This window comes from Homarus americanus, unplaced genomic scaffold, assembly GCF_018991925.1.
Source record: "Homarus americanus isolate GMGI-L3 unplaced genomic scaffold, GMGI_Hamer_2.0 scaffold28, whole genome shotgun sequence".
Classification (NCBI taxonomy): Eukaryota; Metazoa; Arthropoda; class Malacostraca; order Decapoda; family Nephropidae; genus Homarus; species Homarus americanus.
Window position 1 is genome coordinate 2,555,292 of NW_024742238.1, and position 112,500 is coordinate 2,667,791.

The window sequence follows — 112,500 nt, forward strand, 5'->3', positions numbered from 1 at the left end:
TTCGTACAGTATTTATCAGGTGTCCTTTAAGAGAGCTCCAGCACTCAAAAGGTACAGTCATGTCAATATTGTTGTTGTTGCTCACTTTTGTTTCTGTGTTACCTTGGTGTGAGAAGTGTTTTAATTTCAGTTTAAAATTCACGTGTGCGTGTGTGTGTGTGTATCAACTCTCCCCCCTTAAGCAGTACCGACCTCCTAATGTGATCTTGTTCCCACAGGAGCAGTGTACCGGGCGTGGGCTACGGATGGGGACTTGGGGCTGACGTGTCCATTGGGCCCTGGGGGTGAGGCAGGGAGGTGTCCGTGCGCCTACGTCACCTACCAACTGTTCGCCGCCCCTGGGGACCATCGCTTCGCCCTGCACCAAGACACAGGCGTTCTCACCAGGAACCTCAGCGGCGCACCTCTTCTCCCTGGCCAAACTTACGCCTACAAGCTTATGGTACAGAGTAAGTAATGTGGTTATGGTACATTTTATGGGAATGAAGCAGAGTAAATGATGTGGTTATGGTGCATTTTATGGTTATGGTGAAGAATAAGTGTTGTGGTTATGGTGCTGGATGTTGTGTGCACCAATTGCTTTTTGCTATTTTCACTATTGTTTCCCGGTCATGATGCAGTCTAAATGTTTTTGTTTTTTTATATTGTGTGTGTGTGTGTGTGGGACAATCACTCATGGCACAGACCCCCTCCGATCATCCGACTGTAACTCCTTAACTCCCTAATTAAAGACGAAGAAGGCATCCGTCAGCGCTGGAAAGAGCACTAACATTCGCTGCTCAACCGAAACTCCAATAAGGATGTCCTGACTACCTAGCAGGTCCCTGAGCATCCAGAGCTGACCCATCTCAACTATCCTCCATCCATGGATGAGGTGGCTACTGCCGTCAAACACGTGAAAAATAACAGCCTCAGGGCCTGATGGAATCCCAGCCGAGGTGTATAAAGCAGGAGGACCTCTGCTTACTAGCCGTCTCCACTCTCTCCTGGAGAATAGTCGTATATGGGAAAAGGAGGAAATACCCTAAACTATTAAAGACGCCTCCATTGTCAATATTTATAAGAACAAGGGAGACCGGTCAGACTGTGGCAACTACTACAGGATCTCACTGTTGTCCATAGTTGGCAAGATTATCACCCGAGTTCTCCTGAACAGACTTTTTCCTCAGCTGGAAAACTTCCTCCCAGAATCTCAATGTGGCTTTAGACCATCATGTGGCATCACTGACTTGATCTTTGCTGCCCGCCAGATACAGGAAAAGTGCGGAGAACAGCGTTGTGACCTGTACATAGCCTTCATCAACCTAACCAAGGCCTTCAACTCGGTCAACAGGAAAGCCCTCTGGTGGTCCCTCAGCCGTTGTGGCTGCCCACCAAAATTTATCACCACTGTGAGGCAGCTCCATGATGGCATGAACGGCAGTGTCCTGCACAATGGCACCCAGTCTGATTTATTCCCCATCCAAACAGGGGAAAAACAAGGACGTGTACTGGCACCAACTCTCTTTTCCATTTTCTTGTCCTTCCTTACTTGAGCCAGTGCCAATTTGGTCGGCACACTACACACTCTTCCCATGGATCGCCATCGACTGACTTGTGATTCGAGTATTTTAACCAGTATTTTAATAATAATAATAATAATAATAATAATAATAATAATAATAATAATAATAATAATAATAATAATAATTCATAGTCAACAAAATCTACAACAAAGAATATGAAATTAAAAACTAAAATAAAATATTAATAATAATAACAAAGAGCCACGAAGAAATATAAAAATGAAAAAAGATCAAAAGTGAGAAGCAATATACAGTATGTATGTTGTGTTTATAACAGTAAGAGAAACAATTGAGACCCTGCAATTGTGAGTAAATGAGGCAACAAGTCAGATCAGCAACCTGGGACTTAGTCACAATTTTCGTGATGCCATATGACAGCAGGGTCTACCATTATACAATACATTATGCTTCCAATATCTTCCCAGGCGGTAGTACTCTCCTGTTTGGTAGCTGCCTGCTACCTTAAGTGAGGGTGAGGTTTTCGGTTTTAGTATGTGATGATGTTTTCGGTGTACAGATGAAGAGGGATCCATAAACTCAAAAGCGATTCTTAAAATTTTTGCAAGTTAGGAAAGGTTAGGATAGGTTATGTTGGGTTAGGTTTTAAAAGGTTTGTTTGGTTACCAAATTAAGTAAATGTTACTGTACGAGCCATGAGCGGAGGAGGGTGCAGCGCGCGTGTGGTCTGGAATGCATATCCATGCTATATAATATTTGTCCTAACTCCGAAAAAAAAATTCCCAACAGAAGGCAATAGAAGCAAAAATTATGGCGGAAGAGTGATGTGTTGTTGCCGAAACTGTGGACGGACTAAAGTGTAAAGTTAACGTCAACTTTCGTCTTTTCTTTTCACAAGTTTTCTCAATTTTCACCACTTTTTGGTGTACTGTATAAGCAACAAAAGAAAATAGTTCCAATAAGGGTCCACACAATGATTGAAAATACGACTAAATGCTTGCACTACGGTTGTAAATGTTTAAGTAACACCTAATAGAATTATTTGGAGGACTAACAAATAAACAATCTTACGTTGTAACTGAGATCCCTTCATCCGGGCTGGATTCAGCTTTGATGTCATTAATATAACCTGCTGCACCTGACAATATTTGGTCACTCAAACACTTGCTTCCCTCTAATGCTGCGTGTTGAAAACTTTCGTATGTCACCGACTGTACAGCCCAGGGAGTTCATGTGCTGTTTATTTTCAGGATTTACATACCACAACACACTAATCACAAATAATTATCCATATTGTGTTACTTGTTCTAACTGCTTATCATAAAGCAGACACTGTAGTTGAGTTTTTTGTGATGACAGTCAAGTAAACAAAACACGCCAGTTGCCATTTTGGTGGTGACGTTATACACACACTCCCTCTGTAAGTATTACCGTGGAAAGTTTACTTTGATCTCGTGTATATTGTATATGTGCACAATTTTATTTTATTTATAATGTTATTAATAAAAAAAACCTGTGTGTGTGTGTGTGTGTATCAGATAGCGCCATTGGACCATGCAACCTAGAGGAAACTTTGCATGCATTTCAAAGGGACCCTGGAGGTGTGCACCTTAGTCACACTTTTTTTTAGATTTAGCTTTAAAAACATAATAAATAAATAAATAAATAAATAAATTGGGGGAGTGGTAAAATGCCAGGAGCCACACCACACCTAAAAGTGATAGTGTAAACAATAGTGTAATTGATGTGTAAATGATAGTTGATGTAGTGTAGCTGAAGTATTGTATATAGTACAGTATAGTCACTAGGCTATGAGCTGTTCCCCCAAAAAAGCAAACTCGGCACGCCAGTACTGTAGTAACGAAAAAGTAATGTGGGCAACACAAGCACGATTTTGTGTATATGTAGTTAATGTAGTGTGTAGATAACAGTTTAGTTAATGTAGTGTAGCTAATAGTGTAACTAATGTAGCAAAGACCTGTGGTGTAATGGTCAGCATGCTCGCCTCGCAAGCCAGCGGACCCGGGTTCGATCCCCGGACAGGGTGAAACTATGGGCAAGTTTCTTTACGCCATTTGAATCTGTCTACCAAGCAGTAATTGGGAGCCTGGGTGTTAATCGATTTGCATTGCATTTCATATTCCACCGAAATAGTTAGCCAGTGCAGTTTGCGAGTTGTCCTGTCTTCTCGGACTATTCCTCGATACTAGGTCATGCAGCTGATTAACTTAGGTTGTGGTGTTGGCGACAGCTTCTACACCTTACACAAATTCACGCCAAGGTGGCCTTAGGGCTGGCCATCCTCTTTATACAAGGGGCAACCATTATTAATGTAATGTAGATGATAGTGCAGTTGATAGTGTAATCAAGGACATACGCTATGCACTACCTCTCAAAAACAAACCCAACAACTGGGTTCCCCTACTACAGTAGTCAAATAATATCATCCTGTCTCCTTGCCAGGCCTGCCTAAGAGAGAGAGAGTCCAGGACTTGCAGTATGATATCCTAGACCTGAAGATCTACGTCAGCCCCGACTATGTCAAGATCATCCCTTGGACCTGACCCGAGTTTGAGGGCGGGCAAAATGCACTCGCCCTCCACGGTCTCATCTAAGGATGTGACTCATGTCAGCTGTTGTAGTCGTCCTCGACGATGTATGAGAGGAAAAGAGTCAAGCCTCCGCGGCCTCGTCTGAGGGCATGGTGGGGTGAATCATTCTCAGCAGAGTAAATCGAAGGCAAGACATTTACCTCGCCAAGTTCCTCGACGCTTATATTTTGTGAAGAAACAACATACATCACTATTCATACTTGATGACTGTTCACTTACAGGAATGTCATGGTTGAAAAAAAAAAGTTCCTGTAGGTAAATACTAACTGAAGGAACATATTGGCAGGTTCCTTTTCCTCAGTTTACAAGATTTTTTTGTTTTGTTTTTTATAGACTTAGGTGTCCTGATGGTGACCTTCCAATCCCCTTCCCCTCCAAAATCAAGAGCTGAGAGAAAAAGAGAGCCTTTGTGGACACCTCCTTAGTGTATATGAGTGTAGCTGTTGTCAGTACAGTTATATGTTCCTCCTTGCCACAATACACTACTCAGTATATAATTCTCCCTACCATCCTCTGGACACTGTACCTGATATAGCAGTGTTGGGATATCTTCTCCCTGGTTACAGTGTTATTGCCTTCTTTCTTCAACAAACTCTTATGTCTTAGAGAATGTTTACGTATGTCCTCCCTGAACACGTCATCTATCGCTAAATGTGTGTTCACATGTTCTCCTTTAACACGCTGTTTGTAGCCAAGATAGTGCGTTCATATGTTTATGAGCACATTATCTATAGCTGTGTTCAAATGTTCTCGTGAACACAGCCCCCCAAACCTTAAAGTCAGTGTCCCAAACTTTTCAAACCTAACCACTAAGTTTCTAGCACCTCTAAGACCAAGACACCCAGTTCTTCAGAGCAAGAATCTATTTCTTAATAGTGTAACAGGTTTAGCGCAGGAAAATCTAGAGTATTACAAATTCTTATACTGCAGATGTATAGTTAGATATTGTGTTTTGGTAAAGATGTTCTCTTTATATATGTACAAAGAGGGAAATTTGTTCCTGATATATTATGTATATAAGATATTGTTAGTTGTACTTGGATTTGAATTCTATGAATGTAGTGATATAATATATATTTAATTAATTTATATGAATTCCAAGATATATTCCATATTATTGATTTACATACAACAATTTGCGAGTGACTACTTCAGCTGAGGGGCGAGAGAACAGAATACAAAATAGTTGAATGCTCATCACAACATATACTTGCAGCCTGGTGCACAATTATTAGTCATGATATTGCAATGAATTCTAATAAAATTAAATGTTCCCTTTGCAAAAATCTTACCTATCTAATAATTCATCTTATAATCAGTGAACATGTGTAGTTAATATTTTTCCTCATACACATCAACATAACTATGAAAACAACACCTTCGCCCTCTGATATACAACCATTAACCATAAGCCGTTTACCCTCAAGGCAAGCGTTAATTAAATAGTGAACATTCCCCAGTATAACAAGGAGGGAACAGCACCGGCAAATTTTCTTTCCTCCTCACCTCCAGTTTATATCAATATGGTAATTTTTCTTGCCTTGCAGCGCTTGCCCATTTCTAAGTTTATTCAGTTAAATATTAAGTAATCTACATTTGCTCATTAAATTTCTTACACGTATACACACACTAATGGACGTGGTGTAGGTTCTAAACATGAAATACTTATATAGTTTAATTGACTCTTTGGATCATAAAGTTTGTGTTTATGTATTGCAAAGGATTTTCAAACTGCAGCATTTTTGGAACCTGCTAGAAATATTGTATTGTGTAAAGTGCTCTGAAATGTATCAGTGTTGAATGATACATGAAACAAATTACTAGCAAGAATTGTGTACTGTTCAACGATTTTATATTATAGAGTAATGTGATTAACGCTGAAATGTTTTTTATTAATATTTCTACACTCAGAAGTTCACAAAACACACTGCTCTTCAGTAAATAAATTTTCATTTTCCCAACTAAATCTTCATGCTGCATCTGACATTCATGTGGTCAGTGACATAATGTAATGAACATCCAATTGGTCATTAATAAGAAAAACATTCATGTGGTCAGGTAATCAATATGTTTATGATCAATGACAAAGAAACAAATATGGTCAATGACATAAATTATTCGTATCAAAACATTATACAGTTTGTGTTACAATGAGGTAAACACAGGAAGACTTCTGTCTCTCCACCAGACATATCAACACTGCTGGTCCTCTTGAGAAACCACCAAGAGGCCAGCAGAATTCTAATGCAGTGACGAACCCAGTTCAATTGAGGGTAGGGTAGAAAGGAGGGTGGGGAACACTGGCCTATGAAAAAAATCTGACCTCGCCATTCCTGACAACAAATTTGACTTCACATTTCCTGACAAGAAATTTCAAGCATCACAACTACCTTCTAAACATACTCGCTGAATGAAACTAGTGACTAACTAGTAACTACCACTTGTGATCCAGACTCCAATAAAAGTACATTCTTTGATAGCTGGCGATGGTAGTTTGGCTATTACCCTCCTTCCTCCTTTCAAAATTCTGGATTCACCCCTGACATGTCCAGGGTCTTTTTGCATTTTATTAGTAAACCCACAGCTGTATCGATCTGCCAAGCCATTTCCAACACTTTCTACAAACCTAAGACAGGATGTAAGCCAATTTACTCTTCCTTTGTAATGTCCCTACGACAAATGTACCAAATTAATAGCATGTACCTCGAAATTGAAAATTTTTGTACAGTTGCATTTTCTGTGGACTGACTGATAAATAAAAAAAACCCTGTATTTATAATTCTCGTCAATAAAGGAGTAAGTGAAGGCAGCATGATTCAGGCAAGAGGTGCACCACATCTCGCAACTGGCATCTGGCTTTTAACACAAAGCATCTTCAAGAACTACCAGCCAACACAACAAACCAAGAGCTAGTAGTTTAGAAGTTGTCACAGACGTTACAAGTGGGCGTTGAAATTACAGTACAATATATCTAAGGAATCATCATGGGTATTAGTTACGATTATACAAGTATAAGTAAAATCTATTTGCAAGGTATTCGCTTTCTCGATTGGAAATTGATAATGCTACTACTACAGTACATACACACAGGTGAGCCAAAACAAACGACTCATATTTATTGTCTCAGATCACATAAAGTACATCTCGTAGCATTAGAAGTACTGTAGAGCATTTTAATCAATAAATCGGATAAATTAATTCAACAAATAAAAAAATAATGCATTATTCTTGGTACATCTTTTGTAGATGTTTGTCACGAACGAAAATCACGATGACTCCATTTTTCGAAGTTGTTCCATTTTGCATTTACTTTATCATTACAACTAAAATTTCCAACTGATATTAAATACAGTATTATAAAAAATAATATCAAATCTCCAAAGCGTTAACAGTGCAGCTGCCCTAAAACACACAACTCTGCGTCCAAATTATCTCGCCTGGCATCAGATTAAAATATAGAACACCATACAGCTTAACGAATTCTCCCTATGACGATGCCATATGTCACCAAAGAAATGTTTTCTAATAACTTTTAACTGTTGGTGAAAAGTGTAGGAAATAGTATTTTCGCTCAAAGACCTCATCACCTCAATTGTTGACGTGTAGTAATACATTATATCAACACACTCCACATGCCAGGTAAGTGTGTTTTGCCTCATTATTTCCTATATCGCAGGTCAAACACAAATTGCTCGTAGCCAGGTACCATATGCTTGATCTGGTTTGTCTCAGGCCTAGAATTTGTACATAGTATCTTACTGGTGACAAAACAATTATGAAAGATAAAAACTAACATGTAGTTGACTTGTACCTGTGTGTGTATGTGGGTGTGTGTTAAATAAAAGTGCAGATCAGATCTACTGTGTGTTCTTCTACCTTATTTACTAATCACTTCGTTCTTCAATATATTATCCTAAAATAAATGGAAACAGGTAAAAATCTAGTGGCATGCGTGAGTGTAGCAAAGGATGGCGAGAGAAAAAAAGGGACGCCAAGTGAAACAATACGTGTAAGTGAAAATAGTAATCAAAGAGGCAACAATAACACATTAATAAGGTGTATGAGGAAATAGCAAACTGCAGCTACCCAGAGAGATTAGAACGCCTGCAACTTTTACTTTTTTATTTGCCTAGCTTAGTAGCTATACTACAGACGGGCCAGAGGAGCGACCTAATCAAAGTGTATAAACATCTCAGAGGGCACTACTCGGTCGAATGTTCATACCTGAAGCTGGTGGACACCCGCCCCACAAGGGGTCACAGTTCAAGGTTGAAGAAGCCACAAATCCAGAAAACAGTGAGGGCAAACTTTTCTGACTGAGAATTGTGAACTCTTGGAACAATCTGCCAGAGTGTTGTATGAGCACCGAGTGCGAACTCTTTCAAGACCAGACTTGACCAACATTGGATCAGGATCCTATATATTCAGGAGCCAGTTCATGCCCAGCACTTGCTAACAGTGCGTAACAGAGACGTAAACGACCGCCCAAGCGGCTAGTGAGCCGATCAGTGTTAAGCAGGAGCAACTCGGCATAAAACCGTGTTGGCAATCCTTTCCAAGGTCACGAAAACTGTGACCGAGTCCCAGGTTCTGATCTGACTTTCTGCCTCATTTACACAATTGCAGGGTCTCAATTGTTTCTCTTACTATTGACAACACAACATACATATATCGTTTCTAATTTTTTATCTTTTTATTTTTTTATTTCTTTATGGTTCTTTATTATTATTATTATTATTATTATTATTATTATTATTATTATTATTATTATTATTATTATTTTATTTTCAATTTTGTTTTTATTTCATTATAAATTTCATTTACTATCAATAATCATTATTATTATTATTACATTTTCGCCCCCCAGGCCCCGATGTGGGTCAGTGACCTGTGCCCGGGTGGGCTATCCACGTAAAAAAAAAAACAAAAACAAACATTTAACATTAAACTTTTGTATTTAAGAGATTTTTCAGACAATTAACTTTTAACATATGTCTGTATGAGACAAAATACAATGTAAATTTGGCTGTAACTAATTTTCCTATTAATTTCCAGCAATGAAGAGGTGCAGTACAACTACTGGAACAGATGGCAACACCAGAATGAGTTGTTTGATTCATTAATTTTTTCCACATGTGTTCTTTGGATGATATTAAGTTATAAATATGATACCACAATGCACAAAACCTTAATACCTTGCCTACTACAGGTGATTTATGATTGTTGATAGAAAAACAATTAAATTAAATTAAATTAAAAAGTTGTAGTATCATTTTTTACCTATCATCCAAAAGAACATCTATGGAGAAAATGTAAGAAATCAAACAACAACTGGTGTGTAGCCACCTGCTCCAGTTGCTTCGTGTTTGTAATACAGTACGGTTACATTGTCAACTTCAGTTGTGATAGAAATTAAAGATCATTCAGTCAGGGTACCGTACTCCTATCTAAGGGTTGGCAACCAGTCTTCCACTCTGAACGTTCTCCAGCTGTTTTTATCAACCTTCTAAGGCTTTATTCTCTCGGAGAACCCATTTTTTAATTTAATTCATCCATCTCAGTCTATGCCTTCCCCTGGCCCTCCTACCCTCAACTTTGCCCATTAATATTTCTGCTATTATATCCTTATCCTTTATTACTGTATACGAACAAAGTATTAAATTTTTATTTTTCTGTACATTTCAAGTACCCCTGTATGTATACTTGGAGAAATTGAATTAAAAAATAAAGCTAAAAACAATTAGAAGTAAGAGAAAGAAATAATATGAAGATAATAAGGAATTAAATGGAAAAATACGAGATAAATGAACCAGGCATGTCCACCATTATACAGAAAACAATTCAGTGATTTTGGGGATTAATGGTATAAAAATAATTTAGTTAGTTTCTAAAGCATAAAGTCAACTCTATATACAGAACTGTTTTGAATAAACTGTGTGAGAGCTTGTCTTGCTTTCTTGCATCCCCCCCCCTGGAAAATATCCTGTGGACACCCATGACAGCACCTGTCCTCTCTTGTACTGGTGAAGGGAGGCTAAGGATGCTTGAGATCCTGCAAAATGAAGCAATGAGAATAATTTTAGGATGTCAAAAGAATGTAATGATTGAGATAATGAAAATGGAACTAGGGTTACAGCACACTTCACAAAGGGTCAAAGAAATTAACACAGTTGCAGCAATTCAATTAATGAGGGAATAGTGGGGGTACACTTTTGCATGATATAAATGATGGCTTAAAAAATAAAAGGACCATCTGGAGGCAAAGCATGGTAAGAGAGGATACATTAAAGGATTAATAAACATAATTAAAAAATGTAATCTGACAGACTGGTGTACAGCTGTTTGGAAAATTTGTAAGGATCCACCCTGGGATTATTGTAGTAATTTAGCTATAATAAACACATTGCATGTATATTGTGATGGTTCAGTTGTGTCAAGTGGTATGGCAGGGTGTGGGAACCTTAAGAGACAGTGCACAGAACAAGGTACTGATGAAACCAAAATTGGATGATGGCTGAGCAATCAACACAAACGGAGTTATAAGCAGTGTTTGTAGGATTGGAAAATGCTTTATTTTGTAGATAGTAGAGCAGCTGACTTCTATGGGTGCCTTTAAGAAACAACTGAAGACCATTCCTTTTTGACTTATGATCCTGAATAAAAGATGTATGGTGATGGAGAACTACTGGATTTAGGAAGTACTTGTATTAACATTTTAGGGTACACTGTACAGTGCATATATGAATGATAAAAGTCGAACTGTCACTTTTTGTTATTTTTTATTGTAGTAGGTCCCTCAGTTAACGAACGATTCGATTAAACGAAATTTCGTTTAACGAATTACCTTATAGGATCTTCAATTCCGTTAACGAACAAAACTTTGATTAACGAAATCCTTACGAAAAACACGTTTTGTTGTGAGCATCAGTTGATGGGCTAGTCTGCCAATTCAGTAATCTGTTCTATGTTTACATTCGTTTCAAGTGGAGTAAATATCAATAAAGTTGTGCTCTTAAATATTTTTGCATTTTTTATATTAAAATTATTAGTCATTTTAAAATTCAGTGAGGGTAGGGTGTCCGTGTTTCCATGGTAACCAGCAAAGTCAGCTTGTGTTGGGTTGCTATATATCGTTAATTATAACCTGGCATGTGTATGTGTGTGTGTGTGTGTGTATATATATATATATATGAAATATTCAGAAATTTCAGAGTAATTTCAAATGCCCCGCCATTAGCGATACTGAGCGTTCAAGGTCGTCTGAGGGAAGAGAACCCCGCCCATAGCGAGAGATTGTGGAACTAGGCCTAAGTGATATTAAATGTAATTTGCCGAATTAATAATGATGCGATTCATGAAGTTAAGGACTATTATTGAATTTGAAATTATTATAGATCGTTTATCAGTCTGAATAATGTTACGGGTGTCCCAAGGGTTATTAGTTAGGCGGAGAAAATATGTCACGTAGGCCTAAGCTAACGCCTTGAGAGAGACGCAGCGGCTGGTCCTCAGTACGGAGAGCATTCAGACAAAAACAAGACGTCCCTTGGCGTCCGTCACAGAAATAGTCACGTGGCCTAGTCACCTGTGCTCGCTATTGCAGTATAACAAGTAAGTCTCATTCGATCTCAGACAGGGTTAGATAGGGCAGTGGTAAAGTAAACTAGAGCTAACAGTGAGTTCATTTCAGGGTTTCCGTCCAGAACCCACTTGACGGAGTTGACCGGAGTTGACCGGGTTTGACTGAGAGAGATTGACTGCCTGAGACTGCCGTTGATGATTGACGGTGGCGATTGTCGCCATTGGACCGATCAGTGTAGGCCTGTCACTGTTTAGCGGGGGTATCAAAGGATCTCTTGAGGAATCTAGCCGTCTGGGTGCTCAGCTGACGACGGGACGATCGTGGATCAGCAGCTCTCCTCTACTCGGCTCACAACACCACATGCGAGCAGCTTAGTGAAACCCTCTTGTAACGGGAAGCTAAAGCTTCTCTCAACTGTACAAGGTCTGATTGGCTCACTCCTTCCACTTTATGGACGCACTGGGAGTACACTGAGGCTAACTGAGTAAATTAATGGTCACACACTGAGACCGTGAGTCTAGGACTCTAGGAGATACCCTGGGAACATTTTATCTCCTTATTACGGGTGTATGTTAAGTTGGGTGGAGCATGGTTACGAATGGTGGACCCAGTAACATATTAATAATAGTGAATATTTTTGGGTGTAGTTGATACCATTTCTCAGTTACTGATATTATCTTGACGTGTGTAGTTTAATATTTCTTAAATAATTTTGATAGTATTGTTTTTTGAATGTTTGTCTCATTAAGTGGAACCAGAGTGATACTGTGATTTGATTCTTTTAATGCATCCAATTTTTCTTCATAATTCTGATCTCATAATAACTTTTATTCCCCAGAGTAGTGTTTAAGTTCAAGTTTAGAGGTGCGCATATTGGTGTACCATTATTTGATTGTGTTTGTAGTGTTGGAGGGAATATAAGTGTCTAAATTTTACAGTGTGTCTCATTCATCCCAGTCACAACGCTATCCTTCTGGTCACGGACAATTCATTTTGTTTAGCAGATTTAAGTGTTCTTGTGCTGGTTCGATTTTTCTCAAAGGCGCTTCCACTGCCATTACCATCTTATAATCTTTAATAAACCCCAAGTCAAGTGAGAAAATAAAGTCCAGTAAATTCCGACAGTTTCTATATATATATATATATATATATATATATATATATATATATATATATATATATATATATATATATATATATATATATATATATATATATATATATATATATATATATATATATATATATATATATATATATATATATATATATATATATATATATATATATATATATATATATATTAATATATATATATATATTTATATACAGTCAACCCTACTTTACTGTGGTCTCTACAGCGTTTCCACGTTCTGTGATTACCCTGCCGAAAACCGAATGCTCACTTTCATGATGCATTACCCCTGCAGCGGGCGGCTGGCGAATCTGCGCGCCATTTTTGGATCCAAACCTCCCGCCATCTCTCCCGCCCTCTCCCGCCATCCGCCATGTTGTGTAAGCGGCTCGAGTAGGTTAGCAGTGTATGTCTTTGTTACGTTATTGATGACGTCATATGACGTAGCGGACTGTGATTGGGCAAAGCATCCTTACCTCCTTCCCTGCTAGCTGTGATTGTTTTTTTTTTCATGTAGATCCACAATGGAAACGTGATTGGATAAGATAAATCTTTTTAAAATCACACGGGAAAATGGGAAACAATGGAGCACCTTAGCTTTCGTCTTTATTCAAGACATCTTCAGAGGCACACACACACAGTATGTGGTAATACAGGATATGGCTAACACCAGTTGTTTTATTTCATTAGTTTTCCCCACAGCTATTCTTATCATTATTGTTAAGTATTTTAAAAGAGGCGACAACATTTTATTTTAATTTATAGGTGATTTTTTTATTTTGTTTAGTTTTCTCTATCTACAAAATCATAACCCACCTAATGGCAGTGTCCCAAGATGAGTATACTTTTCAATGAGATCTTCAGGGTTTTTGACTAAATAAAAGAAAGCAAATGAATAATTTCTTAAATTCCTTGCAAATAGGAAACATAAGTTTCAACTGTTTGTAACATTAGGAGCGATAAGTTTGCTTTCTTATGCATGATAACAGACAAAATCCAATATCAGCGTCGCCATCTTGAGACACTTAACTGCAGCTTCACCCTCTCCGGATAAGCGGACGACGGCATCTTCTGCAGCGGACTACGGCCCCCTATTTCTAAAACAAAATAATGATGGTCAAGTTTATAGACTTTCATAAATCACGTCATCATAACTAATCATAACACACGTCATCATAACTAATCAAAACACACGTCATCATAACTAATAACACATCATAACTAATCATAACACACGTCATCATAACTAATCATAACACACGTCATCATATAACTAATCACAGCACACGTCATCATGACAAATAATAACACACGTCATCATAACTAATCATAACACGTCATCATAACTAATCATAACACATATCATCTAATATACTATAGGAATAGCTGTGTGTCTGTGTGTCTGTTCTGGGCAGCCAAAACGGCACAAAAGTTTTTCATCAAACTTGGTGGAAAAATCGCCAAAAAATTGTAAAGAGGAACAAACCTAGTCCTATGTCAATGGTTTCTTTAGGAAGGCATTAATTAACCATTTTGTCGCTGTACACTGTCGGCCAGACGGCGGTTCTTGCGCTAGCCAAGCACGAGCATTCAAACTTTTGCCGGGCACGAAGGGCCCGCAATCACTGTCAACACTATAGGGGTATTCATGATAAGATTCTTTAAGTGTGTGGGTATTGAACCTTACCGAACCTGGTCTCCGGGCAGGGACGCCGCCAACGTAGAAAGGTTCTTGTCGGACAACACGTCTTAGGTGACTGCTGCCTGTGTCTTCTAGTTCCATACCTGCGAATGAAGAGCCTTTATCCCATCCACAAAATAATGAGCATGTAAAACTTACTTACTTTTTATGTAAGAATAAATAGTTATTTAAAAAAAAATCTAGATACTATATTGTCAGCATGCCACAACCTAGTCTTTAAATATACTGTAAGTGACATTCCTCTATTGCTCAGTGGCAAGCTTTGTTCTACTGTTTTCCCTGAGGAAGATGGGACGCTGCCTGATGGACCAGGATCGAAAACTGGGGAAAACTTGGGAGCCAAAACCTATTTTGCCTACTATTTTAAAGGTGAGTAATTCATGATTTATTTAAAACAAATTAAGTTCTTAAGACAGCGAAAAGAAAACGTTAAAACAAACTATTTTGTATGCAGCAGGTCTCGTTTTACTTCCCTGTTTACATCTTTACTTCTATGGTACAGAGGTAAAGATGTGCACCTGCAAGATAGAAGAATGGATCGTCTGATCCAGGGAGGCTGTGGCTGAGCTCATAGAAAAAGTGATGCCAATACCAGCACACTGGAATAATAAAGGGGGGGGGGGCAATAACTAGCATGTACAGTCTCATTCAAGATTATTCGAACACTGCTGAAGACAGCTGGCAACTCGAGGTCGTTTGTTTACTATAGTACGTAGTATAATATAATGCGAACCAACAAAGCCAAACCATTAATTAAGCAACTAATTAACCAATCACCCATCACTTTTACATTCATTCATAATTTTCACTACGTACTATAGTCTATAGTAAACAAACGGCCTTGAGTTGCCAGCTGTCTCCGGCAGTGTTCGAAGAATCTTGAACGAGACTGTACATTGCCTGAACAGCCCTCCCCTGTCTGCTGGGCGCAGGAACACTGACTGCTCCCCTAATCTTGGGCACCTTGCGCTGTCACTCCTAGGATGTTCCAAGGACTATACAGTAAGGACACACCCAAGTTCTAAAACAGTAAGGACACACAGCTGTAACGTCATAAACTTTAGCCCGCCCCATCAGTGCCGGATTTAGACCTGTGGAGGCCCATGGGCAGCCTTTAGGAGGCCCCCCCCCCTCATTATAACTACCCAAGAGGGTGGGGTGACGAGTGAAGAGAGCCTAAACATCTGGGAGTTCCGGGGGCGCTGGCGCTGTAAGCCCCCCGGGAGAATTTTGAAATTTGAACATTTCTTTGGAGAATTTTGAAGCCATATGCAGTTATATTGAGGAAATTAGTACATTGAGAATTTTTTAATTAACTGTATATTTATTGATAGTGTACAAATTCCCAACACACACACACAAGTGAGACATGACTGGAATCATTCATGTGGTTTCAAGTCGACCAGCCCTGATATAGCTACTTCCGCACATGTGGAGGCCCCTGGGCAGCTGCCCACTTTGTCCACTCCTTGAATGGGGCCCTGGGCGTCGCGCTACCCCAGGTTACCAAATGGCGCCCAAGGACGACGGCCTGCCCTTAGTTGACGTTTGATTGTTTATTTTGTTTTAGAATACTCGTAAGGCTAAGGCTTTTCTGTGGCCAGGTATAACAAAATGAATGCCTCGCTGATGACATGGACGAAGCAACCCAGTTTTTGAGCTTATTAGCAATGCAAAGATTTTCCTTTTGCCATACAGACAAGGTGAATGTCTGAGGGTACTCCGGACAACTGGATAATTGTATGCTTAAGAAAATAGAGCAAGTTTCTCTGGGCATTTAAGCATTACGATCGCCGCCGGTGAATAAAATGATGTAACTCTGGGTTTTCTTATATTTTTGGTAGTATTATTGTTTTCTTTTCTCAGACGTGGCAAGAAAAATGTCTCACGGTCCTCTGGATAACCTGATATTGTGACACTGCAGAATTAAAAAACTACAAGTCTCCGCTCCCGACGCACCCACGCATTGTTCATTGGCTAAGATAAAAAACTCTTGCCTAATTATAAGTCTCCTATCGCTATAGTCAACAAGAAACTCCACCACCACCCCCTGCACATGTGCTGAAAACGCTTAAGAAGACAACACGGAGGTAAGGAGCACTGCATGATGGGTGGCCAGACCTTCTCTGTGAGACGTAAACAACAAATGACGACACTTGTGACTGACCAAATCTAATAATATTGAAAAATGAATATATCGGTTATCCCTAATTTCCCGCGGAAATATCACTGAAGAAAAGGGTCTTAGAATTGTCTAAACATCACGAAAAAACCATATTAATAACAGCGAGAGAAATACCGGTGCAAGATCGAAAATTCACTGATGAAACATTCAAGATCCCTTGTGGGTGATGTTGAAAGCTTCAACTGTATTCATTGTTAGTAAAATTGTCAAATAAGTTAGTGTAAGGTCTGCCATTAGAAATGACGAATCCCTGACATCGTCCTTGAGGATGGATGCCTTGAGTTTTCAAATTGCAACTGAAATTAGATCATTTTGAATCCCAATCATGAGAGAATCTGATGTTTGTACAGCGTATTGAAGCTTTTGTCAGTTCTATATTTAAAAAGTAATTAATATCCCGAAAGAATATGTCAGTCTTTTTATCTCCAAGATCTAACGGCGAGATCTCGGTACCTGTTATAAGATCAACACAATGTACTGCCAGTCTGAATACTTGACATCAGTTTAATTCTTGTCTTTGAAAGCTCGTCAACGAGTTGTGCATTGGGGTAACAAAGTTGCTTTATAAGCTATCTTTACTGTCTGTAATCTTTGGGATGTTGGGGCCTGCTCGCCCAACGGACTTTGCATGAGCAATTATGAACTAAGTAATACGGTCTCCGTTGCTAATGTTGTGAAAGACACAAGAACACCACTGTTACTCCCCATTAATTCAGCATCTTTTGGTTATTTAAAGCAGCATATAATTGGTAATAGTTTGTGTATTATCAACAGCGCCGGATTAGGCCTGTGGGGGCCCTGTGCAGTTATAAAAGTAAAACGCCCTAAAAATTATTACTCTATAGGCCTACATGGGAAATATTTTTTTTACCTTAAACTTCTGAGTAAGCAATGGCGTATCGTTGCTTATATACACGGGAAAAAATCAAGCCAGTGACATAATAAAAATAAACCTAAAGGTGCTAGCTTTATATTTACTTTTTCTATATTTAAACTAGGGTGCCCCGAAAATATAGGTTCGTCCACTCTTAGCACAATCCGGCACTGATTATTAATCGCTACTGCAGTGACCAATGTGTAGCCTATTTCATTTCCATCTTTCTAATTTCTGGAGCTCGGTCCAAATAGGGTGCAGTAGCTGGTGGGTATAGCGATTGCTTTTACTATCAGGGTTGCTGATTTGCACCCAAAGTACCCATAGTTCATCCAGCAGTTTATGAAGTGCTGGCCTTCTTAATCTACAAGTTTTATAATTAGTTGTGTCATCTCTACTGTTCCCTAGCAGGCTATCATATCCCTCCTTCTCCCACCATACCTTTGTTCCCTCTTACTTCCTACCGCCCTTCACAGTACAGTATTTATTAAGTACTTACTGGGTCTTTCCCAAACTGGGTGTGAGACAGAGTAGCAGGATCAGGATGCAGACGAGGCTGGTCACGTAGGCAGTCGCCCTCATTATGCAGGTTTGGGTAAATGGGTGGACGAATACACTCACCTAGAATATCATCAGAAAATATTACGTTTCGAGAGTCATTACTAATAACTGTAGTGCTACAGTATTTTCCCATGTAATAATATATATATTTATAATTATGGATAGGGAAATATGGCGTACCTTCAAATAGATGGTACCCATACCAAAAGTCTAATAAAATACGTGCAGGTATATCTGCGAGTTGTGGTCAGCTGTTGTACAGTAAGAGGTCTATCTCGTCGTCTGATAAAGATTTTCTTTGCTCGATAGTGCTTATACCAAAAATCAGGAGAAAAGAACTGGAATACACGAAATCAATCGCATTTGAGAAAATTACGGTGAATATCACATTTTAGTGAGCTAAAGAGGACCGTAGTTTTTTTCAATACAATACAGGTGATCAAACCTCTACTTCCACCATGACAAAATATTAAAAACACCTCCACAACTAACACCGCCTCATCAACACGTCCACGCGCGCGAAACGGAAGAAAAGTACGTTTTGTACATTCCGGTAAACTTGTCAGTGCGGGCAACCCGCGCAGACAGACTTCAACATGCTTCTATTGCGTGCCGCGCTTATACCGTATTCATTCATGACCTTGTCAGCGACTCGACCCGTAAGCGGGTAACCTGCTTTCTTTGAGTTCTTACCCTTACATACCAACAGTCAAGACATCAAGATGAAACCCCACGTATTACCTCCTCTTTTAGATGATTGTCCTACTGTGTTAATAGTCTATCTCCTACCACCATTACTAACTGCCTCCTATCACAATTATTCGCGTCTCCAGCCACTATCATTAGCTGTCTCTCACCACCATTATTAGCTATCTCCCAACACCATTATTAGCTGTCTCTCACCACCATTATTAGATGCCTCTCACCACCATTATTAGCTATCTCCCAACACCATTATTAGCTGTCTCTCACCACCATTATTAGCTATCTCCCAACACCATTATTAGCTGTCTTCTGCTACCATCTGGCTATCTCATACTACCACCACACATTGTCTCTTACAAAAACTAATTCATGTTTCATAAGTATTAAGCAATTTGCATGACTGGGTTGTGTCAACATTTAAATCATTTAACATGCACGAAGGACAATGCTCATTAGTTGTTCAATCTTTTATGTAAGCTCAGGGATGATTATTTTATACATCTTAGTAAAATCAAACCACTTGAAGGCGCTAAATCAAATAGGAAATGCTACGTCTGAAACCAAGATCAAAATGCAGTGTTCACAATCCACAGAAAATACAAGTTAAAGTGATACAAAAATTACTGTAGAAAATTAAATTTGAAATCTATATAAACTGACGTTAAGGAGTAAATAAGTATACCCGAATAAGGAAATGAAGTTGATTGTGTAGATCGTGGCGGGAGCCTGAAGACAGAAGACGTCTGCACGGCAGCTGATCTGTTAGTGTACTGCACTGGCTGAAGGCACTGAAGGGGAGGAATGTTACAAGCAACACTGGACGGACAAAGGGAAGCCCAGGTGCGCAGTCAAGCTAGTGATTGCTGTGTTTAATAAGGACCTTGGCGAGTTAATTGCAAACACAGGCACAGTTACTCTTGTACAGTACAAGATGTCTTACACACTTACACACACAGAAAGAAATTATAATTATTGTTTAACAAAAAAATTCCTACTTCAACTTCCACAAAAATGTTCCTAGTCTGTTGACCAAAGAATTCAGGGAGGTCTTGTCAAACCGGTCTTGAAGGTGCTCCCTGCCTACAACGACGCAGTACACCTCCCTTGTGTGTGTGTATATACAGGTATATATATATATATATATATATATATATATATATATATATATATATATATATATATATATATATATATATATATATATATATATATATATATATATATATAATATATATATATATATATATATATATATATATATATATATATATTGTCAAACAGGTCTTAGGTGCTCCCTTCCCAAGGCCAGATTCAGGATTGGGCAAAGTGGGCAGCTGCCCAGAGGCCTCCACAATCTGGGGGCCTCCACATATTACAATATTTTATTTATTTGTTTATTCATTTGGATTATTTTTATTTTCATTATTTGAGTAGAGGTTTATCTGATTAATAATGCAAAGAATCATCTCTGTAATAACTAATAATATATTCTTTTCTGTGAAGTCTCTTGAAAATTCTTGACATGTGCGGTAGTAGATATATCAGGGCTGGTCGACTTGAAACCACATGAATGACTCCAGTCATGTCTCACTTGTGTGTGTGTCTTGGGAATTTGTACAATATCAATAAATATACAGTTAATTAAAAATTTCTCAATGTACTAATTTCCTCAATATAACGGCATATGGCTTCAAAATTCTCCAAAGAAGTGTTCAAATTTCAAAATTTTCCCGGGGAGCTTACAGCGCCCCCCGGAACTCCCAGATGTTTAGGCTCTCTTCACTCGCCACCCCACCCTCTTGGGTAGTTATAAAGAGGCTGCCTATGGGCCTCCACAGGTCTAAATCCGGCACTGTCGTTTCCTACTACGACGCCACCTCCCCCTTGTTGAATATATATATATATATATATATATATATATATATATATATATATATATATATATATATATATATATATATATATATATATATATATATATATATATATATATATATATATATATATATACACACACTTCATTTTTAGTTCATTTAACACGCGGACTTTGTGGGTTGGTCGGTAGCGTTCCCTAGTCCTACCCAGTAGGTCGAGGGTTCAATTCCTGGCTGGTGAGGGAATACACACAATATTCATGAAATACAGTATATCTATCCCGATAAATGTGTTGCCGCCGCTGATTTTGTTGTTGGTTGGCCTTGGTATCAACTAACAGACGACTATTAATGGACTTAAAAGTTCTCCAGGGGTCTATTAACTTAACAGTACCATTAACGCCCTTAAAGGTTTTGTATATATACTATTAGTGCTTAACATGAAAATGTCAGCCTTAACAACTGTTTGCGAGTACTTAAAAATTTTGTGTATACCAGCCCTGAACTCTTGGAACAATCTGCCAGAGAGTGTTGTGACGGCACTGAGTGTGAGCTCTTTTTAGACCAGATATTTTGACAAGCATTGGAGTAGGTTCAGATACGTTCAAGAGCCAGTGCATGCCCAGTACTTGCCAACAGTGCGTTGTGAACTCTTCAATATGCCAGAAAGTGTTGTGACGGCACCGAGTGCGAGTTCTTTCAAGACCAGGCATGAACAACACTGGAGCAGGTTCAGGTACATTCAGGAGCCGGTGCATGCCCAGTACCTGCCAACAATTTGCCCTAACAGTTTTCTGGACTTGCGGCTTCTTCAATCTTGAGCTGTGACCCCTTGTGGGGCGAGCGTCCGCCAGCTCCAAGTAAGGACACTCGACCGAGTAGTGCCCCTTGAGATGCTTACACACCTCAATTAGGTCGCCCCTTGAGATGCTTACACACCTCAATTAGGTCGCCCCTTGCCCGTCTGTGTTAAAATCTAGGCAAGTTCAGGCGCTCCAATCTCTCAGGGTAGTTGAGGTACCGAAGTGCAGACACCAGTCTGGTGGCCCTCCTTTGAACATTTTCAACCAACTGACAGTCCCTAGCATATCTCGGGGACCAGACGGGGTGACAGTACTCCAGGTGGGGAAGCACTTCACTCTTGAAGATCGTTACAAGGGACGGACTGTTTAGATATCTGAACGACCTTCTTATAAGACCCAATAATTTATTTGCCCGATTTACCTTCTTCTCACAATGGCCCGAGAACTTCAGCTCATTGTCAACATACACACCTAGGTCCTTCTCACATTCAGTCTCAAATAGTACAGTTTCTTCATCCCATTGGGACATAGGATACGCCTCCTTACCGTTGGTATGCCCCAGGTGCATCCTTTTACACTTCGTGACATTGAATCACAGCAGCCACTTCCTTGACCATTCTTGGAGCTCACAGAGATCCTTCTGCAGCTCTTCACAGTCCGCTTGGTTCTTGATTTCCCGAAATAACTTGGCGTCATCGGCAAACATTTGTATGGAGGAGTATACAACGTCAGGCATGTCCTTTATGAAACAAACAATCAACAACTGGCCCAATACACTGCCCTGTGGTACCCCACTTGTGACAGGTACAGATGATGATTTCATGCCATTGATCACCACACACTGCTTGCGGTCATGTAGAAAGTCTTCTATCCACGTAAGGACATTTCCCCGAATTCCGTACCCTTCTAGTTTGATTTTCAGTCTTTCGTGGGGTACACCGTAGAAAGCCTTGGCAAAATCTATGTATATATTGTCGATATTACCACCCTGTTCCAGAATGTGGGTCCAAATATCCAATACCTGTACCTTGAGCAATTGTGTTAAGCAGGAGCGCCCCGGCATAAAACCGTGTTGGCAATCCTTTACAAGGTTGTTTAGTAGTAGATGTTCCATCGCGGCATCTTTGATAATAGTCTCTGGATCTCCTTTTCAGCCCTTCTACACTCTGCCTTTACATGTTTTCTGGCTTTTGCATACATCCTCCTGTCCTGCTCATCATTTGACCCAACCCACGTCTTGAATTTCTAGGTTTTCTTCTTAACTTTGTCAACCGCTGCATGGTTCATGTGTAGGGATCCCCTCGTATTCCTAGAGGCACTGGGTTTGGTCTTATATATATATATACAGTAGTATATAGGACTACAGTACTAAGTTTGTATTGGTTCTCACCGATGGGCAGAGGTGGTAGAGCGAGTGTGTGGTGGGTAGTGGAGCGAAGGAGGAGGATGGCGGGATGGTAGGAGTATGGCGGGAGTGGAGGAGGAGGGTGGGAGCGGAGGAGGAGGGTGGGAGCGGAGGAGGGCAGGAGAGGAGGAGGAGGGTGGTGAGTCACTGAGACTTTGCGGCTGCCTCCTCCTCCTCCTCTTGCTCTGACTTGGGTTTCTCCGCTGTAGTTTGCTCCTCCTCCGTTGAAGTTTGCTCCTCCTCCCGCTGCCAGCTGTTGTGAAGAAGCTGTTTCTGCCATCCCGCGACAAACAAATGAATCCAGTGTTGACTGCTTGGTGCTACTCATCTTCTCCTTATAAATCTGTGTAACAACCAAGACTGTCCTCAATGCTGTGTTGAACCTTTGAGCTATGTTCTCTGTTTGGGTCGTCATCTATAAGGATTTGCATTGCTTGCTGGAACATGTTGAACGATTCTACCATCCTCTTGGAAGTTAGGGTTCGTTGAGGTTCTTATTCGTCATCGTCGTCTTCAATGGAACTGTTCTATTAATTGTTGCAGATCTTCGTTGGTGAGCTCTTCTGTGTGGGATGCCAGGACGTCCTCAATATCCTCTGATTTCAGCTCATCAAAGCCTGCCTGTCTAGCCAAGCTGAGGATATCCCTATTAACAGCTGGGACTAAGTCCATGAATCCCGTAAAACTGTTGACGCACTCAGGCCACAGTTTACAGCACACACCATTCAGGCAATTTTCTCAAGACCTCTTCCCATGCCTTGCCAATGTTGTCAATTGCATGAAGAATGTTGAAGCCACGCCAATATTCTCGGATCGTAGGTTTATTTTCTCCGTCTGTTGCCTTGAGCAGCTGAGCCATGGTACGGAGGAAATAATACACCTTGAATGCGGCGATGACGCCTTGGTCCTTAGGCTGCATCAGTACTGTCATGTTGGGAGGCAGGAATACAACTTTTACACTGTCATGCATGTCGTCGAGATTGGGAGGATGAGCTGGAGCAATGTCAAGGATCAGAAGAATTTTGAAGTTAAGGTTCTCCTTGGCACAGTACTCCTTCAGTGCAGGAACGGCATACACGTTCAACCACTGGCTGAATATGGCGCCGGTTATCCATGCCTTCTTATTTACCTTGTAGATCACAGGAAGGTGATCCTTAAGAGTAACCTTTCAGGGCCCGTGGGTTGGCAGCACGAGAAATCAGCATAGGCTTCAGCTTGAAGTAACCGGCAGCGTTTGCGCCAAGCAGTAGCGTCAAGCAGTCTTTTGCCACTTTAAAACCTGGTGCTCTTTTCTCCTCCTTGGAGATATAGGTCCTCTCAGGTATCCTCTTCCAAAAGAGACCAGTCTCATCCACATTGAAGACTTGCTTCGATGTGTAGCCTCTTTGCTATATACAGTTGGCCCTTAACATACGCGGGTTTAACATACAGTACACGGATTTGCAAATACCCGGATTGCCGCCGGAGGAATATACATTCAAATCGCACGCGACACCACACACTGCCCACCACACCACACACACACATACATCGCCCACCACACACACACACACACACACACACACACACATCGCCCGCCACACCACACACACACACACACACATCGCCCGCCACGCCACCCTGCGTTCCCGCGCTCCCTCATTCAGTCAGTCTCGCTGTAACCATGCTTGTGTTGACATCAGCATAGTAGTTGCTACCCACATTTACCATGGCCCCCAAGAGAGCATCAAAGAGCTACAAGAAATAACGCTGGAGAAGTTGGGGGAGATGACCAGGTATATTGAGGCACTGAAAAACCTGGCCTATGGTATGGACCCCTCCATGGTGCGTGCCCTGAAATTCATGCGAGGGATGGATGACGTTTTTGCTCCATACAAAAACATCATGGAAGAGATGAAAAGAAAGAGACGACAACTCCCCATCACCATGTTCTTTGATCGCCGAAGGAGAGATACACCATCCATCACTGGCGGCAGTGAGGAAGCAGTTGAACCCACTGTCGCCCCCACTTCACCACCTGTTATGGAAACGAGTGACGATGACCCCAATGACCCCCCTCCTGTCGCCGAGGATAGGTACGGTACAGTAAAGTGAAATTTTTATCTCTTTTTTTATAGCTTTTCTTGCCATGTTTATCGTTTGCAAAAATGCACAGCACAGTACAGTTCAGTACTGAACATAGGAAGTGGAAGTGCAGTTATTCACAAAACCTTTGAGTTTGTTGTCGGCAGTAGTGACGATGTGGAGGCGGAAGGATAGAGCGGGGACGAGTGGAGATGCCAGCCAGTACATTATTAATTGTTTTTATAGCTCTTTTTGCATTTTAATATAAAATAAAGTGTTTGTAAACATGTACATAGTGTTTTTCTTTACTTAAATAAGGACATGGGGGGCCAGGGCTGTTTTTAGGGGGGGGGGGGAGCAAAGATATGCAGATTCTTAACATTCACGGGTATCTCTGTTACCTAACCCCCGCGTATGTTAAGGGCCGACTGTAGTCTGTTTGAATTTTGACCCTAACAGTGCACTCCATTTGTTGGTGTAGCATCAGTGACTCCTCACAGTTATATGTACCATGCAGTATTGGTGTACATATATGATTAGGAATAATTAGCAGAGATATAGTTGTCCCATGTTGAGTAGTGAACCCATAAATATTGATATTACCGGTAATAACATTTGTTATGTGGGTTGTGAGTACTGTACATCATTCATATGTACCACCAACTGAGTTCTAGTTAAAGTGCCATGTTGTTCATTCCAAAATAACATGATGTTATAAATAATATGTTAATTTGGGATATTGTCAAGTGTGTCATATAACCATCTGTGTTGACAATGAAATAATATACAGTAGTCCCTCGGTTAACGAGCACAATCCGTTCCAGCAGGTTGCTCGTTAACCGAAACCATTGCTTCAATGGGTTTTTGGGTAATTGGTTCCAGCTCACCGAAAATTGCCAAAATTCAACAAAAAAGGTAGAAAAGTACACTTACTTTGAGGTGTGCATGTAGAAGGCTCCATGATGATGATGATGATGATGGGAATTAGATTGGGGGTGGAGGAGAACGGAGAAGAGAAGGCATTGGGGTGAAAGAGAAGTCACCCCATGGCACCATTTCACCCATAAAATTTTAGTTTTCTTGGTGTAATTCAAGATTTTCTTCTGCACTGCACTGCATTATATATTATCAATATGTAAAATAAATTTCAAAATGACCAATAATTTGCTTGGAAACACAGAAAAAAAGCGTTTAGTTGAAGAGAGTCTCAAGCAAGATGTTACCTCCACTGAAAACAGAGAGAGACTAACGCCTGTCTGGTGTGTTAACAGGCTGGATGGCACGCCAGAAACTAGTTTCTTTACCTTCAGTTATGTTCAATAATTGTCAAAATGACTAAAAAAGTTAATATTTAACTTTTAAAATTATTGAATAGTATAAACCTCTTGATATTTACTAAAATAGTAAGGAATTTAAGCCCTAAAACTGATTACTGTATTGGCGGACAAATACTACAGCTGGTGGACCGCCAAATGCAAGCGAAAACATGTTGAAGTTGGCTCGTAAAAAACTCGTTAATCAAGGGATTGCTCGTTAACCAAAGTTAAGAATCTTATGGAAGGTAAATCGTTAACCGAAATCTCGTTAACCGAGGCACTCGTTAACCGAGGGATCACTGTAATGATTGTTTAATGTTGTAACCAAGAATTGAATATCTATTTTGCTACTTGTAAAAGTAAGACCTAAGTGGTCCAGTCTTGTCTGGGTGTATTTAATTAACATCTTGTTCACTCCTTATGTTAATAAATTTTGAATTAGTAAACTATGAGTATCACCACTCTATTCCTTCTTAAATTTGGTTCTCAGAAAATAACTATTGTAACTCACGTGCCTAGAATCTCGCTATCACGCTACCTAAAAGTTCAATGAGATACGTTATATTCTAATAAAAATCTGGGTGGTGGCAGGCTACCGTTGTAAGTATAATAAGTGTTATAGTACGAACGACGTGATTTTCCCAGACTAATCCATGGTAGAGAATATAACCAAGGCATGATAATAATTTGAGAGAAAGAAAAGATATAAAATCTAGAAAAGAAAATAATATATATGATATAAGAAATAAAGCATAGAAAAGAATATTAACTTAGAAAATAACAAAAAGAAATATAAGAACATATAAATAGAATACGAAACACTCAAACCTCCCCCCTTACATTGGGGGGTGGGGAGTGTAGGGGGGGATGGAGAACGGTAGTCCTTAGTTGCCGGTTAAGGGTTAAAGGAGTTTACTAGCTCAGGCCACAAATTATAATTGGGCAAAAAGTCATCATTATTGGGAATATACAGTACAGTATTGAAAAGTCCATTATCCTTCCTGCAGCAAACTGCACACCACTAACACCTTGCAGCTCCTTGCTACTTAATATTTTCCAAATATTTAGCTTATACAGTAGTCAGTCCCCGACTTATGACGGGGTTAGGGACCAATGACCAGGTCTTAAGTCGAAAATGCAAAAATAATTGGTGCCAATTAACAGAAAAAGTACACACAAAGTAAAGCCAAAAAATGCATAAAGTCAAAAACACTCCTAAAAATCCTCGAAATCGCCCTTAAATCAAAATATATATACTGTACAGTGGTCCCTCGGTTAACGAATTACCTTCCATAAGAATATTCAATTCGGTTAACGAATTCCTTACGAATTCCTCTCAAAATGTTTTCGCTTCCTCACCAGCTAGAATATTAGTCCGCCAATACAGTAATCAGTTCTAGGGCTTAAATTCGTTCCCATCTGAGTAAATATCAAGAAGGTTGTACTATTCAATAATTTTCCAAGTTTTAATATTAAAATTTTTAGTAATTTTAACAATTATTTAACATAATTGAAGTACAGGAAACTAGTTTTTCGTGCGCCAAACAGCCACTCAACTCACCAAACAGGCATCAGTTTGTATCTCTGGTCAGTAGAGGTAACATTGTGCTTGAGACTCTCTTGAACATAAACTATTTTTACATTACCTGTACAATTATTGGTCATTCTGAAATTTATTTTACATATTGACAATATATAGTGCAGTGCAGTGTTGATTTAAAGAAAATAATCTTGAATTACACCAAGTGAACTTAAAATTTTATGGGTGAAATGACGGCATGAAGAATGGGGTGATTTCTCTTCCACCCCCACTTCCTTCTCTTCTCCCTTCTCCTCCACCCCCACTTCTAATTCCCATCATCATCATCATCAACCAGGACCCTTCTACATACACACCTCAAAGTAAGTGTACTTTACTGCATTTATTTTTACTTTGTATCTAATTTTCGGTGAGCTGGAACCAATTACCCAAAATCCCATTGAAACAATGGTTTCGGTTAACAAAATTTTTGGTTAACGAATGACCTTCTGGAACGAATTGTGTTCGTTAACCGAGAGACCACTGTATATATATAAAATATATACACTAAAACTCTTAAATCACTCCTGTAATGTGATACAGGTGATTAATTTTTATCTCGTGCAAAATATATGACATTTATATTCAAATTATTCACCGTCTTGCAAGGATTTCAGCAATGCAAATTATATTCTCCTAACTTTAGTCTGTGATATTATAAAAGATAAAAACTGTAAGCCTACCACCACCAAACCCTGGTTGGGAGGGAGGGAGGGAGGGGAGGTGACAGTGACATGTTTGACAGTTGGAGCCGAAGGTCTAGTGAAGCACTTATTTGTTTATTTGTCCTTTAGATTGAGTTTTCGTTTTTTGCTTATAAAATGTCATAGAAGTGACAGGGGAAAATAAAATTTACATTTCTGGAATTCTTATAAGATATTGATTAATTTCAATATAAACATCATATATTTTGCACAAGAGATAAAAATTTTAGTACATTAGTACATTTTAATAATGTAAAAAATTTTCAACTGTACTTTTGGGTAGATTTACATAAATTTCTGGGTCTCTTTTTCTTCTCAGCACCACGAAAACTCTCACATTTACGCTTGCCAGCCATTTTAAAGGGAATTACAAACAACATTTTGTCAGTACACAGCACGATCACTAACGTCGGGACTCAAAAATTCATAATTTGAAAAAAAATTTGTATGGCTGCGGCGGTCGTAAGTCGAATAGGTCGTTAAGTTGAGGAGTACCTGTACTTGTTAACTTACCCTTAATCATGGCTCCTAAGCCTCCACTGAGTTCAGGCTCCATTGTGGAAAAAGTGAATTTGCTGGAAAAAGATAGAAGAAAAAGAGGGAGTTTTTATGACAAATTGAATTTGTTACACATGCTGGCTACTGGTGAGAGTGGGTCTGCAGTGGCAAATATTTTAGTGGCAATAAGTCATTTGTCAGATACACAATGAAAAATCTGTCAAGAAAAGTGTTGTTTAGTGCTTCCCAAAGAGGTAAAGTGATAACAACTATGTGTGTGTGTGTGTGTGTGTGTGTGTGTGTGTGTGTGTGTGTGTGTGTGTGTGTCAGGAACATTGAGAACATGGAGAAAGGCTTAAATTTGTGGGTTGAATATCAACTTGTATAAACATCTTGAAGCACAGCAACCTACTGAATTTCAAGACAATAAGGGATGGTTTGCACAATTTAAGAAGAGGTACAGCTTACCCCAGCCATCCTCATACAGCTGCATTTTTCGAGGAGACATCCATCTAATTTCCCCTCCAACACCACTTCCATCAGCATTATTCTTTATGGTTTATTATTAGTTACACATACTGTACAGTATTTATTATATAGTTATTGTTCTTAAAACATTTACCATTCCCCATGTTCAGTGTAGGTTAGAGACCTTTGAAATGTGGTGTTATAGGCAAATGTTAAGAATAAGTTACAATGAAAGGAAAACAAGTGAATAAGTACTAAGAATAGCAAAAACATCAAGTGAGATACTTGAAATATACATAAAAAGAAAAATGAGATAATTTAGTCCTATATGTAATTAGGGATGAGTGGATAATAACAGAAATATTAACGAGCAAAGTTTAGGGTAGAAGGACCAGGGTAAAGCAGAGACTTGGATATACAATTGAAATTAAAACTTGGTTTCAGAGAGATAGAAAATCTCTGAGGATTGGTAAAAACAGCCTGAAAATGTTTAGAGTGGAGGACTGTGGTCGCCAACCTTCAGATATGAGGACGGTACTTTGATGTTCATTCAGTGTACCAGGATCCTAATCCCATCTTTCCCATTGAACCAAATTGTCTATTTACAGTGTACAACTATGCATTCACCCTTGCAAAGAGCGAAAGTCTACTGTATGCAACAGAAAATAAGGTCAGGATGAAAAATTCATTTGGCTTGAAGATTCATGTAATGTGACTAAATACTGTACATGCATTCTGCCACAATCCTATGTGGCCAACCATATATAAATCATGATCGCTCTAGTACCCAATAAGGTAGAAAGTTAACACTGCTTGCAAACACTTTAATAATTAAATTATTATTAAGGCAGAAAAGTTGAGAAGGGTTACTACTGTACAGAGAGGAGTTTATTGAAGGAGAAATTTGTGTTTGATAAGTCTTACATGATTTTTGGGCATAAAACATACTTACCCGGAAATGAATTTGTACATGAAGCACTTTATTTCAAACTTAATTCATAACATCTACACTTTAATATATTTGATACCGTTTCATCTAATGGTGACATTTAAGTTTGCTGCTGCCTCCTCTTCAATTCTTCTGTGCAAAATATTGACTTCTTCTTGAGTGAGGACCTTTTCCATATGACGGTAAACTATGCGGTAGCAGTGAGATGTTAGCTTCTTCTTTTGGTGTGTAAAAGCATCGATCAGATGAACCTGTAACAAGATTTCAGTATAAAAAGCCCAATGACAAGCTACAGTAAAAACACATTAATATCTAATACAATTACTTATACTGTGCACTGCTGACTTATGAATTACTGTACAGCCAAAACCACTAATCTGGGGACAGGGTAAGTTTTGAAGTCAGGCCAGTGAAGAACCGGGAATTCGAACGAGTCTTGGACCCTTCAACCCCTTTCCATCCGATAAAATGTCATTTATGTAACTTTTCACCTTGAAAAGTAAGTCCCTAATTCAAAGGGTTAATGTTACAATTATTACAAGGTTACATTTAACTTAATTAGTAATTAAATTTCCTATTATCTCTCCATACAGTTTATTGTGTAGTAACATGATGAAATGCACGAACCTCGATAAATTGGACTAATTGGGGCAGACCCCAGTCCGAAAAAGCAAATATTTGGGGGGGAAGAGGACAGGGGGGGGGGCGGTGGAGATACCACTGCTTATCCAAACTGCTTAAAAAAGAAAATCAGTTGTTATGTTATTAGTGCACTTCAACAACTAAGGTATTTAAGTGCATAACAAGGTTAATAAAAGAATATTATGGCAACAATAAAATATGAAACAATTTTCTGGGTTGAAAATCACACTTAAGTCTATTTGTCAACGACTGTTTTCACCGAGTCGCTTGTTATTTATTGTAGTGTTATATGTATGCAACCACAAAAATTTTCTTATGATTAAAGAGAAAGCTGTTAACTGTATAGTACTATAAAGATAAAAATAAGAACAAATAAGTGTAGGAGTATAATGTATGTGGAGGACGAGTGTTTATCTGGGAGCAGGGGGGGGGGGAGATTAGCACAGGTGGGTGACTCCCAACCCCAAATATACCTTTAACAATTCTTTATGCATTTCCACCATAATTCTCATATAATTTAGATTCATTTGGTACAAGGTTGATAAAATATTATTTTAAAACAATCCGGATAACTGTGAGGGGTAACTTTTTCGGAGTAAGAGTTGTTAACTCTTGGAACAATCAGCCAGAGAGTGTTGTGACGGCACCGAGTGTGAGCTCTTTCAAGACCAGACTTGACCAACACTGGAGCGGGTTCAGATACACTCAGGAGCTAGTGCATGCCCAGTACTTGCCAACAGTATGTAACAGAGACGTAACCAATCGCCCAAGCGGCTAACGAGGTGATCAGTGGCGAAGAGGATAAAAGCAAAAGTAGGTAAAAGTAAAGCTCTCCTGAAAAAAAGAATCTCACTGAATACCATGAGTCATTGGTTACAAAGAGCAAACAGCTGATTGGCTTACCACAACGTGTGTTCAACACTTAGTAAATTAGTACCCTGTACAGTACAGTCATGTATACTATTGTATTGTGTTTATCACCACTTAATAAATGCTATTGTAGTGTATTAATTGTCACTTAATAAGTAATATTGTAGTGTACAATATTGTGTACCTGCATATACCCTGGTTTATATATTAATCATTTGTATAAGTGTACAAGTAGCCAAATTGAGCCATCATATAACACTCTAAGGTAGTAAATAACAGTGTTAGGAAGGTATCTTTATATCAAATATTATACAGTGTATTATAGTGACCCCTGTTGTAAGCTGGTCTACTGAAAGCTCTAACATGAATGCATCTTCAGTAAGCAACCTTTTGATACAGCTTACCCTTTTATTTTCAAGTCATATTACAATTTACATACAGTATTGTATTTTTTCTCTTTTACTGAAGATGCTATATTTATCATGATGAACCATAAGAGGCCAATCATATGAGAATATAATACTGAATCAATAAATAAATAAAGAAACCTGACAAATGTGGCAACACCTGATCATTCCCAACCTCCTTACATACTCAAGTGTCCTAGTTCTCAGTAGGCCTATAGCAAATCTGATTAGACCACTTTACGGTACAGTATTCAGTAAGCGTGGTTCTTTTCCTTAGGGTTGTTAAATTTTTTATTAATCTTCCCCATTTCTTTTTTTTTTATTATTATTTCTGGTAACCAGAGTATCCCAGAGTCCAAAAAAAGCGAATTCCAATATAATAAAGTCTGATTTATTGAGGCCTTACTTATAGTGTAGTGTGCATGGTGAATAAAATAAACATTTGAATAAAACTTGCACAGAGGGTTGGGAGCAAAAGCTTAACCTTTTCTTCAGTCGCTATTATGACAATAAATATTTTGAAGTCTTCAATATGAATTTTAATTTTGATAAATAACCATAACAGCTCTGTAATGTACCATATACTGTATATACCCAATACGCATTCATGTATGAGTATTGTAAAAACATTTCATGATAAAATTAACCCACACTTCCTATCCTCCCTCTCTTCCCACCTAACTCTTTGCTCAATCATCCTGCCTTCCCACCCACCCATCTCACTTTGTTGGCTTTCTCTGCTTATCCCAACATTTTCCTCCCTATTCTCTCTGTTCCTATAAATACCGTAAAACCTCGTTAAGGCAGACCCCACTAAGGTGGACACCGCTTAAGCCAGACAAAATTATTTGCCCCCACCCCCCAAAAGAAAGAAGGACAAAATTTGTCCTCCGATGATATGTCAACGTGGGACACAGGCGCCCGAGAGTTATCAATTGTTGTTTTTGGGAATATTATTTAATTCACTTTAGTAAAGATACAATGTTTCTTATTATGTTCTCATAGGTAAATACATGATTTATATAGCACTAGTTGACAAGGGTTCGGTAACATGGATCAAATATGCTGCGCTTTATTAATTTTGGGCTGATTTCAAATATGGCAATAAAAAATGTCAGTCATGTAACATTTTTATGATATATGTGTACTGTACTGTATATGTAGTGTAGGAATATAAGATACGTACTTGTGTTGGAAGGTACAGTATATATTAAATGCAAGGTTAGCAATATTGTACAGGCATCCTCTGGGTTACTGAAACTCTGATAACGGAAATTCGCTCTTACGGATTTTGTAAATTATGACCAATAAATTCGGGATAAGGACAAAGAATTTGCCTTTGCAGAAATTGGGTACGGTAATTTATTCATTTTTTTTTTCAATTCTACAGGTATAAGAAAAAAAATCACAGAAATGATAAAAAATTTTTTTTGATGATTTCTTGGTGGTTGCTACAATACTGTACAGGGCGAGGCAGAAGCCAGTAGTGCCCCTGCGTCTCCCTCCCAGTAACTTCAATTGCACCACCTTACCTCATCACCTCACCTAACGCAGCACTCAACATCATTTGTGGTAAGTTAAATTCAAGTGTTTTGTATATTTATTATCATATTATATCATAAAATAAGCAATGTATGTGTTAAAAAAATATTAGTTTAATTCATAAATGTGTTTGTATTACGTCCTTTTGCCGAAAATATTTCCAGTACATTAAAAGTAATCAATAATGAAGAATGGAAACAGTGTTTCTGTGCACTTACCTTTAATGTACCGGTAGTCAACTGAATGCACACGGGGCCCCCATAATTTTCTATTTACAGGTATACATGGAGACTATATTAATTGGATGAAGCAGAGGAGGAAACAGGGTTAGGTGGGTCTTCAATGTCTCTTTCTTCAGACAGGTTTAAGTGCAGGGGAAACTTGCTGGTTGAAGGTATTGGATCATCTTTAGGGAGTGAAGAGGCAGCACTGGTGGGGTGTGAGGAGACAGCAATGGGGGACTTCTTAAAATAGATGTCCAATTTAGACTGCACAGTTTGCTTTTTCTTTTCATTATAAATCTCCCTGTAGCAAGCAAGTGCATCTTGGACCATTCTGTCAACTTTGGCAAAACGCTCAACATTTTGATCCATTCCGTCAAACATTTGCATCCCCTTGTTAATTGTAGCAAATGCCTCTGCCATTTGCTCCACCGAAAATTTTTTGGGGGTGCAGGTTCTTCTTCTACATTTACTCTCTTCTTCCTCTGCATTTTTCTGTGCTTCCAGTTCGATAAGAGCCTCGTTACTTAGCTCTTCTGCTACACTTTCCACCAACTGTTCAACATCTTCATTATCAATTTCTAACTCAAGTTGTTTACCCAACTCCACTATCTTGTTACTAATCTCAGAAATTACTTCATCTTCATTAGATCCTCTGAAACTGTTCACATATCTTTTCAGGACTTTCTTCCATATTCCATTCATGCACTGTTCTGTAACCTCATCCCATGCTGCACTTATGTTCTTTATACATTTCAAAATGTTGTAGTTCTTCCAAAACTCCCTGAGCATTTTCTCACCTTCTGTAGCAGCAACAGCCTGAGCGAAGGTCGTACGTAAATAACTAGCTTTAAAAGCTGCAATAGCACCTTGATCCATGGATTGGATGACAGAGGTAGTGTTAGGTGGAATGTACACTACCTTAACATCAGGGTGCATGTCGTCCAGGTGTGGTGGGTGTCCCAGAGTATTATCCAAAAATAACAAAATCTTGAAAGCAATACCTTGTTGCAGACAATACTCCTTGGCTCAAGGACTGAAACAAGTCATGAACCAATCCTCAAACAGTACTAGGGTCATCCAGGCTTTCTTGTTACTTCGATAAAACACTGGCAGTGTGCGCTTGCTGACATGTTTAAAAGCCCTGGGGTTCTCTGAATGATAGATCATAAAGGGCTTTATCTTGAAACCAGCTACATTCCCCCAACATAAGTGTAATTCGGTCCTTAAATGCCTTGAATCCTGGCATTGTTTTCGCCTCTTTGTGGATGTATGTCTGTTCAGGCATGCGCTTCCATAATAATCCAGTTTCATCCACATTGAATATTTGCTCAAGCAAATAATTTCCTTCCACAATGACGCGATCTAGCTCCTCCTTAAAAGCTTTGGCAGCACCAACATCAGCACTAGCTGCCTCTCCATTCACCTTAACATTATGTAAACTGTAGCAGTTCTTAAATCTGTTAAACCACCCATGACTTGCTGTGAAGGTTTGCTCGCACTCATCTCCTGCCTGCTCCTTCAGGCTTTCGAAAAGGCTTCTTGCCTTAACCTGTAGGGTTAGAAGGCTTAAGGGTACATGCTTTTGTATCTGGTCTTCCATCCATATCACAAGTAATTTTTCCATCTCATGAATGGGACCTTGTCTTTTCTTCATTATTATAGTTCCCTTTATAGGTGCTGATCCTTTCACTACCTCACGAATACGTTCCTTGTCCTTCAAAATAGTAGATATAGTCGAGTGCGAGAAGCCTAGGTCGCGTGAAATTTTTGCTACAGTTTTTCCATTTTCATACTACATTATTACCTTCATTTTCGTCTCAAAAGTAATTGACTGTCTCCTTTTCTTCTGAGCACTACCAGTACTCTCACTTGTACACTTTCCAGTCATTCTAAAGTCAATTAAATAAGAAAATAATGTCAGTACACAGCGCAATCAGTTGCGGATACAACAGCAGCCAAACACCAACTAAGCGTTCTACGGCATGGGTGATGTAGCCACGAGGCGACCCAAGCCACACAATGCTCTCGTACAGGACGGAAACGTTTCGGTCTAGAAAATGTGCGCGTCATTTGAAAAAAATTTTGGTACCGAATGCGACGGTCGTATGTGCGGGTGGTCGTTACGAACTGAGGCAGGTGGTAAGTGCGGGTGATCGTAGATGGAGCAGGTCATAAGTCGGGGAGTTGCTGTATTCATTTTTTTACATTACTTTTACTACAGCTACAACCAGGGTCTTATTTTCTTTATTTTCTCGTGTAGAACTATTGTCCTGGACTCCCAGCTGTAAACAAACGAAAACAATGGCATCCCACCTCCTCTTGTGTGACCATATTATTATTCATTTATATTGTATAAGGTGCATTCAGAAACATTATTTAAAGAATATAGTTTGCAATTTTCATTAATTGTATTGTTTTTGGGGGAAAAGAGGGTAAAAAGCCACACAAAAGATATGAAAAGGTCACACTTGGGAACGCATCTCATTATTACCCTGTATTGCTTTTATTTTAATGGTAATTAATGATTCGCAATAAGACGATTCACCTTACACTGCAATATTGGAGTACATATTAACGTCGTTATTCAAGGCTTTACTGTATTTAAAAATTAAAAATGTATAGGATATGAGCATGAATGAAGCTGTGTGTTACAGCAAAGGCTTTTATTTTTCACTCCCATGGAGCTGTGGGGGATTAGTGGGTCTCATGTAACTGACCTGACCTGACACAATGTCAGGCGGGGGTAGGGTGGAGGATTTGTAGTCTCATATTAGTGACCTTCTGATGGAATCTCAGGTCACCCTTTCTTGGGTGGGGGATTAGTGGGTCTCATGACCTGAAGATATCTTGAATAAACACAAAACCTAAGTATTTTTAGGGAGATTGTGATAAGTATAAATATAAATGAGCAAAGTTGTAGCCCTTCAACATTATGTTACATAACATCTTAAAATATGGAGTGAAAAAACAGAAAGGTGTGGTTAATTAAGAGAGATGGAATGTAAATACTGTAGCTTTCATCTTTATTCAAGACTTTTCAGAAAATGCTCTCGATTTTCAACCTCAGAAAATTTTTTCCCAAAGCTGGAAATTTTTTGAAAATTCTGGCTTTGGGAATGATTTTCCGAGAAAATTTCAATTCCGGCTATGGGAGAGTTCCGGGTTTGAGGGGTTATAGCAAGCGGAGATATTACTGTATCAACAATATTATCAGTAACCAGTTGGGCATTTATGTTATCTTACCTGCTCCACAGTGTCACCTCCAACAGTGCGTACAAGATCAAAAAAATCTGTGGAGTTGTACTGGCCATCTGCTGGGAGCCAAAAACTGATGTCGTTGCTGCACTGCATATACTTACTCACAGTCTGCAAATACAGTACAAAACTAAATTAAAGGCTGATTAGTGCTATATTATATATAAAAAAAATTTTAGTGTAGTTGCTATGAGAGCAAATCAAAGCATATAACAATTCAGGGGTAAAGCAAAATGGCAGGGTTCTAATTTTTTGGGGGGGAGAATAAAATTTGAATACCTGGGTATTTATTTCAGTTAATTTGACTAGTGTGATAAAATTTATTGTTTTATAGTAAAAGTTTAAAGTACCGTATGATGACTGAGGTCATTACAAATTTTGAAAAAATTAAATATAAGATGTAAATAATTTACACATCTGGGTGCCGAGTTCGAACCCAGCACCCAGAGGTGTAGACTCTTTGCACTGATTTACATGTGTACATTACAGAATATGGTACTGTATATGTATTAAGTATCAGAGCTGTAAAATTCCTGAAAAAAGTAGATTCCACAGTAAAGGAAATTCATCAACACATGTTGGAAGTGTATGGCAGAAATGCTCCTTCATATGCCATCATTACAAGGTGGGTCAGGTCAGGATGAACTTCAGATGCCATCAATGAGAATTTGATTAAACCAGACCAGAATGTCAAAGTCATTAAGCACCGAGGATGGCACTTCATATGGAAGCATTGTTACCATCATCCATTAACATTTGGGGATGTCGAATGGCTTTAATGGAGTTGTACAAGAACAATACTCTCACATTATCAAAGTTTTACTGTACATTACTCGCCAAATAACTTATAAAACAAACAGTTAAAAAATCAATGATTAGTGGAACCTTGAAATGTAAGAATTAATATAATTCTTATGCAACATGCTCTTATATTTTGAAGAGAGAAAAATCATAACTGTTACCAAAAGTTAAAAGCTTACCTTGTACTTGACAGGTTTTGTTGGATCATCAAAATGGAATTGGGAGAGAAAACCCGAGTCTGTGGACCAGAAGAGTCTGATGTCTGGAATGCCAAACAGCTTCATAGCCCATCGCTCTAATCCTAAACCAAAGGCCCAGCCAATTTTGTCCTCAACACCCCCTAGAATTGATAAACATAAGATAGTAACAGTACAAGTTCACACATTAATGGTGTATCATTATCATAACATAGTCAATAGCATAGTATCCAAAATCTTTGGGACCTAGAGACATCTGGATAATGAAAAAGTCCAGATAATTATAATGTTTCCCAGGAATAGGGCAGCAATTTAATAATAACAATAATACTGCTATAGCAATAATACTGTAATAACAATAATACTGTAATAATAATAATGATAATAATACTGTAATAATAAAAATAATGATACTGTACAGTAATTATATTGTAATAATAATGCAGCAGTACCTCTAGTACCATTCCCACATAACATAATAATGTACTGTACTGTATAGTTTTCAAGTTTTGGCTTACGACAATGTGCATTTTATATTCACTCACAGGGCACCTCTACCACTCTCACTTGCCGAACACAGTAGTACTTAAACAGATCGTCATTGCCATAAAATGTCCCACATAGTTCTCTTTACTTCAAACTCACATCAAGCAGCCAAGCTCAATCCATCATTTGAAGTCTACTTTTTGCCCAATACTGTACTGAGCATTTTGGGGGGCCTTAACTTGTTAAAGCTTTGCTTTTTTTTTTTTTTTTTCCCAGTCAGTTTGAAAGGCATATCTAATTTTAAAAGGTATAAAACAAAAATAAGGCAGGGGGTATTTTGTGCTCCAGTTTGATTGGCATCAACTAGATCAAAACAATGACCATTTGGTGGACGGCTTACAAACTTCCACATTCAGGAAGTGGTTTTACTTTCAGAATGGAATTTTTTGTGAATAAAACAGATGATTAGACTTTCTGGGTAATAGGTGTCCACATAATAATAATAATAATACAGTACAATATAGGTATTTGCCAACAGTGTGTAACAGAGACGTGACCGACCGCCCAAGTGGCTAACACACCAATCAGTGGCGAAGGGGATAAAACTAAAAGTAATAAAGCTGAGGAGCTTCAAATGTGAGGCAAGATTTACATATATATTTTCCCTGTAGCCCAATAAATATGCTAATTCTTTATGCACACGTATTGGTGTGGTTGACTCATAATGTCAACATTACCATTGTCACACTAGTTTGACTGTTATATTAGTCTCAGCTTGGTAAGTATGTCAAATGTACAAGTCTAATATCCTAAATCAACCATAAAGAACATACATTTACATCGGTAGATATTGGACTTACTGTTGAAGAGGATCTCTTGTTCAATGAGGCCACAGCCCAGTAGTTCCACCCACACATCATTGAGCTTCACTTCCAGTTCCCATGATGGGTGTGTGAAAGGAAAATATGCATCTACCCATCTTGCTTCAATATCTGTCAAGAGTCAATGGAATGTAAATATAAGTTTTTGTAATAATAAAAACTATCAGTCATTTAATAAGCCTTTTCCCATCCAAAATAAATTTTATAAAACATGTGCAAAAAATTTTATAAGCAACTACATTAACATTCAATTATCCTTAAATCACATTAAGACAAAGTGAATCAAGATTCCCACATTACTTAACACTGTACTTTGACTGCTTAGTTGTTTGTGCAGTGAGAGGTCCAATATTATGAAATATTTATAAATTATCATTATTTAAGGGCAATTCAAGTCATTCCAGGCTTTCATTCATACTTAACTACTGATAGTCTCTCCACATAACCTTCCAGTATAGCATAGGATCAATGTATCAAAGATAAATACCAGCAGTTTAAAAAGGTTCTTCTATTTTTGCATGAACAATTTTAGCACATAAGTCTTGACCTCATTATCAAACTGGATTCACTTTCCACTGAGGTTAGGGTGTGTAAAGGTGTAAAATTCAGATGTGTGATGTGATACACGGCTGTTTTTAATTTGCCCAACAGAATGGTCAAACCAAGTTTAAAGCCATTTGGAACTGATTCTAGGATGGCACTAATTTAATTCCTCAATTTCCTATCAAAACAATCCCTTGGAGGAAAAGGGTTCAAGAAAAAATAAAATAAAAGGGAGCATATGCACTTACAATGCAATCTGAACCCCACTACAAGGAAAAAAATCTAACTTTTCTTGGGAATCATTCATTTTGTTTAAGATCTTCAAGGTTTCTTCGAAAGGTCAATGGTGTGAGGAGGAATTGTCTCTATTGTGGTTCATGAACTGGAAACTTTGATAAGAGCAATTTTCCCTCTCAGCACACTTGAAGGCTATCTGTGTAGGGTACAGCACACTGTAAATTAAGCAGCGTGGTCGGTACTACTCTCGACCGCATTTACTTCCCCAAGCGAGCTGGGTGAACTGGGAGCAACCAAGAATTGAACCACCAACCTCAGGAAAAGCAGGAGAGTGCTGTATCCACCCAACAGCCATGCTCCATGGTATGACATTAATAAATTATTAATCTACTGAAGAGTGAAGATTTCTTTATGGTAATTTATATATTTAAAATTACAATTGGTGCAACAGAATATTACCATATACTGTATAGGGGAGGGGAGGAGGGGAAAACTGAATTAGAGAATGGTCCTGATAGTTATTGACCATTAACCTGTATTTTCCCCATTAGATACAGTAATTGCTTTTGTAATTGTGTGAACCCTTTATAAATGCAACTTTACAGAAAAACAAGGATTTGCTGTACAGTATTTTTACCTGTTCACGTTAGGTAGCCAGAGATTCCAAATCTGATGATGAGGTAAAGACCCATGTCCTGAAATAATCAGTCTGAGGAACAACTCTTTCTACATGACTGGACAAGTGCTGTTCCTTATAGGCAGGTTATATGGGTAAAGAGGTTAAGTTTGATGTTCCTGTTTTTTTTTTCATTCTGACTTCTATAAAAAAAAAATCAAGTAATGACTTGAACCATCTTTGTCGTTTAAAACATATCAATTTCCATAACTTATAATAATATCCTAGTTTAAACTAGATAATTGCTCTTCAGAACATGTGTGCTGCCTGTTGCCACATACCTGTACTGAACTAATGTACAGTAAGTGAAAAATTATTGAGGACATATTTATTAAAAAATAAACATGATATTGGAGGACCTTTTTCATCTGAAATTCTAATAACCATAAACTCCTGATAAGTGAAAAACTCAGACACCTACTTTTTATCTCCTGCAATGTTTATTGAAAGGCAAAGAAACAAGTACTGTACTGTACAGTATGCATAAATGGGCTTTCACAAATATGATTTTTCCTCCAACCCCCGTCCTCCAATCAGATTTGCTCCATCTACGAAAATGGACTATCACACACACACACTCCTTGCCTAAGTCCATCTTCAACCTCAAACCATAACAACAAACATGGCAGCACTCTTACGGACGACAGGCTACTCAAGGGAGAAAGCTGCAGCAGCAATTCTTCACCTTGCTTTGCACAGGAAAAGGTGCAAACAAGGAAAACTCTTCTTGGCAGCACTGGCTGTCAAAAAGAGCTCAACAGAGCCAAATTGTATTCAAGAAGCTAGTGTAGGAGTAGCTCTAGATCACAAGAGCTACAGACACTGGATGCGACTAGACAGACACCACTTCTATGAATTACTGGCAATGATTGAACATCCCATTGCTAAAAATGACAATAAAATGTGGGGTATTCCCTTATTTTCTAAATACGAGATGCTTCCGGTTCTTTATTCAATACGATATACCATACTTCTTCTTACTTGCTAATTATACCAGGTTAAAGACAAAATTTATTAATATTTTATTGAAAATTGGAGTTAGTAAAGAATTTCATATGACCCAGGTCATATGTCCAGCTTAGCTAGAGGAAACCCAAATGTAGGTATGGGAGTTCTCCGACCGTCAGAAAACAAACTGAAGAATGGCAAAAATAAGCTGGAGGTTGGAATAAAAATGTGCTAGTGTAAAGCCCCTTAAGCTGATGTGACATCACAATTTCTAGCCTTTAACCTTGAATGGTGATTGTTGTTCCTAGAGATCTGTTTTTAGAGACGTGGTTAAAACAGTTATACTATATAGTACCTATACAGTATAGTATAACTAATTCATGTAACAGTCCGAGATAATATATCTATGATGTACCAAGGTTCCAACCTGTAGACTTGCTGGATAAATATGCAAGTTGTTGTTCGGTCCAAGCACTAGGTCAGATATTACTACCGAGTATTTATTTCAGCAAGTGGCACAGAAAAAGAAAACTAAAAATAAATAAAATAAATAAATAAAAAATAAAATAAATAAATACAGTACAAGAATATCACAGATAGTGACACTTGGTCCTGCCAAAATTTCCAAGTCAAATAGAAGCCAAAGCTCTGGCAATAAGTTGGAAAAAATGAAGATACAAAAAAAGTTTGTGGTCAGAGACAATCAGTATTATATTACAGTACTCGAGCATAGTTTTGTGTCAATGTATTCTAAGGAGTAACCCATTTAAACAAAGATACATTCTAGTCAAAGAATCATACTTTTCAAACTACTGAGACATACCCGTACACACATTCTGAAAATGTATAAAAGTATGTTTCAGCACGAGTGAAAGTGAATACCTTGTAGTAAGTATACTTTATGCATCGAATTACCAGTTAGGCAAACTTTAGCTCCTCTGGGACAGAACTTTATTATTATACCTTGACCAAACAAACTTGTAGCTAACCCAAGCAAACAGCCTTTCAGATCAGATTCTAGCAAGTGGAGAGCTTCTGCAGTGTGGACTCCTTGTTTCTCTGTGGTCCTCTCTCCACTGTCAAAAATCTGGAAGTTATCCATGTTTTGGTGACTTCCAAATATCTGAAAGAATATATTCATAACCTTATCAAATTTGTGCACATTATCTATAATTTATAATGACACAAATGTCTGGAAAGATTTGTACATGAACTTATGAAATTTAAGCACAAAACATTACTTAAATAATATACATAAAATATTTCTAAAATACAGCAATATCTCCGTTAGCAGGAATCCCTCAAACCTGGAAATCTCCGATAGCCGGAATTGAAATTTTCTCAGAAAATCGTTCCCAAAGCCAGAATTTTTCCGGAAAATTATGGCTTTGGGAAAGATTTTCCGAAGGGCAAATTTTCCGGAAAATTCTGAGAAACTTTCCCGATACCCGGAAAATTCTGGGGATGGGGGAGTTTTTTCCGGATCCGAGAGATGATGTAATGGGCAATTATTGGAACTTCCTGGAAAATTTTCCCATTACCCGGAAAATTCCGAGGATGAGGGATATTTTTCTGGGTTCGAAAGATGGTGCAATGGGCAATTTCTGGAACTTCCGAGAAAATTTTTCCGTTGCCCGGAAAATTCCAGGATTGAGGGATTTTTTCTGGCTTTGAGAGAGTTGTCTCGTTGAGCCGTAAATCTCTCATTCCCGGAAGTGCTCTGCACCAATTGTTCCGGCTAAAGGTGATGCTACCTGTATCACGTTATTTTAATCATAGAGCATTAACAAATTACACACATAATTTGACAATAGTTATAGCCCATAAAATAAAAGCAAAGCAAATAACTGGTTAAGTGGGAGAGTATCTTTAATTTCGTAACAAGGAGATCCCAAAGAGTGATACAGTACTGTACTCAATAAGGTGAAATATAATGTTTTTCTGTGAAAAAAATGAATCAATAAAATAAAAAATATAAATAATAATAATAATTTCCCAAGGTATAATGCTTCCTCCTCTCCTCTTTACCATCTGCACACCTGACACTGACAGACATAAATTAGAGCAATGTGTCACCTTTAGCATAAGATATCCGAATCAGAATCTATACACAACACCAAATCAATGGCTAAAGTATGAAGAAATCCCATTTTCTAGCTGATGAAAAGAGACAGCTGACCTATGAGATCCCCAGGCTAGTAGTCCCTATGGGGCTGTTGGATCAGTGTCAATTACTATTAACATTTGCTGGCCAAGAAGTCAACAGGTACAGTCTCGTTCAAGATTCTTCGAACAATGCTGGAGACAGCTGGCAACTCGAGGCCGTTTGTTTACTACAGTACATAGTAAAAATTATGAACGGATGTAAAAGTGATCGGTGATGGGTTACTTAGTTCCCTGTTGCTTAATTAATGACCTTGAGTTGCTAGCTGTCTCCAGCAGTGTTCGAAGAATCTTGAACGAGACTGTACATTAAGTATACTCTGAAGTCAGTCAAATCTTGCCTCAGACATCTCAGGGTTTAAATAAGAGCTTCATACTTCATCTTTCACATTTCTTACTGATAGGGAACCTCATTATAGGTATATGTAGGTACAGTACTTCAGGTCACTCATTTTTTCCCCTTGACTATAAAGGATTGAACCCTAAAATACCATTCTAAGGTCAACGGCTGAGGATAAGTGGCCATAATTAGAATGCACATATCATCCGTGATTGAGCCTTACATGACCGTCAAGATTGCAGTTGAATTCTGTTTAATTCAGCTTCCTCTCCCAGTCATATCTAGATTCCAAATATAATTTACTGATACTATGGTTGTCTTGAAGACCAAAAAATCCATTGGTCATTGGACTGAAATATATCCTCCATGTCAACTAACCACTTGACCATGAAACAGGACCTATCCACTGAAATCCACGGTCTTAGCTGCTTTAATCTCATTCCTGAGAAGTTAGGGCATTTAATTCTAACCCTAAACCATAAACTGGGATACAAAGATTCACTCTCTCCAGTGAAGGTCACGAGCTTCAACAAATGACAGTGATTACATAAAACCAACTGTTAAGAGACCCATGCCAAAAATTTGACACATACTTTATCCTCTTCCCCAATGATCGGCTCATTAGCTGCTCGGGTGGTTGGTCATGTCTCTGTTATGTGCTCTTGGCAAGCACTGGGCATGTACCAGTTCCAGAATGTATATGTACCTGCACCAACAATGGTCAAGTCTGGTTTTGAAGGAGCTCACACTCAGTGCCGTCACAACAGTCTCCGGCAGATTATTCCAAGAGTTCACAAGCCACACTCCAAAAAAGTTTGTCCTGAGTTTTCTGAACTTATGGCTTCTTCAACCTTAGGCTGTAACCACTAGTAGGGCAGGCATATGCCAGCTCCATTTATGTCCCATGAAGTGTTTATAAATTTCTATTAAGTCATCCATTGCCTGCCTATAATAATATAAGCGAGGCAAACCGCAGGCATTCTAATCTCTCTGAGTACCTGAGGTGCCATAGTCCCATAGACTCTCAGGAACCAGACGGGGTGACAGTACTCCAAACTGTGAAACCTCTCACTTTTAAAGAGTGTTACAAGGGACAGACCATCTAGATATCTGAACACCTTTCTTATAAGACCAATTAGCTTCTTAGTTGTTTGATTCTCCTTGCTTTGTGGTCCTTAGTTTTTCTGCAAACTTATAGTAAATGTTTGATGAAATGTAATATTACAGTACAGTATTAGAAATATCAGTGGATATTGAAAAAAATGGTCCTAATCTTTTTTTTTTCCATTGGAGTTGATTGTAAATAATCTCTTGGGGGTAACAAAGTAACATTGAGATCCTTTGTTTATCTCTTACATTACCCTAATCAGGACTGAAGTCACCAATACTCCCTCAGGGCTGTGTCATTTGAATCCAAATAATATACTGTATACTGATGCCTATCAGAGCATCTGTATAAGACTCATCTACAATTTACATGTCTCAAGGAAACTCATAAAACATAATATTACAACAGAATAACAGATGGTTCACAACTTACCTGTGATGCAGTGCACAGTCTGACCCCCTCTACTTGATGGAAAACAGGATAGTGAGAGGCATCAATTTCATCCCGTCTGTAAACGTCTCCAATGACTAAGAAGTTATCGAATCCCATTCCTATCAATTCACTCTAAAATTATCAATATTAGAGAAGTTATTAGTTTATACTGTATATATACTTGTACAGTACTATATATATAACCATGATACATACAGATTATTGCAAAGTAACAATAATTTCTTTACATTGTACTGTATATTTTCAAAACTTAAAACTAGCCTGTATACTGTACAGAAACAATGATATAGTCGTAATAAAAATTATAAATCAATAGCACCAAACTAGCTAATTATCCTAACCATACCAAATCTAACCTAATTTAGGTATACGTAGTTTGCATATACTGCACTGTGATAGTAAATGATGCAGAGCAAATTTTACCATATGAGAACTAATTTCCATTTTGTTTAAGAAATAAAAACAAAAAGTTATCATTAGTTGTAGTTTGAGATACAATCAATTGTATTATCCCTATTAAGCATGATGAACTCACATAAACAAACCTCTTAAGCCTAAAATTACCATAAATTCTTCTGCAGTATAAAAACTTACTTGATGAGCACTTGTATGTGCCCGCAAGAGGTGTCTCTCATTGACGTAATAGTTGTCCGATTTTTTTCTACTGACGTGATCTTTGGGGATCAGCAAAGAGTCAAAGTTTTGGTGGGTTGTTACAACCGGGTGTATTTGGTTGTGGACAGAAAAAAGAGGATTGCCTCGAAGTGAAACATATCTCTTGTACATGTATTGGACTATCCTTTGGCAAGTATGATTTAGTGGATGATATTTTTGTAAGTGGAGGTCTTTTCCAACATGTGAGAGTAGATGAGGGGTCACATTTGTCATGTGGTCTGCCTGATATGCTTTTCCTGCAACTGTCACCTGCATAGAGGTAAGAGGAGAGAGCTGTTAAGACTGACAATACAATAATGAGGTATGAAACAATTCTCCAAACTTCAGAAACATGTTATACACCCAATTAATCTACAAGTATTACAGTATATCCAATGCATTTACAACTGGTTAATAAATTAACATTTTAAGTCAAACAATGTGGTTCTTTTATATGAGCTGCACCTAATTTCCACTGACATAATGGACACTAAGGGTTTTTACCAGATTTAGCTTCCCTTCAAATTTAAAATAAAAGGGTAAGTTTCAACATGTTGTTTGAATTGCAGGGAATGTGTCACTAATGTATGCGTAATGACAACTATGTAACCATGACATGAGAAAGCCACAATATCCACCTGACTCTTCAAATAAGAACTACTTAAGCTCACTCACAGACACAAAATTTTATTAAAGTTATGAGGTTTAATTATTCATGACTGATGCTGACATAATTTTTTTGGAGAAAGGAGAGTACCTGTACAATCTACCAAGAGCCATTCAAAAAAGAAAATCCTTTTTCTGCTAATATTTTTTACCACTTTGAGATTTTGAGGTAGGCAGAGAGATTTTAATTACCTTTGCTTCAACATGCTTGACGGCAACTTGGTAACCAGAGCTGTGCCCATCCCCTTATCTCTGCTGGCACCTTGAGTTTGTGGTGGTGAGCAGAGGACTTAATTCCCATTCTGGTTTTACCCAACAGCTGACTTCAGGTAATAATAGCTGATCCACCCAAGCATGGAAAATGGCCACAAAATGTTGATGTTGATGTTGATGATGATGATAATAACAGTACAGTACACCCCTTTACAAGGCATGAAACATGAAAACTGGCTTCATCAAAATGAAAACTACACTCAGTGGTCATACTGTAAGTGTTTTCAACTTGGAGCTATCACTGTCCCCATCCCCAACCTATCTTAACCTTTATCGTAACACAGTACACAAAACATCTGAAGTGTTGGGAAATGAAACCTCCAAAAAATTTTCTTGCTATATACCAGAATATGGTCCTAGTATTTGTTCCGTATTAACACAATGAAGACACCATTACTGTACAGTAATCTCCCCATTAGCTGGAATCTTCAATCCTCCCAAAAACAGAGCATTCCGAGAAATTCTGAGAAAAATATCTTCGTTCCGAGCATTCAAACAATTTCAGAGAGAGTGCATCATGCACCGACACGTGCCCAGTGCGTAGGTCCATAGGCACAGATTGCTCATGACCGATTCTAGGCTACTACCATCATTTAACTGCATGGGATGCCTATGATTGCCTAATGTATATTGCAACCTGTCTCCTCAAACTCTAGCATCATAACACTCTTAGTTCAATGTCTGCTGCCATTATACAAGCTTGTTCACTCACGCACTGCTGTTTTTGCAGATGACCTGTATTGTGCAGTACTGTACATTACTGTACCATGCTACAACCAGCCAAGAATATTATTAGAGCAGTGATAAAACATAAAAAGTGATTACAGTTACATATTCGGTACTGTACATTCAGTAAGTGTGAAAGTACCGTACATATAATACTGAGCACAGCAAAGTGTGCAGTGTATGCTTCATGTAGGCTAGTGTGTAGAGGGTGTATGAACAGTAGACAATGCTGTACAATCCCTTCTTCATGGAGGAAGAGGAGAGTGACTGTTAGCACCAGCTGCCACAGTACAGTATATGGTACAGGACAGAGCAGGCCATCCTGTATCATCATATCACCATTTGGCTTGCCTGCATCACAAGCTCAAGATGACAGCATATGCTGGTAAGTACAGTATTCTGTAGTGTATATAGTACAATATTATATGGTAAAATTATCGTTTCGATAATACACATTTTTGGAAGTTGAAATAAACCATCAGAAAACATAATTTCAACCTAACCTAAAATTCGCTGGATGACCTAAGTGATAATAATAATGTCCATTAAGTTTATGGTGCTACTGTAGGGTTACTACACTACTATAGCATCTGTCTACTGCAATATCCATAGTCTACGGACCTGACCTGACTACCTGAACACCAGGATCCTAACCAGCCTTATAAAAGGGGGTTAGGTTGGGTTTATAATTTACAAAGAATATGATACGAAGTTTATGTCATTAATATTATGCTATTATTCAACATCTTCACATGTTTTGTTTATATGATGATCAATAAAAAATTTTTTATCACGACAGGTATTTTGTTTTTTTATAATAAATCTTTACTATATAATAAATAATACTACATAACGATACTTAATTGCAGCCTGCAGTGTAGATATCCCAGGTAGACCGCACGCTATAGTGTAAATGTCCCGGTAGACCGCACGCTATAGTGTAAATGTCCCGGTAGACCACACGCTATAGTGGCACCAAGTTTATTTACAATACAGTAGTGTTTTCATAAATAAATACAGCTCTGTGTTTGTTTGGCTGTAGTTAAACCTCTGTACTAACGGTGCTCCATGCCAGATGCATAGTTTAGACATGGAGACATTCACCAATGCCCGGAAAAATACCTGTACTACTGTAGATATGCGATTTTTTCCGAGTTTAGAAATCTCATCTCAATACCCGGAAATATCTCAAACCTAGAAAAGCTCGGGACCAATTATCTCAGCGAATGGTGATATTACTGTACAGTACATACCATACACCGAGCCCCGCAACAGTTCTTTTCTATAACCTCAAGCACAAGGTATGTTGAACCTTAGTGTACTTGTTATCTGATCTATAAGAACAAAATTCTTCAACAATGCATATGAATCAAAAGTTACCTGTTCTCCTTGTTTGAAAGTTGTTTTGGTTGAATAATTTCTGGATACACAGGGCAGCCATGAGGTGTGTAGATGTTTTACAATGGGTGATCGTAAGAGTAGCAACACCATCTTCTTCCTTGTACACTATAGAGGTAATCTGTCAACCAAGAAGATGTCCAATTTAATGACATTTCTTAAGCAAAGCCACACGAAATTAATAATCATTTCAACATTTATTTGACTTAATTTGTAGTTTTTTCTTCTCATTCTCCCTATATAAGACTCTATACATAAGTTGGTGTTGGCAACGACTAAATACTCACCACCCAATTAACAGTTTAATTTAACTTAAATGAGGGACAGGGAAAACTGAGCAGTAAAAGTATATGTAGTTAAAGTAACAAGGCATCCAAACGAGGTAGTATACACAAAAGCGAAGTGTGTGCAGTGCAGTGTGACCCTCGGTCCCGGAGCTGTAAACAAACACCAACTCAAACAGCTGACTAAAACTATGGGGTTATGTATATAAAGAGAATATTAAAATGAAAATACATTTTTGAAGAAAATCTTTTCTAAAAATATTGAATTAAAACTTGTACTTGTATTAAAGACCCAATAAAATTATTGTTCAGCGTTTTGGGGTTATTCTTAGTTAAATCGACTTGTGCGTGTGTGTGTGTTTTACACACACAACTTTTACTTTTATCCTCTTCACCACTGATCAGCTCGTTAGCCGCTTGGGCGATCAGTCAAGTCTCTGCCACGCACTGTTGGCAAGTACTAGTCATGTACTGGCTCTCTGACTCTGTTACGCACTGTTGGCAGGTACTGGGCATGCACCGGTACCTGAACCTGCTCGTGTTGGTCAAGTCTTGTCTTGAAAGAGCTCACACTCGGTGCCGTCACAGCACTTTCTGGTGGAGTCTTCCAAGAGTTCATAACTCTCACTCCGAAAAAGTTTGCCCTCACAGTTTTCTGGACCTGTGGCTTCTTCAATCTTGAGCTGTGACCCCTTGTGGGGCGAGCGTCTGCCAGCTCCAAGTAAGGACACTCGACTGAGTAGTGCCCCTTGAGATGCTTATACACCTCAATTAGGTCGCCCCTTGCCCGTCTGTAGAATAAGCTAGGCAAGTTCAGGCGCTCCAATCTCTCAGGGTAGTTGAGGTGCCGAAGTGCAGGCACCAGTCTGGTGGCCCTCCTTTGAACATTTTCAACCAACTGACAGTCCCTAGCATATCTCGGGGACCAGAAGGGGTGACAGTACTCCAGGGGAAGTACTTCACTCTTGAAGATCGTTACGAGGGACGGCCGTCTAGATATCTGAACGACCTTCTTATAAGACCCAATAATTTATTTGCCCGATTTACCTTCTTCTCGCAATGGCCCGAGAACTTCAGCTCATTGTCAACATACACACCTAGGTCCTTCTCACATTCAGTCTCAAACAGTGCAGTTTCTTCATCCCGTTGGGACATATGATACGCCTCCTTACCGTTGGTACGCCCCAGGTGCATCCTCTTACACTTCGTGACATTGAATCTCAACAATTTTGCACCTTGGCCTGGCCTTATCTTGAACTAGGTAACGGTTAAATCGGAATGATAACACTATATGGTGATTGGTGCCATCTGGGGTAAGGTGTTCCAGTTTGGCCACCATACCCTCCTCGTTTGATATGATGAGGTCAAGTGGCTTGGGTGTTTGCTCCCCTCTGTAATGTGTCGGGTCTCTAACATGTTGGAACAGAAAATTATCTCTCAGAGTTTCTACAAAAAGAGTAGCAGTGTTATTCAAGTCATTTGGGGTGGACTCGTTTCTCCAGTCGATGTCGCCATAGTTAAAGTCTCCCATGATAAGGAGGTGGTTAGGATTGAGCATCGCTGCGTTGCCTATTAAGGTTCTTAAGTTCCTTTGATTTAGTGGGCCACAGTTTGGGGATCTGTAGATACACCAGACAATAAGTCCCTTCCCTTTAATTTAATTTTACACCACTTGGTCTCTTCAAAAACACCCTCTCCCTGTACCCTCACCTGGCTGGCTCTAAGGTCTTGCCTAGCATAGATAACCACACCTCTCTTGCAAGTTTCTTGAGAAAGGTTCGTAAATGAGTCATATCCAGCAATACTGAACTCATATTCCTCTGGGTCGATTCTCCTGTTCTTGTACAACAGTTCTACAACTCCTACAATATCGGGTTGGTGCACCTTCAGTGTGTTTCAAACTCCTCTCTCTTATCAAGGAACGTGTCAGTATTAGTGTACATAACATTCAAGCCAGAATTTGTTCTCGGTAACGTCTCTGCTCTTAGTAGTAACTTCGGCCCCCCTCCATTCTCAGAAGCTGCAGCATTTGCTAAGTACATTGTATTTTGCAGGGTGTGGTTAGAAATGACTTGTTGCCCTTGAGATTTCTAAGCAGAGTCCATTAACAAGTACTGAGTAAGACTCGGGAGATCATATAATAAGTACGTACAGCAAGGCATCACCGCTTTAGCAGCACCATGCAATTACCATAGCTGTACCTTATTCCGGCTCTATAAGACAAATGTTATCAACCTCCAGGTGTAAGGGATGGCTTCATGATGTAAAGATAAAAGTTGAATATATATCTCTGATAAGAGTCTCACGAGTCTTGCTAGGTGTGTCATCCACTGTCAGGGATCTAACTCCCAATAATATTGTTATAAGTTGCTGGGGTTTGCTTGAAGTAGATCACTGAACATCATGGCTAGTGTGAAACTGCTAAGAAGTAAGAGTGATTCATTTCAATAATCCAGCCATATTCTTCACTGTTGGAGGAAATTTAGCAAACTCTCAGATGATTTTGTGATCTTGAATGTTTCTGCAGATAATCACTTAATTCTGTTTGGGGATGTGAACAGTGATTTTTATGTATCACAGCTTGCTGGCTGTTCGGGCAGTCAACCATTCTTTTATTACTTTGTTATGACCTTCAATGTCCAGTGTATTGTTGATAACTTTCTAAATCCTAAGTACATAAGAATGTGTCGGCATTTACTGTCTGCCTGCATGTATGTATCTCACGTTAAGTGTGATCAGTTTTCCGGGAGAAGTAATAAGATCGGTCTAACTAACCTCAAATTTATTGATCATACCTTTAAGGTTGAGGTCTACTGAATTCTTGAGCTTTCAATATACAAGGAGACAGTGTGACTGGCATTGCATTCGACATTCACTTTCACAAATGTGAAGTTAGGCACTCAATCACAGTTGGGTGGACTGGGATGTGCGCCCTGGGTGTGCAAAAGAGGCCTGAATGATAGAAGGCACTCAGCCACAGCATCCCTATTGAGAGATACATTGAATGATTTTTATTAATGGGCACAATGTGGTTCATATTACAATATATGGTTCTTACTGACGGATATATGGTTCCTATATACAGCATATATATATATATATATATATATATATATATATATATATATATATATATATATATATATATATATATATATATATATATATATATATATATATATATATATATATATATATATATTTATAGATACATTGTTCTTAATAAGTGATATACTTTTCGTATTAATACATTACAAAGTTCTTATTAATATATACATGGTTTATATCAGAGAAATACTTGGTACTTATTAATAAAAAACATTTCTTGTTGACAGATATAGAATTCTTATCAAGAGATACATTGTTCTTACTAATAGATACAAGTTGATTTTCCTAATGCACACATGATATACAAATTTGGGATCTCCTGAAGGTGGGAGACGTGTGGAACGGTCTCCCAGCCCAGCTGTGAACACGAACAGTACAGTACCGGTCTTCAAAATAGCCCTTGTATAATTTTCAAGAACACAGGCCACTGGCTGGGCCTTTTTTCTGTGGTATGGTCAACTCTAGTGGGTGGCCATTAGGTAAATAAGAAACCTCTGCTTATTTCATTACCATTAGGGTGTTTAATCATGAGGTGAAATAAGCTGGGTTTCTAATCTTCACGAGATCCGAATTTCTTTGAACATATAAACCTCTTCACTTAAGCTGTCAGACCAGAGACACCTTCCCTAGTTTTTCTTCTCAGTCTAAAACCTGATAACTTACTGTCATTTCTAGTTTGTATTCTAATTGAAATAATACTGAATAAAACGTTGCATCCATAACTTGTTAAACTAACTGGGGGAATCTTCTGTGTGGTAATTGTCAATGGGGATAAAGAGACAGCATGTACAGTAGATACGCTTATGTATCACAGTGCAATTTTGATACAGAACATTTTCTCAGTGTCGGGGCTTGGTGTAAGATGGGCTCTTTATATCGCGGGAGGGGAGGGGTGGGGTGGGAAGGGGAAGGGATTTAACTTACGAATATCAGAAGAATTTGGACCGAACGTCAGGTGGTAGTTACTGGTCGTATATACTGTTGGTGACTTAAATTTCCAACTTATTACTGTAATTAAATGAATGCATTCTTTATCAATTAAATGGTTGTATTATTACTTAAAAGTACTGTAGCAACTTTATTACTTAAAAGTACTGTACACACTTTATTCCCTCCTTAAAATACCTACTTTTATACATTTAAATGTATGCTTTTTTTTTACCTGAAATATCTACTTTATCACACACTGAAATGGTTACTTTAATACTTAAATGCTTTCTCTGCTATTTAAGTAGATACTTTAATTATTTTAATTCAGCTCTACGATAATAACACAGAAACCACAATATACAAGAGACCTTAACCTACATTATTTCAATTAACAACATACAAGTTAAACTGTTGCAGAGAAAATACCTTATTATATTATTCCCAGAGACTGAGAGGTGTGAACACAGAGTATTCCCCCCAGCTGGAGATGTGACAACAAACTAAACATGTCGATGAGAGTCAACCTTATCCACCTGTGTTTCCTCTTAATTCGTTACGGTAGTCTCAGCGCATTACTCATACCCATTTTTACCCACCACTTTACGAGCACTGTATAGGTTATGTGATCTAGTGAGACGCGTCCTTCACATCTCCAGTCTTTGAACCTCTGCAGAATTTCCCTCATAAGTGCCTCATTTAATTAAGACATGAACAAGACATCAAAAATGACGTCAAGATTACACAGATATTCTACAAAAACAACCTTCATCTTGTCTTCGTAATTCTGGGTAATAAAGTTGAGGCACAAATATTTCAGAATCCGTAAATAGAGTCATTGTGTAATTCTGAAGTCATTTTTCCTTCCAATATTTTGAGGAACATCTGTGGAGTGGTATCATTAACATTAGCTTTTTACATAATACAGCTTGTATATAAACAGGTACGTATACACATTTATACACACTGGTGGATCTACAGCTTGACAGTGAGCCATTACAAGGTGAGCGAGACAGGTGGGGGACACAGTCAAGAGGCACTTTGTAGTATTAAAAGGCAATATACCACCACTTAGATGCAACCTTGTAAACCTCTTTAACACAGGAACCACAGAGTGAACTAATTTGGGCTATTTCAAGGTGAACACTTTCAACAGTTATTTGTTCAGAAATAACAAATTCAAAATGTAAGTTAGACAAATATGTGAATGATAATGGTTGGGTGTGAACAGGAGTTGCCTTATAGGGGCCAATTCCATTTATCTTATGTTCTTACGTAATGTTTGATGAAATTTAGCTTTCAGTGGGACACACGCCTCCTGGTCTGTGCCCCCCCCTATCTTATCACCCCTCCCCACCCCACCCCCCCAAAAAAAAATTCAAACATGTGGCCCAGTGAGAGTTGATGTAAAGAAATGAAGCGTCGCTCAGAGATTCCTGGTGAAATCTCAGTATGGTCGACACAGTCAGCTCTCTCACCTCTGAAAAATGTTTGAGTTATCAGTTAATAATTATGGATGATCCTAGACTGACTAATGGTGACCCAAACTGTGTAGGGCTGAGCTATTGTAGGAGCCGACCAGCTGTAAACTATTGGTAAGATTGTATCACACACACACACACACACACACACTAATAATAACAAAAACAACAACAATAATAATAATAATAATAATAATAATAATAATAATAATAATAATAATAATAATAGTATGTGTAGATGTTGACGGGACACATACCTTCTGGTCTGCAGTGTGGACGTAAACTAGTTACAGTTGCTGCGGTTATAACCTGCAAGATCACGTACAGTATAACACTCACGAAAATAGTAATACGAAAATAATAATAAAAATAATAAGAAAAAGAAGAAATACAAATAAAGACATTGCTAAGACCAAAGGAACTCCCACATGAATACTTTGAGCACAGTGTAAGGTTGTCTGTCAGTGGTCGGTGGAAAAAGGCGGTGGCAAGCAAATTTATCAGATAGTTACACTGCTATCTGATTATTATTATGGAGACTTAAGAGAATGGGACAACCTCCATCTATGACATCTGTATGACGTGTTGTGATTGACCCATTTTTTTTAGGCTGGATTAAAATTGTACATACTTGAATAATGAAAAACTAATAATAATTTTCAGCGAACACTGACAGATTCAGACAGTACAGTAGTTACATGTGTGAAAATTTCATAAACTCAACTTAATGATCGTGAAAACTTGCAATTGCCGAGTGACTTTTATGAAAAATTTTAACTGGATACCAAGAGACGGGAAAAATCCAGAAAAAGTATTGATAAACTCAGGAAATTCTACAGCACAAAATGGATAGAGAAGGTTTAAAGGAGCTAATGATGACACTGGTGAAGATTATGACACACTGTGATGGCCTTCATCGAGTAATGATGATGATGATGATGATGATGATGATGATGATGATGATGATGATGACGTACCTTCCAGGAGAGTTTGGAGCTCGGTTGAGTTGCTCATCTTAGCCAGGTCCAGCGCTGTTTTGCCTGCCGGAGAACACAAAGTATGTCAGTCTAATGTTAAAGGTGGGATAGTGTCACTGTTGCTATTGGAATAAATCAATGTAATTAAATATATTGAACTAAATGCAGGTAAAACTAAATCTATCATCTTTAAGTGTAAGTGCACCTTGCTTATTCTGAAGCAACACAGGACTGAAGGTGACTAAATTAACAGCCTATTAAGCTAAAACTGAATTACACATCAATGCTTAGTGTCAACAGGAAAAAAAATGGAAAGATTAATTTATCTAAAGGATAAACCTGCCTAAATAAAGCAGATACTATACTGCTTGATAAATACTGTACTGTACAACTAAGGCGCACCATCTGGGTGTTCTGTACTGCACTGTACTAACAGGAACAGTACCTGTGACATCGGTTATGGTCGGGTCGGGACACTTCTCCAGCAGCAGACGAATGAGTTCCGCCTTCTTCTTGATGATCGCCTTCTGTCCTGCCTCCACCTCATCTTCCCTCGGTACCATGCAGTAGTGGAGGGGCGTCATGCCTGAACACCACCACAAGTACAATCATTATAATTTGAACATAAATATGAGTGACGTATAGATTAGAGTATTAAAGAACAAGTAACATTATTCCCCTGTGATGGCTGTATCGGCGCCTCTTCTAGTGCTTAGTGACGAAGATAATTATTAACCACAGTTTATATTAGCTCGCTTTCTCCTTCTGGTTGTAAGATCAACCCTTCGTCGGCTAACCTATCACATAACACCTTTTTTGGTCATGTCTCTCAGAAACAAATTCAACTGCTGTATAATCAATTCTCTTTTTCAACATTTTGTTCCGTCATTTTGCCCCCTTTCTCTCCACATTTTCATATTTTTCCTTTCTCCTCACCTCTGGTCTGTGTTTGAAGAATATATTTCAAACCACATAAAAGAAAGTACAGTAGCTAAGCTGTTTGACGGAGAAAGCAAATAAAAAATACATAGGCTACCAAAAAAGAACACAAACTAAATAATGTACATGGAATTTAATAAGTATCCAGAGAGCACAAAATATCAACGCTGCCCCCCCCCCCCCACAACACTAACAACAAAAGATGGTGTAAGGTTTGCCCAAGACACAACAAACAATACACTAGTAAGAGCTGGACATTCACCCAGATTGTCAGTGGCGTCGAGGCGAGCGTTTTTGGCTAGCAGGAAGGTGACGATGTTGGGGTGGCGGTAGTAGGCGGCTTTGTGCAGCGCGGTAAACCCTGCCGGAGAGACGCAATCACATAAAGAACATTAATATAAGGTAGGTTACGTTAAATTGACTTACGTTAACATAGCTTAGCTTAGGTTACATTACACTGACTATACATAGGTTAGGTTAGGTTACACTGGCTTAAGTTAACATAGCTTAGGTTAACTTCGATTAGGAACAGTGCCTACACAAAACCTATTGCCACTTAGGCTGCTAATATTTTCAGAGGCTTACCGTACGTTGTTTATTTTACTTAATGAGAGATACAGGAAGATTAACTAACAGGGGTCACCTCACCTCCAAAACCTAACCTAACCTAACATAACCCAGGTAATATTATACTTAATACTGTATTTATATTTTCCTTCGTCCATTCAAACTTTGTCTACTACTTATCATACTTTTAATCTACTTATATTTTTATCAATCATTCACCATCTACTACTCTACATCAGGAGCTATACATCTACTGCTCTACATCAGGAGCTATACATCTACTACTCTACATCAGGAGCTATACATCTACTACTCTACATCAGGAGCTATACATCTACTGCTCTACATCAGGAGCTATACATCTACTGCTCTACATCAGGAGCTATACATCTACTACTCTACATCAGGAGCTATACATCTACTACTCTACATCAGGAGCTATACATCTACTACTTTACATCAGGGGCTATACATCTACTGCTCTACATCAGGAGCTATACATCTACTGCTCTACATCAGGAGCTATACATCTACTACTTTACATCAGGGGCTATACATCTACTGCTCTACATCAGGAGCTATACATCTACTACTCTACATCAGGAGCTATACATCTACTACTTTACATCAGGGGCTATACATCTACTGCTCTACATCAGGAGCTATACATTTACTACTCTACATCAGGAGCTATACATCTACGCATCAGGGCTATACATCTACTGCTCTACATCAGGAGCTATACATCTACTACTCTACATCAGGAGCTATACATCTACTACTCTACATCAGGAGCTATACATCTACTACTCTACATCAGGGGCTATACATCTACTGCTCTACATCAGGAGCTATACATCTACTGCTCTACATCAGGAGCTATACATCTACTACTTTACATCAGGGGCTATACATCTACTGCTCTACATCAGGAGCTATACATCTACTACTCTACATCAGGAGCTATACATCTACTACTCTACATCAGGAGCTATACATCTACTGCTCTACATCAGGAGCTATACATCTACTACTCTACATCAGGAGCTATACATCTACTGCTCTACATCAGGAGCTATACATCTACTGCTCTACATCAGGAGCTATACATCTACTGCTCTACATCAGGGGCTATACATCTACTGCTCTACATCAGGAGCTATATATCTACTACTCTACATAAGCGGCTATACACTCACCGTCCTTCTCTGCAAGGTTCGGGTCAGCACCCTTGTCCAACAGCAGCTTCGCCACCTCCTCATGACCCCACACGATCGCCGTCATCAGTGCTGTCACCCCTGACCAACCAAGATAGCGTTAGTAACACTGGTGGTGGTAGTGGTATTAGTGGTGTTGTGAAGTTCTAGTTAGAATATATTAAATGGGTGTGTAAAGATCCTCACACATGAGACATCCCTTGTCCCATAAATTCAGTTCTCTATACCACAAGAACCTACCCCAGGAGGTGACGACGTTGATGTCAGCTCTGGCAGACAGGAGATAGTTCGCCATAGTCTTGTCACCAGCCTTGGCCGCCATGTACAGCGGCGAGTACACTGCCGTCACCCACAGCAGCAGCAGAAGCAACAAAGAGGTTATTGGAATAAATGAAGACACTTTCCTTAGAAATATAAACAAAAACATATACAGTATCGTGGTACACAGCACAGCAGAGCACAATACAACACAGGTACTATAAATAGAATGTTCATTACTCGTACGTTATCCAAATCACTATAATTATTAGTACTGTACTATGTAAAATGTATGACAGTTTACTTGGGTATAATTTATAGTGTTATACCACCACTAATATTCTTCCCTTGTTTAATATTCCACTCTACTTTATCTCCTCACTCACCCGCTGCTACCAGTCTTTTGTCCAGTTCTCTAATAAACAGTACAGTTCCATTGTGAGAAGAAGGTAAATCAGGCAAATAAATTATTGGGTCTAATATGAAGGTCGTTCAGATATCTAGACGGTCCGTCCCTCGTAACGATCTTCAAGAGTGAAGTGCTTCCCCCCCTGGAGTACTGTCACCCCGTCTGGTTCCCGAGATATGCTAGGGACTGTCAGTTGGTTGAAAATGTTCAAAGGAGGGCCACCAGACTGATGCCTGCACTTCGGCACCTCAACTACCCTGAGAGATTGGAGCGCCTGAACTTGCCTAGCTTATTCTACAGACGGGCAAGGGGCGACCTAATTGAGGTGTATAAGCATCTCAAGGGGCACTACTCAGTCGAGTGTCCTTACTTGGAGCTGGCAGACGCTCGCCCCACAAGGGGTCACAGCTCAAGATTGAAGAAGCCGCAAGTCCGGAAAACTGTGAGGGCAAACTTTTTCGGAGTAAGAGTTGTGAGCTCTTGGAAGACTCCACCAGAAAGTGTTGTGACGGCATCGAGTGTGAGCTCTTTCAAGACAAGACTTGACCAACACGAGCAGGTTCAGGTACATTCAGGAGCCGGTGCATGCCCAGTACTTGCCAACAGTGCATAACAGAGACGTGACCGATCGCCCAAGCGGCTAACGAGCCGAGCTTTTGGTGAAGATGATAAAAGTTAAAGGTATCAGGTCCTTTAGCTCAGTGCTGGCAGAGGTACACGTGTTAACAGTACCAGGCTGTCCAACCAACAGGTGAGTAATTCGGTGTCAGTGTAATGTGTGTGAGTGGCAGCCTGGCAGCACAAATAACCCTCACGATTACTTTCATTTGGGGGGCTTTACAAACATGAAGGTTTTGCACACCAGCCACAAAAAGCTACAAATTCAAGGAAAAAACCGCGTAACTGTGCACACCTACGATTGGAGGCGGTGAAAACACACAATGGTGACCATAGTGAAAATGTAATCCAGGTCTGTCTGATTTTCAATGAACCATGGACTAGTAACTCACCCTGTAGCACACCAACATTACCATAGTGTAGTAAATAACAGCGGATTCCTAACACCTTACATATGAGTAATAGTCGTAATTATTTACACTTGGGCCAGCTAGCTCTGCCTAACCCCCCCCCCCCGTCTCTCTCTGTCTCTCTTACTTACGTGTCAATGGAGTTTTCACATCAGGGTTAGCGCCGACCCCCAACAACGCTTTCACCACGCCCGAGTACCCATTCCACGCGCCAATCAGCAGAGGCGACAGCCCTGCCATGAGGAAGACACTGTGATACCCAGGCACACATTACCGTACACTACCTATACCGCAACACACACACACACACACACACACTTAGCATCAACTGAACTACTACAATACTGGCACAAAAATCTCAGCCCCTCTCTCTCCCTGATACTTACCGAAGCTGGTTTTGACGTCAGCTACGGCAGAAAGGTTAAGGACGAGCTTGAGTGTGTCCAGGGCGCCGTTCTCCGCCATCAGGTAGACAACTGTGAACTCTGTCAACCCACAAACAAACACACACATCAAATTCGTTTAAAAAAATATCACCTCTAGTTACCTAAAGATTAGCCACCCCAGCTTTAGTTTACCTGATGATTAAACTCCCCCAACGCTTAGGTTAGGTTAAACTAGGATAGGTTAGGTTAGGTTAGGTTAGGTTGTTGATCTTAAAGTGATATAAAGTGGGTGGGGAGACTAATCTTCATGTGATACAACCTAACCATTATATAAACGTTAACATGAAACAATAAAACCTGTTCTGAGATTTTCAACACGAACTACTGTAGGTAGCCTGAGCGACACCTAAGAGAGGTCTAGGTGAGTCCTGCGCTAGGTGAAGTGAAATAACTACAGGTAGGTGAGCTAGATGAGGTAGGTGAACTAGGTGAGATAGGTGAACTAGATGAGGTAGGTGAACTAGATGAGGTAGGTGAACTAGGTGAGGTAGGTGAACTAGGTGAGGTAGGTGAACTAGATGAGGCAGCACGTACTGGCGCTGCTGGTGTGGTTGACGTCGGAGCCATAATCTACCAGCAGTTTGGCCACCTCAGTATGGTTGTTCTCTGCGGCCAACAACAGCGCCGTGAATCCCCTGCGCCACCCTGTATGTAGAGAGAGAGAGAGAGAGGCTGTATTACTGTACGTGGAGAGAGAGAGAGAGAGGCTGTATTGCTGTACGTGAGAGAGAGAGAGAGAGAGAGAGAGAGAGGCTGTATTACTGTACGTGAGAGAGAGAGAGAGAGAGAGAGAGAGAGAGAGAGAGGCTGAGAGAGAGAGAGAGAGAGAGAGAGAGAGAGAGAGAGAGAGAGAGAGAGAGAGAGAGAGAGAGAGAGAGACCACACCACAGTACCTTCCCTCTCCGTGTAGGCTAGCAGGTACGTTGTTTCAGTCTGATTCAACAGCTCCTGCACTATTTTCTTCTCCCCGGTCGACGCCGCTCTCAGCATCTCCAACCCTGTGAGGCATAAACACGTTAATTGATAAGTGTCCTTTGGAGTACACCTGTATGAGGGGCGCACACCTGTATTTGAGGGGCACACCTGTATTTGAGGGGCACACACCAGTATTTGAGGGGCACACACCAGTATTTGAGGGGCACACACCAGTATTTGAGGGGCACACACCAGTATTTGAGGGGCACACCAGTATTTGAAGGGCACACACCTGTATTTGAGGGGCACACACCAGTATTTGAGGGGCACACACCAGTATTTGAGGGGCACACACCAGTATTTGAGGGGCACACACCTGTATTTGAAGGGGGGTCCACGGTACTCACCATGACATAGTTTCCTCTTCTTGGTGGGGAGATGTTTGGTGTACTTGCAGGGGTTGGTGGCCTTCTGCTTCGTCTCTGCCTGGCTGACCGCAACCGTCATCAGCACCAACACGCCCACACACAGCCAGCAACGCGCCACGCCTCTCACCATAATGTTACCTGTAATACAAATCGTGTTACCTATTAAGACAGGTACCAACTTACATGTATACCCGAGTCCCTGGTTCAGTGGGATCTATTGCAATAATGTATTAATAACACATTTACTGAATAATAGAAAGGGAATCTTACAAAGCCACAAAGCCAATAGACATTACAACCTGGAGTTAACATAGACACTAGTAGAACAATCACATGCTAAATAACAAACGTGGGGTCATCAGATGGAACCAGGACAGGATTCGGGTTTCGGTCACTATTCCATGACCCTTCCTGGGGTCAGTTATAATGGGTGCTAGTCATGTGTGGGTTGGGTTGGGTTGGGTTAGGTTGGGTTGAGTTGGTTGGGTTGGGTTGGGTTGGGTCGGGTCGGGTCGGGACGATTTTGATCTGGAAATCTGTACTGCAATCCTAAATCTGCGTTACTGTTGACATACGGTGTTCGGCTAGAGCCATATAAGTGAAGGTTACGTAAGCGAATACTGAATAACACTATATTAGGTTAGATTTTATCACAGTATCTAAGTGATTTATTAATGATAGTGGCACAGGCAGAGAGTGAGCTTCCTTCTGTATGGTTGAGGGAAAACAGGTGTTATCTCTATTGGTCAGGGCAGGTCATGGAGTTAACCAATCAAGACTGATGACTGTGACGCGGGAAAACACATGTTAACTCTATTGGTCCAGGTAGGTAGAGGAGTTTCGTCAATGGCTAGCTACACTGTGGGGGAAATCACTCAGAGTACGGCGGTGTTGTGGTCAGGTTGGAGAGAGAGAGAGAGAGAGAGAGAGAGAGAGAGAGAGAGAGAGAGAGAGAGAGAGAGAGCACGGTTGATGGCACCTTCCCAACCACAGTCCTTACCCATTACAGTATCTGGATATATGAACTGACTCGATGACAACACAAACACCGTGACGGACTGGGTAACAAACACCGTGACGGACTGGGTAACAACACAAACCACTAACATAGTATAAAACGAGATATGTAATGAGAGAGAGAGAGAGAGAGAGGGGGGGGGGTCACATCCTCTACCACCTGCCTGTAAGTTAAACCCCATGTTTGAGTCGTGTTAAGCAGAGACAAAAACACGTTTATGTACATGACAGCACACTATGTACACAGAGATGGTGCGCCACTCAGTATATACAAAGGTGTTACAGCATTCGGTGTATATACGGGGGTACTCAAGCACTCAGTGTACGTGTTACACCACCCCGTGTGTACGCAGGGGTGATGGTAGCGTGACTGTGCAGTAGGGCATTATTTTGGGGTGTACTGGCAGGTCTTTGTGTGGGCGGATGTCATTAGATCAACAGCGTGACACACCTCCACTTCCCCTCCTTTTGTGCGTGTGATTGTGTTTCATAACATTCAGAATAGCTATCCGGTTATTCAGGTTCACATAATTATAACAATGTGTGTCCCGTGATGCCCGTCTTAGTGTTTCTCCCAACAACACTGTCTAAAACACTAACCTAAGGCTTCTTGACATTCTTTATGGAACAACACTTATGTTTTTTTTATGATTATGATTTCATGTTACAGAGACGATTTACGGATAGCAATTTTTAGCTCTCAGGGTTTATATAGATATATTAAGATTTGGATGTATGAGAAGTCCTCCTCTAGTGAGTGGTCAGGGATGGTCCTCCTCTACTGAGTGGTCAGGGGTGGTCCTCCTCTAGTGAGTGGTCAGGGATGGTCCTCCTCTAGTGAGTGGTCAGGGGTGGTCCTCCTCCAGTGAGTGGTCAGGGATGGTCCTCCTCTGCTGAGTGGTCAGGGATGGTCCTCCTCCAGTAAGTGGTCAGGGATGGTTCTCCGTTGAACAGTTGCAAGTAGCGTGGTTGACAGTATGGAGACATACCCGTATAAGCTAGCTACAGTAGTTGTAGTGAGAGCGCGAAGTGTTCTACAAATACAGCAACACTACAGCTGAAACAAGTGACGGTACACTTCAACATGACGTGGGAGTGTTGCTGAACATGTGTGAGTGTTTGTCAAGTCTGGACTTTTAAGAAGTGACACTTAGTGCTGTCACAACATTGTCTTGTAAGTTATTTCAAGAGTTTAACTTTCCCCACAGAAATTAACTCTGAAAGTTTTCTGTAATGACAGCTTCTTTAACTTACAGCTGTGGCCTATAGCGGGGCGGTCATCTACTGGCACCACAGATGTATCCTTGGCCGAGGGACACAATTAAGAATGATTTTTAACTACCAGGTTTATTAAGACTCCCAAATGATTAATGAATTTGAACCCGTCACAGTGCCTCATTTACTCTACCCGCTGTACTGTACCATTAAGGGCGGGGGCGGAGGCGGGGTCAGTTAAGGTACACTGTGTTTATACTCCGCCTAGGACGGTGGGGAGGTGCTGGTTGACTCACTGTTCTCGCGTGCACATTCCTCGTGTTCCCCCATGGGTGCTCACCCCCCTCCCACTACACGTCACCCATCACACTCCATCTCCGTTGTGACTCGATGCCTTTAACTGGGCTTTAAGGCGTCTCAGGGATGTATCAGTGCTCTTCTCTCTGTGTCATTGTGAGCTGAACTTGTGAAGGTGTTCGGATAGACTTTGTTCTGGCTGTACTCATTATTTTTCCTTACCAGTCCACTGATCATGTCCCTTTATTTCCTCACCCTGTACTGTAACCCTGTGATGACATGGTTTATTTACGAATATTAGAGCTCCTACGATAATTATAATCAGAGTGTAGATACAGTTGAATAATTCCACCAACTATTTTTGCTATTGCTAATTCCTCGGCTTTGACAATATTATCCTGATCAACTTTGTGTTTTTTTATTATATAAGTGAACAAATTAGCCTAATTTATGACCTTTAATCTCTCTTATGGTCTGCTACAGCCTCGTCAGCGTTGGTCATACACTGCTGTCACGACGCAACGCAACACAACACGACACGACTCCTACAGCTGATCCAACACAACACTACACAACACCACACCACACCACACCACACCACACAACACAAAAAAACAGACTCTCACAGCTGATCCAACACCACACCACACCACACCACACAACACACACGACTCCTACAGCTGATCCAACACAACACAACACAACACAAACACCACACCACACCACACCACACAACACAAAAAAACAGACTCTCACAGCTGATCCAACACCACACCACACCACACCACACCACACCACACAACACCACACCACACAACACAACACAACACAAAAACAGACTCTCACAGCTGATCCAACTCTCACAGCTGATCCAACACAACACCACACCACACCACACCACACCACACAACACAACACAAAAACAGACTCTCACAGCTGATCCAACACAACACCACACCACACAACACAACACAACACAACACCACACACACCACACCACACCACAACAACACAAAACAGACTCTCACAGCTGATCCAACACAACACCACACCACACAACACAACATAAACACCACACAACACCACATCTACACAAATAGCTAAAAAAACAGACTTCACAGTTGAATCAACACAACACCACCACACAACACCACACATCACACAACACCACACCACATCACACAACATGAAAAAAACAGACTCACAGTTGATCCAACACAACACCACACAAAGACTCATAAAAGCTGTTTTATACTGAGCCTCACACCACCACTACACACTGTATAACTGACTGAAATGTAATGTGTATGGGAGAACTTTGTGTCCTTTGATAATATGATGACTCCACTGTGTGTGTGTGTGTGTGTGTGTGTGTGTGTGTGTGTGTGGGTGTGTGTGTGTGTGTGTGTGTGAGGGGATGACAGAGCAGGGGGTAGAAATAGGGTGTGGGATGTGTTAGTAAAGTGTATGGTTATGTTAGTAGGGCGTAGGAGGAGTCACGAGGGAGTATTAATAGGGCATAGGGTGTATAAGTAGGGTGTAGGGAGGTGTTTGGGGTGTGAGGGGTGAGGGGGGGTGGGCGGTGACCTCGACGTCTCACGGTTATTCAGTTTTCATGATATGTTCAATAATGGGAGGTTATGGTGCTATGTTTCCTGCTGGATATAACCACCGCTCATGATATAAAGCAAAATGGAAGTATACCAACACAGAATATATCACTATATATGCATATACAGGTGTAAATCCCATTCTCCACACAAACATAATAATTGTTAACTTCTTTGTCAAATTATCTCTTCCTTGTGGACAATTACTTTGCATAAACACCGATAGATATTGACAATTAGTTGGTATGATTTTTGGATGAAATGAATATTAGTCACCCCAGGTTAATTAACTTGATCACACACACACACACACACACACACACACACCACATCAGGCCCCTCATAATCATCACTGACTCTCTATCCTCACTACTTGCCCTTGGTACCCTCGACTCAGGTTGTCACGCTCTTGTCTCTGAAGCCAGACACAAATATGCGTGCCTTGTTGACCGGGGTGTCAGGGTCAAACTGTTGTGGATCCCCTCTCACTTAGGCCTCATAAAACATGACAGAGTTGATGCCCTCGCCAAACTCGCGTCTAACAAAGACACCGTTGAATACAATTTGGGTCTGTCAAAAAGAACCCTTAAAACTGTAATTAGGAGAGAACTTATTGATGAGTTTGACGCAAGTAGACATGTGCAAACAGGCACTAGTCGATCCATAGGTTACCATGATGAGATGTATCAAGTGAAACATGTATATGGAGCAAGTAAAAAGATCACTAGATTACAAGATGTTGTAACCGCTAGATTAAGGTTAGGATATAAGTACCTTTGGCAGTATGTTCCTCAAGCAGATGTAAACAAAACTAAATGTAAAGTGTGTGGCCATACATATGGCCACACACTTGAACACTACGTCCTCGACTGTGTGAAGATAGAACCTTTTAGGGACAGGTCCAAGCACACTGTGTGTGAAATGGCACAACACTTCATCTCTAATGGCAAGATAGTCGACATATTAAGATTGTATCCACTTTTTTGCACTTAGTAACTATATCAATTCTCATGTACAGAACCAAATACGCAATGTGCTTGAATACCTCCCACGTAAATGTGAATAACAAAGTGTGAGGCCAGACATACTGCCTCACACGCCTGTTCTCACGCATTTGTGAATAAGTTACCCTTTATGTATAGAACTAAACAAATAATGTAAATGAAATACTGTGTAACTTTCAGTGCCATAATATCCTGACAACGGGGTTATTATTATGACCCTTTGTAACCCTACTCTGTAATCCTTTTGCGCTACCGCTCACAGGATGAGTGTGGGGTGCACAATAAAGTAACCGCTGCAAGCGGCAAAATCAATCATAACACCATCTGTGAGGAATTACTACTTCATCAGGCCCCTCATAACACCATCTGTGAGAATTACTACTTCATCAGGCCCTCATAACACAATCTGTGAGAATTACACTTCATCAGGCCCTCATAACACCATCTGTGAGGAATTACTACTTCATCAGGCCCTCATAACACCATCTGTGAGGAATTACTACATCATCAGCCCTCATAACACCATCTGTGAGGGAATTACTACTTCATCAGGCCCCTCATAACACAATCTGTGAGGGTACTACTTCATCAGGCCCCTCATAACACCATCTGTGAGGGAATTACTACATCATCAGGCCTCATAACACCATCTGTGGGGAATTACTACTTCATCAGGCCTCATAACACCATCTGTGAAATTACTACATCATCAGGCCCTCATAACACCATCTGTGAGGGTTACTACTTCATCAGGCCCCTCATAACACCATCTGTGAGGAATTACTACTTCATCAGGCCCCTCATAACACCATCTGTGAGATTACTACTTCATCAGGCCCCTCACACAATCTGTGAGGAATTACTACTTCATCAGGCCCTCATAACACCATCTGTGAGGAATTACTACATCATCAGGCCCCTCATAACACCATCTGTGAGGGATTACTACTTCATCAGGCCCTCATAACACAATCTGTGAGGAATTACTACTTCATCAGGCCCTCATAACACCATCTGTGAGGTACTACATCATCAGGCCCCTCATAACACCATCTGTGAGGAATTACTACTTCATCAGCCCCTCATAACACAATCTGTGAAATTACTACTTCATCAGGCCCCTCATAACACCATCTGTGAGGGTTACTAATTCATCAGGCCCTCATAACACAATCTGTGAAATTACTACTTTATCAGGCCCCTCATAACACCATCTGTGAGGGATTACTACTTCATCAGGCCCCTCATAACACAATCTGTGAAATTACTACTTCATCAGGCCCTCATAACACCATCTGTGAGGGGTACTACCTCATCAGGCCCCTCATAACACCATCTGAGAGGAATTACTACTTCATCAGGCCCCTCACTAACACCATCTGTGAGAATTACTAATTCATCAGGCCCCTCATAACACAATCTGTGAGAATTACTACTTCATCAGGCCCTCATAACACAATCTGTGAAATTCCTACTTCATCAGGCCTCATAACACAATCTGTGAGGGAATTACTACTTCATCAGGCCCCTCATAACACCATCTGTGAGAATTACAATTCATCAGGCCCTCATAACACAATCTGTGAGGAATTACTACTTCATCAGGCCCCTCATAACACAATCTGGAATTACTACTTCATCAGGCCCCTCATAACACAATCTGTGAGGTACTACCATCAGGCCCTCATAACACAATCTGTGAGGAATTACTACTTCATCAGGCCCTCATAACACAATCTGTGGGGAATTACTACTTCATCAGGCCCATAACACCATCTGTGAGGGAATTACTACATCATCAGGCCTCGTAACACCATCTGTGAGGTACTACATCATCAGGCCTCATAACACAATCTGTGAGGGAGTTACTACACTACGTGTCTGCGTTCAACACCTCAGCTCATGATCTCGTGTGTAAACATTAATCTGTATGTTCTGTATGTTCCTTCCTTTCTCTAATGAAGGCTTTGTTAAACCACCAATGTATGTAATAAGTCATTTATGTCCAATGTATATTTTCAGCCTTCGGGCTGCAAACTTTCAATAAACCGTTATTATTATTATAATTATTAATATCACACACACACACACACACACACACACACACACACACACAACTGGAGTCATTCTCTTTAACTTCATAACTGGAGAATTACACAGCGACTCCGTAAAGTAAACACACTGACCACTGCCACTGTGAAACTCGATCCTGTTACACGTTTTAGGAATAATCATCAATAATGTTGTTGTTTACTTTGTTTTTGTATTAATCTGGCTAAATACACTCTTGAAATTTTCACTTTTTTATCATCCCATAACACGTGACGGACTGTTTGGCTACACAAGATAAATCTGTCCTGGTATTGGTTAGGTTAGCTCAGGTTGGGTTGGGTTGGGTTGGGTTAGGTTGGGTTAGAATAGGTTGGATTAGGTTAGGATAGGTTAGGTTAGGTTTATGGTTGTTCGGTCGTCTTTATACTGACCAGCATAAACTTTCGAGAAAAAAATATATAAATATTTAAATTACCGCAATGTCGAAATAATCCCCGCTGCTCGTGACATTTATAAGGTAAAATATTATCGATATATAATAAAAAAAAGCTGAAATATCGTAACACTGAACATACAGTATATCTAAATTTCACCTTAATTAAAAAAGAAAAAAAAATAAACGAACTATAACCAAACTGAGTGTAAATTAACAAAACATTGAACCTAACCAAACCTAACCTAACCAAACCAAACCAAACTAACAAAACATAGGTAAGGTTCGGTTATTGGGGGGAGGACTGGTTACCTTAACACTACCTCCCAGTTCCTAAACAAATTACTCTTGGTGAGACACTTGGCCAACGGAGAACTTGTACCACTCCCAGAACGATCCGAAATCAAGAGTTGAATAATCCGAGTTGAAATTGTGATAAAATATACACAGTAAATATAAATAATATAACTTTATTTTTTTTTACTTACTTTCAATTATCGAGACGACCAAAGACTCTATAGGAACACCGCTCAGACTACTGCTCTCCGTCACACCACACACAACAATGAATGGGGGTTTGTATACATCAACACACACGGCAGCGGCACCCACCTTCAACGCGCTACACACACACACACACACACACACACACACACACACACACACACCGACCTTTATTCTATATGCTGGTATTTATCACACGACCTTAACTACAAATCACTGTCATATTTCAGACTTACTTTAATATATAATGGAACAAAATATCAAAACAAAATGAACTTCAAAGTGAACACCAAGTGAACCATGTCCGCCGGAAGCTTTGCGGATTGAGTTGCAACATGTCGTCATTTTTTTTTTTTTTTATAATCAAATTGTTTAGAATATTCCTGTGTGTGATTAGGAACTTAGGAAATGGAAGAGGGATGATGTCTGTCCAGGCAAGGTTTTGTAGAAGAGGATTTATGACACTGGGAATTCACACTGGTGCTAAGGAGGTAAATCCGTGAAAGGTCATAATGATGCTTAGTTCTGATGCCACCACAGGATCTAGCGCTAATATATAAGGGCATCTTACCCCTCACCCCCCCCCCTGCCCCGGAAAGTTAAAAAATAATAATAATAATTACAGTGACTCACTACCTAGGATGGTGTTGGTGTTTGGTGAGTGTTTTACCGTGACGTCCGGCACTGGGAGCCTCGAGTCGTTTTCTTTATTACTGTTGTTTGTTTGGCCGCTTCCGATGATTTGGTTTATTATTGGAAATATTCTCAGCTTCTCCAATATTTCAGATAAGATTATTACGGTAATGTTTGACGACCGTGTTTCGCCCTTAGAAGATAAAAGCTTTCTTACATCGACCAAAAGAAAAATGGTGGTAAGGGAGACATGAATGATCATTATTGTTTATTTGGATATGAACCAACTAAATTAGGTTTTTTAGCTGCTTATTAAGTACAGTTAATTTAAAACCGTTTGCCTTGATTCCCCCCATCGGATTTGCATTCTATCCATTTAATAAAACGTTTCAGTGAAAATCTCGAGAAAACAAAAGAATATAAAATTGTGAGCTTAAAAGGACACCTTTATGTTTTAGATGTCAATTAAGCACCTGATTGTTAATAACGAAACAGTGAAAAATGAAAGTGGTCCCATAGGCATGATTGCCAGTTAGGGACAGTGTGGATACAGCACACTGTACAGTATACTAAGCCTTGGGTACACAAGGAGGCAACTTAGGTACCCATTTACAGTTGGGTGACCTGGGGTGTCCAAGAATCGAACCACCGTACATTATAACAATCCACGACCCTTTACCCGTCCGCAGTGATTCTATTATCTAAGACAATTATGACAATGAAGGACACGAACTTACCAACAACCTAACTGAAGAGAACACGTCAATTCAACCCTCCCTACGAACACAAGAACACCTAGGAGACAGGAACACATTGACTTCTTAATGAACCAAGTGACTGACCCTCAAGTCCCTCATCCCATACTTCATCTTCGCCAGCGGGACTCTTGTGTTGAGGAGCTGACACTTGTGGATGTGTTTATGTTTTGCTGCAACACTCACACTCTCTACACTGACAGATGCCTATTTCAACCATTTCTTCCTGCATATATCCTCCTTCCTCCCTTTCTCCCTTCCTCTACCTTCCATCCTTCATCTCTCCCTTCCTCTACCCTCTACCCTCCCTCTCTCCCTACCTCTACCCTCCACCCTCCCTCTCTCCCTACCTCTACCCTCCCTCTCTCCCTACCTCTACCCTCCCTCTCTCCCTACCTCTACCCTCCACCCTCCCTCTCTCCCTACACCTACCCTCCACCCTCCCTCTTTCCCTACCTCTACCTCACCCTCCCTCTCTCCTACCTTTACCCTCCACCCTCCCTCTCTCCCTACCTCTACCCTCCTTCTCTCCCTACCTCTACCCTCCACCCTTCATCTCTCCTACCTCTACCCTCCACCCTCCCTCTCTCCCTACCTTTACCCTCCACCCTCCCTCTCTCCCTACCTCTACCCTCCCTCTCTCCCTACCTCTACCCTCCACCCTTCATCTCTCCCCTACCTCCTACCCTCCACCCTCCCTCTCTCTCTACACCCTACCCTCCACCCTTCATCTCTCCCCTACCTTTACCCTCCACCCTCCCTCTCTCCCTCTCCTACCCTCCCTCTCTCCACCTCTACCTCCACCCTTCATCTCTCCCTACCTCTACCCTCCACCCTCCCTCTCTCCCTACCTTTACCCTCCACCCTCACTCTCTCCCTACCTCTACCCTCCCTCTCTCTCTACACCCACCCTCCACCACCCTTCATCTCTCCCTACCTCTACCCTCCACCCTCCCCTCTCTCTCTGCACCTACCCTCCACCCTTCATCTCTCCCTACCTCTACCCTCCACCCTCCCTCTCTCCTACCTTTACCCTCCACCCTCCCTCTCTCCCTACCTCTACCCTCCCTCTCTCCCCTACCTCTACCCCTCCACCCTCCCCTCTCTCTCTGCACCTACCCTCCACCTTCATCTCTCCCTACCTCTACCCTCCACCCTCCCCTCTCTCTACACCTACCCTCCACCCTTCATCTCTCCTACCTTTACCCTCCCCCTCCCTCTCTCCCTACCTCTACCCTCCCTCTCTCCCTACCTCTACCCTCCACCCTTCACTCTCTCCCCACCTCTACCCTCTACCCTCCCTCTCTCTCTACACCTACCCTCCACCCTTCATCTCTCCCCTACCTCTACCCTCCACCCTCCCTCTCTCTCTACACCTACCCTCCACCCTTCATCTCTCCCTACCTCTACCCTCCACCCTCCTCTCTCCCCTACACCTACCCTCCACCCTCCCTCTTTCCCTACCTCTACCCTCCCACCCTCCCTCTCTCCTCCTTCACCCTCCACCCTCCCTCTCTCCCTACCTCCCTCCTTCTCCCTACCTCTACCCTCCACCCATCTCTCCTCCCCTCTACCCTCCCACCCTCCCTCTCTCTCTACACCTCCCCTCCACCCTCCCTCTCTCCCTGCCTCTACCCTCCACCCTCCCTCTCTCCCCTACCTCCTCCCTCCACCTCCCTCTCTCCCTGCCTCACCCTCCACCCTCCCTCTCTCCCTGCCTCTACCCTCCACCCTCCCCTCTCTCCCCTACCTCTACCCTCCACCTCCCTCTCTCCCTGCCTCTACCCTCCACCCTCCCTCTCTCCCCACCTACCCTCCATTCTTTCTCTCTACCTCCCTCCATTCAACCCCTGCCCCCCCTGCCTGCCTGGCCTGGAGATGTACCAGTAAGCCACCATTAACTCAGAAAAGTTCCCCTGGAGGAGGATTTTCTTATTCATTACCAACTAATTGAGACAAGTGAGCTTCAAATGGCGCCACTTTCACACGTCAAAGTCTCACACCTCACCTGGTATAATCCTAGGCTGCCAGGGGTGGTGTGGTGTAGTGGTAGCCGGGGTTGGTGTAGTGGTAGCCAGGGGAGGTGTGGTGTAGTGCTAGCAGGGCGGTGGCGTGGTGTAGTGGTAGCCAGGGTGGTGTGTGGTGTAGTGCTGGGTGGTGTGGTGTAGTGGTAGCCAGGGTAAACCAATAGACATATTAGGGTAATATAAGCTATGACTAAGCCATAAGCACATGTGGTATAAGTCTTAGCCATGGCACCTAATATTGGTGTTTGAAGGTCACTGAAGCCTGACACTTTTAACCACACACACACACACACAAGGGGAGGCGACGGATGTTAGTATTCAGTAAACTTTGACCATACGTCCTGTTTTCTCAATCAAAATATCACACGTTCATAAGTTTTATTCTTTCATTCAATCGTCAAATCAGTAATGAATGAAGGCAACATTATGGAGGCTCACTTAATACAATAATGAAGCATCAGGCCGCTCAGACGCAACCAATGATCACACTGTCGTCGTCCCATCCTCTACGACCCACAGCTTCTCTCTGGGGGACACTTCGCAACTGGCCATTTGGCGGAAACTGTCGCAGCTCCCAGCAACTCTCTCAACAACCTGATCACCAAGGTGTCATTCGGGCGTTGCAATTATAGTATTCCCCGTGATACACAACGGTTTCCCCTTGTATCTCTCAAAGACTCCAGGTTCCTGCAGGTCCCAGACTCCAGGTGCCTGTAGGTCCCCCCCACCTCTCTCCTCTTGCCCTCCGGATCACCCAAGTCCCGTCGTTCCGCTCTTATCTGCCCAATAAATTGCAGGCTCAATTACCACCTCGTTCGTCCGCTATCTGAAACTCCCCCACAGTTTAGTCTTCTTTGACCTATTGAACGAGCCAACACTCGTAACCCACAAATTACTTCCTAAAAAAAAAAAAGTCTGCCATAAAAACATTTCCAATATCTGCGTGAAAATGAATCGCTGGGTTTTGCGGGAATTATACATTATTGAGGTTTTTCTTTCGTAGGAGAATTCACGAACCAGAATGTGAAAAAAACCGTATGTTATATTTTTTCCCTTAAGTGATGACGTGAGGACTTAACATGGCTCCTATAAGCTACGACAACTGGCAGTAACTAGATGCGTTCTCTCATCCACATCGAGGTCAGGTAATCAACGTACGACTTTCTGAGATTTGTAACTCAGGTAGTGGAGCTCGGACTACAGGGAACAATATTAATTCAGTCAAATCATCATGGGTTTACAATTACCTTGACATATAGGCTATATAGACTCTGCAGGTATTATAAAACTGTGTTCACTCCCTCTAGTGCCCTGACCTATACAAAGTTAGTTGTTCGACACTGGGCGCAGTCCGTTGAAAATACAGTATAAGTGTGATTTAGCCTCAGTTGCTTCACTCTTTCTGCCACACTTAACATATCCACTGACTGTAGGACTTCGTAACCAACGCGATCTCTGGCTTTTTTTAGATACTGTATTAGGGCAGAGTACCATGCCGAGCAGGAAAAGTCCAAGTGACATTGTTTGAACACCAAGCAAAGGTTCCTACGTTACGTACATCAGCGGGGAGGCATTTAACATTTCTATTAAGGAATTTTACCTCAGAATTACTTTTATTTACTACATAATGTACGGTTAGCTGACCAGATACGCAAGAGTTAAAAGTTAGCCCAAGGTGCTTACTGAGGTTACTTAATACAGTACACTGAATTCGTTTACTCTTGTGGCTTTTTGTTATCCAAGATGTAAAGTTAATTTGTTGTCTAGAGCCATTGTTAGCATGACCCCAGATCAGATGATAATATTTTGGCTATACCATCTGGATGTTTACCTGAGAGAGTTGCCATAACCCCAAACATTTCCGGTGGTGGACGTTTGGAGGAGTTGGCCAGAGAGAGAGAGAGAGAGAGTGCCGGGGTCTATAAAGTACGGTAACATTTCCCTACTGTCAACACCCCCTTACCGACCCGTCAGACACATCAACACCCTACTGTACCGCACCAACACTCACGTGACACAAAACACCCTCTTACCCAACCCAGTGATTTAAAAACCCTATTATAAATTACAACATTCATTACATAATCAAAACAACATTAAACAACGGATAAAAACCCTAAAACAACGGTAAAACAGATCACCACACACAGAAGTTATCGTGCAGGAAGCCCAACATGGACACTGGTGCCACCTGGTTACTGTCAGGCGACGTTGATGGACTGTGTAGCTCTGCCTATTCCGGTTACCTTTACTTTATCAAAAACAAACCCGACCAACGCCTGGTACCCCCCTGGTAGTCTTATATATTTCACTCTCAGTTTCCTGGCCAATGTCTTGTCAGATGTGATCACTACAACTCGCTTCCATTTATTCCATCCTGAGTTAACACTTTTCCCTGATTTCCAGTTCACAACCTCCTCCTTCACTCAAAGTTGAGCCCAGGTGCGTCAACTTTGTCGCTTGATTAAACTCACTTCCTCTCCTGTGTAGGATTGTGATGGCTCTCTCTCTCTCTCTCTCTCTCTCTCTCTCGCATCTGCTCCTCAACATCACTTTTGTTTTTCTTGTCTTGACTTTCAGTTTTTTTCTTACTAGTTGTTCAATAACTACCCGAAGGTTGGCCCCCCCAGCTTATGTCACCTGATGATTAATCACCTGAACGCTACCTGGGGGATTAAGTTCAGTTAGGTTAGGATAGCGTTAGGATGGTTAATCTTAAGGTGGAGTGAACTGTGAGCTAACCTGCAGCTGCTCTGTGGTTCCTACCATTTTAATCAAATACAGTAGCTTGTAATTCCTCTTCATGAGTTGATTCTCCCGGTGAAGCATGAACGATAATTCCTACAGGACCGCCTCTCGTACATAGGTCATCACTCAAGACGTCCATTTACAAACAGATATGGGCTTAAGATCCTGTTCTAACTACAAATCCTTCTATGAGTCCCCTTCCTGTCCTTACAATTTCCTTAGCTCCTTCCCTGATGAGTTCGTTAGATCCCCCGTCAACACCTCTACAGTATTCCCCCACCATGATTGTCGTATCTATTCTTTTTACCAGACATGAAATCAAGCTGCATTTCGTCTATCTGTGTTCACTTTATTACCCCGACTTCTATTCTTCTTTCAAATTCCTTCAGCAGTTGTGTTCTTATGTTATTTTTGTATAATTTCCGCTATTCTTTGCATCTCTTCAACACAATCTGCGTTATTTCTACACACTAACATAATAATCAATCAATACCTTTACCAGTTGTCACAATAGAGGGACTTATAAGTAACTAATCTTGGTAAATTATCCAAACATTATTAACTGTGTCTATGATGTTGTATAATAAATGTTTCAGGATACATCGTACATCACCACACACACTGTGGTTATCGTTTGAACATGGGTGTCGTGTCTGGAGGCTGACTAATACTACACCACCAGATTCCAGAATTGATACACATAGGTGCGGGACCTACCCCATTAATTATGCATCACCTTGCATCGAGTGCAAGGGTGATTTTTACATTACAGGTATACAACAACGATACAAGAGAAGTTAATTCTTGCTGTCTTAACTTGATTAGTGGAGGTGAGTGGCGGAGAGATGATTGGTTGTAGTGAAGGAAGTTGTGTACACAGGGACGAGTTCATATGTTTATAAAAGATCAAGATTGGTCCCGATAATGTCAAGTGTCAGGCCAGTGTGAAGGAGAAGGAGGGATGGTTGGTCATGGAGGGACGACGTGATGGTGAAGGCTGGGGACCTGTAGGAGGAAGTTTCGAGATATGCCAGGATGGGAGAGGGAGAGGGTATGAGAGGCGGGTGGCCCACAAAGTTTACATACAGTGCGGCCAGGCTTAGTGTTGCCATGTACTCCCAGTAGCACCCAGATAATTATAAGGCTCAATCTTTCTTACACAATCTGTTGATATCGAGTCAGGGTAGATATTCATTGTATTGACAAATGGCAACATCAGCAACTGCGTCGTAATAGCGCAGTGTGAGGCTCACCTGAAATTTAAGACTAGTCCAGTGGTCGTCGAAGGCCTTACGCTGCGCAGTGTGTGTCCGATAATAGAGAAGGTTGAGGTAAAGGCCGAGGGAGGCTCCTACGTCCTCTTCGTGGGTAGCTTTTACGACAAGACGATCAACAGTGTCACAAGAGGCGATTCCGATGCTGGTGAGAACCCAGAGGAACTTGTCACGACTCACGATACACTCTGAGCACTCATCACAGTCGTGGCTCATGGACCCTTCCCCTATACACATTACCCGGCCACACCACTGTCCTCCCTGCCCAGTGGTGGTGGTGGTGGTGGCGCGGATGGTGGTAGTAGTGTTGCTGGTAGTGGTGGTGATGGTGGTGGTGGAGGAGGGAGGTATTGGTGGTGGTGGTGGTGGTGGCGCGGGTGGGTGAGTAGCCTCAGTAGGCGTGTGGTGTTGGTGGCGTGCGGGTGGTGGTGGCGGGCAGTCCTCTCACTCACTCACTCACTCTCACTCACTGTCCCACACAGGCCGAGCTCCCAGCCACTCCTCTAAGCTCTACCCTACAGACTCCCACACTACCGGGATACTCTAGTGGACCTCTTGTGGCGCGCTTATCTGGATTACTGCAGTGACACGCTCCAGAGTAGGCCTGGGGGGGCTACTCTGGCGGACTACTCTAGTGGACTATTACCTCACGCTACTCTCATGGGCTACTCTAACAGACTAAACAGGTGGACTAATCTAGCAAGACTACCATAGTGGATTACTCTAGACGAGGGCTCACCAAGTGGTCCACTCTTAACATACAGTACCAGTCTATTGAGGACCTCTCTTGTAGGCTACTTTATGACTACTTTTAAAGATAGGGCTACTCTAGATGATGATTCTAGTGAGCTACTCTTGACGACTTCTCTAGTGGGCTACTCTAGAAGACTATAATAATGAGCTACTTTAGAGGGCTATCTTACAGACTACTCTTGTGAGTTACTCTAGAAGACAACTATTATTTAGTAATAACCTAAAGGAGGGCTACGGTGGTTAGATACCCTAAAGAGCTACTTCAAATGGCTACTCTAGAGGACTACTCTAAATAGCTACCCTATATAACTTCTCCAATGGGCTACACTATATAACTACTTTAATGGGCTATTCTAGAGGACTATACTAGAAGACTATTATTCAGGAACACTATAGGTGACTTCTTCACAGAACTACCCTACTGGACTATTCTAATGGGTTACTCTACAAAACTACTGCAATGGACTACTCTAATGGGCTATTCTAATGGGTTACTCTTAATGAATTACTCTAATTACTTTAATAGGCAACTCTAACGGGCTACGTTAACAGGCTACTCTTGAACATTACTTTAAAGAGTTACTCTAATGAGCTCCATTAATGGGTTACTCTATATATTTTACTCTAATGGGCTATTCTAGAAGATTACTCTAATAGGTTACTCTATCCTGACAGTCTAAGGCGTGATCACACAACACATCAGAGTGGAGACGAAACATTAACACCGCCTTACCCCCAAAAATGTAAAAAGTAAAAAAATTAAATAATAATAATAAAAAAACACTCACGGACGGACGGACGGACGGACCACCAAGTGCACAGTGACCAATAAACATGAATTAATATATCCCATAAAATACTATAGAACAGCTCTATTAGATTAACAACGCTGCAAAACAAGAAAAACAAAGAAAAACTATTTATAGTATGTGTTGTGTTGTTTTAGGCTATATTGCCCCTATTAGGAAATAAGTTATAGATAAGCTGTGTATAGTTTAGGATATAGTGTGGATATATATAGTGAGGTGATATATGGTGAAGCTGAGACACTGTAGCTCTCTCCTCATCCTCCTCACTTGATCACCACCATGACCTGAGTGTGTCAAGATGGTCTCATGTGCACTGCTGCTGTCACCTGTTTCATTCTGGCCACCCTCACCGTCTGTCTGGGTGAGTAGTGTGTGTGTGTGTGTGTGTGTGTGTGTGTGTGTGTGTGTGTGCGTGTGTGTGCGTGTGCGTGTGCGTGTGTGTGTGTGTGTGAAAATAGTAATAAATCCTTTTTCTATGTTCTGACCTTCACCTGTTTCAAGGAATTAATCACCTGTTAAAGTGGCGACTGCTGCTAAAAGGTAAACTATATGAAATTATCTCACCTGGAACGAGTGAGTGTCAGTATTGGAAAAAAAAACTCAAGAAGTGTTTTGTGAGGTTCAGTCGTCCACAACACCGTCTGTCTCCCACGTGAACTGTTATGTCTTCACGTGTTGGTGGTGTGATGAACGATACACGACCACTACTTCACGTCTTGTACGACACTTATAGGTAAATCAACTCGCACTGTAAGTAAGGCTCTTCACGAGGTCGTCTGCCTCTGCCATCTGCCAACACTGACTACCACCTCCCGTTCTCGCGCGGTACTTCATCTCAGGGATCGTTGTTCGCCCACAGAATTTAGCCGAAGCTCGACAGCACAACGTCTACAGTACAGTTTTTCACTCAGTAACGTCCGCTTGGGTGATACGTGCGTCTTTTAACATATAAACAAATTAGACTTATATCACTTTTATGAAACAAACATTTCATTTATTCTCCTTAGACTTTTTTTTAACGTAACCAACTGACTTGTTTTACGTAATGTTTTAGTTTATCTTCGCAAGTTTCTTCTGTATTTAACTATTGTTGTTGTGTTCTATATGAGTTATTTCGTCGTGATATATCATCTAATGGTTATAACACTAAACAGTTATATTTCCGGATAAAATTATCGCCGTGTGAAGACGTTACTCCACCATAACAGTGTCTGACATCACAACCCCGAGAAATGGTCTGTTGTTTGTGATAATCTTCCCTGGTGCCAGTGTCTTTACCTCACACTTGGTAAATTCCTGAGTGTAGTGTAGTGTATATCGCCCCAACACACACACACTCCCTCAGTTATACCTACTGTATTATCTCTATCAACAATAACACAGCCAACGTTTGAAGGAAATTGGTCTTTATATGCTAAACTATGTTGTTTCATTGCCTAAATTAGTTTAGATGAGGTTAAGTTAAGTTAGTTTGTGTTATAATGAAGTTATCACTCTGTAACTGCAGGATAGGGTCTGTCTGTCTGTCTGTCTGTCTGTCTGTCCCCAAAATAACTCAAGGACAGGATGCCAGAGGGAGGAGAGAGAGAGAGAGAGAGAGTAATATTAGCATATACAATTACTAAACATATGTACAGTATATCCCAGCTTCACTTTACTACCAGGATAAATAAAACACACACACACACACACACACACACACACACAGTCTGAGTAACTAGGGGGGAAACATTACCAGCAGTGAGAGAGCCTTATAATTACATTACATCAGCCTCGTACACTGGTGAGAATTTACTCCATTGCCACAACCACATGATAATATTTTACCTGAAACATTTGTAAACTTTCTCCCGCACGGACCAACACTAACTTATCTTTTCCTTTTCTTTCTTCCTCCCTCCCTCCTCGTCTTTTTCTGGACATTCTCAAAATACAGTAAATTGCAACAGTTTGTGTTTATGTAGAGTACAAGTTGGTGCAGCTCTTGTTTCAATGAGTTTATGATGGGACTATATCAGAGAGAGTTATTGTGTAGGATTAGTTAAAACTGGGTCGATGTTTTTTTTTTTTTTGTATCTTAAAGGTACGAATCGATGCTCAGTGTTTCATGGTTTTTTGATGGTAGATTAGGTTATTTTAGGCTTAGGTTGGGTTATTTTAGGTTAGGTTAGCATTAGACTGTTTAATCCTTAAGTGAAATAAGCTAGGGTGTCTAATCTTCACCTGATCCCTTGCTAATATGCTCTTAATCTTATTTTAGTAGATGACCGAAATATCTTTTTACGTAGGCAAATGTCCTCGCTATTAACATGTCAGCAGTAGGTCTGGGCGTCTACAGATGTCACTCACACACAACATGAACAAAAGAGGTCCCAAGGTAGAGCCACGCGGAACACCACACAAGACAGGTGGGGGGGATCACATTGACAGTCATTAAACTAAACGTACTGCTTCCTGTTAGGCAAGGAGTGGGAGCTGGCGTGGGAGTGAATGGAGGGAGGCATGGGTGTGAGAGGTGGAGTGGGTGTGAGAGGTGGAGTGGGTGTGAGAGGTGGAGTGGGTGTGAGAGGAGTTGGGTGTGAGAGGTGTCGTGGGTGTGAGAGGTGCCGTGGGTGTGAGGAGGCATGGGTGTGAGAAGGCATGGGTGTGAGGAGGCGTGGGTGGAGGCGTGGGTGTGAGAGGTGCGTGGGTGAGAGGTGTCGTAGGTGAGAGAGGAGGCGTGGTTGTGAAAGGAGGCGTGGGATTTAGAGGGGAAGAGGGCTTAAGAATGGAAGTGAGCGCGGTTGGGCATGGGTGAAGGAGTGTGGCTGGCGGGCGTGGGTTTGAGAGTAGACCAGGATATGGGAGAGGACGTGAGCATGGGTGAAGGCTGGTTGATGTGAATATAATTGGATTTATTACATTTGGTGTCGTAGCAGTTTGAGTTTATGAGTTTATCGAAGTCAGATTCTCTTAAAAAAAATTGGTTCTCTATTTAAAATTTATGTAAAATAAAACAATTGATAAAATACATAATGGTGTAATCATATAATATTCTAAAAAAAAATAAAAATAAAACTCCATCTTTGGAAATAAACCAAGGACAGACGGCAGTTACCTGAGGCCTGGAGTGATGCCACCTCCTCAGGTCCCCAGACTGGGGCACTCTACCAGCAAGTGGTCTAGGTATAGTCAAGGGGATTACTCAGTCATCACATACTAGTTGGGGCTTTCTGACCATCAAGTGACTCTGTCATCCCAGAGTGGCCAATGAAAAGCTTAGTCAGGGTTGTCTCCCACCTGTATGGCATTTAGAGAAAAGTGTAGGAACGTATCTCTGTTGTGATTTCCAGAGCTTGTTTGGCCAACAATGGAAGCCCAGCCATCCCAACAACGCTGCCAGGAGTAACATACGGCAGTTTTAATCCCAGGACGTATATCCCAGTTAGGGATTGGTTGAAGCACAGGTTGAATGGGAAGCGGTGGCCTCTGACTGTCTGACCTGTGTTGGTACCCAGCAGAAACTGACCTTATGGCCACGTTACCCAATAAGGTTTAGCCATTCCAGTATCTCTAGAATCAGAGGGAGGCCAGAGGAATCGTTACCGGCGGTAGAGGTAGGAAGCGAGTCTTCATGCTGGGATGCTGTAAAAACATCAGAAGCAGCACCTGCTTCCCATATACAGTTTTTATCTCAGTGAAGTGTGGACAGAAGTGCATCTCGGGAGAGACCTAGAGGTGACTGCCGGAAACTTCACCAGACAAACTGAGTCAAGAGGAGGAAGAAGATTGTTCAACATCAAAAGTCTCAGCAGGTGTTTGGTGTCATCTTTGAGGCTCCTCGATAAACTGAACCTTTAAGATGTCTTCCTTTGCTTCAGGTAATGAAGAGGCATTAAAAACATTCCTCAACGCAACATAAGCTTATATTCCTCTACCTATAAACAATCATTACAAACCACGTTATTACCTTTGTGGGGGGATCGGTGGTAGATGCGGTACCGTTCTTGCCTCGCAAGCGAGATGTCACGGGTTCGATTCCCGGGCCGGTGGGAGTTGTTTGGACTTACGTCCTTGCCCCCATTAGTCCCTGTTCACCTGGCAGTAAAGTAGGTACCTGGTGTAAATCGAAAGTTGCGAATTCGTATTCAGGGAAAGTTGTTGGAGCTTCCAATAACTTGATGACATAAACCACTGACTCTTCAGGCTTCTACGCCCTTAACTCGTGAGACATAAAGGCAAGCATGAACTTGGCATGCTTCCCTGTTGGGCGCTGTAAACGCTTCTGCGCTTCACCTTACACAAGGATGTAAGGGAGTGCCCAATAAAAAAAAAAAAAAAATTACCTTTGTGTACAGTTTGTGCCGTGAACTTATATTAATTAAGCAACTATGAATAAATTGATAAGTGGTTTCTAATTAATTTATCTTAACATCAAGTAAGTTAAGGCGCCAACTTTAGGACGACATCATTACACGAGAGGTACTGCACCCGTAAGTTACATGTACTTGAAAGAAAAACACCGAACACGCAATACTCTGCTCATTTGTTCTCCTTGCCGTGTTAAGAGTAATTATATACAGAGTAGAACACAAACATATATTGACGTCATCAATTCACATTCAGAAAACAATCTCAGGCGCGGGAAAACTTAGCATCAACAACCAAGCAGGACAAGAAACGACTCCCTGATGAGGTTTTGATTGGCTGAGGAGGACTGGCGTCTTGTTTATTATCTGCTTATCGACACCTCAATCACGACGCCATTCCGAGTAGTTCTTTCGTATGCATTGTTCGATTCTGCATTGTGTGTGTGTGTGTGTGTGTGTGTGTGTGTGTGACTAGAAGTTGTATCCACTACTTAACATTCACCTATACCAGACTCCTCACCTGTATAGTAATAAAAATTAGTAAAAAATAAAGAAGAAAAAAGAAGAAAAATTGTTCTCAGAAATTTTAAGTGTAAGTGTAGTGGCTACGTACTTTCGCCCTAGCTAGGTACTTTATTTGGTTAGGTACTTTCTCTGGCTAAGTACTTTCTCTGGCTAGGTACTTTCTCTCAGGTTGAATATTTTCTCCCTGGCTAGCTACTTTCTTTAGAGCCGAATAATTTCTCTCTGGTTAAGTGTTTTTTTTTCTGATTAAGTACTTTCTCAATGACCAGGTACTTTCTCTCTTGCTAGGAACTTTCTCATTGGCCAAGTAATTTCTCTCTCTTGACCAGCTGGCTGAAAATATTAAGACGGAAAATAGTTAAGAACATATTCTCTGCCTTATTAACTCTCTCTTAACTGCAGGTGCTGAGTGAATGTGTCTAGTTAAGGTAAAGAGTCTCAAAAGGTGTAATTATTTTAACGTTATTTTCGTGTTTTAACTAAGATGAATACTTATATATTTACATAATTTACTTCCCAGAAACTTTTATCCTTCAACGAATTTTTGAGAATCCGCCCAATGGATGCTGGACGCTTTTCCCGCCTCTCTCTCTCTCTCTCTCTCTCTCTCTCTAACACGAGTTTCATGAGTGTTGAAGCATTATTCACACGTACCAGCTGCTCCCGGGCTTTATGTAAGAACGCTATTATTTAAATAGAGTTTATGGTGACGTTGGAGATCTCGGTACATAATTTGGCGAGGACATACTGCGTGTGTTGTGGGTGTACTGTATACTGTATCTGAAGAGGTCCACTGGTCGGTGTGCGTTATTCACTTGTTTTGACTGTGAGAAGTAACTACGAACCCCTTTAATTAAGCGAGAAATTAATCCACTTATTCTAAGCTGACGATCACAGGTTGTCGTTGTGGGAACGTTAGGTTTGGATTGTTTGTGGTTTTTAACTTTAAATGAAAATAAAGAGAGAAAAAGAAATAATTGGTCGAGTAATCATGCTCGTGATAGTGAATCAACATCGTATATTTTACACGGTGAGGTGAGCCAGCACACAGCCTCCTACACTCGCCTCACACTTTATAGGACCAAGATCTATGAGGAAACAAAATCAGAGTTAAGAATAATCTCAAATTATAATAAAATTTGGCAGACTTGCAAGCTACTCGGTGTGATATACTACGTGTATGCTGTAAACAATGGACAAATATATACTGTGGTTTTACTGTATACTATGTAAAATAAAAACAAGTTCTTCAATGACGTTTAATGTATACAAATGTTTCTCTTGATCCATTGAGAATCTCTGTCACTTCCGTTCAACATCTCATGACGGTTTTTTTCCCTAAATGTCTCGCTGAGAGAACTTGCCTGAAACAGTGCAGTTATTCTCCCAGGTTTAGTTTTTATATAATCCATCATCATAACGATTAAGGAGTTACAAAATATTACTGACTGTTATTTATATCATCATAACAACATATATTTAACCCTCCAGTGATCTTGATACCTTGGGATTTTATTCAGCTTAAAGAAAACTTGCAGCACCGAGAAGGTTCAAAACAAACACAGTTCCTCGCACAGTACGATATCTTGTTTGTGGACTTCGGCAGCAAGCACCGTCCATCACTACCCCAGTGTGGGATCCAGATATGACTGAGGTAGAATTTACGGCACCCACAGGCGAGCATTAAACTCAAATGTACATTATTCATGACTCGTCCACTAGACTGATACAACCAATTCTTGTTCTTCTCACCGGCGAACACGGCACTTGAAGGCTTTACGACCAACAGGAAGCTAAATGAAGATACAAATAATTTATGATCGCTCTTGTGTCTCGGGGAATACAGTACGGTAAACAAAGCCGATCATGTCAACTAACATCTTACAAGCACATAACTTCTTCACTGGTATCTGAGCGAGACCGTACAGACGTTCTTATCCCTTTGATGATACTGAGAAAAGTACTGTAACGGCAGGACGTACGTACACACCCACCCAGGGCCAACATCAACACAAAACATAACACTCACGGCAACATCACCACAGCACAACATACTCACCGTATTACAATAATAACACACCATAGCCCCCAGCAACATATGCAACACACAATTTAACAGTGATTGCATTGCACGAGAAGGCCAACTCGAACACATACACACACAGTCACAAAAATGTTATGGAAACTGTTGCATTTGGCAGTGTAGTATAAAACTCCCCTCCCATCCTAACCCCTTTACCAACAACGACCCCGAGCCTATGCCATGCACCCCAGCGTCCCCAGGGCAGTACAGTATACCAGCTCCACCCCTCACTACCAGCGTGTTATAGGCGCCAAACACTAGCTGGATCGACTGGGGGCAAAATGTATTCCAGTTCTAATCGGGATTTTGGTTCAATTCTAATGGATCCCAATTGTAACATACCCCCCCCCCTCCCTTCCCTAATGATTGGGTTATATTATGTTATGTTGTTAAGTTAGGTTAGGTTAGGTTAGGTTATGTTAGGCTAGGTTAGGGTGGAGCCTCTTAGGACTGGGGTTCACTAATCCACCAAATGTTAGTTTTATTTTCCCGGCGCCGTTGAACGTTGACTACATTATTTCGATATCTTATTAATATTCATTTTTTCCATTGATATATTACTTCTCTACCGTACACGAGGCGGCTATATTATCTACTTGTTCATCTGATACATAATAGAAGAAAAAAATAATATATATATATATATATATATATATATATATATATATATATATATATATATATATATATATATATATATATATATATATATATATATATATATATATATAAATAAATATATATATATATATATATATATATATATATATATATATATATATATATATATATATATATATATATATATATATATATATATTCTGTTTGGTGTTACCGTATTGACAGAGTTCAGTCATGCTGTGTAGGATGATAATACTGGCTGGACTGACCTAACAACACCCCTGAAGACTGAAACATGGATGCACAGCTGATAAAGATCGAAACATAGTCATACATAGAAATACAAGAACAATAATAAATAAATAGACCATATAATAAAATAATTCATAGATAACTAGTCCTCATAGGCCATTGTTACTTATTTTCCTGATTAAAATATCTAATTCTCATGTCCATTTCTACACCCACCTTTCCCGGCTATACCGCTCCCGGACGTACCCCCCGCCCCCCGCCAAAACTAAATTCGTTTCTGATTACCGATACAGAAAAAAAGGTACAGGAGAAAAGGTGATAAATACAGCCTGATCCCCCCTGCTCATTACTCCCAATCAATATATGTAATGTGTTGTTCAGTATTGGTTTGCCATTACACTAAATCACAGACGTCGCCGAGCCTACATAACTTCTCCCCAGCTGGAGCCACTGTGTTTATATACACCATTTTCTGTTATTGTTTTGCTGGAGGGATAACTGTGGTATTTGGGTCGGGATGTGTTTGGTTGGGAAGAAGAAAAAAAAGAAGAACGTGGAATAGGGAAAGTAAACAGAGATATAAATGGGGAGGTAATTGAGAAAAAGAGATAAAGATTAGGAAGAGAGAGATAACTGAGATAAAGATTAGAAAGAAGGGGAATGAATTAAACCAGATGACCAAAAGAGACAAGAGAGAAGCGAAAACTCAGGAAGAAAAGAAAAAGAGAGACAAGGAGAGACAGATAGAGACATATAGTGTATCAGGGGGTAACTAGAACAAGACAGGTGTCGATCATTACCTTGTGGCCTCAGCAGGTGGTGGTGACAGGACATTAGTAGCTAGAGGTCAGATCAAACTCATAATAAACATATCAATCACTGGTGCAGCTGTGTCCCCTCCTCCTCCTCTCAGGGCTGGACACTATGTTGCCGGGCTGAGTACTAGTGGCACCTCAGCCCAACATCACACTAACAAAACTGTCAATGGTGCAGCTGTGACTTCCTCCTCTTCCCAGGGCTGGATACTGTGTTGCTGGGATAAGGCTCTCATGAGGTCATCCAGCATCACGTTGAATTATTTGTCTCAAACTGGGGAGGAGAGAAGGACAACCTGGTCAAATGAACTCTTAATTCTATTATGTTTCTTATAAAGGACATTTAGTGTAATCTTTATTTATGTATAATCATGAAGAAGAAAAATCAATTGTTATAACAGCTTTACAGTCTAGTTATTATTATTGTAACAGCAGGGGCTCTTTTGTTTGTTTGTTTGTTAATTGTCACATCCTACCACATATAAAGTTCGCCATCCGTCAACCCTGAGCCACCCGACAGTCATTCCTGGAAGTTTTGTCATCACCCAGTTGTCGGGATCAGTGTGTCATTCCGGACGTCACCTCAACTTGGAATCCATCCAGTATTATAGTGCGATAGACAAGGGCTATAGTAAGGGGTATGCTTCCTTAGGCAATTTATTATAAGAGGGATGATTCAACAATACGTACAGTTGTGAGAGTCTACAATATAGTTACTGTTTATAAAGGATGGGAGACAACCTCACCACACAGTATTTCACTCACCTGTTCCCGCGTTCACCATCCAAACTAAACTAAATTTTCTCATTTCACATACTGTAGTCGGCAAGCTGATGAGTGATTTGTGCTATAGACAAGGATGACATAGACCACTCGCGGGTATCAGGAATGGATGGAATGAACTTTGAAATACTATGGATGAAAGGTGGAAATACTATAGAATGGATGAATGGATGGCAGGAGTGTGTAAGTTAAGCATGCAAGAGAATGACAGAGAGCATGAGGGTAACAATAACAAAAGAAAACGGGAAAGAGAAATAAATCTGTTGGACATATCAAAGCAAAACTTACGGCAAAATAAAAAAAAACAGGGTGAGTATTAGTGCACAAAACCAGTGTGGGTTGAGATAGAGTGTTTGAGCTGTAGAACATTGGTGAAAAGTTCTGGAGAAATAAAAGAATTATTTTATGGTGTTGATGATTCTGAAAAATATAATAAATAGACAAAAAATTGACGTAGAAAGTTAATAAGATATTGTTGTTGTGAATTTTTTTTTTAATTTTGGAGGAAGAAAAAACTGACCGCGAGTGAATTAGGACTCAGTTAAGGATAAACCATGTTAATATAGGTCTGTATGTTGATGAATGAGGTAAACAGAGGTGGGGAGAGGTTTAACTTTGGTAACTAATAAATCAAGTGTAATCAACCACTACAACAATAATACACCATCACTGCAAGAATACAGTACCACTACAACAACAATATATTACAACCACAATACAATAGGTCAGGTCTACGTTAGCTGTTTGATTCAGATTAAATTACTCACGACACAGGCAGTAAAACATTAGTCTTTCATGAAGGAATAAGTCCAGTCCAGTCCTACTTTTATTACCACACACACACACACACACGCACACGCACACATACACACACACACACACACACACACACACACACACACACACACACACACACACACACACACGGACAGACTAGCCTTCACACTTCTTGCATTGGGTTCAACTGGCTCTTCCTGCTGACCTAAATACTGTATCACTTATCCTACAGTTTCCCCCTCTTATTGCCTGCTGTGTTTTCAGACCAGTTACTAACTCTACAGATGGCGCTGATGGTGAATACACTATCCCCCTTTCCTTCAGAAACCAGTAACTCACTAAAGCACTACTCCGGCAGGCGGCGCGGGTGGGGTACGCATTACAGAGCTGGACGTGCCGCCCGTCGCGCTGGTGAAGGACGACGTTCACTTGAGATGTGACTACGAGGACGAGGGCGGCTCCTCTCTCTATACCCTCAAGTGGTACAAGGACGGCAGGGAGTTCTACCGCCACCAGCCAGGCATCTCCCCACACACCGCCGACGACCGCTGCCACGACCACCACATCTACCACGTTGACGGTGTTAACGTTGATGTGAGTCAGGGTTCAGGGTCACTAGTCAGGGGTCAAGGTCAAAAGATCACCAGTCAGACGTCAGGGTCACTAATCAGGGGTTAAGGTTACTAGTTGGGATCAGGGTCGCTAGTCAGGAGTCAGTCACCAGCCAGGGGTCCGGTGCCAGTGATGTCTCATTAATGGTGTCAGTGTAAAGAGACCGTGTGATCCATCTTTTGCTGTGAGGGATCTTGAGAGTCAGACTTTTGATACGACACCCATGTGAGACCTTTATACGTATCCTTTATTATAGGAGAGATCTAAAGAGTATCTATGTTCATGTGAGAGATCTTGTGAGCACTAGCAGTACAGTATGTAAGATCCTGTGTGCCCCTCTACTTATATGACAGATCTTGTGAGCACCCATTAGTATGTGACAGCCTGGCTTAAGTGAAGGGTCTCACGAGCCGCTCCTCCCCTCCTTTACCAGTGCTGGGTGTCGACGGAGCGGGAGGTGGTGCTCCGAGGGGTCTCCAGCAACACGTCGGGGGACTACCAGTGTGAGGTCATTGGCGAACACCCCAAGTTCAGGAAGGAGGTGCGCGAGGCCCGTCTCATTGTCTTCTGTGAGTACCTTCTTATATCATTCTCCTGACCTCTTTCATCTCCTTGTCCATTTTTATCTAAGTCATCCACAACCACATTTACAGCCCACACCTCTTCAAATCGTTTCCTCTACTCAAGTTACCTCCAGCTTATCTCTAAGTTCCACCGCCAACTATTTTCTCTAAATTCACTCCCCAAAAGTTTATAGAAGTCCGGTATTCCCCTCCAGCTCTCTCTTGTAAATTTACGCGTTATTTTTTTTCTAGGCACTGTACTCCCCTCCACCTTTATTTCCTCTGAGTTCCTCTTCAAATCGTTTTCTCCATGGAATTCCCTTGACTGTCTGCTGGAAGACTAGTACAGTATATAGTAGTGCCAAGTTTGCTGGTTTGTCATTTGCAGCCTCGGCGTTGGTACAGGCAAGTCACGTGACAGGGCCAGAGGCTGATATAAAAGGCGTGATGCCGTGTGTCTCGATATTTGCCCAACTTCTCCAATCAGTCAACGTAGTTTGCCTCTCCACCTAGTGACAGTAGTAGACAGGGTAGGACAGCAACACACACTCCGTCCATTTTCTGTAAGTTTTACCTAATACTGTACTCATCTTCAGTGATATACAGTACAGCCTCCTGTATGACCGTATGATTAAGATTTATGTCCACTTTTGTAAGAAGTTTATGGAACCTTTATATATCATTCCCCCCAACGCCTTATTTTTAGTCAGCAATTAACTGTAGCCTGTATGTCTGTTCTGGCACACAGTGTGTCACTACTGTGGTCAATTTATGGTACAAGACATAATTCAGTATTGGTTTTGTTTTGTTTCTCTTGATCAGAGATAAACAAGACGATTTTCACCTTTGATACGTTTGGCGCATTTTACCCATAACAGAGATATCGAGAGTTGAACATCAGAAAACTTGCCACTCAGGTACAAGAAGTGAGTTATGGTCAGCAGCTGACGGGCCATGCAGGTCAACACTGACGATGAGATCACGTTAGCGATGGGTCAATTATTTGACCGATGCATAATGATACTTTTGAGCGATCCAAGTGCATCGGTTACATCAGCCTGGATCCGACCCTCACACACACACACACACACACACACACACACACACACACACACACACACACACACACACACACACACACACACAGACCATAAAATAACCAGGATTACTTTAGATCTGGTAATTGATCGTGGTGGCCATTTTCAGAAGTCCGACCTATTTATTTCCGTGATCGACATGCTGTGCAGCGAGAGAACCAACATATATCCTGTCTCAACTCCCAGCCACAAGCACACACTACACTATATACACACATTTATACTCGTATATTCCAGTATAAATTGTCGTACATCTACACACTTGGTATAACAGCCAGTTTATTGTACTACATTATGAACACTTATGTAAACAATGTATTTCTTCTCACATCAACAAAGAGAACTCCAACTGAACTATACCGTTGAAATTATTAATAAAACACCCAAAATGTACTGATATTTTTCTTATGTATTGATTATAAAATATATCCAAAAATATTGAAAATGAAAAAAAAAAAAAGTTTTATAAATATATAGACTTAAAAAAACAAATCAAAATATATACATTATATTCTTCAGCATAATTCTGTCTTAGTCTAAATAGAAAATATCTTAATACTGGTTGTAAATTAATTAATAATGAATACACTTTTGAATTTAATTAAAGAATGAGAGAGAATAATTATTATTTGTTATTACTGTGTACTGTTTGTGTAGCAGATTCCACACGAAGCCTGGCCCTCACAAGGTAACATCGCCTCTAAACACCTACAACATACAGACTCTTTTTGTTTGTATAGCAACATGGGATTGCCTGAAGATAAGTCCCCAACAGATTATTTCACCTGCGAGGATTAGGTTAGGTTATGTTAGGTTAAGTAAGGTAAGGTTAGATTAAATTAGGTTATTCTAAGTTAGGTTAAGTTAGGTTATAGTGGTGAAATAAGTTGGGGGGGGGGCTAATTTTATGTAATCCGGGACATTTAAAATATTACAAGTTTCTTCCCCACTACCGATGTAATGTGGCCGAGTAGACACTGAACTCGATGTCTATCCCGAGAGTTGCTGGTTCGATCTGAGCACCTTAATACAACCTAAAATAACAACCTAACCTTTCCTGGAATAACCTAATCAGTCCTTAATGTTACCTAACCTAAACTAACCTAACATAACCCAATCTAACCTAACCCATCCCAATTCCCAACCTAACCTAATCTAAACAAATCAAACCTTAGTATTGCCTAACATGACCTGACCTGCCCTAATGTAACCTAATCTGACCTAACCTTTCCAGTGACGGGGGATAAAAGGGGAGTGACAGACGAACCGACGCCACCCGTAAATTGTCATCAGCGACGAGCGCGAAAAACTAAAACAAAGTAAATTGATGGTAATTCATCATTCGCTGACACCGGCACCCCTAAAAATAAATAGTCGCCATATTGTTTTTACGATCGCCCCCTGCGGCAAATTGGGCGAACTAGTAGTCACTGACCCCGCTAAGGTTGTGGCCAGCTTTAGGTTAAAAATAATAATAATAATAATAATATCTAATAATATAACAACAACAACAATAATAATAATAATAATAATACCCCTAACCTATCGTTATACTGTATTTCGTTACCAGTACAGACTCATCCAAGAGAACATTAACAATATAAGCGAAACTTTTATGGTAACAGTGCAGACTGAGGGTACATTGACACTGGCAACACTGGGACTGGCGGTGAGAGACTCGCCTACTTGAGGAGTAAGAGGTGAGAGTAAGAACGGAGGAGAGAGGCGGAGTTTGGAGTAGCACTGTGGTTGATTGTTGCAGAGTTTGGAGTATGGCAAGAAATGCTGGCGAGTCTCTCTCTCTCTCTCTCTCTCTCTCTCTCTCTCTCTCTCTCTCTCTCTCTACTGACAGACTAAAGAGAGACAACAGATACGATTTTGGGCAGATACTACTACTACTACTACTACTACTACTACTACTACGATGAATATACTCACCTACACTTTATATCGTAGTTAAGGGCTTCCGTTAGTCCGTCTGCAAGTCTGTCATAAAGTTACTGTAGTGTGGGCCGTCCTATGCCTGCCAGCGCTGACTAGTTGTTCTATGAGGTGTCACTGTAGGTCTACCAGTCATCCCACACTGTCATACTGCACTGAGATTAACAGTAAGAGGGTTAGTATTTAATGATGATGATGATGATGATGATGATGATTATGATGATGATGATGATTATTATTAAGAGAAAGAGGAAGAGTGATGGTGATGATGATGATAAAAAAATATTAATCAATTCAAAATTGCTTTAAACGTAACTAAATGCTTTCAAACACACTGAACACGCGAAGAAACGAGAGAGAGAGAGAGAGAGAGAGAGAGAGAGCCAACAACAGTAATGAGGGAAACAATTTGGGTCACACGATGTCCTCTGCCCCAGAATGTCAACACCCCCTACTACCACCACCATAACCGTAATTACCACTACCACCACCATCACCACTACCACCACCACCACCACCACCACCACCACTACCACCACCATCACCATAACAACACCTACCATCACCACCACTACTACTACCACCACCATCACCACCATCACCATAACAACCACTACCATCACCACCACTACTACTACTACTACTACTACATACCACTACCACACCATAACAACCACCACCACCACCATAACAACCACTACCATCACCACCACCATACTACTACCACCACCATCACCATAACAACCACTACCATCACAACACCTACCACCACCACCACTACTACTACCACCACCATCACCACTACCACTACTACCACCACCGCCGCCTTCGTTGAGTTAAGAATTTTTACTCAGCTGTGGAATCGCTACTAAGAAGGCAGCAACCACGGAGAATAAAAGCTGTTTATTGGTCATTAAGAGAGAGAAAGTGACCGAGTAAGCAGGGAGAAAGGAAGGGGAGGAGGAAGAAGGGCACTGTCGGCCAGTACTCTTCTTCCACGGCGGAAAGTGACCATTCGTGGGACAGATGAGGTAACTAGTGAGGTTGGTCAGTAAAGTACAGCTTATGGGCTTTATAAGTAATGGTAAGTGGGTCCTGTAGTGCCGAGGCTGTCTGTACTGTAGTGATAAGTAGTTCAGTAGAGGTGGCAAGTGGCAGGTACTGGCACTTGGTAAGTAAGAATGAAGAGTGATGGACAGTGAATGGTGGAGACTTAGAGTGAAGGAGACTTAGAGTGAAGGAAACTTAGAGTGAAAGAGACTGGGTGATGGAGACTTAGAGTGATGGAGACTTAGAGTGAAGGAGACTGAGTGATGGAGACTTAAGAGTGATGGAGACTTAGAGTGAAGGAAACTGGGTGATGGAGACTTAAGAGTGAAGGAGACTGAGTGATGGACACTTAGAGTGAAGGAGACTAGGTGATGGAGACTGAATATTGAGACAGACAAACAAACAGACAGAGGCAGTACAGTATTAGGGAGTTGTTGCTTGTCACTCCTGCTGCCAGTAGACGAGAGGAGGAGTAGGTGGAGGAGTGTGAGACCCGGGGAGGACAGAGGTGGGTGGGGCGGGAGGGGTTACACGGTCGGTCACGAACTTACATACAGCAGTTCGTTACGGGTTAATGGTACAAGACGGAAAGCTATACCGTACTGGACCTCGGGTAGGGGAGGGTCTAACTTTTCCAGACAATAATGGCTCGAGGGACAAGGTGGCCCTGAGGGTGTTACAGTATAGCCGACGGAGGCGGAAAATCACTATAAGGTTCACCAGAGGACAAGTCCCACCCTGATGTTTTTTCAGTGACGTCTGGTGATCCTAGAGGTGCAGATATTGTGTGTAGCGGGTGAGCTGTGACGCACCGTGTACGCTTGTCGTGGGAGATGCATCTACAAGAAAATGTAGGCGTATATAATATTCCTTAGTGATGAGCGATACAGTACAGGGCGACAAGGGACCCGCAGGTTGGGCGTGAACACAGATGACGGGCGTTGAGCAGCTGAAGTACCCAGTTCCCGCATGACAAGTGGCACCGTTATCGCGACTCATCTCTCGTTGGTAAACTTGGGCTCGGCGTGGGCACCACCTGCTGGTTGTAGTTCAGGAGGCAGAGTTAAACAATGTTTCAGCTGCAGGGAGTCATTCACTAGTCTGGTAAGAGGAAAGTCCAACTATTTTTCCTACCGGATGAACAAAAGCTTTCCTCTGATAGATGGAGGTGCCAGCGGGGCAATGTGGCCCAGGGTATCACTGACTGGCTATGACGAGAGTGTAGGGGAGGGGCACTGAGTGGTCCAGGGCAAATCTTGATTAGTCGAGAGGAAGACTTAAGGGAGGAATGTGGTGAGGCTGGGCTATGTGCCGGGGGAGAGTGTACACTATCTATACCTACAGCAGACACCAGCACACCTCCAACACACGGATATACTCACTGAGGTTTGGTCCACGAGTAATGAGTGAGTGAGGCGGTTCACTGAGGACACATCTGGCCAGGATTGTCAACAAAGTCTGGGTCTTTACAATAGCTGGTGAGGGAGAGTCTTTTAGGGTCATTAGTGTCTCAACTAGAAGGTCAAATGTTATGTATCCAGCTGCGGCCATCATCAGTCAAGCCACATCACCACTAATGTCAACCACACCACCGCAACTGTCAGCCACACCACCACTAGCGTCAGCTACACCACTATTGTTAGCTACACCACCACTAGTGTCAGCCACACCACTAGTGTCAGCCACACTACCACTAGTGTCAGCCACACCACTAGTGTCAGCCACACTGTCACTAGAGTTGCGGGGGTGTCGTTTTCTGTGATCGGGGTTCATGGGTGAATAATCTGGTGTAATCTTCAGGGCTGCCAACACAGATATCGGAAACGAGATACCAGACTTGACCTAACCTACACCCACTGAGATACAACCTTTACTATAATGTTCCTTGTTTGGCTGTTGTGTGAGGGAAGAGTGGGTGTGAGGGAGAGGGGGAGGTGTGGGGGGAGAGGGGAGGTGTGAGGGTGGGGAAGAGTGGGTGTGGGGGTGAGGGAAGGAGGTGTGAGGGTGGAAGAGTGGGTGTGGGGATGAGAGGGAGGTGGTGTGAGGGTGGGGGAAGAGTGGGTGTGGGGATGAGAGGGAGGTGGTGTGAGGGTGCGGGAAGAGTGGGTGTGAGGGTGAGGAAGAGTGGGTGTGAGAATGTGGGGAGGTGTGAGGGGAGAGGGGAGGAGGTATGGGGGAGAGGGGGGAGGTGTGAGGGTGGGGAAAGAGTGGGTGTTGGGGAAGGGAAGAGTGGGTGTGGGGGATAGGGGAGAAGGTGAGGGAAGAGTCGGTGTGAGGGTGAGGGAGAGGGGGAGGAGGTGTGGGGGAGAGGGGGAGGAGGTGTGGGGGAGAGGGGGAGGTGCGAGGGTGGGGGAAGAGTGGGTGTGAGGGTGTGAGGGAGAGTGGGTGTGAGACAACAACCATTATACATAGAACCGATAACACCCACCACATCGTATAGACTACACTCACCACACCATGTAGGCATCACCCACACCCACCATATCATATAAACTAAACTCACCACACCATGTAAGAGTCACCACCGTCACCACCAACACATGACGGGCAGTAAACGTCAACATGGTGCGGGCAGTAAAACCGTGGCCAGTCAGCAGCTCGCGGCCAGGTACCAATATTGAGGATCTCGACACAGCACCATGACCCTCAGCCGCCCCTTACCTCCACCAACCTATGTTTATCGTTGTCTTCTGTCTCGGCTCTACGGTGTTGTCTCTTATTATTTTCTCTATGTGGATTAGATTTTATTCCTATTCTTCGTGTATATGTCACAAGTGTTAATTAAAGTTGATTTTTATAGATCACCTGAAGATTAGTCCCCCCACCCCACCCACACACCTGATGATTAAACACCTTAATGCTTCTCACCAGCCCCCCCTCATCACCTGTTATATGTTGCAATGTTTTATGTAACTTAACCGATATTTTAAGGATTAGTTATTTTATGTAATACAGTAATGGAGGGTCTGTAATTATTCAACGTTTTTGAGCTTGAATATTGGTTACAGTAACTCTTAAATACAAAATCGGTAACTATAGTGCAAGACAAATTACGAAATGATATTGTTATGGTTTGAGTGTAATACAGTACTTTATTTTTTAGTCACCTCATGTGACAATTTTGTTTCGGTGACTGATGGAATATTGAAACAAATATTTACAGTACTTGTTTCAAATAATATTCACAGCACCATGATGTGTTTTGTTATAAATATGCAGAGCCAACAATTAATAATCACCTATCAAAATTGAATCTACGTATTTTATTCATTTAATTTAATTTTTACTGGTTATGAAACAAGAGAGGGCGTGCTGGTAAATACAAGTCTGGCTATAGAAGTTTTAGAATAACATCCGTCAGCACACAGGATCGTTATAAAGTACTACGTTACAGCAAGGGGTGTACGGCGGCCGAGACTTGTTGGTGTACCCCCCAGCCCATCCAGCTGTAAATGTGTGCGTAATTTTAGATGAGAAAGTGAAGGAGGTGGAGCGCAGTGCCGCCTCGTGTAATGAAGGCTTAGTACTACACCTAACTGCCCATCAGACCCAATTTCCCTTCACCTACAGCACACATTCAATGACAATTTCACTCACATCTAAATAACATTCCAAGTGACCATTTGCTATAGATGTCAGTTGTGAGGCGGCACAAACTCCCCAACAGATGAGTTAACATTGCTTCCCTCCTCAAGGCTGATCATAATAGTATAGTTTTCAGTGGGATAACGTAAGGCCACAAGTTGTCAGATCTTCAGGAAACAACTACCGTTAGTACTGTGTATTTGTCTAGGATTAAACCGTCTGGACAACTACTTCAGGGGAGCGACACACACCCGTCGTTCTCGATCACGTCAAGTGTCCAGGTAGAATTCCAGCAGACGTCCCCCGAGGGTCAGGTGAAGGAGACGTGGTGGTAATTTAATCTTACCTGGACGCTGGCATGGCACGGGTGGGGGGAGACTAGCAGGTAGACTCAGTAAGACGCAGATTAGGTAAACAAAAGTCAAACAAGGAAAGAAAAGAGAAAAAGATAGCGATAGGTTGCATCAAAGAGAATGTGGAAAGGTGAAATTAGATTAGGAAAAGCCATTGGGCTAGAAATACTGAGGTTAGGTTAGAATTGACTAGACTGACTTCTGATATTTCTTTACAGGTCGCAAAAGTTTAGGTTTCTTTGGAATGAAATAATAAAATTACGTTAATAGAAGTCAGGTGAGAACCAAGAAGTTCACAAACAATAAACACAATAATATGATATCAAGAAGAAGGCTAAAAAAAATATCAGGACAGTTCAGAATTTGGTTCATGAGGTTTTGCAGGAACAGGAAGAGTCAGGTGTGTCATGACAAGAACCCCAACTCTACCGTCGTGTAGTACCGTCCATCACGACTGAGGGTGAAACACTAACGTTTACAGTATTATCACAACAGAGAGAATTACCTGCCATAATTTTTGATAGCTATCATCCAGTACGTGCTTAAAGACCTTAGTTGTTGAGACACAGAGAAAATATATAAACAACAAGGTAAGATAATGTAGAAGAACAGCTCGGGGTTTAGAATATGGAGGGTCGAGTGTTCACCGAAATTTACTCTGTAGTCTGTAACAGAAAGCCCTTGCGAACATTTGTTCAGGGAACAACTGCTTTTTAGTGTATATACGTTGTGTACTGTAAAGGTATGCTTTCTCCCTGAGGCCCCGAGGCGGGACAGCAGTACAGCAGAGCTTAACTTTGTCCCTAACAAACATCAGAAAACAGTCTATCTTCCCCTCGCCTCAGTCAACCCGGGTTTTGCTGACTCTCGTATACCTCTTGATCCAAACTGTTACTACACGACCATTATCTGTGTAACATAACTCCGCAACTCTAACTTATCAATTTTGACCAAGCTGACCTAATCTGACCTTTTCTTAGGTGAATGTAACATTTAAACTCACTCACCTTAACTGTCCTGACCGCAATTGACCTCTCCCAACCAAGGGTGACTCTGACACTTGCTGACCTCTTCTGACCCCTGGGAAACCCTTATCAGCAGTTACTGTACCGAGAACACTGACTGCTGCCTCTCTCCTTCACCACCACCAACACATAACATAAAGTAACTTTTATTCTCTCCCTAAATGATATCCTTAATTTGGCTTCTGGTAAAGGCGGAGAAGCCGTATTGTTAGGGAGTTTTACTTGCTCTGAGGGTCTGCCCTATAAATATCTCCAGCCTTCGACATTAAGGGTCTGAACTCTCAATACCAAGAGAATTATGGCCCCCAGAGGCTTGTGCTGCAACAATGGTCTCCTCTCGTGGTCCTGTCGCCGCCCATACAAACTTATTTTTTTTCCGGCCATCAGTAATTGTCAACGATAACTACACGAGGGTCACTCACAGCAACCAGTAGTGTGGAGGATGTGGCTCACTTCCTCTACTGCCGACGTCTGTTTGATCAGAGTTAAATACCAGAAGGTGTGAGGAGGCAGAGGAGAGGGTTGAGCAAGCTGAGTAATGCATGTCAATTCAAGATTAATTTGGAACAGTCAGATAGTTTGTTTGATATGATAAGAGTGATTTGTGGTGTTGAGTTTAGATATGACGAAGACCTGCTGCACCTGCCGGCCATCAGTCAACATCAACTTGAATTTGATTTGACAATGAGTGTAGATACATTGACTCCCACACCACCTGCAGGCACGTGGGTGATGAGAGTGTGTACGCTAAGCTGACTTTACGCGGTGTGTGTGTGTGTGTGTGTGTGTGTGCTCCTATCAACTCCATTACCTCAACGGGAATTATGGCTACGAAATTAACCTGAGACTTCATTACACCTGGGAGCCTTTTCGCTTATCTTCAGAGGGAAAATACTTACGAACATCCGAGAACTGAGCGAAAAAAAAAATACAAATTAAACAAAAAAAAACACGAATTAAGCGAAAAACAAATTACCAATTGACCGAAAAAACTAGTAAAAAAAAACTAAACTAAAAAACATGACGAAATGACCTATAAAAAAGTAACGAACTACGAATTGAACGAAAAAAAAAGACAAAAAACAACTTATGAACACACTAGGATAGGATGGCGGGCAGAGTCTTCCAATATCGCCGTAACTTACAAGAGAATGTCATCAAGCCGTAAATTGGATGCACTATTGAACAGCCAATGGCATCTTTCATATAAATTTATCTGATTATGAGGCAACTGTATAAACTGGATCTGGTTCCTCTGATGATCTCTGCTTTTATCTCCGGTTGTGTAGGAGTAACTCGGCAGCTCCAGGGGGGTGGGGGAAAGAATTGGAGTGGAGGAAGGGGGTGGGTGGAGTATGAGGTGGAGTGGAGGTGGAGGAAGGGGTGGAGTAGAGGAAGGGTGGGTGGATGAGGTTTAAGAAGGAGGTGGAGGAGGGGGAAGAAAGGGATGAGGGGGAGGAAGTAGAATGGAGGAGGAGGGGGAGGAGAGGGGTGTGTGGAGGTGGACAGGGGTGGGGAAGGATGAGTGAAGAAAGGAGGGGGAGGGGGTGTGGAGGTGGACAGGGGTTGAAAGGGAGTAATGGGTGAAAGGGGGGGAGGATTCCTGTGGATATGTATTTTGAAATTATTTATTGATTTGTCTGTATGTGTGTAGCACTCTTCACTTGATTTATGTCTGTGGGATGTGTGTGGGTCCTTCCTCCTTCTCTTCGTCGTGCTCTCTCTCTCTAATAACTTGGTGCGTAAGTTATGTTAAGTGAATATCGCTCAAGTTACGGGGTGAATTGCGCCTGAGTGGTGAATATCGCTTGAGTTAATAAAGACTCACATATTAAAGCTTGTGAGTGAGTGAGTGAGTGAGTGAGTTAATGAGTGAGTGAGTAAGTGAGCTAATGAGTGTATTAAGCCGAGTTGGACCAGCCACCTTCATCACCTCTTCTCCCGGCAGCCGAGGCCCTACAGCGCCCCGTAGTGTCTGGCGTGAGGGACACCTACCACCCGATGGACCCCGTGTTGCTCAACTGTACCTCAACCAACACTCAGTACCGGCCACTCCTCTCCTGGGTCCTCAACGGCCGCTCCGCTCCCTCCGTGAGTTCCCATGAGTTCCGTTGTCATTAGTGTTCGTGTTGTTGTAATGGTTGTTATTATCGTGTTGTGAGTGTCTTGTTACCGTAGTGGCAATGTTGTAAATGCCAGTGATCTTGTTACTCTATTTACCCCGTTGCCATAGTGGTTACTTACAAATGCCATATAACATTAATGTTGATCTTTCTTGTCCAATATGTTGCCATTGTGTGATTCCTTCCATCGTTCTCTGTAATCGTCGGGTTTTATGTAGGATTTACTGTCTGTTTGTCTGTCTGTCTGTGTCTGTCTGTGTTCTGGTGTTTGTCTGAGGATGAGTCGTGATGAGTGAGGTCGGTGGACGGGTTATAACAGTGGGCGGTTCCATATAACTCACAGCTCCTCGACGATTCACTCGATTTCAAATTTACTGCACGAAAACTGGGTAGTGAGGAATGAGAGTTTGTGTCAGCGGTGTGTGTGTGTGTGTGTGTGTTTTATGACTGGCAGTACGAGTGTGTTGTGACCTAACCTAGAGGGTGTGTGACGGGCGGGGCCACAGCATCCCGTAAAACGCACTTACTGCACCCAACCAGATTCTCAAACGCTCATACTGCACTTAGTCCCGTAGCAGGAGATGTAGTGATGCATCTAACTGATTAAGTATTAAGCTGATTTAGTCTTGGTCACGACACCAGGAGGGGCACCAGCAAGGGTTGATGAGGTACTGAGGTTGTAACATAACTGAAGGTGGGTGTTATGGTCCTCACACCCGGGAGGGGAAACTCACGCGACTGGTTCTCGCAGACTGGCGGCTGTATGTGTGGGTTATCGCCAGGATCTGCTGCCACAGCGTTAAGTTAAGGCAACAATAAGAGAAGGTGTGTGTGAAGTGAATGATAAACTTTGATTACTGGCGCTTGACGACTCTATAAACTGTTGACTTCCCCCTTGACGAACACCTACACGACTTTGTCCTTAAAGCAATTATCACACTGGAGGGTGACAAAGTGTCATACTGGAACGCGACAATACACAAATGTTTTACTGAATGGTGACATAACACAAGCGTCACACTGGACGGACCTGCCTCAACACCCAGGCCCACGGATCAGCCCACACCGAATACAAGTGTATCAGCAGCAGCCAGGTGACAGCTGACTACCATGGCAGTAATGAGCTCTTAGAGGTGTTAAGACGAGTTGGTATGCAAGTTGGGGTGCTTACAACTTGTGCCACAGACACCCTTGGTGACAGTGTGAATACCTTCAGTAAACACTTAAAACTGTGGGAGTTGTTGAAATTCACATTTTTTGCCGTTGTTGAGGAAGAGTTGGAGCGAAAGGCGGCATATTTTGAGGAAGTCTGTCGGGGAGTGCGAGGTGGGGACGCTGGCCGGTGACAGTGTAATATCACTATAAATGGTAAATAGGTGAAGCTTGTGAATGGATGCAGCTATTTGAGGAGGGCTTTCCAAGGCGAGAAATAACAAAACTGAAGTGAACAACAGATATACCCAAGGAAGAACAACACATAGGACCATAAGAACATTAACTAACATGAAGAGACACACGCCCGTATTATTAAACAACATCTTCCCTTGAAGAGGGTCGTCGTGTTTCAACCCGAGTTTTAAACTAAATGAGTCCTGAGGGACACCGCAGTACTGTACCTAACGGGGCGGTGTGGCGGTAAAATTAACTAATTCCAATATTATAAATTAATTTTATTGGAATCAGTTAATTTTACCGCCACACCACCACCGTTAAGTACAGTACTGCGGTGTGCCTCAGGACTCATTTAGTTTAAAACTCGGGTTGAAACACGACGACCCTCTTCAAGGGAAGATGTTGTTTAATAATACGGGAGTGAGAGACTAGGAGAAATAAGCTGAGTGGGGGCGGGGGGAGGCAGATGGGGGGGAAGGAGGGGCGGACAAATCACCAACCAATTAATCCACCAGTACTAACACCACCTCCCCTCACCCTGACACACAGAATTACGTGATCAAGTATGACCGTCGCTCTGTTGGCCTGAGATTCCTGGCACGACCTGACCTCTTCCAGCGCGGGGTGATCCAGGCCACCTGTATCACCTCTCTCGGCGCACAACACAAGAGGTCAAGCGAGGTTACCCTACCCAACAGAGACTATTTGAGTGCCCAGGAATACTACTATAATGCAGGTAATTATTAAAGAGAATCATAATTATTTCCAGGTTTTTATAATACTTTCATAACGTTTTCATCTCCAAGGACTCATTGTACTTTATTTATGGGTAGGCATGATAATGGGGATATAATGATGGAAGTATGATAATGTGGATATAATGATGAGGGTATAATAATAGGGGTATAGTTATATGGGTATAATAACCAAACCAAACCTAAACCAAACTAAACCAAACTAAACCAAACCAAACTAAACCAAACTAAACCAAACTAAACCAAACTAAACCAAACTAAACCAAACCAAACTAAACCAAACTAAACCAAACTAAACCAAACCAAACTAAACCAAACTAAACCAAACCAAACTAAACCAAACCTAACCAAACTAAACCAAACCTAACCAAACTAAACCAAACCAAACCAAACTAAACCAAACCAAACCAAACCAAATCAAACCAAACTAAAGCAAACTAAAACCAAACTAAACCAAACCAAACCAAACTAAACCAAACCAAACTAAACCCAAATCAAACCAAACCAAACCTAAACCCAAAACAAACCAAACTCAAACCTAACCTAACCAAAACCAAACCCAACCAAACTCAAACCAAACCAAACCAAAACTAAAACCAAAACCAAACCAAACCAAACCCAACCAAACCAAACCAAACCAACCTAACCTAACCAAACCAAACCTAACCAAACCAAACCTAACCAAACCAAACCTAACCAAACCAAACCAAACCAAACCAAACTAAACCAAACTAAACCAAACCCAAACCTAAACAAACCAAACCAAACCAAACCAAACCAAACTAAACCAAACCTAAGCAAACTAAACCTAACCTAACCAAACCCAAACCAATAATGATACTCTCTCGTTGTTACAGGTGGGACGCGAGGTGTGAGGCAGTGTGTGGTGTGGTGGTCAGCCCTCACCTCTCTTCTCTCCCTCCTGTACTACTGACTACTGTACGACTCTCACTGCTATTAATGTACAGATGTAAATATATGTCTTATGTGTATTATGGTGTTTACTTTTATTATTTAGTTTTATATTTTTATGTTTTTTCCTTCAAATGCGTGGAGAGAGAGAGAGAGAGAGAGAGAGAGAGAGAGAGAGAGAGAGAGAGAGAGAGAGAGAGAGAGAGAAGTCTATTACAGTGAAAAAATTATAGTGTAAACAACGCCCCCACCCCCCTTGCCATACCATAAACAAAATATAAACAAGTAAACAAAATCTACTCTAAGACTTGTTTACTATTGGCTCCATATATCAACTTCCTATAGCTAAGATATAAATAAATAGAAGAAATATATATATATAGGGGACCTGAAATATAGCCCGAACAAACAATCAATCATCATCAGGTGAAGACAAACATACAGCGGGCAAGAGCCTGAGACCCTCCCATAGCACCCGGTATCTGGAGGAGGCGGTGAAGGAGGGGGGAGGAGGTGAGAGGAGACTGTGGAATGGGGAAGCGGAGTTGCTGAGGAGGGGGTGGGAGGGGGGGTGAGGAGGTGGGAGTGGGGGGGGTAGGGGAGGAGGAGGGGGGTAGGGAGAGGGGAGGTAGGAGGAGGGGGGTGGGGAGAGGCGAGTGGAAGGTGAGGAGGAGGAGGGAAGTGAGGAGACGGAGTGGGGGGGGGGCAGGGGAGGAGGAGGGATATAGGGAGGAGGAGTGGGGGGCGAGGAGGCGGAGAGGGGAGGGGGAAGAGAAGGAGTGGGCTCAAGCAAAAATGAAATGAATGAATGAATAAATGGATGATAGATCAGTCAATGGCTTGGTGGTGAGTCAAAGAACATCCTGCGTCTGATGAGAGGCCCTTGGGAACAGTGACCGTGAGTGACACTTGAGTTACAAGGAATAGACCAAAAAGAGGAGAGAGATTAAAACTGAATAACAAGATTAGAAACAAATAAGAGAAGAGAGAGAGAGAGAGAGAGAGAGAGAGAGAGAGAGAGAGAGAGAGAGAGAGAGAGAGAGTGTACGGGGAGCATATATCGAGAAGCTATAATATAATTAGTTCTAAGTTACCATCAAGAGGAACGGCTGTCTCAAGTTAGGACACAAGAACGAGCCTCAACACACGATCAGGAATCAGATGCAAAGAAACACACACACACCTGGATTACACCTGACCAAGATCTTAACTACATAATACATGTTCACTACAGTTAAGGTACAGTATAGAGTTACTAGATGCAATAAACATAGGAGTTAGGTTAGGTCAGCAGGTGTTAAAGGTAAGTTAATACCAGGTTAATATTTACTGTCAATGGTGGAGTATTCAGTAAGAAATGAGGTGAGGGAGTGGTGGTGAGGGAGTGTGGGGGTGAGGGGAGGGTGGGTGGAGGGAGTGTGGTGGTGAGGGGAGTGTGGTGGTGAGGAGCTGGTGGTGAGGGAGTGTGGGAAGAGGAGTGGTGGTGGTGGAGCTGGAGGTGGTGAGGGGAGGTGGTGGTGAGGAGGTGGTGGTGAGGGGAGGTGGGTGGTGGAGGGGGTTGAGGGAGTGTGGTGGTGAGGGAGTGGTGGTGAGGGAGTGTGGTGGTGAGGGGTGGTGGTGAGGGAGTGTGGTGGTGAGGGAGTGTGGTGATGAGTATAAATGAGGTGCTGATAAATGGAGTTAAAAAGAATGAGATAAAACGATGGGAAAGAACACGATGAAAGTTCAATGATGAGTAATGATCTTAAGAAAGGGCCCGGGTGAGTGAGGGCCGGGGTGGGGGTTAGTGTTAGTGAGGGCCGGTGTCTGTGAGGGCTAAGGCGAGGACCGATGTTAGTGAGGAATGGAATAAATGAGGGCTGGGATGAGTGAGGGCAGGGGTGAGTGAGGGCCGGAGTGACACAAGTACCTCATAAGTCACTCACCACACAGTTAACAAACACAGTAATAAAGACGACGACGCGAGCACATAATAAATTCTACGTCAGACTAACTACACAAATACAATTAACCCCCCAAAAAAATCATATAAACACACACTCCCAGTCACACAACAACCAACCTGCCCAGCACTGACGTCAACAAACACATTGCTGCCACATCTCACAAACCCCACCACCCACTGTACCAGGTATGAATGGAGGCGATTGTACAGTACATAATAGTAAACTTGTATGCTCTTCTTCATTTACGTTAAATTTATGACCAACTCTATGTATATTTGTGATTAGTTTATCAGTAATGTTTCTACCTGGTGGTTAATAATTAATCGCCAGACGCTACACCTGATGGCTTCCACCTCATGATAAATTCAGTTTAGCTTAATTTGCACACATACTGACCAAGTGTGTACAGATTACGTGCCTGAAATGCGGATATAATGAAAACCTTTTAGAATATGATCATGAATATAAAATTATAGTAAATGTCATTGTGAATGTATAATGGTACACGTAATAGATCACCTGAAGATTAGCCCCCAGCTTATTTCCTCCAAAGATTAACTACCTTACCGCTAACCTTAACTCCCTGGGTAATGTTAGGTTACGTTACGTTAGATTTGGTTAGGTTAGGTTAGATTAGGTTAGATTTGGTTAGGTTAGGTTAGGTTAGATTTGGTTAGGTTAGGTTAGGTTAGATTTGGTTAGGTTAGGTCAGTCACCAGGTGAAATAAGCTGGGAGACTAATCTTCAGGTGATCTAAATTAATACAGATTTTAAAATATGAGAAAATATACAGTACAGTATATCATGACTAAACGTATACACTGAAGACAATATATTACTTGTCTTCCACTGCTGTTTACTTTGATCCTTAATGAGACAAGATCAAACACCAACGCTCATTTAACTATCTGGTGTAATACAGATGTTAGGATGCGGCGGGCGAGTGGATGCACCAATCATCTCCCGTCCTCAGGGTCGCTGGTTCGTTCCCCGGGCATTCCTAGTTCACCCAGTTATGGAAGTGAACAGGTAGTGCAAGTGTTGTAAGTGATGGGGCGCCTCCCTCCCCAACCCACCATGATGGGGCCTCCCTCCCCAACCCACCATTATAGGGCCTCCCTCCCCAACCCACCATTATAGGGCCTCCCTCCCCCCACCATTATAGGCCTCCTCCCCAACCCACCATTATAGGCCTCCCTCCCAACCCACCATTATAGGGCCTCCTCCCCAACCCACCATTATCAGGCCTCCCTCCCAACCCACCATTATAGGGCCTCCCTCCCCAACCCACCATTATAGCCTCCCAACCCACCATTATAGGGCCTCCCTCCCCAACCCACCATTATAGGGCCTCCCTCCCCAACCCACCATTATAGGGCCTCCCTCCCAAACCCATCAGGATAGGACCTTCTCCAGTCCATCATGATAGAGACTCCCTCCCCAACCCACCATGATGAGGCCTTTCTCCCCAGCTCACCATGATAGGGCCTCCCTCCCCAACCCATCATGATAGGTAAGTGATGGGACCATAAATTATTGGGTGACAGGGCAGCTCGGAGAGGCCACAGCTGCCTGGGTTGGTCCTAATACCTCACTAATGGCGAAAGTTTATAGTCTAATGAGGCAGTCAGACACCTTGATAACATCCCATAAGGCAAGCGAAGAGTAGTTTACTATAAAAGTCACCATCATTAGCACCACATCGGCATCTGGAGGGTAATAACAGTGTTGTCTGAATTATGGTAATACCGGAAGAGGTTACTGGTTAGATCAACACAGACGACAGTGACCCTAAAAGGTGGTATAGTGGAGATGTTACTGTGTCATAGAGGCTGTTAGGTGTAATGTTGTTGGTGATAGTAAGAGTTCTTGTTTTGGTGGCCCTACTGTGCTTAACCTAACCTAACTCAACTCAATCTAAACTAACCCAACCTTGCCGAAAGTAACCAAACCTGACCACAGCTGAACCTAGCTTAACACGACCCAGTCAACCTACCCTAGCCTAGCCTAGCCTAACCCAACCCTACCTTAAAAAAAATAAATAGATAAAAATAACCCAACCTAACCTAACCTAACCTAACCTAACCTAACCCAACCTAACCTACCTCAACCTCTGCACTTGAAGGTCTATGTTCAAGGCAGCTGTGGGGACAACACCGGACTTACCAAAACACAACACCTAAATACAAAAAGATTAAGTTAAGTTAGGTTTTTGTCCTATACCCTCAACCTGCAGGAGTTAAACCAACCTGATGGAGAGGGTCGTCCTTCGGCAGGGTGTGGTGGGAGGCACACTAGGAGGGAGGGAATCGATGCCAATTTAACTCTAGGAATCTATACAGGATGACAAGGAGAATGTTGGTGTTGGACGAAGAACAGAGAACAAAGAACAAAGAAAGAGGAAGAGAGATAATGATGTCAAGGAAAAATAAACATCAAAAGACGACCCGATTGAACAACACTTGATTGAGAGAGAGAGAGAGAGAGAGAGAGAGAGAGAGAGAGAGAGAGAGAGAGAGCATACAGTTATCGGGGCATAGATAGATAGATAGATAGACACCCACGGCGGTTGCGGTAGTGCAGAACAAGGCCCTCAACAACACACTTACCCCTTGTAATTGTTAATAGCAGGGGGGTAATGCCTGCATCTAATGACCGCTAACTAATCATTACCATCACCCCACTCTAGCAATTACCAGCAGTCATACAGTAGTTAGTGGCCGCAAGTATAGTTCGGCGGGGCTCCCAAAAACCGCTAACAGCCTCGGTAAGTCTCGTTAACCCCCAATGACCATGGATTCCCCCACCCCGCACGACCTCTCTCTTTGTCTCCTTCTATCCCGTCTTTATTCTCTTATCTCGCCTCCTCCTCCTCCTTATCGTCATTTACTCTTCTTTCGTAATGCCAATGGTGGTGATTTAGTGAAGGTGTTCCTTTAACTTCATCCTCAGAGGGTGTCGGGAGGCGTGTAGGTTGTGTAAGACTAGTGAGGGAGTCATTTAGATAGATGATGATAATGATGATGATGATGATGATGATGATGATGATGATGATGATGATGATGATGATGGTGATGATGATACTACTACTACTACTACTACTACTACTACTACAAATAATACTAATACTAATAATAATAATAATAATAATAATAATAATCAAAATACCAGTAATGAAAATGTTAATAATAATAATAATAATAACAAAATAAGGAAAACATCATATATGGTACACAATAACAGCGGTGCGGTATACAGTATATATAAAGACGAAACAAAGACTAATAACAACGTAACTAATAACAATGTAACTCGCGGTCAATAAACTCTCCATCCATCTATCTATCTATCTATCTATCTATCTATCTATCTATCTATCTATCTATCCACACTAGCACCCATAGATTTAAAAAAAAATCCCTACAGAAGATATTAGTAATTACGGCAAGTAGATAATGATCAGGCTACCTAGAGCAGAGGTTAGCTGTAGTGGTCGCAGGTAAGCAGGACTAATTAAGCTCTGTCCATTACCGCTTGTATGGCACACACCTGAAGCCTTTATTAACACTGGTCACACTATAGAAACTCAGTACTTCTTATTTAGGGTCAGTAATTTTTTTTTTTTACTCTTATCTGGAAAAAAAAATAGTTGCTCACTTTGTTTTTATTTCACTAGCACCACCACCTGTACCACAAGCACCATCACCTGTACCACTAACACCATCACCTGTACCACTAGCACCACCACCTGTACCACTAGCATTACCACCTGTACCACTAGCACCATCAATACCACCTACACCACCTGCACACCACCAATGCCACCTGCACCACCAATACCAACTGCACACCACCAATACTACCTGCACACCACCAATACCACCTGCACACACCACCATACCACCTGCACACCACCACCTGTACACCACCAATACCACCTGCACACCACCAATACCACCTACACACCACCAATACCACCTGCACACCACCAATACCACCTGCACACCACCAATACCACCTACACACCACCAATACCACCTGCACACCACCAATACCACCTGCACCACCAATACCACCTACACCACCAGCGTATATTTGTGTTGGAGATAAACTTTCGGAAACGTAAATACGAGGTCTGATGTAATCTACGAGGCTTTGAAAATATACATTCAATCTATATTCAAATGCTTTTACGAAAACCTTCTTTCTTCAACTGCATCTGGGAGGTGTGTCGTGGTGGTGATGGTGGTGGTGATGAAGGGGGTGATGAAGGTGGTGATGGTGATGGTGGTGGTGGTGTTGGTGGTGGTGATGATTATGATGGTGGTGGTGGTGAAGGTGGTGGTGATGAAGGTGGTGGTGGTGGTGGTGATGTTTATGATGGTGGTGGTGAAAGTGTTGGTGATGATGGTGAGTGTTGGAGGTACAAGTGTGAATCATATCATCACATCACATGTTACGTCCGTCAATCCCCTGAAACCAATCCCAGCTGTTGGTCACACCTGCTACTGTAAACCAATCACCGTAACGGAAACGTATACGAGTTTTAATAGCGTGTTGGTGATTGGTCCAGCCATGCATCACCGAACGTGAGTGTTATCCCGCTAAAAATGTAAGTTCTGTACACTGTGGAGGTCGGTGTGGATTCTTGTGGAAACGTTATATACATATTATTCCCAGCCATAACTTTTGGTCTATACTATATACTGTTGTAGAGCCTTAGTTATTAAGGGGTGTATGTTATTAGTAGTAGTAGTAGCAGTAACACGACCTACAGCTCGCCTACCTAAATAACAC

The 112,500-nt window shown here is 41.2% G+C and overlaps 4 protein-coding genes and 1 long non-coding RNA gene across 7 annotated transcripts in view; 2 read left to right on the plus strand and 3 right to left on the minus strand.

Moving 5' to 3' along the window:
* Positions 1-7,991, plus strand: part of LOC121876591 — a 113,247-nt gene extending 105,256 nt beyond the window's left edge. For both annotated transcript variants that reach the window (XM_042381797.1, XM_042381796.1), the window contains 2 exons: positions 219-449; positions 3,987-7,991. In XM_042381797.1, the coding sequence (XP_042237731.1) occupies positions 219-449; positions 3,987-4,087 (332 nt within the window). In that variant the 3' untranslated portion in view covers positions 4,088-7,991. The remainder of the gene's footprint in view (positions 1-218; positions 450-3,986) is intronic.
* Positions 7,992-13,441: 5,450 nt separating this feature from the next.
* LOC121876604 lies at positions 13,442-15,229 on the minus strand. The gene is made up of 2 exons (XR_006090786.1): positions 14,540-15,229; positions 13,442-13,943 (listed from the first exon to the last, which is right to left on the minus strand). It is a non-coding gene; the product is annotated as an uncharacterized LOC121876604 (long non-coding RNA).
* Positions 15,230-30,278: 15,049 nt separating this feature from the next.
* LOC121876605 (phenylalanine--tRNA ligase, mitochondrial-like) lies at positions 30,279-50,501 on the minus strand. Of its 2 annotated transcripts, none has more exons than XM_042381820.1 (9): positions 50,421-50,501; positions 50,012-50,150; positions 46,907-47,236; positions 46,292-46,423; positions 43,212-43,371; positions 39,824-39,955; positions 38,460-38,620; positions 37,468-37,590; positions 30,279-30,790 (listed from the first exon to the last, which is right to left on the minus strand). In XM_042381820.1, exons 2-9 carry the CDS (start codon positions 50,120-50,122, stop codon positions 30,623-30,625), a joined length of 1,317 nt encoding a protein of 438 aa, XP_042237754.1. In that variant the 5' UTR covers positions 50,123-50,150; positions 50,421-50,501; the 3' UTR covers positions 30,279-30,622. The 2 variants fall into 2 exon arrangements, with proteins under 2 accessions (XP_042237754.1, XP_042237753.1); XM_042381819.1 differs by having other exon boundaries at positions 50,317-50,484.
* Positions 50,502-53,634: 3,133 nt separating this feature from the next.
* Positions 53,635-71,199, minus strand: LOC121876541 (ankyrin-3-like). Its single transcript, XM_042381736.1, has 13 exons — positions 71,130-71,199; positions 62,993-63,151; positions 62,564-62,668; positions 62,205-62,315; positions 61,611-61,709; positions 61,356-61,457; positions 59,770-59,868; positions 59,512-59,610; positions 58,008-58,106; positions 57,252-57,392; positions 56,807-56,869; positions 56,087-56,138; positions 53,635-55,828 (listed from the first exon to the last, which is right to left on the minus strand). The coding sequence occupies exons 2-12, from the start codon at positions 63,141-63,143 to the stop codon at positions 56,113-56,115; spliced, it is 1,095 nt and encodes a 364-aa protein (XP_042237670.1). The 5' UTR covers positions 63,144-63,151; positions 71,130-71,199; the 3' UTR covers positions 53,635-55,828; positions 56,087-56,112.
* A 5,535-nt stretch (positions 71,200-76,734) lies between these two features.
* LOC121876551 lies at positions 76,735-105,837 on the plus strand. Its single transcript, XM_042381750.1, has 7 exons — positions 76,735-76,853; positions 78,528-78,730; positions 90,708-90,943; positions 91,395-91,530; positions 102,524-102,666; positions 104,640-104,826; positions 105,703-105,837. Exons 1-7 carry the CDS (start codon positions 76,735-76,737, stop codon positions 105,777-105,779), a joined length of 1,101 nt encoding a protein of 366 aa, XP_042237684.1. The 3' UTR covers positions 105,780-105,837.
* The last annotated feature ends 6,663 nt before the right edge of the window (positions 105,838-112,500 follow it).

Coding starts and splice junctions, on each gene's coding strand:
- LOC121876605 (XM_042381820.1), bottom strand. CDS start 50,122: ATGGTGTTGCTACTCTTACGATCACCCATTGTAAAACATCTACACACC. Junction 38,621..39,823: donor ACAAGAGATCCTCTTCAACA/GTAAGTCCAATA, acceptor TATCAATTCTAG/GGGGTGTTGAGGACAAAATT. Junction 37,591..38,459: donor CAAAACCTGTCAAGTACAAG/GTAAGCTTTTAA, acceptor CTGTATTTGCAG/ACTGTGAGTAAGTATATGCA.
- LOC121876541 (XM_042381736.1), bottom strand. CDS start 63,143: ATGGTGAGAGGCGTGGCGCGTTGCTGGCTGTGTGTGGGCGTGTTGGTG. Junction 61,710..62,204: donor CAACCACACCAGCAGCGCCA/GTACGTGCTGCC, acceptor GTGGGTTGACAG/AGTTCACAGTTGTCTACCTG. Junction 59,611..59,769: donor CAACGTCGTCACCTCCTGGG/GTAGGTTCTTGT, acceptor TTGGTTGGTCAG/GGGTGACAGCACTGATGACG.
- LOC121876551 (XM_042381750.1), top strand. CDS start 76,735: ATGGACACTGGTGCCACCTGGTTACTGTCAGGCGACGTTGATGGACTG. Junction 102,667..104,639: donor ACGGCCGCTCCGCTCCCTCC/GTGAGTTCCCAT, acceptor CCTGACACACAG/AATTACGTGATCAAGTATGA. Junction 104,827..105,702: donor GGAATACTACTATAATGCAG/GTAATTATTAAA, acceptor TCGTTGTTACAG/GTGGGACGCGAGGTGTGAGG.